At 36.8% G+C, this 144,179-nt stretch overlaps 1 pseudogene; it reads right to left on the reverse strand.

Annotated features, from left to right (window-relative positions):
- Positions 1-17,240: 17,240 nt before the first annotated feature.
- LOC149183985 (serine--glyoxylate aminotransferase-like) lies at positions 17,241-105,507 on the reverse strand (annotated as a pseudogene).
- Positions 105,508-144,179: the final 38,672 nt, after the last annotated feature.

The following is a 144,179-nucleotide window of genomic DNA, read 5'->3' on the forward strand; positions in this document are numbered from 1 at the left end:
CATTGGGAACGATAGAAGATATACACGTATTAAAAACGGTAAACCTCGGATTGACCATTGTCGAGGATCCTGGGGTCACTTGTTGGTAAACCTTGGATTATGTCAAGGAGCCTTTAAGGGGATTGAGCTTTGTTACTCTGCCCTTGCGTGTGTGTCAGATCGTAGACTGTTCCCCCAGGTATATTTGTCTCTGTTGGTAACCATAGTGACCATAATCTATAGGATTCTTTCCTAAGGTGACGGTGGAGGGAAGATCCCACTGTACCTGGAGGAGATGTCGACTAGACTCACTTGGACTCTTTGGGGGGTTCTCTTCACTCAAGACGGTTTAGTGGAGAAACTTGTGCCAGTCTGTTTCATTAAGCAGGTTGTCGGGGTAACTGTTCCAACCGCCTTTTCTGTATTGAATTCTACGACGTTGGATTTCATCACCAACTAGTGTTTTCGGTACAGAAAGTTACTTTTTGTGTGTGGTTTGAACTCCTAGATTTTTTATGCGTGCGATTCAAATTGTTTGGTTCTTTAGAGACTTTAGGTGATTTTATTGAGATTTTCTTTGTTTGCGTGTGAAGTAATTAAAAGTATTTAATCGTGGCTAAATTACTGAGACAATCCCGTAGACTTCGGGGGCAACCTCCCGAGTATTCACCAAGTCAACTTGAAGGGCTACGAGCTCTTGTAACTCCTAGTGAAAGTAGAGTTGGGTCACCGGAAGAAAGAGAATCTTCTTTAGTTGTTCATCCTGATTATCAATTTCAAGCAACAGAGTATATTTCTAAACCAATTTCATTTTCCAAAGTTACTGGTAATATTTCTTCTACTAGTGAATTAGTTGAAGAACCTGAAATTTCCAAGCCTGAAACTGAACCTGCTGCTGCTCCATCCTCAGGATTTGCTTCTCCAACTTCCAGTGGTCTTGGTTCACCTAGGTTAGGAATAATCATTACCCAAAATCTTCCTTCGGGACTTATTTCCATTGAAGAACTTGTTAGTCCAAAAGAAGATATAAGTCTCCCTGAAAATCAACAAACTTTAGAACTTAGGGAGCGTGAATCAATTTTCTATAGTCCACCTATAGGTAGCACTTGGTACATATCATTGACAATTTTTTTATAAAATCTGGGTCTTGCTTCTTCACCACCTCGAATTCCATTTCATCCAACACCTAGAGGTTTTCATCCTCCTTTGAATATGTCTAACCGGTCATCCATGTTTTCCCAAACACCAGAAATAGTTTTATTTGGCGGTCCTTCTGTTCCTTCTGGGTATCAGTCACTTTCTGGTACTTTTTCAGGAGCATCTCCTCAACCCATTGGACATGGGATATCAACTGGTAATAACGTAACTCAATCGTTGAGCGTAGAAGAAATTCTTATGATGTCTGGTACTATTCCGAATCCGCAACCTCAAGGTAGTCAGTTACCGCCTGGGGGGCAGCCGCAAGGTACTCAATTTTCACCTGGGGGGCAACCTCAGGGTACTCAATTTTCATCTGGGGGGCAACCTCAAGGTACTCAATTATCATCTGGGGGGCAACCTCAAGGACAGTACATACCTTCGGGACAGTACATACCTCAGGGTCAACCCAAGACTCAATATATACCTCAAGGTCAACCCCAGTATCAATATGTACCTCAAAGTCAACCCCAGTTTCAGTACATGCCTCAAGGATATCAACCTCAAGGCCAGTACCCAACCCAAGGTTTCCATCCACCTTTAGGTCAATAATTTCTTCAAGGAGCTGGAAATGTACCTTTGAATTATCAACCCTATGCTCAACTCGGTTATGGTCCTCAATACGCTCAACCTGTTATGGGTCCATACCCCAGAATGAATGTGTGGGATCCATCACAAACTCAACAGATTTTGCAACCTAATGTGCAGTTGTCATCTCAACCTGGACAACCTTTGGTTTCTAGTTCAACCCAGCAACCTGTCTAGTCTACTATTCAAACTTCTGTACTTGGGGTAGTTTCTCAGCCTGGGCCTATTACACCTCGTACTCCGCCTCAAACGACTACTGCAACTACTGCAACATCTGTTCAATCTTCCACACCTACTTTTGGAGTATCGGCAGCTCCAGTTTCTACTATTCCTGCATCAACTCCTCAAGCATATTTACCTCAGTCTGGACCTACAATTCAGACTTCGGTTTAGATGCTTGCAGGACAACCTGGTCCAAGTACGGTTGTCACAAGCCAACCTCAATTTACTTATCAACCGTACCAGGGATAGTACCAATTCGGTCCTGCTGTGAAGAACCCAGTCTATCAGTATCAACTGTACCCTGGATATACTTATCAACAACCTCAACAACCCCAGTATGGTCCGGTTAATCCTGGTTTTCCAGGAGGATATAATATCCCAAATGCGATTCCAATTCCAAGTTATCCTAGATATCCTCCTCCTGGGGCTGGTCTAATGACCCAGATTTTTCGTGACCCTAACCGTCAGTTACCATTCATAGCAACTTTGGACTTGCCTGATTTTTCGCGCCTTACGAACGATCCAATTAATTACCTTCCGTTTTGGCCGCCAATGCCGAATAAGTTGCCCAGTGATATCCCGAAGTTTGAAGGTAAATCAGGAGAGGATCCATCAAACCATGTGATGACTTATCACCTCTGGTGTGCATCTAACTCCATCATAGATGATTCAATTCGCTTACATCTTTTTCAACGCACTCTGATTGGTCTTGCGGCCAAGTGGTACATTGAGTTACCACGAGGCTCTTTTTACAATTTTAGTCAGTTAGCCACTTCATTCTTAACTCATTTTCAGTTGCCTGTCAGATACGACAATGGCACGGAGTTATTAACTTCATTAAAACAGTCAATGTCCACTTATATTTTAGATCATATCCATGAATGGCGACGTCGACGATGTTTAGTGAAAGTTTTTATTCTGGATCAAATTTTAGCAGAATGGTTTGTTAAATCATTATTACCTAAAGTCACTGAGGATGTAGCTAAGGCAAGAGTTGTTACTGAGGAGAAAGTAATGCTCAAGCTCAGTACCTTGACCTCGTTTATACGCAGTCTGGTACTTTACATGAGAAAATCCCCGACCTTCCGAAAAACAATCAAATAATTGCAGCTCCTTCAGGCTCTCATGCCACTGATGGTATGATTGGTTCAGTTAATACCAAAAGTAAGAAGAAATCTTCAAAGAATTCTTCTCCTATTATAAATTTACCAGATTCCTCGACAGGAGACTCTTCCACAGAAATTCCTGCCGATATTCATGTCGTAGAATCATCTACGGCCAAATCAAAATTCGGCGGTAAAAAGAAAGGGAAGAAGAAAAATAATCAAAATTCGAAAGAGAAATCAGATAAAACAGAATCTACTGACGAGAAACGTAAACTTCGTTATCCTTGTCTCATTTGTGACGAAGAGCATTTTACAAGAGACTGCCCTCATCACGCTGAGGTTGCAAAAATTGTCAAAGGTTCTCAAACGCCTGCTGTCTTGAAGGATCCTTTTCCTAGTCAAGATAGCAAGATGATAGGTTCTTCCTCAAATGCCACAGAAGAACCCATAATGACGATGTCCCATGTTAGGATTACGACACGATCGTAAGATTATGGAAGTAAAAGTCCTGTTGGTGGTAAGGAAGCAGAATCTTCTAATTCAAACCCATCAACTTCAACTCCTAGTTCTGATCCGCTACAGATCGAGAAACCTAACCCAAACTTAGTGGTCAAACCGCCTGCAAAAGGTATACTTCGAAAGCCAACTTTCAATCTACATGCGAGAGCTGCTCAGAACTATAATATTGTTGAAGACTTAGCTGTTTCCCCTTCAGCAATGCCGGCTTTGGAGGTGCTTCAATCATGTCCAACACAGCATAAATTGCTATTGTCGGCTATAGGAGCTGTTGATATTCAAGACTCTAATCTTATAATCTTCGATTTAGAAAATAGTACACCTCGCTTAACTCATCAAATGGCTTTCCAGATTCCAGTGTTAGTCAAAAACAGACCATAGGAGCTATTGATATTCAAGACTCTAATCTTATAATCTTCGATTTAGAAAATAGTACACCTCGCTTACCTCATCAAATGGCTTTCCAGATTCTAGTGTTAGTAAAAAACAGACCTTGCTTTAGGACTATGATTAATGAGGGAGCTTCAACGTGTATTATGTCAATCCAGTGTTGGAGATCGCTTGGTTCTCCTACACTCAATCAATCCCCGATGATTCTAAAGGCTTTTGATGGCAGTGGGTTCCATCCTTTTGGCATTCTACAAGATTTACCTATAGGGGTTGAAGGCAAAATTGTTAATCTAGATGTGGAAGTGGTCGATGCCCCTCTGGATTACAACCTTCTCTTGGGTCGTAGTTGGTCTTATGCTATGACTGCTATTATTTCATCGGTCTTTCGGCTTATAAGGTTTCCTCATAATGGAAAGATCGTAACCATAGACCATCTTACATACTTTTCATTTGACCCAGCCTCTTTTGAAAGTATCCAGCATGTCGGTAAAACAACTATCCCTTATAAGGATGTTGGGGTAGGATTAGTTAAAGATTCTAGTTTACTAGGAACTTTTTCCTTTCCTCCTCCTAACGTATCGCCTTCTTCTGCAACTATTAATATTATTTCATCGAACACCATCGCTTTTGATGATCCTTGGGTCATACCTTCCGATTTCGAGGTGGACTCATTTTGTGATGCCATGCCCTTGAGTCCATTTCAAATTGCATACCAGGCTATACAGTCATTTTCCGACCCTTCTTCAACCAAAATCGATCTAATGAATGTGATCCATGAAAATTCACTTTCAATATCAGACTCAGATTCAACAACTTTTTCCGAGCTTGTTCATACTGATGAGAAGATTCGTGAAATTTTGTCAGTTGATGATTTACCATGGGAAGATCTTCATCATCGATCTTCGTTCTTACCTGAGATTGATCATTTTGAGAATGATTTTTCATCTATTTTTACTACTGATTATGTCAAAGAACCGCAGAATCCACTGCAACATCCTGATTCTGAAATGAATTTGGGAAATATATCTCGAACGGTTCCTATTGATATTTCGGTAAAACCTGGAATTGTTGAAAACATTCATATAGGTGCTTCCTGTACGAACGATGAATTCCGAACTTATAAAGCCCTATTTCAAGAATTCTGTGACGTGTTTGCCTGGTCATACGAAGAAATGCCAGGAATCGATCCAGCAATTGTTGTTCATGAAATCAAAACTTACCCAGATGCTAAACCCGTCCGGCAACGTTTGCATCAGATCCACCCGCGAAAAACTGCTGCTATTAAAGAAGAAGTTGAGAAATTACTTAAAGCAGGTTTCATTTATCCAATTCCCTTAATGGATTGGGTATCGAATATTGTTCCTATTAACAAAAAGCAAGGAACGATACGAATATGTATCGATTATAGGGATATTAATTGAGCTTGTCCCAAAGACAATTACCCAACTCCCTATATCTATCAAATCATTGATGATTGTGATGGCAGTGAAATTTTCTCCTTTATGGATGGTTTTTCGGGTTACAATCAAATTAACATACTCGCTGTTGATCAACCAAAAACGGCTTTCATTTGCCCATGGGGGACTTCTGCTTATTGCCAAATACCTTTCGGATTAAAGAACGCCAGAGAAACTTTTCAAAGAGCCATGTCTTACGCGTTTCATGACATCAAGCACATTGTGCAACCTTATCTCGATGATTTACCTGCCCATTCATTACGTAGAGCCAATCATCTCACTCATTTATGAGCAATCTTCATGAGATGTAGGCATTATCGAATTAGGTTGAATCCACACAAATGTGTTTTCTGTATAGAAACGGGTCAGTTACTGGGATTCGTTGTTTCAAAAGCCGGCATTCATGTCGATCCCTCGAAGGTTGAAGCTATTATCAAATTGCCTCCTCCTTCGACTCTTCGCCAAGTCCAAAGTTTGCAAGGGAAAGCAAACTTTTTACGTCGATTCATTCCTAACTACGCCGAGATAACTAAGGGTTTTAGCAGGTTGTTGAAACATAATACTCTATTCTTTTGGGATGAGATAGCTGACAAATCTTTTGATGCACTTAAACATGCGTTGACCCATGCACCGTTATTGCATCCTCCCAACTACAACCAGGATTACTTCTTGTACAAGAAGATGAATTCAGTAGTGAACATGTGATTTACTACCTTAGTCGAACTTTGAATCCGACTGAGTTAAAATATTCACATGTGGAGAAATTGGCTTTGGTAGCTATTCAAGTTGTCCAATGATTTCGTCATTACATCTTACTACGCAAAACGACAGTAATTTCTGACTATAACCCTATGATCTATATTTTGAAAAAATAATTGCTAGGGGGGAAGTATTCCAAATGGATTATTATCCTGTAGGAATTTTACTTGGAATTTGAAAAATCTAAGTCAAGGAAGTCTTTAGTTTTTGCGGAGTTGATGTGTGACTTCCCGCGTGCTGATACGGAAACTGTGGCGGAAGAGCTCCTCGTAGGCGAATCCTTGTTTCTTATCAGCACTCTTGATCCATGGTATGGAGATGTCATTGTTTATCTCCAAACCCAATCTTTTCGGCCTGAAATTTCATGATCGCAGCAACGGAAAATACGTTTCCAATCCCAAAAATACAAAATTATTGGAGATACACTCTATCGTCGTGGGGCGGATTCTATTTTCTGACGTTGTTTAATTCATGAAGAAGCTAAAAATGTCCTCAATGACTGTCACTCTAGAGCATGTGGCGGTCATATGTTTGGGTATGCCACAGCCCAAAAGATATTGCGCGCTGGCTATTTCTGGCCGTCTTTGTTTAAAGATTATATTTACATGGTCCGAAGATGCCACAATTGTCCAATTTTTTATTGAAAGATGTGTGATCCACCTGCTCCTCTCCACCCTATAATTGTCGTTGGTCCTTTCACAAAATGGGGTATCGATTTTATTACATGTAACCCTCACTTGGTCGGGGGGCATGTGTATATCATCCTTGCAGTCGATTATTTTACTAAGTGGGCCGAGGAGATGCCTACATTTGTAGCAGACAGCAAAACTACTCCAATTTTCGTTTTCAATCATATAATTACTAGATTCGGTGTTCCACAAGCGATTATCACTGATCATGGGCGTCATTTTCGAAACATCATGATGACTAAATTGATAGATCAGCTTGGCCTGCGTCATGATAGTTCTACTCCTTATTACCCACAGGCTAATGGTCTAGTTGAAGCCATCAATAAAGTTCTAGTCACCATGATCCGACGGATCATTGGTATTCATCAGTCAAATTGGCATAACATGTTATTTTCAGCGCTTTGGGCATATCGAACCTCAGTAAAAACATCAACTGGTTTCACTCCCTTCCAACTGGTTTACGGTTTGGAAGTTGTGTTACCCATTGAATGCGAAATCCCATCATTGCAAATAGCCATAGAATTACTTCCAGCCACTTCCGAAGAGGAGAAACGTTTGTTGTACTTGGCTCAGCTAGATGAGAATCGACGTGATGCTACACTAGCAATCGAAACTCATGCCAAACGAATTAAAGCTCAGTACAATTGAAATGTTACACCTCATAACTTTTTGGAAGGAGACATAGTCTTACTATACGATCAAGCAAATGATAAGCTAGGGGCTGGAAAATTCGTACCTATGTGGCATGGTCCTTATGTTGTTAAGCGAAAGTTGGGAAAAGGGGCCTATGAATTGGTAAATTTTGACGGTGTCTCTTTAGGTAAGCCCAGAAATGGTCTTTATCTGAAGAGATATTATGCTTAAATTTGGGTTTGGAGATTTTAGTTAGATTAGTTTTCTTTCTAGCTGGTGTGTTTTAGATTAGAAAAGTGTGCCTAGTTTAGAGAGTGTTTTTGTCATTATCCCTGCTTATCTTGATTTTACTCTTGATATTGCAGATGTCGACGTCTCTTTAAACATACATTGGTTTCGCTGATGGTGCTTGTCGTAATACACAGAACATTTCTTCCGGAGCTTGGGTTATCTATTCACCCTCTGATGAGTTGGTATCTATGCATGGGGTAAGCCTCGGTCAAACAACGAACAACGTTGCAGAGTATAGTGCAGTGATTGAGTTATTATCTGAATCCATCTCATTTGGTATTCGGAGTTTGATTGTGAGGTTAGATTATGAACTCGTTGTATTACAGCTTAATAGAGTCTATGCCATTAGAAATCTAGTGTTATTAAGATTATTTTTGAGAGTTCGTCTCTTGGAACGTGAATTTGACTATATTGAATATCAACATATTCCAAGATATTTAAATACATTAGCAGATGCAATTTCTTCTTGAATGTTAAGTAGACATTTGCAATAACCAAACAGTAAATTTAAAAACATTCCATAACATGTTTTACAAGATAGCCAGTAATAGTGATATAGCATAGCATAGGAGTGTGTCAAATATACATCGTCTTCGATCATAGGTTTAAAAACACCTTATGATAGGCAAAAATGATAGTACAAAAAGCAAAAATGTCATATGAGTCTACAAAAGGCGATCATCCTATCACTGGTGATGATCACGATAAGAAACCACTGCTCGGGCAACCCTACAAAGGAACCTCTTGAAAGGTCCTGGGACCCCAATCACATAGCGCTGTAACCTAAGAGGAATATCATCTATGCTAGTCTCTGGAATATCTGCTGTCAAACGCTCTAGATGATTTTCCAATTTGGTCAGGGTCTCTGTAGATTCGTCTCGTGGGGCCGATACTGCTGCAGCTAGGTGTCTCCTCTCATAGGGCTGGAGAGTGGCTGGTCGCTGTGGACCCACATATGCATTTGAAACCTTTTACTATCAGTTTTGGACGATTTAAAAACAAAAAAAAAATAATTAAAACTTAGAAAATGTTGAGAATGATTTTACCTAAGTCATCCCATTGCTCTCCTGGTGGAAGAGCCCTGTTTGGGTCACCACGATAATCCATCCCAGCATAAGGAAAATCCTAAATCACAAAAATTTGGTTCTCCAACCAACGAAAATACTCAGGAGGAAATCGAACAACCTCTGAACCCTCCTTAGGATGACGGGCCATAACTGCAACCCAACACATTAGCTTGAGCTCTCGGGGAAGTCCAGCTTCAACGGAAAGATGCTATGGGACCAACATCGGGACCCTCTCTAGACCAAAGCTGACAACTAAGAAACCATATCCAATGTTTTTTAGTTGTCCGTTCTTTGCTCTAGTTAGTTGGCCTTTTACATTAGCCAACACAGCTTCGTACTAGTTGAAGATGGTGCCTCAATAATAGTCTACTGCCATTTGCATTTGGGATCTGGTAGCTACATGCAGTGCTGCACTTCCGCAGAGTCTGGTGATAGTAAATGCAATCAGTTTGAGTTCAGGATGGGAGATAGTTTTGATATCAATCCCTTTGTCCCTTGTTTGGTATTTACAAAACTCTAGTCGGAGACTATCGACAGACTGGCCACCTGGCCTAGTCCTGAATAGAGACAATCGTTCACCTCTCTTAGGCAAACCAGTTAAGAAGTAAATCTCCTCTAGCTCCATTTTGAGCCGGTGGCCGCATATAATGAAACATTGGTCCTCTATATTCCATCTGTCCACCAGCCACTGCAGAAAGTCTACTTGGGCCCTCATGCCAGGTATGCCCCAGAATTTAAATAGCCCACATGCCCTCAATGCATCTATTGAGGGTTGATGATTTAATGCAGCTTCATCCACATCTTCGTGCTCTCGTTCCTACAAAATGAGCATTATGTGTAGCCTACATTGAAAGAAAAAGCGGATTAGAACATCTTAGTTCAACGTTTTTGGGCGGAAATTGAAACATTTAAGTTGTAAAACCTATGTCGCGGGGTCCACACTCTCTAAGTTAGAGACAATGCGTAGGTCTGCACTTTGCCCAAATAGCAGGTGCGGGCCCCAGGCTCTTTCCTCTGTAGGAAAAAGTCGGCGTCCGTAGGTTTCGCATGCTGTGCCTGTAGACCCCCGCGAGCAGTATTTTAACCTAGTTTTTCTCTAAAAAATCAAAATAGAAACCTAAAAACAAAATTCAAACGGTTGAAATGTAAGATTAAAGTGATGTGGATTACCTGGAGGTGACAGTTTACGATTCCAACGGATGGATTTTCCACAATCTTCACGGGAAGTTTCTTACCCAAAAGATTTTTTTTTTCTCACTCCAAAGTCAAACGGTAAAAATGAATTTACAAAAGCCCTTTTTATAAGCTTTTCTGAATAAATGAATTTTCAATTTGTTTATTTTCCACTTTGAAAGGGTAACTTTTTGATGCATTTTTATTTATTTTAAACATGTATGAGTAATGTTTGAGTTTTGTGCAGAATTTCAGAGTTTTTAGGCAAAATTGATCATTTTCAACAAAAAACATTAGAGTCATCTTTAAGCTCTTTTCTGACTCCTAAAATATGAAAACATTGTCGAGTTTTCTCTTTTTAAACTCGTTAAAATGGAATTAAAAAGACGGTCCACTTACAGTTCTTTTCTGACCGTATAAACATGAAAAGATTGTCGGACTTTTGTTGTTTCAAGTTTGATATTGGTAATAAAACGACGTGTCTTTGATCACTTTTTTACTTTTTCAGATCAAGGCCACTAAATATGAAAAGTACTCCTTGATCGTAATGATCAAGCGGTTCTCTCAAGTATTATTTTATACTTTTTCGGGCTTGGGAGACACAAATTTACGAAAAAGGACAACCATGGAGTTTTCTTAAGTTTTTCTTCTGACTCCCTAAATTTGAAAAACACCGAGTTTCTCCTATATTGGACTCGTTAAAATTTCACAGTAAAGGACCTGTTCAATTACAAACAGGAACGGGCCACTCCTTCTTAGGGTTCGAATTTAAACTAAGTTGGACTCATCCAAAGAATGAGCTTATAACCAAGCAAATGTTATCCTCCTCAAGATTGTCAAAAATAAAGAGGTACTTGCGAGAAATGGTGGGGGAAAAGAGAGAAAAATGAACTTGCTTGTCATACTTTGTGTCTCAGAAAAACATTCAACCACTCTTGAACACGACACGTTTTGTTCACCTGGGTTGGGAAATCCTTTGCCTAACAGTTAATCAAACCATATTGAAAGTCTTCAGCCTATTTTTGGGTATTAGCTTTGGGTCAATTGTCACCAAATTATCTGCAGTGTCGTTATTTGTTCAAAAGGTCAGTGCAAATAAACAATTCATTTGCAAAATATTTGTCATACATCTTGACAATCCCTGAGTTAGTCCTTACAAACATATTTCTTCAAACTTGATCTATGATTTCGTGTTGTGGGCTTGCCTACGACGGATCGCTTTCTATCGATTCCAACTCATTATCTAGAAATCGTCAGTACCTTGGAATCTGCATGCCTCAATGGCAAGTTTCTCGCCTTCGATGACAGGTTGCATCATTGACCTTCGATCAAAGGATTCCGTGACATGTTCGACATCGACTCATTTATTCACATTTCATGGATTGTACTGAGTACTTTGAGAGCTATTGACATTACTGGTGGTTTCTCTCACACTTGTTAACAGTTTACATCATTGACTAGTAATCAAGTGGTTTCTACCATGTTCGACTTCGACACATTCATTCACATGGATAGAATCGTACTAGTTCGGGAAGCAGAAATCAAGACCCTGGATCTAGTTTCTACCATCCAGGCTGCGAGGAATTTTCTTATTCATTATACAGTGGACTATTCATAAACAGATGGCTATGCCCATACTATGTCTACATATGTTTCTACTTGTGATGTATTACAAAATCATTCCTGTACCAAAGCAGTTTAGCTTTCTAGTCAGTTTTAATCTGAGTATGGGAATGCCTACCTCAGCGATGATATGATCACATATATATATTTTGTATTGAATGTTTTTACAGGTTCCAACCAGGCTCTCCACAATATGATCCTCGAAATGATAAAGTACTTCACTCTTCTTAGATGATAAATACTATCCTCATCTATTACAGACTTCGCACTTTAGGGGGAAATCTGTTGCACAAAAAATTGTCACCATGACTTTCTGCAATCTGCGTGAGTCTATCACCACTCAAACTTACCTCCTTTGCAAGTCTTAAGCCTCAGTTCTTCATGTCAAGCCTTGAAAATGAGAGAAAGCCCTTAAAAATCTCTAAAGCTCTGGGCCCGCACTTTCTCTTAGCCTTGCTTGCAGTCCCGCACCCACTGGTCATGTCCCCTGCGGACCTGCCCGCTCTATCTCTAAAGGAATGGGTTCGGACCCCTGTAAAAGTCAAAAAGGCAGAAGTTTATTCTTAAAAACTCACTTTGAGTAATTTCTAGAAGCTTCTAGAGGGAATCTTGAGGTGGCAAGTTCGCTCCTTGGTGGTTCATGTATCCCATTATGAAAGGAGCTAACCCCTTGATGTGAGGAGCTTATCCCTTCGAAGGAGGATTCTATCCCTTCATTGGTGGCCCTTGTAACTTCCTTACTCTGCACTATAAAATGAGGCATTGGGCTGGTTACTGGCGAGGTTGAAAGCTGAATATTTTTTAGGGTAAATGTTGTTGGAATTTAGACTTTCTTATTGAGCTTGAGAGGAGAGATTACATACCTTTTTATCTCATTGGGAAGATTGTGAAGCTTGTCAAAGTAGAGGAGATTCTTGCTTGGACCCTGGGAGGAGCTTGTACAACATCAAGGCACCAAGGTTGTAAAGTTCTTCTTTGTTTAAAGTTAATACAATCAAGTTTATTTTTCTCAATAAGCTGTGTTATATGGTTTATTTCATAGACTCCTTGATCACTATGATGAACATGATTTATTATATTAGCTATGCAGGTGTTCTTTGATGTGTGCTTGTTTGTGATTGCAGGTTCTTAAAAGGAGACTCTTTGGAGCTATTGGAGCGTGGCTGCCACAAACTAGCGTTGGACTTAAGGTAGGGTCTAAAACACCTCTTAGTTTTTATTAATGAATTGAAATATGTTTAGGGAAAGATAGATTTGCTTGTTCTACTTATCGCTAGATATCAGTTGATACTAGGGACATCGGTCTTGTCTACAAGAACGATTTATCCACTTGACAATCCTAAAAAAAATGGGGTTGTATAGAGGAAGAACGAGAGTATTGTTGGGGCTGCTAGAGAAATCTTGCATGGCCAGGGCTTACCCTTATACCTATGGGTAGATGTATGAAGCACAATCGTGTAGTTGTAAAATAGGAGACCTCACATGATTCTTGGGGTGATCACACCTAAGGAGGATTTTGCTGGTATAAATCTAGATGTGCTCTCCCACTTTCGCATTTTTTGGTCCATGGTGTATTTTCATGTGTCCAGAGATGAGAGGAAGAAGTAGGAGCCTGATGCAGAGAAGGGGATATTTTCGAGCTACACTGAGACAACACATATTTACAGGGTGTACATTCCCTCTCTCAAAATTATTGTTTTGAGAAGGGATGTGAGATTTGATGAGGACAAAGCCATGGTCAGTTCTATATAGAGAAATTTGATATGCCACCAGATGAGTATCTTCTAGCTCCCAATCAGGAGTCTCACTCAGATTTAGAGAGTCAATCCTTGCCCAAGGGAACGTAGAATTCTAGGAGGATGATGTCGAGTAGCCACATGATGAGGAGTAGAGATCAAGTCGAGTGGAGGCTCCCGCTTCAACAATGACTCCCAAAGGAGGGAGGAAGATGACCATATTGGTTGATAAATTGGTGAAGGAAGCTCAAGAGTAGGTTGGAGCTCCTAGTTCCTCACACAAACATTGCAGATCACTAGATAGATAAAAAAAAATACATGGAATTCATGACAAAATTGATATATTTTGATCCATATTCGTTTTATGACGATGCTTCCTAGCAAGTGTGGGTAGATGCCATGGTGGAGGAGTATAACTCCATCATGAAAAATGATGTTTTGGAGATTGTACCTAGACTTGAGGGAAAGTTAATTGTTGGCTCCAACTAGTTGTATAAAATGAAACAAGCAGTAGATATAAGTATTAAGAATTTTAAGGCTAGATTTGTGGCCAAAGTCTTCTCACAGATTTAGGGGGTTGATTATGAGGATAACTTTGCATTGATGGCAAGGTACTCATATATCAAGACCATACTTGCATTGTCTATGTAGTTCGAGTGGAGGATACACTAAATGGATGCCGAGACTACCTTCCTCAATGGAGTGGTTGAGGAAGAAATCTACATTGAGTAGCCTCAGGGGTTCAAGAACTTTAGTAGAGACAAACATGTGTGTAGACTAATGAGAACTCTGTATGGGCTCCTCCAGTCTCCCTCAGCCTGGTAATTTGCATAGATACTTACCTGAGAGGATTGGGCTTCACCAAGAGGGAAGAAGAGGCTAATATATACTATATAATGATAGATGGTAGTCTTCTCATATTTGTTCTGCATGTGTATGATTTTATTTTTACAAGAGATGATAGTATGGTCTAGGACTTGAACAAGGACCCTTCCAGAGAATTTGAGATGAAGGATGTAGGTTTGATGTGCAATCCTTTGCTTGGAGGTTTGGCAGGGAGATGGAGGGATATTTGTTGGACAAGGGAAGTACACCTCTGACATCCTTTAGAGATTCCACTTGCAGGATTGTAAACCTGTGGATACTCCTCTAGGTACTAACTGAAGGAAGGAGGATTCCTCGATAGTATATGCAGTAGATGGTACTATCAATAGACAATTTATTGGGTCCTTGATGTATTTGGTGAACACAAGGCCTAATATTTGTTTTTCTATGAACCAATGGAGTCAGCACATGATGGATCCTTCCAAGGTCCATTGGAAAGTAGCAAAACAAGTTTTGAGATACTTCTTAGGCACAATAATCTTTGTATTGTGGTACAAGAAGATTGATGGAATGAAGTTTCAAGGCTTCATTGTTGTTGATTGGGTAGGGAGTCCCTCATATATGAAGAGCACTTCAGGAGCAACCTTTAGTATTCCATTAGCCGTAGTTTCTTGGTACAACAGGAAGTAGAGGTAAGTGGAACTGAATGAAGAAGAGGACAAGTATATGTATTCTTGTCAGGAATCATGTGAGGCTATTTGGAAGAGGAATATCCAAGTAGGATTCTTCAGTTAGGGCATGGATCCCACATTCATCCATTGTGACAACCAGAGTTGTATAAAACTCTCTGAGAATCCATTGTTTCATGATAGGCCTAAGAATATAGACATCAACTACCATCATCTGAGATATTATGTGTAGAGGAGGATTGTTATTCTACAATACATTCTTGTAAAGGAGCATGATGCAAATATTTTGATCAAGGCCCTATCAAGGGGCAAGTTTGAGTTCGAGAGTAGTAGGATTGGGGTTGTGTAGAATCACTTCCTCGCTAAGATGAAGTGTTAAAATTGTAGCAAGGAGGGGCTTCTTTTGACTTATGCCTAGTCAAAGAAGAAAATTCAAATTCATTCTCATAGAAATTTGAGTTATTCGTCAGTTAACATGTGTGATGTGGCCTATATATATTTTGTTGTCAATTAATTCGAGTTATATGTCTATCAGTGAGTTATGTGCTAGTTGATTTCTATAATTTAGAAATCAAATTGAGTTACTTGCTAGTGTCTGTTAGTTAATTTATCTCTATTCTAGAATACAGATAACCTTGAGTTGAATTCAGTAGTTTGACTTTTGTTAACTCAACAAACTCTCAGTTAACTAGTTCCATCTCTGCTAAAATTAGCTCTAGCATGAGATTGAAATTGTCTATTGAGACTCGATGGAGGAATAATTGTAATCATTATTGTACTACAGTTTTTGTGTACATTCTTGATAATTGAGTAGGCTTATTTCTCTTGGGAATTAAAACAAGGAAAGAGAATATTTTCCTATTTGTAAGGGTTGAATTGCGCAAGGAAATAGGATCTTCCTTGCAGGTTGATTTAGATAAGTGTTGGGAAGTCCTTCAAGAGGATTTGATGAGTATTATAGACCCTTCAAGCTTGAAGTAGATTCTTTGTAATAGATCAGATTGCTCAATTGATAATATAAGCAAGAGGGGTTTTTCCTAGTCGGTTTCCCTAGGTAAATATTGTGTTGAATGTGTAATTGGTATATTGTGATTGTGTTTCTATTCATTGTTTTCATTCTAAAAAAAAATTAGTAGACAAATCTTATGTCTTTTTTTATTAGTTTGATATCATTAGCAATTGCAATATTTTGAAGAATTTCTACCGTTGAGCATTTGACTATGCTTGACAGTGTATAATATCTTATGGGTGATTAGTTGACTATGTTATGTAAGGTATATGTGGAGTTGTGATGCTTCCGAGTACCATCACTTAAATTTTATAGGTGAATGAAATTATGGTAATAGTATTGATAATATCAAATCTTACATATCCATGAAATTTAAGGATAAGCCCTACAATGACAATGAAATAACTAATCAGAGAATCTTGAACTGCTTCAAAGATTTTGTAAATCCTATTTTTTTTAATCAAAGCTATGTCTTAAATTTTAGCTTAAAGAACAAGATGAATAATCAAAATTAAAAAAAAAAAAATCTGATGACCTCCATCATGGAAGCCATCATTGCTCTAACCCAAAAATACCTTGTGATGAGAAACTTTGTAAAATGTGTGCTATAAAGCTCAATATCCTTAATAATATACAACACTTTTACTGAACTTCATATTTATTCATATTTAATTATTCTTCAAGACTCCTTAATTAATGAAAACCATAATAATCTTCATACTTTCATTTTCACTATGTTTAAATATAGAAATACCTTTATAAAAATATTCAGTGTATTTTTTTTAGTTGTTTAGTATAATGTAACTTCATTTTGATTTTTAATAATAACTAATATCATACAAAACATGGACAATGTATCTTATAACTACATTTTGTTAGTGTAAATTTCAAATATATGTACACCTACTACTTAAATATTGATGTACTACTTAAATATTGGTCATATCGAGGAATAAATTGACTCGGGGTGATATATGAGAAGAAAATGGAAGTATTGGGGTAGTTGGAAAAGGTGACGTTTACTTTTTATCTTGTCACTAAATGAAAGGTGGTAAATTTATGACACCAATATAAAAAAAATTAGAAAATAAAAATATTACCATTTACTCAAGTTTATTATTTCTTTTGATTTTAAGTTATATGATTGACTATAGTGCATGTTGATTGCATCATTTGCATGTGTGACGTTGGGATGTTCCAATTTTTAGATTTAAGGTGTATTGATAAGTTTCTTGTCCTTAGATAAATTATATAAATATCACACCCTAGATGGTATTGAGTGAGTGGTGTTCTAGAGGTAAGTTGTAGTTGCTGCAAATTCACTACCTAATTTTGTGGGAAAGGAAATATCTTTGAATATCAATTTGAATAACACCACTAAGACATCCCAACAATTACAACTGCAACATGATTACCAAGGAGAAAAAATCAAAACATGTGTTTGTAGAATCAAGGAAAGTTTCCTTCAAAATAGAAGCCATGATTACATCATAAATATTGACATGTTAAGGTTGGGGACTACTTATATAGCATATTTGAAATGACTCGCCATTGATATCATTGGAAGTGTTTATAAGCTAAAAGATTACTTGAAAACTCCTCCTCCATATAATGTCTAATTTCATTAAGAATAAGTTCCAACCATGATTATAAGAGAATATACGTAATGTGTCAGCAAAGTCTTGATTCCAGCCCAAACGTTAGACCATCCAAATTGTTTGAAATTATAATAACTAACAAGGAGAGTCAAGTTCGCTGCCAAGAACCCTAAAAGTAGGATATTCATAGGGATACTAATGTGGCATTAATTTTGATATTCATGGGAATTATGTTTTATCTTAACAATATTACGAGGGTAGCTCTAATTCTGATTTTCTAAAGAATATTTTGGAGAAGTGCTCTAAAGCCATCCATGCCTTGAATTCATGCTCTACAATAAGAACATATATTTTATGAATTCATTTCAAAGAGGTTTGGAGCTAACAGGGACTCTATTTGGAAGTTTCATTTTCATTATTTATATCCTTATACCCTTGGCTAATCAGTTCACAACCTCCCTTAAACTTAAACTATTATTGTAGTAAAAAATTAAAACTCACATTATTTCATCTAGTTGTGACACAATTCCAATAGATTACTTACCAAACTTCAATTAGGGAATGTAACTGAGGGAAGAAAGGGCTTTGATTTTCTATCATCTTGATACACTGACATACATGCACTCAATTTTAACTTTATCATAAAATTTCCTACAATAACTACAAATCATTTATGTCTTGAAATCCAAAGTTAAATCTTTCTCCATCAAAATAAATTAGAAAATATATTCCATATATTGATTAGGATTGGAGTTATGGTATTAACAACCTTAAATGGAAAACTTCCATTGATTAAGGTCATTCTTTTACAGATTTTAAAAGTCTAGAAATCATAGGGTTCCGACCAATTTTTGATAAAGAATAAAATAAATGCATTCTTACTATCTCATGATTCTAGTCCTAAAAACAAAGTAAGGAAATAAACGGTTAGTTAGTAATATTCTTCTAGATATATTTAGTTGCAATGGCTAAAAATATGAATTTTCCTATCTATGTGCATTATTCATCACTCCATAATAAGTAATGTCATGTGGACTTATGTTGGGAAGAATTTTACCTCATTCAAGCTTCCTAAGTGTCCTATTATGAACACCTTACCTACCACTTTATTGAGCCTCAATCCCAAGCTCAAATTGTATTTCTTCCATGTTATTTTCACAATATCTATACTATCAATATAGCGGGGGGGCACAATTGTAATAGTGTCACTATACCATTCCTCCTTTTAAGTGAAATTTTTTTACGCCCATGCTTCCATGATAAGCTTGACAATCCAATTTGATGAGGTAATGTTAGTAACTTCAATCACACCAGACAATAAATTATGATATGAAATTATTGATCCAATATATACACCCATGAATTTGTCAGGGGAAAGAATAAATTGCAGATCCTTTTAGTCAAAATATTTCAATTTATCTTCAGGCTAAGGAAAATAGTGACTATTTAGGAAAACTTCTGGATTTTATCAGCACACCTATTTCAAAAATTAAAAATAAACATGCACTGCCCAAAATAAAATTACCATGTTTCCTTTCCAAAGACAGTGTGACTCACAACGATATTACCTAAGACTTCATCAAAAAATATAAGTTCTATAGTTGTTTGCAATCCATATAGGAGTTTAATTTATGGTGTTTAGGGCCAATACATCCCCAACTTATAGAACTTCAAATAATTATTCCAGTAAAAAAATACCCTTAGTGACTTTGCAGTATTTGCTACTTCTAAGGCCTTTGGGCTTGCACACACAATACCAACACTTGTTGGCAAGGACAAAGCCCTTTGAAAACCTGTTAGCACTACATCCACTCCCCATTCACCCATATAGAAGGAAATATCACATATAAAAGACATAATGTCCACTAGAAACAAAATAGGATGTATGCAATAATATACAACCCCACATTCCAAATATCATTAGTTACAAGTGAACTTATTATTAAAAAATAGTCATTTTTCTTATGATTATAGGTATGAGTGTAACTTGGTTGTAGATTCTAGAAATTTGATCGACAAGAAAGAATTCAAGTAGTTGAATTCACTCTTGTCCATACGATTTCTGGAAATTCGAGATAAGGATGGCTTGCTTATAGTGAGTTGTTCATCTGTCATATTTTTGGAATATTCTAGAATTTGTAATAAAGATATGGATGGATGGATTCTAGCTAGTTGTATAACCCTAAAACAATTCTTCTTTCTTGTATACAATGGATTTAAGTGGCATTATAAAATTATAAATAAATACTTTGAAGAAATGTAATCAAATCAACACTGGTGGTCATACTCATTGAACACCTTCCTTATATTTTCCAAATTATTTGTGACCCTAGTTATAGTTTCATTATGAACACAACAAATAGCCTTTACTTTGTGTTCCTTATCTTCTTCAATATTTTCCCTTAGTATCCCAATATCCACCCCTATCCCCCATTCACACTGTACAACATCAACATCAAAGTTGAGGCACTTCATTTGATCAATCCACAGAATACTAAATTGGCCCATCTCAAAAGAGATGATTTGATCTCATGGTGATAGTGTGTTTGTAAGAGCAGTTTCCCAAGCACCAATACCTAGATAAGTCCACCAACATACGTTGTATGAGTGATACAAAATGCATTTATATTGATCTAACACCAACATGCAAGTCAAACTTATACAATATAGATTACCACATTTGGTTAAATTGAAATTGCCAAATAGTGCCCTGAATGAATTATTTCATAAATTAATAGTTATTTTGACTAATTGTAAACATATGAAGGAAGCCAAAAAATGGAAAATTGATGAGGCTAAAGATGAACACACAAATTTATTAAAAATAAAGCACAATTTTCCAAAATGGGTTTAAATTTTGAATTTAACAAGCTGAGAGAATATAGTATAGTAGTAAACCGTACAGACAAATCTACACACTGGAAATCTTATAATGCTACTAAACAAAAGTATGAAATGCAATCCCAAATTATGTGTTGTATCACTTAGTACTTTTTGTCTCCTTACACTCTCATCAATTAGGTGTTCCAAAATTTTGGATTTCCTATGGTGTATAATACATAATTATTACCTAGCATAAAAAAATGTTTTTGCCACTAACGTGGCTTTAGCAAGGGAAATTTTAAATTGCATTATAAAATTGAGAAGTAGCCAAGAATAAAAATAGAACCAAACCCATAACAAAACCCTGGCAAGTTTAGATTTCATAGGTATTAAAACCCTCAAGTTCACACAATTTCAGGTTGAATCCTTAAGAGGGACTGTGTATATTGATGGTTTGAATACCTCTAAGTGTTAATTTGATCAGATGCTAATACCTCTACGCATAAACTCAAGAGGGAAGGAAATGATATTTGAAAAGAGCAAAGTAGTATTTCTATTGAAAATGGCGATATGTTTACCCTGAATTATTTCATTTGGTTGATGGAATTTCAGATTGGGAAGTATTCAAGTACAAACAATAGAATATATTATATATACACAGAGAGCCTTAAATGGTGCAGAATCGAAGGAAGAAACATAGGGGTAAACTGCTCGATGGTAGAATCCAAAAACTCCCTAGGAAGGTGCCTAAACTAAAATTATTTGAAGATTAACAATGTGCACTTAAAGTTTCCCTAATAATTAAGTTGTACACAAAGGACAAAAGAAATAGAAGAGAACCACAAATTTATGAAAATATAAATACAAGAAAGTCAAAGTGAAACCCTCAAGATGAGAAGGATAATTTAGACAAGACTAGACATACCCATGGTAGGAATTAAGAAAGGAGTGGTTCAGGTAGATTTGAATATTTTCTTTACATCTTCAAATCATTCCTTGTAATAGCTAGAATTTCTAGAGACTGTTAGTCCTCATTATTTCTATTCATAGCCCACATAACACATTAGGAGAATTTTAAGGTAAAAAATGGGCCCCAAAACAAAAAAAATGTACTAACAAAATGAACTTTAAAATAAGAAATAAGATTTAAGAAGATGGTGTCATTCCCAAGGGAGATTATTTTGGAAGGAAAAGTAAAAAACTACATTTTGTAATTGTTTTTTGGCTTATAACCTTATATCATTACTTAAATGTCAAGTGTAAAAACCGATTGGATGTAGAATTAAATTCCAAATTCAACAACTCCCACTTTGCATACTTCTGAGTAGTCCCACATAAAAAAAATTGAAAATACATGAAAAATGTATGTTTAAGACACTTTCTTTCATGCATTTTCAATTCCTTAAATGTGGCCTACTCAAAAGTATGCAGAGTGGGTAATCATTGGATTTGGAATTTGATTTTGCATCCAATGGGTGTCTACACTTGACATTTGAACAAGCATATAAGGACATAAGAAACAAATATAATAAAATAATTAGTTTTCTTTATTTTTCTTTAAAAATTCATAACTCTTATATTATTATTTAACTATTATTTTGTTATTTTCCATAGGAGGCCCATTCTAGACCTCAAAATTCCTATAATGGGTTCTGGAATATTGACAAGCCCTTAAACAAATATATTATTTCTCCTTTCTCCATAAAAATTATCCACATTTTACTTTATATTTTGAAAAAAAAAACCGATTGTTTGATCTTGCAACTATTTCCCAAGATTATTCTTGCATTTCCAAAATAATTTAGTCAAAGATTACTATTCCAATTAATATTTTTATTAAGCTTTTTTGGTCAACAAATATAGTTTTAATCACCATCATGGAGGGACAAAAGTCCCACTGAAACCTCTTTGTTTTTTGTAGTAGTAGACACAACAATTCTAGTAGAAGAAGCACTGCACAAAATGCAAGAATTAATGACACATCTAGAAAGAGCATACAAAATTGTTATCAGTGATGATGGATGCCCTGCAAAAATGACAGTCGAAACCAATCTATGAACAACATAGTATAGATAATCATTGGGTTGGTGCATAATATAGTAATCATCGGTCAAAGCTTCCAGCTAGGATTGCTAAAACGCATATTAGCTATGGGTTACCTGGTCACAATTTGTCTATACTTTCTGTAAAGATGTTTGAGGGAGAGAATGGTGGAATTGATATTTGCAACAATTATCTTTATTTATGTCCCAATTTGTAGACTAGTAGTTTGAGTTTACTAAATTTACTACATAGCATAGAAAAACAACTCGAGGGTGACCTCCATAGAGCTTGCAAGTAAGAATAAAGTGAAAACATAATAGAGGAAATTGTATTGACAACACTAGATCTTAAAAAAAAATTAGTTGTAAGAAAATATCTCAAAGGCCTCAAATCCTATTAAAAGTGTGGCTACATAAATATGTGATGGAAATGAATATTATCACATTGCAGATATTCAACCACTCCAACCAAAAGAGCACATGTTTAATTACTAGTTCATGTGGATTTTTTTAGTAGCTAAAGTGATACTCCGCTATGGAGCTTGGAGTGAAATTTTCATGTTTTCAATATGGAAATACATTCAGAGGGAACTCTTCCAATATGAGTAGTAATAGTTGTGAGATCAAGAGAAGGAGTTGAATACGTGATGGTGTAGGAAATCAAATGAATATTCAAGATCTTAAGTCCATTTCTCCTCCATTTGATGAGGATTGCCAATTTTGCTTGATCAAAGTTGCACTCACTTCGACTGACTCTGATTAGCATTGTCAATCAATATGAAAAAATAATTTCATCAACAATCCTTAAACTAAGCACATGGGTTGACGTTCCACGTAGCAGTGGATTGGGGACATCAAGTATCTTGACAACTACTACAATAAAGCAACTGAAACATGTAATAGTTGGAGATGAGAACAATGATAGTGTTTCAAGGCTTGTTTTGGTCTTCGAGTAATAAATTTTCAATAGATAAAGAATTTGGGTGATATTATTATTCATATGACAATGTACATGGAAATTATCTCTGGTGATATTTATGTATAGTGATTTAGAGGTTATTTGCATTCAAGGGTGATGGGCCTCTAAATTAGACATAAATTAAGGCCCATATGACCATCCTTCAACACATTAAACCTCTCTTTTTGCATTAGATAATTTATTTTTAACTTTAATATGTTCGTTAGGAAGGTTTATGGATAATTGCATATTTGTGCCTAATATTATTTATTTTTGTGGAATATTATGAGAATATTGGGAAGATTATGAAGATTTAGAGGAGGAAATAATTTAGGGATTTTCTCCCTACCACAGGAGGATCATTATTAAATAATAAATCAACAAGATATTCTGGAATTATGGCACATATTATGGAGCTCCAATGATTGAGAAAATATAGGAATGTGTTCCCTGCCATTTAATGCAGATTCCTAGTATTGGGAACCAGATCCACTAATCAAGGGATTTTGGCGGGGAAAGCTTCCTACTTTCACGGGGAATGATTCCTAATAATTTTGTATAAGTATCAAGTCGAATTTTCCTCTAGGGGTTGATTTGTCTTAGTTTTCGTGTGGAGAGAACTCGTATTTTTGTAGCTCCACTTTCATTTTTTGCAGGGATGTAATTGTATTGATGGAAATAATGAAGATTGGTGCCATGTTCAACTTCTAAATATTGGTCTCCTCCATAGGATTCTGATTTTCATTGGGCTTGGCCATCCCGGGAGCCTCAAATCGCTTTTGTATCATTTACTTTCCTTCCTTTCACTTCTTATTCACATGCATCTCTTGTTCTTGTTTTTCTATTTATGCATTTAGTATTAATGATTTCTTGTTGTAGGATTGGGTTAAATGGTTGAAGTAAGCTATTTTTCAGGAACACAAGAATCATTTCATCATTTTAATAGCTTTGGAAGTTCATAGTAATCATCGAGCTACTTGTATTAGTTTTCTTATTCCCAAATCTAGATTTCTGGAAGTCCCTTGTGGCAAATAACAATATATTTCAGTTATTTTTTATAGCATGATATCGAGCTTCAATTGAGTTGATTAAACTTTCATTATATCACAAAAATATTCTAGTTAATAAAAAAAATTACCCCATTGCATTAGCACTTCATTAGGTTAGGAATTTGATAGATTTATTATCTCACTAGTTCTCGAATTTCTAGATTTTAGACTAGTAAATTTCTGCTATTTTTTAACATCGGTTAACATAGGTCTTTTTGAGTGATTCCACTTGGAATGGAGACCTAATACATAATAATCAATAAAAAAAATTTCCCATACAATTTGGATTTGATTTTCTTGGTCATTCAGTGAATTATAGTTTCTTGTAGTAAATTTTTTGTTTCATGTAGTACTCTTCTAACATGTATATACTTGCCCAAATTTTCTCAAAAAGATTGGTTTTGGTCCCTTAGGGTTGAATCATGACCCCTAGGCTCTAAATCAATGATTAGGGAAGACTAAAGACCACTTAGGACTTGCCTCTTTACCCATGTAAAACATTTCAGCAATTTGGGCTAATGGGTAGATTTAGGAAATAGATAATACAATGATGATTGCCACATCCAATGAAGTCCGTTAATGGATATACAATCTTGAAAATGTAATGGTTGAAATTTATTTCATGATATTTACTTTATGAAATTAGAATAGGTTTATTTCCTTGTATTTTCTTTCTTGCAATAGGTTAAGGTTTCCATTTCGAGCATTTCATTTTCTGCAATTAGTTTAGGATTTGATTTCATTACATGCACTCCATTACATCATGACAGCAAAGGAAGGACACATTGTATGTTGCACATATAGTGTCGATACCTCTTAATTTTGTATGAAACCTGGGTTGATAATTAAAGTTGGTAGCCTTGGGACTTGCAACATTCTTATTGCAATACTGAAGCTCATCACATTTTCACATCATTGTCGGGGAGGTGTCAAAGTATGCATTGTTTTCTTCCTTTGTTGATTTAGTTATTTTTACTTTTTACAAAAACAAAAAAAATTCATTAGGCATCTTTAATTTCAATAATAGAAAATTTCATTGCAATAGCATTACTATTAAAAAAAAATACCCATGCAACATCAATCCCCACATTTGATCATGTAATGCATTAAGAGCCACATCATTATCCACTTTTGTAGGTAGAAGAAGAAGATATAACCAAGAATGTAGAAGAAATGGATGGAGATGGTGACAATGAGGAATATACTCTCGAATTTCGCATTCAAGATACTGATGGTAGTGTGCACATGAAGAACATCCTTCCATCTTTTCTTCCAAAATTTCATGGTCTAATGTCAGAGGATCTCGAAACCTTTTTCTTTGAATTTGAAATCCTTTGTAGATCTTATGGTTACTTATTAAACACTCAAAAACTGAGATTATTTCCAGCAACATTTAAGGATAGAGCTCTAAAATGGGTCATGAATTTAAGGGTTGATTCCATAAGATCGTGAAATGATTTACAAAATATATTTCTAGAAAAATATAAAGATCATGATCTTAAAGAGGAAATATTTAGAATGAATCAAAAAGAAGGTGAGAGGCTTGAGGATCTAATATAGAGGTTAATGTATAATGTTAAGAGGGAAAAACTACATCATTTAGGATCTGACACACTAAAACCCTCTTACTTATAACAATTAGGGATGAGTGGATTGATAGCCTTTATATCATGAGTAGCGGAGTGTTAGGTCCCTCTAATACTAGTGATTCCCCCATTACTATTGTCATTGTAGCCCGTATTGTTATCGTTGTGCCCCTATTGTCCCCATATTTTTATTATTGTTCCCCATAGAAGCCCACTATTGTTATTTTTGTGCCCTTATATTATTATTGTTATGTCGGCTTTCATCATATTGTGACCCCTTAGACTCCTATATATAGAAAGGAGGTTTTGTCATTTGTATCATCTAATAATTGTTCATTTGTTTAATGTAAATGAGGTTTCCCCCTCGAAGAGGCTGATTTATAAGTTGTTGATCTATCTTTTCTATCTTTTTGTGAGCTGGTTCCATAACATTTGGTCATCACAGATTTGGATTCTAGGGTTTCGCTGCTCCAAAACAGGTCATTGTGGAATTTTCACTATAACTTTTTTTTGCGACGTATCAGAAGCTAAAAAAAACCCATTTGAGCTAAAATCTAGATGATCCTTGGGTCATAAATTTAGATATTTTCTCACTATAATTTTGGAGATATGATCCAAGGAAGGTAGGGTTTTTGGAGGCTCCTAAATTACATCCCAAACAAGTGACCTTGGTAAAATCGTCATAACCTTATCTCTGAGTATCAGATTGAAATTTCATAAGAAGTTACAGAAGGAGGACGAAATGTAGTTTTCGGTGCATAATGTTCAGGTGCGAAGGTTGAAACAGTGATACGTGGCACTTCATACAACTTCGTTCTACTGAAAAAGTGCATAATCAGGTCATCTTGGGAGATTGGGCATAACGCTTTCTTGGATAATCCAATTTCGATCAGACTTGAAGCATTGGAAAGAGGACTCAGAGGGCTACCACAATTCACAATTTCAGACCTTTCAGATATGAAATTTTAGAGATACATCAGATACAATATCAAGCTCCTACAAAGTGAAATAAGGTGTGTAGTTTCTTTTTAATTTTGCATAAGTTTGGTTTAAAAAATTACTTTGAAGGAATTCAAAGGGCATAGTGAAGCATAATTATCATTAATTGATTCCCCGAAGAAATAAAATGGAAACACCTAGTAAGCAACATGAAATCTCTAGCATGAATCATGAAGAAGAGGAATAAATGAAACATGATATATCAAAATTACGAGACCAAGTGCAACAAAATTCACTCTCACAAAAAGTAACAGATGCTAATATGGATGGTTTAAAGAAATACGGGGAATCTAAGATGGATGGCGTGTAAGCTAAGATGGGTGGTTTAAAAAAAGGCGTGGAATCTAAGATGGATGGTTTAAATATAGGTGTAGAAGCTAATATGAATGACGTGGAAGCTAAGATGGATTGTGTGGAAGCTAAGATGGATTCTTTAGAAGAAAAACTTAAAGGCGACAAGGAAGAATTGAAGACATATTTGACAAAGTTTCTACTAGAAATTCTTACTAATGGCGAAAGGGTAGTAAAGGAAACTCATGATGAGAACAAAATAAATGTTAATCATAATTTCATAGAATCTAACGTTAGATTAAAGACCCACCATGTTCCAAAGATCGATATGAGGAAGTTTGATGGCAAGGAATCTGTAACATGGATACTACAGATGGAGCAATATTTCGATCTCCATAATGTGAAAAACATAGAAAAGGTATGCATTGCAACTTTATATTTGGAACCAAACCAGTTTGTATGGTAATGATGGCTTTGCTCTTGTAAACAAATTGTCACTTGGGCAATTTTTATGGATGAAATGATATCACATTATGAGGATACAAAAAGCAACACTTTTTTTAGGCAATTGATAAATCTCAAACAAGAGGGTTCAATGATGGAGCACATTGAGGACTTCCAAAAATTGGATACAAGGGTAAAAGATATTCCAGAGGACCATAGGATTGATGTGTTCATAGGGACTTTAAAGGATAACATACAACACGAGGTTCGCCTTTGGGAACTTGATTCATTGGAGAAGGCATTGAGGTTGTTAAGAAAAATGGAAAGCAAAATTATGGCAACAAGGAAGCCTATCACTCACAATTATAAAGATGGAAATGTTGTTGCCCCTAGCCTTCCATAATCTGCAAGGTTGAAACCACAATAATTGGAAGAAAAAAGAGAAAAAGGGCTTTGTTACAGTTGTGATAGAAAATACACTAAAGGTCATAAGTGTGCTGAGAAGAAATTATTTTACATAGATTGTGAAGAGGAGTAAGAAAAGGAACAAGAAACGTCAAAAGAAGAGGATATACACCAGGAACAAACCCTAGAGAAATAAGAAATGAATCTGACCATATCTTGTAATGCATTGGCCGGAATTACCATTCTTCAAAATATCAAGATAGAAGGACATATCAAGAAGAAAAAGGTAATAATGTTGATTGATTTGCGCAGTACCCATAATTTTATTCATTGTAAGATAGCCAAGGAATTGAATTTCTTCCTATATCCAGCACCAGAGTGTCAAGTGATGGTTGCAAGTGGAGGAACCATAAATTTCTCTAGAAAGTGCCATAATATCAAGCTATCCATGGAAGAATATGTATTGAATAGCCCAATGCTTTCCATTCCAATGGGTGGTGCTGATGTTGTACTAGGAGTCCAATGGCTACAATCCTTGGGTACAATAAATTTTAATTTTCAAGAAATTTTCATGAAATTTTCCTCATAGGGAAAGGAAGTTTAATTAAGGGGTACCGCATGGAAACCGTTAAAGATAATCAGCTCTAACGGAATGACAAAGCTTATAAATAAAGAACAACAAGGTGTAATTGCACAATTATGTTCGTTAGAGGTTCCCACATTGAAATCATCTATTTCTCTAGATCTCCAAAAAGTCTTGGACAATCATTCCAATGTATTTGAGACTCCCAAAGGCCTCCCACCTATTCATAATCATGATCATGCTATTCATTTGATTCCATGAAGTGCTCCTCCAAACATCAAGCCCTATAGATATCCCTATTCCCAAAATAGTGAAATTGAACGTATGGTTGCAGAAATGCTAGAGGTTGGTATAATTCAACCTAGTCAAAGTTCTTTCTCTGCTCAAATAGTATTGGTTCACAAGAAGGATGGATCATGGCGCATGTGTCTGGATTATAGGGAGCTCAACACGCTCACTATTAAAGATAATTTTCCCATTCCTACCATTGATGAATTATTGGATGAATTGCATGGATCAATTTACTTCACCAAGTTGGATCTTAGTTCAGGATATTATCAAATAAGAATGAAGACTGAAGGCATTCTGAAAACAACATTTAGAACTCATGAGGGTCATTATGAATTTTTGGTCATGCCTTTTGGCCTTACTAATGCACCTTCTACATTTCAAGCTTTGATGAATTCCATTTTCAAACCCTTCCTTAGAAAATTTGTGTTAGTATTTTTTGATGATATAGTAATCTACAACAAGTCTTGGAAGGATCATGTTCAATATGTTGACAGGGTGCTCAAACTATTGGAGGAGAAACAATTATATGCAAAAAACTCCAAATGTTTCTTTGGAGTACAAGAGGTGGAATATCTGGGTCATATTGTATCTCATGAAGGTGTTAAGGTAGACCCTAGCAAAATTAAAACCATTAAGGAATGGAAAATCCCCACATCCATAAAATATCTACGAGGATTTCTCGGGTTGATAGGGTATTATCGCAAGTTTGATAAGAATTATGGGAGAATAGACGCACCTCTAACAACATTATTAAATAAAGATGCATTTTCATGGACTTGAGAAGCAACGAAGGCCTTTGAACATCTTAAAGAGGCAATCTGCCAAGCACCAAACTTAGCTACGCTGGACTTCACAAAAACATTTATTGTGGAATGTGATGCCTTAGGAAATTGAATTGGTACTTTTTTAATGCAAGAATAAAGACCCATTGATTTCGAAAGTCATCCAATCAAAGGAAAGTATTTAGAGAAAGCTATTTATGATAAGGAAATGTTGGCAATATTACATGTTGATCTGAATATAAAGTACTTGTAAATGCTTAGCAAGGTATTCAATTTAGTAAACATACATGTTTAAATGATGTACATGTCTTGCAGTTAAAAACAAATGAGTTTTTTAGCTGTTTATGACCCTTTTATGTGTAGTAGAATTAATTCATTTCTCTGTTTAACATACTAAAACAGATTTGTTCTGAAAGAAAACTCAACCACAGATGCAATAGCATATGATGACGTAGTTCACCCCTCCTGGGCTACATCTGCTGGGTCCAAGGCTCCCAAATGGGCATGTCCTTGATTTGATTAAAAGCTCAAAATGATTGTACAGCTGAATACAAGCCTTAACAGGTGAAATGGATTGTAAAAATGGATTCAGAACGCTCAAATCAGTCAGGAATGACTATTGGTTCTCATCCAATGGGTACTTGCAACCCTATATAGCTCCCACAATACTGGGCCCTAGTGGCTGCTAGAACTTCCACGGAGCAAAAACACCTACAAACGACCTCTGATGGCTCTCTAACCTATGCCAATGGCTTCAAAATCATTTGATTGGTCAAAATCAAAAAACAAATCGTCTCAAAAGGCCTTTCCTAGCCAAATTTATGGCTCATTCATTGAACTGCCTGTTTGCCCCTAAAAAAACTCCAATTAACTTTAGTTGGTGGCCAATTAGGCCCACCAAAGTTGGCAGGGCCGCCAAAATTGGTGCCACCACTAGAATAACCACCATCTTAACTTTAACTGCCAGCTAACTATTAGTTGCATTAACTGCATGTGACCGCATTTATGTTAACTGGTGGTCTGCCTCGAAGTTTGCACCAAACCTTTTCATAAATGGTTAGTGGAATTGGGTTTCACGCCATTATATGTGACCTCATATAACTGTTAAGTTTTGTTGACCGCCGGTTGTGGTTGGCCCCAAGGTTTTGAGCGTAAGGCGTATGGTAAGGGGGTTGGCCCCCTTCAGGCGTTGCCAAAAAAACATTTCAAAACTTAAGTATAGTTTGGTTCGTATGCCTTTCAACGAATGGTCCTATGGTACAATGGTAAGGCGCAACGCTAGTTCATGTAGGTCTCGGGTTCAATCCATAGGTCCTCCAAAAAAATTTAAACATGCCAAATTCGTTCAACCTTGGGGCCATGTGGCAGCCTCCGGGCTTGCCACGTGGCACCCCTTCATTGGATGCCCAAAAGGAATATTTCTAGAATATTCTCAGAATATTTTATTTTAAATTTTTTTGAAAAAAATTCAAAAATTAAGGGTTATTGGGAGATTTTCTTTTTGACATAGCTTCTGCATACAAAGACCATTTTTTGTACCGTTCATGGCACCAGAATCAGGAGGACAAGATCTATCCAGTCATTTAGGTTTGAACCAATTCTGAGCACTTTCATTTTTGAGCATTTTTCGACACTTGGGACATGAGCCCCTGATCACATACACGTAATAAATAACGAGCCTATCTAATGGGAAGACACTTCAAGGTAAAAATGGATCATGATAGTCTTAAATACTTTTTAGAACAAACAATATCTTCAAAAGAGCAGCAAAAAGGGGTCACAAATATGTTGGGTTATGACTTTGAAATCATCTACAGAAAAGGGAAGAAAAATGTTGTGGCAAATGCACTCTCAAGAAAGGATGAGGATGTGGAAGTATTTCTTTGTGTCATTTCTATTATACAACTAGATTGGATAAACGAAGCAAGGGATGAATGGAAGAATGAAGAAGAAGTGTGGGCACTCATTCAAAAGTTACAAAAATATCCTAGTACATTTGAGACATTTAGCTGGAAAAATGAGTTGTTATGGTACAAATATCGCTTATACCTATGTAAGAATTCTCAACTCAAACAAAATATTCTTATGGAATTGAAAACCTCTCCCTTAGGAGGGCCCTCAAAATGTGTTCTAGCCATGAAAATTGGTGGAGAGGCTAAAGAACATGAGATCTACAAGACCCATAAATGGTTTGGGAAGATTCTACTCGGTTAAGGAGATATTAAAATAATCAATATTTTTAATGGAGTTCCTAAGTCTAAACTTAAGAAAAATAAAATATTAATGGGTATTAATATAAAACTGGGTTAGAAGGTTCTAAAGGACATGGATCAAGCCAAATCTAATCTTCGACGTTGATTAGAGATGTAATCTTGGCCGTTGAAGACTCAATAGAAAAAGTATAAGAGGAGGCTTGAAGGTCAGTTGGAGAATACACCAAAGTGATCACTCATTCAATTTTCTAGAGCTTGGTTTGCTAAGAGAAATCGAATCAGTGATCAGAATTGCAGTGAAGATCAGTGAGTACGAGGTAGAGAGGCAGAGATGGTGCTGAGAAGCTGAATATATGCTTCTGAAGAGAGGTATTACTGTCAGGTTATTTTTTCTCTATCAGGTGAGCCAGTTTGTTACCTAGGAGATGGGTATCTCCAATCAAGCAGGTTTCTAGTAATGCGAAATTTGGCTGATCTGAGCTTAATGGCCCGGGCTTGACTTGAGCTAAGCCCCAGAGGGACTTCTAGCTTCTATAAAAAATGAACTATACTGGAATACCATTCACAGGTGGCTAGATTTTCAGCCAAAGATTGATTCTGCTCTTCCTCTTCTGCTACTTCCTCTGTCTGCTCACCACCTGAATTTGAACCCATGCAATCTATGTCTAGAAAACTCCAATTTTCCTCAGCCATAAGCTTAGCCAAGCCCTGGCCTTTGACAAGCTTGGTGGGCTTCACCTCTATGTTGAACTCTATGAACTTTGCAATCCATTTAGCTCTCTTTCCATCAATATCTAGCTGACCTAGGAAATATTTTACTGAGGCTGAAGGTACATACGCAACCACTTTGGAGTGCAGAATATAAATTATGAATGCATTTAAAGATTTTATGAGAGCATAAGCTTGTTTTTCAATAAGTTCATACCTTAGTTCAACATCCCTCAAAGTTTTGCTGAAAAAGGCCACATGGTGCTCTACACCTTCATCATTTTTTTGCAATAGAACTGCTACAAGTGTATCATACGAGGAAAAAGAGAAGATATAAAACTCCCTGGTATAGTTTGGATTGATTAGAGTGGGAGCTTCCATGATAGCTTGTTTGATGGCTTCAAAAGATCTTCTTGCAGCATCAGTCCTATTTCTGATCATTTCTTCAGCATGGAAGTGATGTGCTTTACTAGCTCTGCAAAGTTTGGAATAAACCTCCTGACAAAGTTAATCTTACCTAGGAAATATTGAATGTCCCTTTTTTATTTTGGGATGGACAATGTCTGAATTGCTTGAACTCTTGCTGGATCAATCTTCACACCTTCAGCAGAAACAATATGTCTCAGAAGTTTGCCTTCTTTTAGAGCAAATTGTGACTTCTTTGGGTTCACAAAACTTCCAAACCATTTGCATTTTAGAAACACCTTCTTCAAATGCTGAAAATGGTCCTTATGACTGTTGGAAAAGACTATTATTTCGTCAAGGTAAATGAGGACAAACTTGTCCTTCTCTCCCACAAAGTCTATGTCCATGGCCCTTTGAAAAGTAGCCCCAGCATTCATCAGTCCAAAAGGCATCTTGGAGTACATGAAAATGCCACAAGGAGTAGTGAAGGAGGTATTTTCCTGATCTTCTGGATGTACAACAATCTGATTGTAACCTTAAAATCCATCTAAGAAAGACATGACTCTAGCCCTTGGAACTTTTTGCAGCAAGTGTTCCATCTTAGGCAGGGGGTAGTTGTCTTTTCTAGAGCATTTTTTCAGATTCCTGAAGTCAACACAAATCCTTATTTCTCCATTCTTCTTTCTTACTACCACAAGGTTAGTTATCCACTTTGAATACCTTAGGGGAACTATGATCTTGGCATCCAACAGTTTCTTAATTTCCTTTTCAATCAAAGGCAGTAAGAGAGGGCTGATAGGTCTTAACTTCTGCTTAAAAGGGATGGTGTTCTTCTCCAATGGAATCTTATGTTGAATGATGTTTGTGTCATAGGTCTTAAGATCATTGTACTCCCAAGCAAAAATATCAACAAATTGTTTCATCAGGGTGCAATACTCAGAACTTTGGGCAGAAGACAAGTGGGTGGACAAATTTATGTACTTTGGATGGTCTGGACTCCCTACATTATGTCTATGAACTGCAGACTCATTTTATTTTTTGGCAGGCTTATAAGGTACATCGTTATGATCAAACAACTTCTCTAGGGGCACCAATCCTTTGGGTATATGGTTACTAGGTAGCTGGACAATGTTATCCTGACCAATCTCGTTCTTTAGCTTGGACTGGTTGCATTCTTCAATGGTTTCGTTTTCTTGGTCAATGTGCATTTCAGAAAATTCATCAATGACTTGTAAAAACCTATTAATTTCATCATCATCTTCAAAAACTTTCTAGTATTTGACATTGTCAAGCAGAGATGGTCTATATTTCACCTGAACTTTATAAGTCAATTTAGGAGGCAAAGGAGGGATAAACATGCTAGCAGACACAGCAAGGGAATCAATAAGCTGGTTCTTCATTCTAGGGATGTAAGAAATGTTGAAACTATTAAAAGAACCCTTGAGCTTCCATACCTCATCTATGTATGCTTCAGCCTTGGATGCTTTGCTTGGAAAGTTTTGTTCACCTGCTGAATGATAAGGTCTGCATCTCCAAACAACTTCAGACCTTTGATGCCCATTCCTTTAGCAGCGTTTAAGCCCAATATCAAGGCTTCGTACTCTGCTATGTTATTTGTGACTTGAAAAGTTAACTTGAAAGATAAATGAATGCATTCTTGTGTGGGGAATACAAGCACTACAACTATCCCTGCAGCTTCCTTGGAGCAAGCTCCATCAAAGAACATGTCCCAAATCTGTGGGCCTTCTTCCTCTGTGATTTGGAAAACCGGTTTCCTAAGCTGCATGGAGACCAACTGGGATTCTTCAATCTGAAGAATACAGGCTCCAAAATCAGTGTCGACGGCATAGATGGGATGATTAGTGGGATTCCTTTCATCACTGATGATATAAGCCAACTAAGCTTCTCTGTATAATCTCCTGCTCTCACCTCCAAAAACTGGGACAATAGCATAGGACAAATCATTTTGCAATGTTCCACCTAATCTCTTGATCCAACCTCTGGAAAGAAACATGCCAAACTTGGGGGGTACATCTGCTACCACAATATCCATCATCATGCTCTTCATGGGCAGTTGAGACAAGGTGATGGCTAGGTCTTTGATTAACCCCAAACATTTCACTTTTCTGGAGTCAAAAGAAAACAGGTCATGATAAGGCTTGGTAATGTTAAGACCCAACTCATCCATGACAGCCTTGGGCATTACATTATGACCAGCTCCTGTGTCCAGAAGAAATTATGAAGGATATTGTCATGAATAGTCAAAGAGACATAGCATGATGGGGAGTTGTCATCATAATTTTCAATCATTGGGCTGAGAACAATAGTTGGTTTGTCATCTTGCAGATTTACATAGTCAGTGCAGACTTGGATGGCTTTAGGCTCAAGGGCCTCGAGGATAGATCTTTTAAAGGACTCATTCTTCACTATTTCAATTAGAGGTATAGGTATTCTTAGCTTCTGAAATTCTGATTGAAAACTGGAAGGAGAAGGAGACATGTCAAGGCCACTTACCTCATGCGCTGGAGCTTTAAGGATGATGGGATCAACTGTCGGTCGTTTCTGCTTATTAGCTTGCTGTATTGCAGGTGTTATCACCCAAAAATTCTCTAAAACTTGGAAAATTTACATTTTTTCCTAAGTCATAATGTTAGATGGTGGTTAAGTCACTTTTATGGTTTTTAGAGTCTAAGTCATAGGGTTAGAGTCTCATTTCCATCATCAAATAAAGTTCAACAACCTTGTTTTACACTTTATGGGTCCCATATCATGTTTTGAAAGTCATATGTTTAGCCATTTAAAAAAAAAAAAAATTGAAACTAGCTACAAATCCACATTTTCGTAGCGCAGACAGTGTAAAAAACCAGTTTTGCGCTACGAAATCACTGAAGCAGCCTGTTTCAACATAAAAGACTCTATTTTTTGCTTTTACTAGTCAACTTCCAGAAGGGTTCCTGAGCAGTTGTGAACTCAATTTTGAAAAATGAAAGAGGATTTTCTTCCTAACATACTGAGCTACAAAAATCTCTTTCATTTTCTTCACATTCGTTGTGAGGTGGGAGAAATTTATGGCTAAACTTGAGCTACGAAACTGTTGAAAGCCAAGCTTTGTCTTCTGGTTTTAGCAGTCTTTTTCAAGATCAATTTCTGGTCATAGGAAAAGGTATTTTGGAATTCTGAATGAGGTTTATTTTCATCAACTCTCCATCGACAATAACCTATCTCACTTTATTCATAAGTGTTATCAGTTTGGAGATACTAAGATTTATTTGAAACCCTAATTTCAGAGAACAGATATTTCCTATTTTACACATGTTTTTCAAGGACAGAGTCTGGACAGCTGGAGAAGTGTTTTAAAACAACAAGAGAGGTTTTTGTTCTAGACATCATGGAATAAAAAAAGCTCCTTCAGTTTTGTAAAATATTTCATGGATGAGAAGATAAAGGCTTTGTCTCACGTGCTAAGTTTCAAGGATCCTAAACCTAAAAACAGGGAAACATGTCCCCTAATTTCTAGGGTTTATCATTAGCAGTGTGGCGACAATGTGGGAGGCTTCATCAAATTCGACCTCATGAATTTGCAGCTATCAAGGAATACATTCAATGTTTAGTTAAGGTGGTTTAGTCATAACATGATGAGGAGTTACACTCCTAATTGTTTTAGGTCTCTAGAATTGCCAGTTAAGAGTCAGTTATATTAAATAGTTGGTTTTAAGTGTCAATAGGTGTAAAATTAGGAAGAATTCGAATTCCCCTCATGCTAGAGGAAGGAATCTAAGTCATGTAATGAACTCTATATATGGAAGAGGATCTAATGTATCAAAGGTTGGAATTTTTTGTAAATAACTCTCATATTGTGCTTTTGTGTAAGACTTTGTTTTAAGTAATACAGTATTTGGCTTTGCTTCTCAGGAATCAGAAGGAATTCAGTGTTCAAAATGTCTTATGGTTGTCCTCTTTTCGTTATTTACAGTGGTATGAATGTATGATTACTTAGAATTCACTAGCTATGCTCTAACTTCCTTCATAAATTTGTAGACTGTGCTTTCCTTTATGCTTCTGATTTAAACTCCATGTGTTGAATTCTAGATGCCCTGCCTTCCATGTAAAGCTAACATTATTGTCATACTTAAACATTTTTGACTCCATAAGCCCAATGAATATTTTCTAATTTTGTTTTAATCATTTACACTACTTCATTTGTTTCATAGAGTTAGCCATCTAATTCATTATCGAAATCTTTAACCGAGTGAGAGAGCCCTCTCAGGTTGAGGAGGCTAAGCCTCAGCCAAAAGTTGGTTTGAAATAGTTACTCAAGGTCTCCCTGATCAGCAGCCTATCAGGGTGAGGTTTTGTGATAATTCCATTGGTGCATCTGTTGGGAGTCTGAAGATTATTCATTCCCGAAATCAAGAAGCTAAACTTCTGAAGGTAGCAGGAGCTCAAAAAGTTTTCAAGGTTGCAATCCACCTTGGCGACTCCACACATCAAATAACAATTGGAAGGTGACTCCACTGCAAGAATGAATGCCAGGTATGCCCCTATGAATCGGTCTCACATCCCTGGTTTTCCAAATCCTATGCAAAAGGTTGATTGGTTAGATGATCTTCCAATATTCAAAGATGAAAAGAAAGACAACGTTGCTCTTCATTTGGTTACGTTCCATATGCATATATGTAGTCTTAAGGTTCATTTCCCTGAATATTGTCTCATGAAGATGTTTATGACCACTTTAGAAGGAAAAGCATGGTCTTGGTATAAACGCTTGGAAAATAATTCATTATATTCTCTTGCTGATTTCCATGATGTATTCTATGACATGTATAAAGAGTGTCATCCCTCCTTATTGCTGGTTAAATATTTTTGTAAACATTCTGCAAGTTTTATTCAATATTTGGAGGATTGTTATGATGATGATGAATTCATGGATGAAGAAATTTTAGAGCCTCTTCATAACAATACATTTCAACACCAAGAAGAAAGGATAACATCCCATGAAGTGCAGCATGAAAATCAGTAGGTGCTTACTTATGAAAATCATATTACATCCTCCGAGATTGAAGTAGAGATGCAGTAGACTTGTCAGTCTTCAGATCATAATGGAGATGAAAATAATTGCAAACACCAAGAAGAAGTACTGGAAGATAGATTTTATAACCCTTAGGCAGAGGAAAAGGTTGATTTTTTATGTCATACTTTGCAGCAGCTTACATCAATGAATGATCTTAATAATGAGGAAAATTACATTGTTTGTGGGAATCATTTAGAAAAGCAATTGGATAGCATATCAAAGGAATTGTGTGTGGCTGAAAATCAGTTCTCTGAAGATGTAGATTGTTATGATGATCATCAAAATAACCATGTCCTCTTTGACCCTATAAATGAATACAAGGCAAAGCTTTGCACACCAGTATTTCATTTTCATTTGCATTATGAAGATCAAATACATTATAAGTTGATTTGGTCATCTCACTATCATGGTTATTTTGAGTTTGAATGTAGTCAAGAGCCTTGAATATCAGAAAAAACAATTGATTGGCTTTATTGGAAGTTTCATGTTCCTTGAGCTACAAGTGGAGATTGTAGCTGATAGGGTAGGTAGGAATGTGCAAATAAGCTCAGGGTAGGTTGACTGAGCATCTGTTTCAGTAGGTGCAATTTGAATTCTTCTTACAGAAATCATTAAAGGCTTGAGGAGCAGATTGGGCAGAAGTTCAGAGTTTTATTCTAGAGGATGGATAGCGGCACTGGAGCTACAGGTTCTTAGTGTACCACAAGGGCACACTATCCCTAGTGGAGCCACTGTTATCACCCTAAAATTTTCTAAAACTTGGACAGTTTACATTTGTTCCTAAGTCATAATGTTAGATGGTGGTTAAGTCACTTTTATGGTTTTTAGAGTCTAAGTCATAGGGTTAGAGTCTCATTTCCATCATCAAATAAAGTTCAACAACCTTGTTTTACACTTTATGGGTCCCATATCATGTTTTGAAAGTCATATGTTTAGCCATTTAAAAAAAAAATTGAAACTAGCTACGAATCCATGTTTTCGTAGCGCAGACAGTGTAAAAAACCAGTTTTGCGCTACGAAATCACTGAAGTAGCTTGTTTCAGCGTAAAAGACTCTGTTTTTTGCTTTTACTAGTCAACTTCCAAAAAGGTTCTTGAGCATATGAGAACTAAATTTTAAAACCTGAAAGAGGTTTTTCTTCTTAACATACTGAACTACAAAAACCTCTTTCATTTTCTTCAAATTCGTTGTGAGGTGGGAGAAATTTATGGTTAAAATTGCGCTACAAAACTGCTGAAAGCCAAGCTTTGTCTTCTGGTTTTAGCAGTCTTTTCAAGATCAACTTCTGGTCATAGGCAAAGGTATTTTGGAATTCTGAAGCAGGTTTCTCTTCATCAACTCTCCAGCTACAATAACCTATCTCAGTTTCTTCATAAGTGTTATCCGTTGGGAGATACTAAGATTTCTTCGAAACCCTAATTTCAGAGAACAGATATTTCATGTTTTACACGTGTGTTTCAAGGACAGATTCTAGACAACTGGAGAAGTGTTTTAAAAAACCAAGAGAGGTTTTTGTTCTAGACAGCATGGAATATAAAAAACTCCTTCATTTTCATAAAATATGTCATGGATGAGAAGATAATGGCTCTATCCCATGTGCTAATTTTCAAGGATCCTAAACCTAAAAATAGGGAAACATGTTCCCTAATTTCTAGGGTTTATCATCAGTAGTAAGGTGACAACGTGGGAGCCTTCATCAAATTAAACCTCATGAAGTTGCAGCTGTCAAAGAATGCATTCAATGTTTAGTTAAGGTGGTTTAGTCATAACATGATGAGGAGTTACACTCCTAATTGTTTTAGGTCTCTAGAACTTCCAGTTAACAGTTAGTTATATTAAATAGTTGGTTTTAAGTGTCAATAGGTGTCAAATTAGGAAGAATTCGAATTCCCCTCATGCTGAAGGAAGGAATCTAAGTCATGTAATGAACTCTGTATATGGGAGAAGATCTAATGTATCAAAGGTTGGAATTTTTGTAAAAAACTCTCATATTATGCTTTTGTGTAAGACTCTGTTTTAAGTAATACAGTATTTGGCTTTGCTTCTCAGGAATCAGAAGGAATTCAATGTTCAAAATGTCTTATGGTTGTCCTCTTTTCATTATTTACAGTGGTATGAATGTATGATTACTTAGAATTCACTGGCTATGCTCTAACTTCCTTCATACATTTGTAGACTGTGTTTTCCTTTATGCTTCTGATTTACTCTCCATGTGTTGAATTCTAGATGCCCTGACTTCCATGTAAAGCTAACATTATTGTCATACTGAAACGTTTTTGACTCCATAAGTCCAATGAATATTTTTTAATTGTGTTTCAACCATTTACACTTCTTCATTTCTTTCATAGAGTTAGCCATCTAATTTATTATCAAAATCTTTAACCGAGTGCGAGAGCCCTCTCAAGTTGAGGAGGCTAAGCCTCAGCCAAAAGTTGGTTTGAAATAGTTACTCAAGGTCTACATGATGAGTAGCCTGTCAGGGTGAGGTTTTGTGATAACAACAGGGACAACAGCTATCTGAACAGGAGTTTCCTTAGCATTATTCATCTTCGACCTCGGATCATACATGTGCCGATCATCAGTTTGCAGAACATCTTCACCATCCCACTCTTGGCTAATCTGGTCATTGAATAATGACTTTTCATAGGCAGCTAAGGTCAAAAAGGAGGCACTGCCTTTGTCTTCCATATAATGGATCTCATCCTCTTCTTCATACTGCTCTTTTTCCATGACTACATTCTGGAAAGGGGTCTTCACCCTCTGGTCTTCATTGGCATCTTTGCTTCTTTGCAGAATCTGCAACTGCTCATTAGCTCTTTTATATGGATTTGGATTTCTAGGAGCAAAGGTATTAGGAACTCTTCCTTTCCCAGGGTGCTGCTCAACCTTTAATTTGAATATTTCAAAGGCTAATGACTCTATCATCTTGGTCATTTTGGCTATCTTGGGATCTGAAGATGATGAATATTCGCCCCTCTATCTCCTTCTATCAACATTCCCCTTGAGCTTCTCTGCAACCATGATGTTTGATTCTACTTCCAAGGCTGCATCCTACATATCAGCCAAGGTAGCACATAGCCTCTCCCTCAACAGTAGATAGAGGTCAGAGTCAAATGCACTGGCATAGGTGAGTTTAGTAGAGGTAGTGGTGGGTTTTACTTCGGCTGGTATCTTGCTATACATGTGTTTAAACCTCTTATTAAAATTAGACAACAACTCACCATTTTCTCTCTTTAAGTTGCCAAAATCGGTGTGGTAGTAGAGTAGATCCTTATTATCCCCCCAATGCTTTAGGAATGCATCATCTAAAGCCCCAATATCTGCTATAGACCTTGGGGTCAGTTCTCTGAACCATTTTCTAGCCTCTTCATCTAGGCTTTGGAGAAAGACTCTCATCCACACATCATCTTCACTAATGTCCAGGTCATCAGCATAGCTATAGAATGATTTAAGATGTTCCTCAGCTGTAACACCTTCAGTCCTAGTGAACTTAAGCATATACTTCTTATATTCTCCAGTAGGCATGGCATTCACAGGATTGGGCAGTACTAAAGGTCCATACCTGGCCGCTATGATTCTTTCCATTTTGGTAGCTGCTTGTGGTCTTGTCATCGATGTGGTGGTTACAAGGGTATATAATTGTAACAAATGGATATCGTCTCTATCCACTGTTTTGGTTGAAAGTGTGCATAGATTGACAAGTGAAAGTAATGAGAATGAGATGTCCCATTTTCTTGAGATATAAAATTCATGAAATTGACATGCAGTGATATGTTTTTCGATCAGGGTTATGAGTGTAAAGATAAGATGTAAAAATAATCCCACCCACGCTCCGAGGATCCGAGGTAAGAACATGGGTAAATAGTGATGAAAGTGTATATTTATTGCACCTATATGCAATTCTCATTACATTTACATATCATCATAACTTATTTTTATATTAGTGATAAAACATTACTGAAAACACGTACCTACGGTCATGCTCATAACTTCCATTCATCACTTTCATAATTTTTAGAAAACAAATTTTAAAGTAATGACCGACTTAAAACATGTGATATGACATGGACAATGGAAAGGTGCATTTGTCTTTGGAAAGGTGGATAGTGATGTGTGTTGTTATTCTCAATAATACAAATTTACTAAAAACTTTTTATATTATTTTATTTTTCATTTTAAAAAACAAATTTTTAATATATATATATATATATATATATGAAATTCAATTTAGATGTGAGTTTGAATATGTTTATTTACAAAATATTATAATTTTTTTTTTTTAAAGAAAAATTGAGAGGAAATTTATAGAATATTATCTTATTTTCATAAAAAATTATAATAAATTTTGAAATATAACTTGATATACTTAATTTAAAAAAAAAAAAAATTAATGTATCTATATTATTTTTTTGTAAGTTGGTTTTGGATCTTTCTATTTTATTTTCAAAAAGTAGATTGTTCATGCAAGTTTAAAAAATGAACTAGATGATCTTAGCTTGTCTGTAGGAAAATCAAGTCTATTGACCATATGGTGGAGCCATATCCAGACCAAAATTTAGAAGTCCCGATCAAGTCTAAGATTGCTAAAAGCACTACACTATCATGCTAACCTCTAACACTAGCTAGAGAAATCCCAAAGGCGACTGAATGAAAATAAAGGGAACTAATCATTAGATTATTCAACTGGGGTTGGATCCTTTGCATTGGATCTTGGTTGAGATGATGGTGAGATACAAGGGATGTGTGCCTCGATTCTTGCTAATCTCCCAATCACTCGATTCAAACCAAACTTCACTTGTTGAACATCTTGATGGAGCATGGCTAACTCTCCTTGAGACTACCTCGGTTCCTCTAGATCTGTTGTCACGACTTTGGTGAACAGTATCTTCATCCTCTAGTATAGTATCAAAGTCTTGCATATATAGGTTTTGTCTCGCTTTCGTTTGTCCTAGGTCAATTACAATGTTGCTCCAATTCCAAGCTAGCTATGCCCTCCTCAGTTCCAAACCCAAATTCACCACATCCTCCCATTCTTCTAGTATGGCACCAGTTGCGGACAAGGGAAAGGCTTTGTAAAGAGCTCCAACTTCCATCTCAAATTAGGACCCACCTTTGTGACCCCTCACTCTACCAGTTTGGTGCTACCCACGATCACGATTGCCACTATTTGGCTTGTGACCTTGACCTTGTATGCCACTAAGTGGCTCACAAATCTGGCTTGGCATGGTAGTGGCCCAACATCTTAGGCCCACTCAAGCCATCTCCTCGTAAATTTTGTCATGCCTCTAATACTTCAAATTTGAGTCAAAGGCCTCACTATCAAGGTTCATGATGTTATCTTCTTTAAGTGTTGTTCAAGTAGACAATATGTTAGCAAAATGACACAAAACAATTTGAATTAGCACTAAATCTTATATGATGTGAGATCGCTTGACCCAAACATAATTTTTGAGTTGCTCCAAAAACCATAAATATTTAGGCATGCATGTTAACAATTCAATTCTTAAAAGAGTTACAGGCATGAAGGTGAGTGGGGGTGGCCTCCCCTTGTAGGACTTAGCTCATGAGCCATTCCTTCATCTCTATAGGAGATATCCCAAGGGAAACCCATCAAGCGAGGAAGGGAATTTATGTTTCCATTGCAGGCTTTCTGTTGGGCACAAAAAATCATCCAAAATTGAGAACAATTGAGATCCATAAGGTAGAAATAACCATGGCTAAAAGACCCATTCTAAACATACCCCAAAACTAGTTGCTTGTGCTTAAAATAAGAAATCCACCATTCCCAGGATTCATCATCCTCCATACAACCCAAATGCATCAAAGGGAGGGGAGAAAGAAACATGGCATACCTGTAGATGTGCCTTCCTTGGATCCTGACCCTAGTCACTCCCTTGCATATTGGCATCTCGTCCTTCTATAGTCCCTATGATCCTTCATTGGCTCTTGTCACTATGATGGATATAACTATTCCAAAATTTTCCTTCAAATAATGGATGTTTACAAGGAAATGCCACCTTCTTAATCTTGAATCATGTAAAATATTCCTTGCCTTGGATCAACGTACCTCTCTTTGGATTTACATATGTAGGTGCATGTGATGGGGTGGTCACACCACCCCCTGATCTTAATTACCTTGAAACTTTCAACCATGACGGTGTATTACCTGTAGTTATGTGGAGTTGGCTAGCACCATAATTTGAGGATCCTAGTTTTATGTTGTCTATTCCTACAGACTTTCCTTCTGATCCTAGTCTAGAATGGGAGCCAAGTGTTGAAGCTCCACCCATTGATTATCTCTGGGACAGTTTTGCACCATACCTACTCCTAGGTGAGAACAACCGAAATTAGCTAGAATATCTACTACCTTATTCCTTGTTCTACTAGTGTGAAAGGGTATAATGTAATAGAATTGACCCAGCAAGAGGCTTATTTTATTGATCAATTTTGAAAAATTCAAACTCGAGACTGCGTTCTCACTACTGGTGCCCTGCAGTAGTCTTTCTATAGTTTTTATGGCTAAGCAAGAGTCCTTGTCTACTATAGGCTACTACAACCTTCCTCCAAATCCATGGTCAATCATTTCTCTAAGGCATAAAGCTCTACTTCATTGTTACTTTTGTGCCCAAAGTCTGATGCAAAGATTTTCCTGACCTTGTGTTGTCGATCTCTAAATATTCCTCTGAATATAGCCTCCCCATGTTTCCCTTTTGATGCCCCATCGAAGATGAGATTTATGAATCCTTTTGGTAGGGTTTGATAGTGATTATTGGACATCCTTGGTCGCTTTGGAGGTTTCCATGTTGATTCAGCTATCATTGATGGGGCTAAATCTAATTGGTTCATTATTTGAGCCTCTTAGGGTTTTATCTACCAATCTCCCTAATGCCATGGTTTCAATAGGATCGTCTCCTCGATATTTTAGATTATTCCTTTCGAGAAATTGTCATTAGGTATACTAGTGTTTTTGAAGATTCACCTGTTGCATTATTTTTGGGTTTCCTAAAGAAGGAAACCCAGGACTAAGACCTAGCCTCTATTAAGAACAAGGAAGAGAATATGTTGTTCCTCCATCCCTCTATGGTCTCTATAATGTTGTGTCTAACCTTGTCCATATGTTTGAAAACTTGGACATTCTTTTCCAAATATTGTCAGCGAATTGACATTGGTTCAAGGGTTGTTCCATGTCCTCATTTTGATGCTCACATAAGCTACAATATGATGGGCCCATGAAACATATTTTTTGAAGTTGATCCCAAGTCAGGATCCTTCTTCTACCTATCAACCACAAAAGTGGGATACTTTTGGCCATAACCCTTGAGCTCATATCTTCTTCCATAGGTTCTCTATATGCTCTAAAATATGTTCTTCCTATATGGAATAAGCTTCCTTGATGGTGTACATACCCTTATGAGTGTAACCCCATCTTAATATGTATCTACTTCTCGCTTTTGCCACTCTCTTGGAGCCTAAGTCACGCTGCATTTTACCCCATTGGTATATGTTTGGTGGTTTTGACAAATCTTCTTTCTCCTTCCATTAAATTTAATGTGTTGCCATCAAGATGTCATTCAAATTATTTCCCACTGTTATCACCTCATGTCCCATGGTGTAGATAAATATATCCACTAGGCCCTGGTGAGTAAAGAGATTAGGTCTTTGTTTTCAGAGTTGTTGCTAGAAAAAAATTGTTTGGCCATCTTGAACTTCCTAGAATGTGTGATTCCTCATAATATCTTCATGATTGGATGTTAGATTCCAAGTTGAAGATATTTTCATCATTTCCTCTTTCCTGAGTTTAGAATCATATTGTTGAGGTATCTTATACTTTCATTTCCACATCTCTCTCCATATGTCTTTGACTCCTTGAAGCAATCTCCACAAAAGCTTTGATCCTAGGACCCCATTGAGAATTTCAGAGTCTCTCAATCCTAGCCCACCACTCAATTTGTTCTTAATAAGGTTTTTCCGAGAAACAAGCACCTATTCCTTTTATCTTTGAGGCCCACCCCATAAAAATTTTCTCAATATCTTGGTCATGGATTTCCTTACTACTTTGGGAACTGTTATGCCTTTCAGTTCATAAATAGGGATAGATTGAAGCCCCAATTTGGGAAGTACTATGCATCTTGCTATATTGATAAAGTGGAAATCCCACCCATCTATTTTTTCTTTGAGTTTTTGAAGTACCTCTTTCTAACAAGAGACCCATAGTGAGTTTAGAACTAGAGGAAGGCCCGAATATTTGACAAGAAGGGTTCCAATTTTGAAACCTAATGTTCTCGGTAGAGAAGCTTAAATAATCGGAGGGGTATTGAAGAAGATGGTGTTTAATTTATCATTGTTAAATTTTAATTAACGTCCTCGAAGCTTGCATGAAATCTTAAAGTATTTCCTTAATATTTTAGACCTATCAAGTGGATATTGTGTAAAACGACATGATATCATCTACAAATTGTTGGTGTGTGATCACTAGGTGCTCTCCCTAGATTATAGGGCCCTTGATATGAGAGCTCTAGATAACACTTCATATATATTCCCAGAGCTTCTACTACAAGGATGCATAGGAAGGGGGATAGGGGCTCCCTTTATATCAAGGTTCTTGTTGTAATGGAAGTAGCTAAGGGGGAACCATTGTTCATGATTGAGAAGATATGCATGAAGATAAATGGATAGACCCATCTAATCTAAAATTAGTCAAAACTGAAAGCATCTAGGACTTTGAGGAGATAGTTCTAGTTAAGTCGATCATAGGACATTGATAGGTCGATCTTAATGGGAATTGTAGGGTAATTATCATGCTTTAGTCAATGAACCACTTCTTGGGAGGTGATAATCCCATCTAAAATTTGACGGCCTTCAACAAAACTAGTTTATTCCGGGGGTATGAACTTTGTTAGGAGTGGCTTGAGTCTTTTTTATATCAGTGATGAGATAATTTTAAATATGAAGTTACAAAGGGCTATTGGTCTGTAACCACTTAGGTCTTCATTTTAATTTGATTTAGGAATCAAGGTTAATAAAGTGGAGTTCAAGACATGACTTACCAATTGATGTCATCGTGATTCATCTACTATTCGCATTTTTGGACCTATGAATTTCTAAGTTACCTAATAAAATTTTGTCGTAAAGCCATTTGGTCATGGGGCATTATTCCTAGGCATACTTCTTACAAATTCCTCTAGTTCTGAAAGTATGAACTCATGCATTAAGGCTTGGTTTTGGTCCTTATTGATGATCTGGGGGATGTGTCTGATGATGTGGTCGATGGTCTCTTTCCTTTCTTCAGTTGGCTCTGAAAGGAGGGATCTAAAGTGATCTACCAATGTCTCTTTTATATCCTCATGTTGGACCATCTGATGGCCTTCAACATATTTTAGAGAGAATACCCTATTGTGTTGTTTTTTCTTCATCACTCCCTTATGAAAGAAGCTAGTGCTATTTTCTCCCTCCCGTAACCATTGGATTCACGATTTCTACCTCCATAGGACTCCCTCCTGCTTTCTCTTCTCCTCTAACTCATTTACAATCCTACCTTCCTCTAGTGCTATGTCTTCTATTATCCTTTGATTAATTATTTGATGTTGTATTTGGATCATACGAGCTTACAGATGGTTTTCAGTTTCAAAAAAGTTCTCAAACTTTTTGTTGTTCCATTCTTTGATTTTTTTCTTCGTCTCCTTTAATTTTAGTTGGAAAGTGTGCATCTTATTCGGGTCACTCACCTGACTCTCCATCCACCATTTCTCCCTATGTTCCATAAATCTAGGATCTCACAACCAAAAATCCTTGAACTTGGACAATCTATTTCTAGGGGCTATTTTCATATTTATTTCAACTATAATGGGCTAGTGGTTTGATCATGTACAATGTAGAATAATGGATTCTATACATACATCCTTTCCTACCAGTTCTTTTGATGCTAAGAACTGGTCTATCCTACAGAAAATTTGGAAATGAATTCCTTACCTATTTTTCTAGGTCTATATCCCATTGTTGGTCTCCAGATCTACTAGCATCATATCCCTTATCAGGTGCTTGAATGATTTTTCTTTCGACTCTAATCTTGTCAATCACCGATTTTTATCCCTAAGGATTTTGATCAGGTTGAAGTCTCCTGCAAGGATCCAAAGCTCGTCCTTATGTATTTATCTTACTTTGTATAGGTCTTTCATGAATGTTTTCTTCTATGCCATTATGTGGGGGCAATATACCATAGTCAAGGAGACAAACTCTCTTGTGCCTATGTATCTTAATCACCCTGATAGAATCTTAGGATATGAAAGCCATTATTCGAACTTCATAGGATTGAAAATCCCTGTGTGATTCCTTTGGCATCTAATCCTATTACTTCATATATAATTTTCTGTTTTTTTAGAATATCTTTTATTTTGGCTTCCGGTATCTTGGAGTCCTGGATCAACATTATTTCATGTTTTCCTTGTATCAATATTTCCTTCAAATACCATTATTTTCTTCTGATATTGAGGGCTCTTATATTCCATGAAATGAAATTCACAGAATACTCTATTGATTTGGTTAAACACTAATGACAAAGGGATTACATGCCTTGTGTTAACCAAGAAGTCTCCCACCACTTGTATCGACTCATGTAGTTTGTTTCTCACTTTTTTCAATCCTCCTTTGACTATAAATCCTAAGTCTATATTCATTGGGTTATGACTAATTTTGATATCCTATGGCCAGATCTTGTTCTTGTTATTTCTATTTTTGTTGAGATTTAAGTTTTTGACAAGTTTACAAGTACAACTTCTTTTGTTCTTCAAGGATGAAGTAGTCATCCAAATTCCTCCATTCTGATAACAATCTCTTTAGAACCTATTATTTTATGTTTAGCTCCTCCATTATCTTATCAATTTCCATTACCTTCATCCCTTCTATATGTATGACCTTTTCTTGATCTCGGAGATTTCGTTGTGCTTTTCGTTTAGCTTTAGGGTTCCCTTATTATGGAACATGCTCCCTCTCTGGTTGTGTCTTGTTTTCTTGTTACCCTTGGCCACTCAGGACTTTTTCTTCCGTGCCAAAAAAACTCATATATGTTACTGCTTGAACCCTTCTATGGGTTGGATTTCAAAGTCACTAGGGGTCTATGATTTTTCTTCATGTTCACCACTAGTTGGAGCCCTTCTTTGTTTCTCCTGGTTTTCGCCCTCCTTTGTTTTCTCTTCACAGGATTTATTTTCTTCCTTCATAATAGGGAATTCCCTAAAGATATGCCCATAGTCATGGCTACAACAAGACTATAATGGTAGTTGTTTGTAGTCCATAGGTTGTTTCCAAATTTCATCATGGTATTCAAGTTCTATGGAATCTGGGAGAGGCTCTAATATGTTCATGTACACACATATTATGGCATAGGAAGTGTATCTTACTTTCTTTGTGGCATATGCTACCTTCATGAACCTTCCAATCATATTATAGATTCCTTCTAGGATCCTTGGATCCCAGAAATTGACTGGGAGCAAGAATAATCAAAACCACACTAGAGCTACCATGAATTTCTCCTAGTATGGGTTGTAGTATTCCTCTTAGTATGTCATAAAAAGGTCTGCATTGTAGTGGAGATAAGGGTCATTCTAAAAAATCCTATCTCTGTCCTCGATATTTACAATGATGACGGTGAAGAAACCTCTAACACCCAGTTTTATATCTACATGCCCATTGGCTTTCCACTTGAGATGGATCCATTTTACGACATCCTTCTTAGAAGGCCAGACCTCGATGAATTTGCAAATCATTGTGCGGTATTTAATATACTTCCAATAGTTTTCCATCTTATTACTTGGAATCACGAACTTTGGTCATTTTGTAGCTCTCGACAGACATTGCCCCCTAAAATTGGCTTGCCATTGGGTTCCCAGCACATGGGTTTCCTCTTCTATTCCCTGTGTCACACTGGTGCACTTCTCAACCTCGATTTTTCTATGATCCCCCAACACCACGTTTTCATAAGAAGGGATATCTCCGCTCCCTCTTGTATCGCTCATATGATTTGTTAGTCTATGGGCTCTTGCATGTTTTCCTTTGCCTTTGTCAAATCCATGGCAGATGAATTATTGAAGCATGACTCATTCTTCAAAACTTGACAAAATGTATTATTTTATCTACTTATCATTTGTATATTTACAATTTTAAAAAATATTTATAAATATTAAAATTTCATTAAATTAAAAATATATTTACAAATTTGTAATTGTATTAAAAACTTAATAATAATATTTACATATAACATAATATTTTTAATTAATTTCTTTAGTCTCTTTGTCTTCTTTACCTAATTAATATTAGGTAGATTCCTTATATTTTAATAAGTCTCTAGGTAACTCCAATGTTACATTGTTGATTAGATATTAATAGTGAAGAATTATTTTTCAACCCTCTTCAGAGGAAACTACGGATTGTACTCAATTTAAATTCTACCTTGTTTGTTTGTAGTTTAGTTTTGTTATTTAAATTCTACCTTCTTGGTTTGTAGTATAGCTTTTTTGTTTTTTATTTTATTTATTCTAAAATTTATTAAACAGATTACAAGAGCTAAAAGTTCCTTTTGAGTTGAGAGCTACCGCTATAAGGTTATACGAGAATGTAATTGCCAAGTTAAAGAGCAATGAGGGGTGGTCGAAAGATATTAAGTGTAGTATCGGAGTTAAACAAGGTTGCCCCCTCTCCCCTACCCTATTTGGCATTTACATCGACAAGCTAGAAGGTTGTTTAGAGGAAGCAGGATGTGCTAGCAGGATCTTAGATGGGATAGTCATCATCCTTCTTCTCTACGTTAACGATATTGTTCTTCTCGCAAGGTGCCCATTTGATCTTGATAAGCAACTTATACTTCTTAAGGATTTCTGCTCTACCATGGGTATGATTGTTAACACTGACAAAACAAAATTTATGATTATCAAATCCAAGAAGGAAACTTACGCTAATTTTATGTATGACAATAGTAACTTGGAGGAAGTGTCTTCCTACAAGTACCTAGGAATTGATATTCATCACAAGCTCAACTGGAACTATAACATTGAGAAAAGGATTAATGTGGGATGGAAAGCTTATTTTGGTCTTGAAAATAATTGTAAAATGGCAAACCTCGTAATGTGGGATAGAAAGAAGTTCCTCTTTGAAACTTTAGTCACTCTGGTTATCTTATATGGATGTGAGGTTTGGGGTTGTAGCATCTCTAAAGAATCCTAGAGAAAGATTGAGCAAATCCAAAAGCGTTTTATAATGTATAACCTCAAAATTAAAAGCAACACACCCTATCCTATTCTCCTTATAGAAGTGGGTCTTTCCCCTATCGAGAGCCTAGCTATGACTAGGCTTCTATTGTACAATCACAAACTCAATAACATAGGAGACCATAGACTTCCTAAGCTAGCTTTAAATTCTAGCCAAAACCACCTAAGGCTCAAACGAGGTTGGTATAAAGACACCGGGGCCTGGTTAAACTATTGGGAGATCGATGAGAATGCTGGATTGCAAAACATTAATAACATTAAAAATATTGTTACTTCTAAGTTCAAAGAAAAAATGTGGTGTGAGAAATATTTAGCAGCTAAAAGAAAATTAAGATATTATAAGGAGATCATCAACCCCACCCTAGAAGATCAAAAGTATCTCTTTGTTTTATCTAGATCAAAGAAGAAAATTAATATAGCCAAGATTAGAACGAACTCTCATGAGCTCCATAGTGAAACGAGTTGTTGGGCAGTTCCTAAAACACCATGGATGGAAAGGTTTTTCCATATCTGTGAGAATACAGACATCGAGGATGAAAATCACTTCCTCTTAGAGTGCCCCACGTACAACCACATTAGATCTCAATTTCAAAATCTTTGTTGCAATACTGACCTTCCTAGCCTTTTACGTTGTCAAAATTATAGTGAGCTCGGGAGGCTTCTCTCCAAGCTTTTTGAGCATAGGAATAAAATCTTAAATCAAACTAAATAATTCGTTTCTTTAGGTCCGATAGACCAAAGTTTGGTCTCAATGGATGTTAACCACCACCATCATCATCGTCATTAATGTTCTAATTTATTATTTCTTAAACTTTTAGAGATTTATTTAATTTTATATTTATCATTCATTTATTAAATGAGCTTATTTTTTTATTCCATAATAATTTTCCCTTAAAAAAAAAAGTTAATTTTGATACTTCATGGTTAAAGTGGTTAAATTTGTGTTATTATATTTCAGTTAATGATCGAGTTTCCAATTGATATTACAATATCTTCGTTAGAAAAATATATAAATATTTTATATGGAATTGTATAATCTACTTATAAGTATATCTACCTACTTGTCAATGTATTTATCTACTTTTATATAAAGAGAGTGAGGAGGAGAGGTTGGGAAACATACTCAATAAATTATCACCATTGTTGTTAAGCACTTGAAATTTTTTTATGGTAGCATGTTTTTTTGGTAGTTGCCTCCTTCTATGTTGATAATTTTATTAGATACACTATTTAAGCATGTGGGGAAGTGTTTCTTGGGTGTTTTTTTCGAGAGAGAGAGATAGAGTGATGGAAACATGGGACTATTTCAACTAGTTATCATACATGTTTTTAGACATTTTAACTACTTGAATACTAATATGTTTATGGTTTAAATTTTTATAGGTGAGCATGCTAGTATACACTTATAAGTTTATTAGGAATGTTATCCATGAATATGAGGAGGTATGTCCTAGACTTTCGTCCCTTAAAATAAAAAGAGCTCATAATTTTTTCATAAAAATTCCATTATCATAATTTTCTAACTCTTTGAGAATATATTGAGGTAAATTACTCATTATATAAATTATTTACAAATTAATAATTCAATTAAACAAAAAATACATAATTTTTTTATTGTTTGTTGTTTAACTGGAGGAATAGGTAATTGGGTTAGTCTCATGCTTGTGAGACATGAGGTCAATTCTAACCACTACCACTATACCTCTAGGGCATAAGACTTGTTCTCCTCTCTATATATCAACCTACTTTAGGAGATTTGAATCTTAGATCTCTTTGTTTATGCAATACTTCATATCATAAAAATCACCAATTAAAAAGCACACCAACAATTAATTTATTTAATTATTAACTATAAAACTTAAAAAATAATTATATATATATATATATATATATATATATATATATATAATATTTGAATTAATTATAAATCAAATAATAGATCATTAAAAAAAAACCCAAAAAACTCATACATGAGATCAAATCAAAACACATGGAAATGAAAGGGAGATAATAAGATGGGAAAGTATATTAGGATAAGATTGGGATACCCAGAAAATAAACACATAACATTGAAATGAAGATAATAATTTGAGAGATACTATTACGAAGTAAGATTAAAATAATAAAAGAAACAAATATATGATAACGAAAGAAAGATAATAAAATATAATGTAATATTATGAAATATAAATTATACGATAATCGAATTAAAAGAATAAAATAATAAATAAATTGTTATGAAAAAAAAATTATAATAATCAATATAGATTGATTTTAATTTTGGATTTATAACGTAATGATAAGATTAATTTTTTTAATCTGTAATTCTAATTTTGAATTTAAAATTTGGAAAATGGTTTTTTATTTTGAGAAGTTTAATTTTTCTATGTTTTGAATTCTAATTTTGAATTTAAAATTTGGAAAATGGTTTTTATTTTGAGAGGTTTAATTTTTTTAGGTTTTGGGTAATTCAAAATTAAAACAGATTTTCATTAGGTTTAAGCAATATATAATAATTTTTTTTGACTATAAAAAAATTGTTATTTTCATTTATTTCATATAATATATATTTAGGGGACATTGGAATATTTTATTTATAATTTATATTCTTTGCACTAAAATTTTAATACATGTTTCTTCATATCTATAAATAAAAGACATATATTTAGATAAATAAATACATAAATTGAATTATTTTTATTATTAATATTTTTGAAAATTTTACATATTATTTTTATATTAAACCTTAATTTTTTTCTTTATTAAATTGATATAAAATTATATCATTTAATACGAAGGCTGAATATATATATGTATATCTATATATATATATATATATATATATATATATATATATATATATATAATTCTATTAATTATTAGAATTATTAGAAATATGAATTTAAATATTTAATATATAGAAAATTAAATTATTATTTAATTGATGATGATGATGGTGGTTAATGTCCGCTGAGACCAAACAATGATCTATCGGACCTAAATAAACAAATTATTTATTTTGATTTAAGATTTTATTCCTATGCTCAAAAAGCTTGGAGAGAAGCCTCCTGAGCTCACTATAATTTTGACATTGTAAAAGGCTAGGAAGGTCAGTATTGTAACAAAGATTGTGAAATTGAGATCTAATGTGGTTATACGCAGGCACTCTAAGAGGAAGTGGTTTTCATCCTCGATGCTCCTATTCTCACAAATATGGCAGATCCTTTCCATCCATGGCGTTTTAGGAACTGCCCAACGACCTGTTTCACTATGGAGCTCATGAGAATTCGTTCTAATCTTTGCTATATTAATTTTCTTCTTTGAGCTAGTTAAAATAGAGAGATACTTTTGATCTTCAAGGGTGGAGTTGATGACCTTCTTATAATAACTTAATTTTCTTTTGGACGCTAAATCTTTCTCACACCACAATTTTTCTTTGAACTTAGAAGTAACAATATCTTTAATGTTACTTATATTTTGCAATGCATCATTCTCGTTGATCTCCCAATAGTTTAACCAGGCCCTTGTGTCTTTATGCCATCCTCAATTGAGCCTTAGGTGGTTTTGGCTGGAATTTAAAGCTAGCTTAGGAAGTCTATGATCGTCTATGTTGTTGAGCTTGTTCTTGTACAACAAAAACATAAGCATAGCTAGGCTCTCAATAGGCAAAAGACCTGATTCTATAAGGAGAATAGGATAGGGTGTATTACTTTTAATTTTCAGGTTATAAGTTATAAAACGCTTCTGGATTTGCTCAATCTTTCTCCATGATTCTCTGGAGATGTTGCAACCCCAAACCTCACAGCCATATAAGATAATGGGAGTGACTAAAGTTTCAAAGAGGAACTTCTTTTTATCCCACATTACGAGGTCTGTTGTTTTACAATTATTTTCAAGACCAAAATAAGCTTTCCACCCCCCATTAATCCTTTTCTCAATGCTATGGTTCTAGTTAAGCTTGTGATGGATATCAATTCCTAGGTACTTGTAAGAAAACACTTCCTCCAAGTTATTATTGTCATACATAAAATTAGCGTAAGTGTCCTTCTTGGATTTTATAATCATAACTTTTGTTTTGTCAGTGTTAGCAGTCATACCCATGGTAGAGCAGAAATCCGTAAGAAGCTTGAGTTGCTTATCAAGATCAGAAGGGCACCTTGCCAAAAGAACAATATCGTCAGCATAGAGAAGAAGGATAACGACTATCCCAGCTAAGATCGTGCCATCACATCCTGCTTCCTCTAAATAGCCTTCGAGCTTATCGATGTAAATGCCAAATAGGGTAGGGGAGAGGGGACAACCTTGTTTAACTCTGATGTTACACTTAATATCTTTCGACCACCCCTCATTGCTCTTTAGCTTGGAAATTACATTCTCGTATAACCTTATAGCAGCAGCTCTCAACTCAAGAGGAACCTTTAGCTCTTCTAACCTATTCCAAAGGTTGTATCTAGGAACCGTATCGAAAGCCTTTCTAAAGTCCACAAAGCAACAAAATAAATTGGAATTATCATTACGACATTCCTCCGCAATGATCCTAAGCGTAACAAGGTGGTCTGTTGTTGAGTGATGCCTTCTGAAACTTGCTTGGCTTTTAGCCTGCTTACCTTCACTCTCAAGCCATATGCTTAACTTCTTTTCCATAATACTACCATACAACTTGGCTAAGAGAGGGCTGATCATAATTTTCCGATAATTAGAGGGGTTATTTGTATCCCCACTTTTAAAAATAGGGATAATGAGGCTCTCAGTCCAAGGTTTAGGGAACCCTTGCTTGAATTCTTGATTGAAAAGCTTATGGATGTGGGGGATGAGGACAGGACCTCCAATTTTTAAGATTTCCGCCTGGTAACCTTCAATGTCCTTAGCTTTCCCATTAGCGAGGCGATTAACCCCAAACTTAATGTCTTCTAAAGAGAAAACTTCTTTCGTTGTGAGCAAGGTTTCCAAATTATCCATGACATTTGGAGATTCATAAAGCTTATTAAGATAAGAATTCCAATCGTGAAGAGCAATTTTATTATTATCCTTAGTCTTCCTAGTCAGAATCTGCCTCCAAAATTTCTTAGGAGCTACCTTAGAGAGGTGTAAGAGGTTCTCCTGTCTTTGACGAATGTACTACCTCTTTTTCCTTTTAGTTAGGGCTTTGTATATTTTTATCTTGTCCATTTTAAGAGAATCATCAACAGCTTCCTTAATTGCTCTCCTCGCACTTTTACAATCTTTGTCATACCATGGATTGGTTTTGCTATTTCTTTTATTATTTGAGACTTCAATTGAGAACTTGTTAGTAGAATATGAGAGGGTTGTAGTAAAATTATGATAGAGGACTTCTATGTTGTCTATACTAGATAAAGGAAGCAAATTAGTTTTTAATTCATTTAGAAAGAGATCCTTTTTATTTCTATCAAATATTAAGTTCTTTTGGCTGTAAGTATTATTTTCTATGGGAATTCTATGCATGACAAAATTGAGAGTTATAAGTAAAGGCCTATGATCAGAGTCAGGTTCGTGGTCATTTAAGATGTCAAAATTTACCATTTCATTGTATAATGGGAGATCGGAAATAACGTAGTCTACCACGCTGCTACCAAGTCCATGGATGCACGTCATCTTGCTAGAATTGGGCCACTTCTTTAGACCGTTGCAGATTATGAGATCCTGAGCACTACAGAGCTTGACTAGCTCTGACCCAAACAAATTTTGCCCGAGGTCTTCAGAGCTCCTTTTGTACCTACTAGCCAGGGTAGGGTCTTCGTCTAACCAAATAGGATTAGGGTTGGGATGATTGCTTAAAATAATAGCTTGGGTGTTTGAAGTTCGAGCATTAAAGTCACCTATTAAAAGGATATTACCGTCATTCCTTAGGCTAGAAATATCATTCTCTAAACCATTGTAAGGGTTAGTTTTATCTAGATTATATATATTATAAAATATATTTTATTTAAATAATTATAAAAAGCATTTTTATTTACAAATACTTAAAATAACATAGTTTTATGACCTATTTCAGTACTTATTATTTATTTAATTTTATCTTGGTGAAATTATAATTGTTGGCATAATCTAAGCAAGCATAACATCAAAATTAATAGCTTTTATTTGTAGAAGAAAGTATTTTGGATTAATCACATTGACAACATTTGGTCGACGTTTCCAACCAACTAATGTGGTTCATACTCAGAATTAGGTGAGATTGATTGGAGGGAATAAATAGTAAGGATGCACATTTCCCAGAAATAACTGTTATAAACTATTTGTTGGTGAATTAGTTAATAGGTAAAGAAATTAATTATTAGGAAGTTAGAGGTAAGGAGTTATTTCATTAAAATATTCTATGTTTAGTAAAAATAGTTGTTAAGGAATAATTAAATTTTAAATTTTAAATTTTAATTTTATCGAATAAATTTGAAGAAGTTAATTATTAATAAATTATATCATATTATTTGTTAGAGGTTGACTAATTAGAAAATCAGTCGTTATGAATCTAGAAATTTTATCCCAATGTAATCAAATAATTATTAATTTATTAAAGTTAAAATTATATTATTTGAATTAAATAATACTAGAAATTTTATACTGTAATGCAAAAAAAAATAAAAAAATAAAAATTAATTAATTAATTAATAATAATAATAATAGGGGATCAAGGCAGAAAACAAAGGAAAATAAACGAGAAAGAGAAAAGGGAAAATAATAATAAAAATGGTAATAATATATATATATATATATATATATATATATATATATATATATATATATATAGATATATATATATATATAGATAGATAGATAGATAGGGAATCAAGGAAGAAAATAAACCAAACAAAGAAAAAGGAGGAAAGGGGATAAGAAGGGAATGACGAGTTACGATGAGAGAGTTGGAATCCAACTTTTACTCAATTTCCAACCATCGTCCCTATTAAGATTTTTGGCATGTCTTTCGATCTCGATCGTCTCTCTAAGCTTCCTGGGGTGGAAGTGGTCAACCTTAGCGATGACTTTGGAATCTTCAATGCACACTTGGTGCTTTGATTTTTCTCCATGCTCGGCTAAGGCTGAGGAGTAGGATCGATTGTGTCTAATGTCTGCAGCATGCTCATTTATTCTCTGCTTATTGGATCTACATGTTTCTCCAATGTAGGGGATACCATAGGAGCAGGGAACAAGGTAGACCCCTTTCGAGTCCTTAGGATCAATAGGGTATTTAACAAATCTAAGATAATTCTTAATGGTATTGAAAGGTTTGAACGAACAAGCGACATTAATCTTCTTGAGGATATGGGCTATCCTATCTGTGGTTCCTTTGATATACAGGAGATGAACCTTAGAGATATGATCATTACGAGCAGGTTTAACTCTAGGCTCTTTACAGGCTTTTTGAAAGGTGTTGAGGCTTTGAGACCTCCTATAGCCATTATTTTGAAATACTTCAAGAATATGGGATTTATCCTTTTCATGGTGGCTATCGTCAGAGATTATTGGAGCACGGGTAGCAAGAGTGCTAAGAACCCCGAATTTTTGAACCAAGAAATGATGAGAACTAGCATGGAGATATTATTTCGTGTGAGTATTTTTTCGATGGACTTGGTGACGAATGGTACCGTCACTCATCCTTGAAAGAAGAATGTCGAGAAAGGGGAGGCAACCATCCACCTCAACATTCTCCTTTCAAGGATGAGTGATGATTCCATTTTTCACCAAATCTATCGAAAAAAGACTCACACAGAACAATATCTCCATGCCAGTTCTCATCATTTCTCGGCTCAGAAATTCAGGGTTCTTAGCACTCTTGCTACCCATGCTCTAAGAATCTCTGACGATAGCCACCTTGAAAAGGAGAAATCCCATCTTCTTGAAGTATTTCGAAATAATGGGTATAGCAGGTCTCAAAGCCTCAAGGCCTTTCACAAAGCCTGCAAAGAGCCTAGAGTTAAACCTACTCGTAATGATCCTATCTCTAAGGTTCATCTCCCATATATCCAAGGAACCACAGATAGGATTGCCCATATCCTCAAGAAGATTAATGTCGCTTCTTCGTTCAAACCTCTCAATACCATTAAGAATTCTCTTAGATTTGTTAAAGACCCTATTGATCCTAAGGACTCAAAAGGGTTCTACCTTGTTCCCTGCTCCTGTGGTATCCCCTACATTGGAGAAACGGGTAGATCTATTAAGCAAAGAATCAATGAGCATGCTGCAGACATTAGACATAATCGATCCTTCTCATCAGCCTTAGCCGAGCATGCAGAAAAATCAAAGCACCATGTCTGCATTGAAGATTCCAAAGTCATCGCTAAGGTTGACCACTTCCACCACAGGAAGCTTAGAGAGGCGATCGAGATCGAAAGGCATGCCAAAAATCTTAATAGGGATGATGGTTGGAAATTGAGTAAAAGTTGGATTCCAGCTCTCTCATCGTAACTCATCATTCCCTTCTTATCCCCTCTCCTCCTTTTTCTCTTTTTGGTTTATTTTCTTTTGTTTTCTGCCTTGATCCCTATTTTATTTTTATTTTTATTTTTATTATTATCATTTAGTTATTATATATATATATATATATATATATATATATATATATATATATATATATATATATATATATATATATATATATATATATAGATATATATATATATATATATATATATATATATATATATATATATATATATATATATATATATATATATATATATATATATATATTATTACCATTTTTATTAATAAGTATTTGATTACATTGGGATAAAATTTCTAGATTCATAACGAATACTTTTCTAATTAGTCAACCTCTAACAAATAATATGATATAATTTATTAATAATTAACTTCTTCACATTTATTCGATAACATTAAAATTTAATATTTTATTTTTAATTATTCCTTAATAGCTATTTTTAACTGAACATAGAATATTTTAATGAAATAACTCCTTACCTCTAACTCCCTAATAATTAATTTCTTTACCTATTAACTAATTCACCAACAACTAGTTTTTAACGATTATTTCTGGGCAATGTGCATCCTTACTATTTATTCCTTCTGATCAATGGATTTCTCACCTAGTCCTGAGGATGAACCACATTAGTTGGTTCAAAATGTCAAACAAATCCTATCAACGTGATTAATCCGAAGACTTTCCTCTACATTCTGGATCACAAAAATCTTAGATCTAGCTTTTATTTTCTTTTATCCTGATGAAATTATAATTATTAACATAATCTAAACAAGCCTAACATCAAAATTAATAACTATTTCCAGTTATACCAACTTCTCACTCGTCCCAAAATCTACACCCAATATAACACACCACAACATTTTTGGGTAGTCCTACAATTTAAATTCAATTTTAAAATCCACATTTTTGGATAGACACTAATCACGTTTCTCAATCACATTTGTGCTTGGAATTCCTTTATTGTCATCCAACACCTTATTCGGTGCAAGATTTCGATGTCAAGCTATCAAAGACACATTCAAATTTATTTTCTTGTATTTATTGATCTTATATCCATTGATAATGTAACATCCTTTAGTAAAGTTGTAAATGTTTATTTTACTGTAAATGATTTAGTAAAACCGACGGCCAAGTAAAAGTCTAATGGATGGTAAGCATAAATGTTATTTTATGTATTTGAATTTATTTGTATAAGTATATAAATTATGAACAATTATAAAATTACGAGGAAAATGTGCTAAAAGAGAGTTTCATTTACCAAATAGTTAAGACAATTATTCCTCTCTCTAGAGATAAATAATCTCAGTTAGGACAAGGTGGGCCTGAGAAGGTGAGAGAGAAGAAACTTGAGGCAACCTTGGAGACTTAGTACCCGATGGAATGAGGTATAAGAGGGGAGTGAAGCTTCAAGCTTTGCAACGTGAAACAGGACATTGTTGAAGATTGGCAGGACACTACCAATTCAAGTATCATTAAGTTGGTAGGTGGCCAGTTGGATCCCTGAGACAAAATTGTAAGCCTAAATTCCTGGGCCAAAGTGGAAAAGTCTTGATGCCTCTAGATAGACCTAACTAGGTCATATCAAGGCATGGTACTCATCGATTGGGTGGAGCACCCTCTTCCCTGTAAATTTTATGTTCGATCCAGAAGCAAACAAGTACTATTGACAGATAAAATGTGAATAGAATTGAAAAGAAAGAGATGTAGCTCTCAGGTGTGGCCTGCACCTGGAGACTACACTCACCAAAACAGAGAGATCACTCTCGTACACTCTATTATTCATCAATGAAAGATTACATCATTAAATACAATACTAGGAATTAGGAAGTTGCACCCAAACCCCTAAACTTTAGGAACTAATCCTAAACTAAAGAGAACGTTACAACAATGTAACCATTTTCTCCATTAATACAAAATAATATTAATTATTTTCAACTCCCCCCCTTAATGGAGAAAGGGTTCTCCTGGACTCCTAGCATCTTTCTAAACAATTCAAATTTCACTCGTGCAAGAGGCTTTGTGAAAATATCAGCCACATTGTCACAAGTTTTACAATATTCAACAACAATTTCTTTTGACTATATTTTATCTCTAACAAAATGAAACTGAGTGTCTATATGTTTGGTTTTTTTGTGAAAAACTGGATTGTATGCTAATTTAATGGTGCTCTGGTTGTCGCTTTTGATGGAAGTGGGATTCTTCTGTTCTTTTCCTGCATCTTTGAGAAGCCTTCTCAACCAAATCGCTTCACATGTTGCTGCACACAATGCTTGATACTCAGCTTCACATGAAGACAAGGCTACAGTACTCTGCTTCTTGCTTCTCCAAGCTATGACCCCAGAACCTATGTTGAATGCATAACCTGTGATGGACCTCCGATCATCCAGGTTACTGATGAGCCCCAAAAATGGATAATTATTTGGGCTCATTCAACCTCCTAATTCGACTTAATCCACCATTCTCATTAGTTTATTGCATGTTTTTTATTATATTTATGCTAATAGAGTGAATTGGGTTATTCATTATGCCAACAAGTCTAATGTGTGCTTTGTGTAGCCTTTTTGGTCAATTTGGAGACAAAATTGAAGGTTTTAATGAGCACTTGGCAGCCAAATTCGTGGGAGAACAAGGGAGAGGATTTGTAGGAAGGTGTCCCCTTCATTTATGGGCCCTTACCTCGAATTCTCCACCATCAGCTCGGAGTTCAAGGGCCACCAAATCAATTAGCACAAGGGCAGCCAAGCAAGTCAAGTAGGACTGCTGTTAACTACAAGTTTTGGGCAGCCGAGTCCCTAAAGTTTAGGAGGATTGTTGGGGTCCTCAATTTGTATAAATAAGAGGGCTTAGGGCCTCATTTCAGTTAGTCATTTTGGTTAGCTAGTGGTTAGTCATTTTGTAGCCAATGGTTAGTCATTTTGTAGGCAGAAGTTAGCTAGTCTGTAGTTCGATTTTTAGGTAGTAGATTAGCTTTGCTTTCAGCACATTTTCAAGTTTCCCTTGTGGACAGTTTTGATGTAACTCTTCTTTTCTTGCTCAATAAAGATGAATCCAGCTTTGCACCAGCTCTAAATCTCTCTTAGGAGGCTGTAGCTCTTGGGGTTGGGCCCATCTCAAGCGCCCAGTACCTCCTTTGTTTATCTTTATGTGTTTTTGCTGCATTCTTAGAATAAAATCTGCTATTTATATTTAAATCTTGCTTTGTTATTTAGATTTATTTTGATGGTTAAAGTAGCTTCTCATGTTTAGAATAGATTGGTAGGATAATAACAAGAAAAAGGCTCCAAAAAAGGGTCAGCAAACACTTTTGGTTTCACCTCTTCCTTATTGGATCAGGGGCTGGAGTTGGAATAACCGTGCTGTCCCAAACAAAAACACTAGTTTGCTTTACCATGCAATCCTTAGTGTGTTGTTTTCATTTGCAGAGGTTGGTTACATGTTCAGATCTTTGAATGCTTCATTTCATAGTTAATATACATGGTTTCCTTGCAAATAAAGTTGTTGTCCATTCTCGTTACTATTAGCCAGATCATATTAGGGTAGCATAGCTAGATCTTTGTTTTCTTGCATGTCTTTGTTGGTTCAGTTGGAAACACAAATTGCAGAGCACCTATACCACTTCTCTATCTGCCCAGACTCCCTCAAACCCATCTTCTCCATCTCCTAACTTGGTTTCTTGCCTCACGTTGCCACATTGCCCTCATAACCCTACCTTTTGTGCAACATTATTCTAGCCTTCTTGGAACAAGTCCAGCCATCTACACCTTCTCCTCAACTCCATCCTCCAAGTCTTGAACTCCCCTACACCCATATTTCACCTACATACTCATTCCTCCACCTTTTTCCCTCCATCAATGCTCCAAAATTCCATTATTAAACATCCTGTAGAAAAATTATAGAACATCGTGTAGAAATCCCAGAACATCCTGTAGAACCCCTGCAGACTTCTTGTAGAAGCTCCTAAACGTGGTTTCCTGGCAGCCAAACTTTGTGAAACTCTCTGGAAGGGTGTTAGGGACTCCTTAGACCCTCTTTGAACCTTCTCGGCCTCTTCCAAGCATTTCTCCTCCTTGATCCACCTCTGCACAGTAAAAGCCAGTTAAAAGCACATGCATGATAATTCTAATAACTTATTCAAAAATACAAAAAGATGTTTTCTTCAGGTAGAGGTAGTCTAGACACATGTATCTTACCTTCATAGAAGTAATGGCATCTCTTTCAGTAGTTTGCATTCTCATCTTTGCATCAATAGGACTAGCTGGTAGAATTAGGGTTTGCTAGGGTTTGCGTTTCTTTTTGGCTTTCAGTTTCTTTCCGCAAGTAGATTAGCTTCCTTTGAGTTAGCTTTCATCCATCAGTTAAAAAGCTTCTTCTAAGAGCTCATAGAAGTTGGCTTAAGCCCCTAGCGGACTTGTGCCAGCTGACCAAGTGACAGCTGCGGCAAGAACTAGTACTTGTGCATACAGCAGTGTCGCTTCCAAGTTTGTTACGAACTACCGGGTTGATAAAATTAAAGAAGGGAGTTCCAGGAGTTGTAGCATTATTGCTACAATACTGGGGCCCACCAGTTACCTGCCCAGTCTGAGTCTGAAAAACCTGCTAGAGTAACATCAAATACATCAGTGTATAAAATACCATAATTAACAGTACCACAAAGATACCTCAACACGCTCTTTGCTGCTACCCAGTGACTTTCAAGCGGTTCCGACATGAATTGGCTCAACACACTAACAGAGTATGCCAAGTCAGGTCTGGTTGTTGTAAGATATATCAAGCTGCCAACCAGCTGTCTGTACATCGTGGCATCAACCTCCTTAGTGCCATCATCACTGCTCAATTTCAGATTCTGCTGCAAAGGTGTCGCTGCGGATCTACACTGATCCATACCAAAATTTTCCAACAGATTTCTGGCATACTTCCCTTGGGTAAGAAAAGTTTGCCCAGTATCTCTGCATACTTCTAATCCCAGACAATAGTGAAGGCTTCCGAGATCTTTCATCTCAAAAACTTGTGCCATAAGCCTTTTGATTCCTCTGATTAAATCATATGCATTTCCTGTTATAATCATGTCATCCACATACAAAGAAATCAAAATAATCTGCCCCTGATTATTGTACTTGGTATACAAATTTGGGTCATTTAAACTTCTATGGAAACCATGATCTACAAAGAAAGAATCAACCTTTTCATACCAAGACCTGGGTGCTTGCTTTAAACCATATAAAGCCTTTTTCAATCTGCAAACAAGATGTTCCTGCCCCTGCTTTACAAATCCTTCTGGATGTAATAAGTAAATTTACTCTTTTAAATCACCATTTAAAAATGCAGATTTAACATCAAGCTGGTGTAATTCCCAATTACATTTAGTAGCTAAAGCAATAAGCATTATGATTGTATTTAACTTTGCTACAGGTGCAAAAGTATCATCAAAATCTATACCTTCCTGCTGTGAATATCCTTTTGCAACCAGCCTAGCTTTTAACTTCTCTATACCTCCGTCTGCATTCATTTTTGGTTTAAATAACCATTTACATCCTATGGGTGTTTTATTCTTAGGAAGCTCAACTAAATCCCAAGTATTATTTCTAAGAATTGATTCCATCTCTTCATTCATTGCAGTTCTCCATTCCTTAAATTGACTAGCTTCTTTGTAATTAGAGGGTTCTACAATGTTCAAAACCTTTGACATCAAAGCATAGTTTCTCAATTTTAATGGTAATTGAGTCTTCCTACCTGATCTCCTTGGTAGGGGACTTACCTCAAATTTGTTTTCTTCTGCTATAACTGGGCTTGCATTATCACCTTCTTGTTGTTCTTCTTTTTGCTCTTCTTTCTGCTCCTGCTCTCTTTCATCCTCCCTGCTTTCCTCCAACAACAATGGAATGTGCCAATCATCACCAACGTCGTCTTTCCCTTCTTGTACCTGTTCATGAAACACTACATCCCTGCTTGCAAATGTCTTACGAGACTCAGGATTGAATAATTTATATGCTTTAAATTCTGTGCCATAACCAACAAAGATGCATTTAACTGCTTTAGGGTCTAATTTCTTCCTATCAGCTTTGGGTATATGGGCAAATGCTTTTGACCCAAATACTCTTAGATGGTTTACTGCTGGTTTAAATCCATATAGAGCTTCAAAAGGGGTTTTGAAGCCAAGATACCTGGTAGGACTTCTGTTCTTCAAATATACAGCAGTGTTGATAGCCTCTGCCCAAAAACTATTAGACAGACACTTACCTTGTAGCATACTCCTTGCGCAATCCACCAAGGTTCTGTTTTTGCGCTCTGCAACTCCATTCTGTTGTGGTGTGTGTGGCACTGTATACTGTTGAACAATCCCGTGAGATTTGCAGAATTTCATGAATTCCTTTAGCTTGTATTCTCCCCCTTGATCAAATCGGAGAATTTTTATACTCTTACCAAACTGTTTTTCCACCAAGGTTTTAAATTCTATAAAGCACTGGAAAGTATGACTTTTCTTGTTCAAGAAATAAACCCATGAATATCTAGTGCAGTCATCAGTAAATAACAAAAAATAGTATGCTCCTCCTAGCGACCTTGTCTGCATAGTTCCGCATACATCAATGTGCACTAGTTCTAAAATGTTTGTTTCCTTCCTCCTATCATGCACGGGAAACTGTTCTCTATGCATTTTTCCTAAGCCACAACCATCACAATTTAACTGAATATTACGAAAGATAGGGAGTCCCTCGACCATACCTTTCTTCTGCAATAACATGAGGTCCTGCAAATTCAAATGACCGAACCTCTGATGCCAGAGTTGTTCGGCTGTCGATCCTCCTGCAACCATGGCTTGCTTTGGTATACTTTTTGCATCCAGTATGTATAGGCTTCCAACTCGCATGCCTGTTGCAACTATTTCATTCCTACAATCCTTTATCACACAATGAGTCTTGAAGAACTCGACTTGCATATCTTGATTAGCCATCATGGATACAGATATCAAATTTTTCTTAATTCCAGGTACATATAAAACATTTGTAAGGTGACTAATTTTTCCATTTGGTAACTTAACTGAAATCACCCCATGACCTTTAATCTCGTATCCACTATCATCTCCTAGATATATTTTTGATCCATTTATACTTTCTTCAAGACTATCAAAAAATTCCTTTTTACCCGTCATGTGAGAGGATGCTCCAGAATCGACATACCAAATGTTATCTTCATTAGATGCTGAAAGGGCACAGTCGACTGTGAATAGTCGAAATTCATGACTGAAGTCTTCTTCTTCAACAAAGTATCCTCTGTGCTTTGCATTTGCCTGCCTCCTCTTTGCATCATCAGCCTACTTCTTATAACATTCACTCTGTATATGACCTTTCTTTCCACAATAATAACATTTCTTTTCAAAATGATTTGCAAGCATATCTTTATGAGAATGTGAAGTCTTATGTGATGTTCCTCCTTTCTTCTTTGATTGCTGCTGTGACTGCCTTCCTTTGGATGATCGTCGTTTCGCCATTAATGCAAGATCATCACTCTGGGGGTTCAAGTTCTGCCGCTGCTCCTCCTCTTGCTGCAAGATCCCAGTGAGATCATCAAATGTGGGTGCTTTCTCCCTGGCCCACACTCCAGTGATGAACGTTTGAAAATCATCTCGCGTCCCGTTCATTGTGATTGCAACAAGATCTTCATCAGACACCGCCACTCCGATGGCCCCCAATCCGTCTTTCACATCTTTAATTCGCGCAACAAATGCAGTAGCAGTCTCCCTTTCGTCCATCCTCATTGAAAATAGCTTGCTTTTAAGTGCCAAGACTCGGCTTGTATTCTGGGTCTCATACAGACTTTTGATTTTCGTCCAGATGTCCGCGGACGTTTTATAGTCTCTGATGTGCGCAATAACATTGTCCTTCACAGACATCTTCAACAAGACTTTGGCCTTGTTCTCTCGTTTTTCCCAATCTTGCTCCTGTGGCCCTTCGTTCAACTTCTGCTCATCGCTTGTAACTATGGACCAAGCATTCGCACCCTCGAGCAAGGTATGGATCTTAAACTTCCAATTCGTGAAGTTAGATCCATTGAGTTTACCAGACTCGTTAAGGTAAGATTCCATCGTATTACTCATTATGAATCTACCCAAAAACAAAAAAAACAATACCTGTCAGATCGATCTGTCACCTCTGCCACCGATCTACAGTGTCTGGTAATCCCGCTCCAATGAGCGAATTCGGCATTTCCAATACAGCCAAAGAATTGATCTTATCAAAATTGATCCGATCTGCCTCTCTCGGATAGATCTGCAACTTCGCCGATCTGCACCCTTTGCAAACCGCCAAACGAAGTTGAGGCTTCCCACAGATCCCCTTGAAGGAAGATTGGCGCGTCCTCAATCAGCGTTTTCCCGAGCGAAAAATCCCCTTTGTGTCGGCGCTTTCCCGAGCGAAAAATCTGTGCCAATAAAAAATCGGTTAGAGTATTTTTGTTGGCGCGATTAATCCATAAAATTCGGCGCCAATTGGATGTTCTGGCACTCTAGCGCGATTAATCCCAAAAAATCCGCGCCAATTCCCCTCCTGGCGCTTTTTTCAGTGCAAAAAACATGCTAATATCCTTTCTCCTCAGAAAAAAATATCCGAGTCCGAGCCAGGTGTTTTGCAGTCCACCTGCTCAATTGAGCACAGAGCTCTTGTGTACACGTGGCCACAAAGGCACTTCAAGCCACACAGGAAATTCTGCCACACAGGCAATTCTACCACACAGGTAAGCTAGCTAAAAAGGAACTTCAGCCACAAAGGTGACAAAAGATCAGGCTCACCCAATCTGAGCTCTGATACCAAGATAAAATGTGAACAGAATTGAAAAGAAAGAGATGTAGCTCTCAGGTGTGGCCTGCACCTGGAGACTACACTCACCAAAACAGAGAGATCACTCTCGTACACTCTATTATTCATCAATGAAAGATTACATCATTAAATACAATACTAGGAATTAGGAAGTTGCACCCAAACCCCTAAACTTTAGGAACTAATCCTAAACTAGGGAGAACGTTACAACAATGTAACCAATTTCTCCATTAATACAAAATAATATTAATTATTTTTAACTTTGACATGATCTTCTATTGTGAATTGATTTCCTCTCAAATGTGAAATCGTTCCTGATGTATGCTGTTACATTTTTTTATTAATATCTGTCTATTCGAATGTAAATTGTAAAGTTTCATTTTTCATCATGAAAATAAAGTCGTGTGAGTAGAAGTACATTAAAGTACATTATTCAAGGGTAAAACTATTAACTATGACCTATTAGATTCGGGGCCAAGTTGGCTAGCCAACCACCCAAGATGTACTCCTAAGTCCAAAATAGGAGGATGGGAATGGAAGGAGCCGGTTTTGAGGAATGGTTTTTCTCAGGATTTCCCTCTTAAGAAATGGTATGAAAATAAGCAATTGACATGGAGAACTATTATAATATAGACTTGTGTATGAGGAAAACTAAGAAACCAAGACAAAAGTAATTGTTTATATGTATAACTCAACATATTAATGAGTACCCAGCAGGGAACAAAGACAAGTGCTAGTGGCTCCATATAAAAGTAAGTAGTAAGGAGGTTGTGGACTTTAATAGATTATTGTTTTTGAAAAAGAAAAGAAGTTAATCATGTATGAAACCTTCATGAGTGAATGGCTGGCGTACTATATTAAAAACTACTATCTTATGCTAACAATAAGGTGCGGTTATTATGTCATAAAGTAATACAAAGTTATTTAATTACAAAAATTTGAATAATGATCATAGGCAAATCCATAGGAAAAAACAAAACTTTACCCTCTCAGGAACTCGGGCTAGTCCCTCGGCTCAACAAAGTCATTAGCAGCCTACGAACAGTCCCTACGCTCAAAGGGCGGGTATTGTAAGAAGACATATAAAACAAAACGTTAATGAATAGGTCAGTGGTGCCTTATGGACGAGCATCAGGGTGTCCAAGCTAAACAAAGGAATATTGGTCTAAAGAATCATCACAACACTTTTCTGAAAACAGAGTATGGTAAGTTTGTGTAAACTATAATATACTCCTATATTCCCAATTTAACAAAATGCATATTTTGTAATAGTAAAATCGAACTTTCCCATAACGTTAATTCCAAATAGTTTATCAGAAGGCATAAACACAAGCCTAGCTATGGAACCCGACATGAATAGAACCAAGAAGAATTTCCATGCCTTAAAACGAAAAGTAACACATAATTTAACGAGTATCACAACGTAGTACACACACCCAAAATGATAGAAACGATATATGAAATCACAGGTAAACCTTCTTGGAATTGGTTGCTTTAGATTAAGAAACCCAAGTATTCATAAAAAGGAATATGTAGTAACTATCCATTTTGAATCAAAGTTGGAATGATAACAATCTTAAAGTAAAGAAAAGACAATTATATGGGTAGAAATAACCTTAGAAGGAGGTGTGGCCATGGGACATTACAATTCAAAAGAAATATCATATATCATATTAATGTAGTAGAAAGCTATTTTTTGAAATGCATTGCTCGAGACTAGAAACTGTTTACAAAATAAGAAAGGAATCTTGTTAGAGACTTCACAATGATACCTGATGAAAGGGGACGATCGACATTCTTAGGAATGGTTGCGTAAGACAAAAAGTAAAAATGAGATCACCTGGCTCTAGTATCTCACTTGGACGGTTTCACTGATTGTAAGGATTGAAGAACCCACAAGGGCTTCAATCAATGAACCTTTGACATATCATGTGTGTTCGTGGCATACTAAATAATACCCCTATTTTCACTACATATTGAAAAATACCTTTAAAAAACACATTAGTTAACCCCATAGCAATACGAACCCAATACACCTTCCCAATTTAAAAAACCCCTACTTTCACTAGATATTATAGGTATCCATTTTTTCATTACCGTTTTTTACTCCCGTTTTTTTTTTTTCATTAACTTTAGCTCCATTTTTTATACCTTCCAATATAGATACCCTTTATCCCCTAATATATGCTCAATATTTTATGTCATTTTTTCTTCAATATATATCCCCCAACATGAACCCACGTGATTTGGTATTCCTCCCCAGTGAAGCCCACGTGGAAGAACCTGACATGTAAACAGAACCCCAGATTAATGAGTAAAATTGCAATAGTAGATAGTTCTTTTCTGAAGAGGAATACCTGTTAGGAAGCATGCAAAGGCGTGCTTCGAACATACTTTGTCAATAAAGAAAACCCATATGCGTAGTCGATCGCCACGTCCAACTGGAAATGAAGGGGCACAAACCTTATTCCTTGTGAAAAGAAAAGACGTTGTTTGGTGGTCGTGAACATAATAAGTTACTCAACAAGAACAGTTAGCTTGTTATGCCATGAATAAGTCATACATGTAGCATTTGGGCGAGGGAATGTAATTTCGAACCCTAGTTTTTTAGGGTTTTTCGTAGAAGACATGAGCTGAAGCAAGGAGAGTAGAATGAGTTGCCGAACCATAGACCCTGTCACGCAAGCCCAGAATAAAATCCACCAAGATTAATGATTTTGTTTATTAAGCAAACACAAGTAATTTATGTCTGGATAACTCCTCTGTATGGGAAAAAAACTGGAAAACTAACTAATCCTAGTGATGTACAAAAATCCCGAAGGATTAGTTTAACATTTCCCCCCTTAATCCCAAGGGATATCTGACATGCCAAGTAAAGATTTGAACGTTTCAAATTTTTCACGTCCTAATTCTTTGGTAAAAATATCTGTAATTTGTTTTCAAGTAAGACAATGTGTCAGATGAATTGTTTTCACCTCTACATGATGTCGAATCAAATAATACTTGGTGTTGATATGTTTGGTTTGATCATGAAACTTGGGATTCTTGTCCAATTTAATTGCAGAGGAGTTGTCGACAAATAGAGGAGTTGAAGCTTTTTTCTTCTCCTGCAAATCTTCAAGTATTTTTCGAAGCCAAATGATTTCCTTAGTGGCTTGAGATGCCGCAACATATTCAGCTTCGATGGTAGAATCAATAGGAATAGATTTCTTATGTGATCTCCAACTAATGGCTGCTGATCCAAGATTCATCAAATAACCAAAAGTAGAGACTCGATTCTCCTGACCTCCATCAAAATCTGAATCTAAATAACTAGTAAGATGGAAGTCCAAAACTTTGGAATATTTGATGTTCGTAAGTTTAGGTTCCTTTTAAATATTTCAGAACTCTTTTTGTTGCTACCCAATGCCCCTCACAAGGATGATGCATAAATCTGGAAAGTATTCCAACAACAAAGTTTATTTCAAGACGAGTAATAGATAAATAAATCAAACTTCCAATAAGTTTCCTGTACTTTGTTATATGTTCAAATGGTTTGCCCTCTTCTGAAGTGAGTTTCAAATTTTGCTCCATTAGTGTAGAAACATGATTACAATGCATCATACTATATTTGTTCAATAAATTACCAACATATTTCTTTGTAAATGCTCTAATACGAGTTTATCTTTGCAAAGGTTGTGTAGGAAGTTTCTCATCTTCTTCATCTATCTCATTTCCTTCCATCTCTATCCTTGTCATCTCTATCCCTGTCATTTATGTAGAAACACTTGCATCAACCAATTTCTCTTCAGAAGCAAAATTATCATCATTAAGAGAAGGAAAATCCACAGACTGATCTAATATAGGAATCCCCCCTTTAGGATGTGGAAGAATATTATCTGATTCATAATAAAACTTTTGAGGCATAAACTTTTCTATCTGATTAATTTTTTTATCAAAAGTGAGGGAATCTTTATCAAATTCAAGAAAAATTACATCTCTTGACAAAATAAACTTCTTGTTCTCTTCATCATACAATTGGTATGCCTTAGAAGTCATAGAATACCCAAAAAATATACATTTTATGCTTCTTTCACTCAACTTATTTCTTTGATGTTTAGGAATCAAAGCATAACATTGAGAACCAAAAATTCTGAAATGTTTAACTGCAGGAAGATGATTATACCACATTTCATATGGAATTTTGTTGTTGATCACAGAGGAAGGACATAATTTCTAATATATGCTACATAGAGCACTGCTTCTCCCCAAAACATCAATTTTACATTCTTAGAAAACATCATTGACCTTACCATATTAAGCGATGTTTTGTTCATTTGTTCCGCAACACCATTTATTATGGATTATATGGTATTGTGGTTTGGTGTTTCATGCAATTCTCTTGAAAATATTTTTCAAAAACATGTGTAGTATAGTCTCCTCCATTATCATTTCTTATAGTACCAATATTAAGTTGAGCTTCATTTGTAATCAAGAGATGAAATTTTTTAAACACATCAAGAACTTAAGACTTTTCTTAAGCAGATAAACCCAATAAATCCTCGAATAATATGTGATAAAAGTCAGTATGTATTTATTTCCATTCCGAGTTGGTACATGCATAGGTCCACATAGATGAGAGTGTATGAGACTTAATTTTCGTGTATCTCTAGAAGTTGAATTCTGAAAACACTGTTTATGATGCTTGCCCAATATACAAATATTACATGGGGTCAATTGTCTTGGAACTACTGGAAGTCCTTTAATCCTCTGTTGTCTCATAATTCTAATACTTTCATAATTAATATGACCGAAGCGTGCATGCCACAATAAAGATGATGACAAAGTATCATTTTGTTGAACCAAATAATTAGTGTTCAATGCAACAAATGACATACCTTTCAACTTCAACAATTTATCTTCTTCCACACCAGTCATTACAGTTTTATTGTCAGTTTCTCTTCGAATTTCTACTTTACCATCAAATATGTGAATGGAATGTCCATGTTGTCTTATTTGTACAAAACATAATAAATTCCTTTGGAACTGTGGAATGTAAAGAACATCATTCATCGTGTAATTTGAAATTCCAAGAATTCTTAACTGAATAGAACCAATCCCTGATGGTTTGATTTGAGACTTATCAACAAAATACACTACTACATCAATATTATCACTGAATTGTTAAAACAAATCTCCTCTAAAGGTCATATGACAAGTGGCACCTCTGTCTAAAATCAAACTATCATGCCATGAAGAAAAAGAGGTATTGAATATATCTTACATATGAAAAATAAAATGAGAAACAACATAATGTGCATTCTCAGAAGATTGTCCTTTTCTAGAATTAGCTGATCTTTATTTTCAAGAATTTATTCTCTTCTTTCATTAATTTTCTCCCAAGGAATTCTATAATTTGTAACAGTATTTCCAATTTTATCACATCTAAAGAATTTTACAGTTTTTTTATCAGATTTTTTTTTTAATCATTCTGTTGTTTGTCTCCTTGAATGTTTCTCCCCCCCCCACCTGTATAGTATTTCCTACCTCATCCTTTGTTATCCTTAGAATTTCAGACAGATTCTTGTTGAGGTTTTTGGTCCTTTTGAGAAAGACATAGGGTTTTAGTATTAGAATTATGTAATGTTTCTTTCTTGCCAAAATCCTTCTCTCTTTCTGCAATTTTCCCTACTAATTTGTCAAAATCTAAATCTTTTAATTTCCCACTAGCTTGGAGAGATTCCAAGTACTGTGAATAACTAGGGTAAAGAGATTTTATAAAGGCAGTAAGTTGTAGATCAACTTTAACTCTAGTAGATTCAATTTCATGATTGATGGCTTTAATTTCAGAAGAACTTTTTAACGGATCATTATCTTTGATTCTAGATTAAATAGCTGCAACAATAAGTGTATTATCTCCAATTCAGAAAGTGAATCATAAAGATCTTTTAATTTTGTTATGGCATCATACATTGTTTTACTTTGAACAATATATCTGCTTGCCTCTTCTGATACTGAAGTGGAAATTAAGGCATAGGCCTTCTTATCCCTAATTGTTTCTCATCATCACGCTGATCTACTGGATTCCCTTCTTTTCCTTCACAAACTCCATCCCACAGAACATTAAAAATAAGAGTATTTTTAACCTTCCTGATCCATTCTTGTTAATTTTCCTTTCCAGACAGAACTATCCCAATTAAGGATACCAGGGAATTCATCTTTTACAAAACTACTAAAAAACGACTTTGACCACAGGCAAAAAACTTTGTTTCAACCAACAAAATTCACTTACATATCAATATCTGCGACAATAAATCAATCCGTCCGACCGCACAATTTCCCACTCTGTCCGTTCCAACCTTCTTGTGATCACTGAATGGTGGCCTTTGAAAAGAATCAATTGGTGTAATGCTGCTAAAAAAAATAAAAAAACAGTGGTTGTTGCTACTAAACAAAATAGTGGTTGTGGGTTTCAAAACCCACACGATTTTATTTTTTTAAATACAGGCAAAGAATCAATGGGTGTGTGGGTTTTCAAAAAAACAAATTAAAAAAAAAAAACTTTTCGGATTCTCCACGGACAGTTCTCTCCAAACTCACAATTTCAAAACCCTTCCGATCTTGATTGAAACGGGTCAGACATTGTTCATCAATGTCGCTCCTCGATCAACTTTGTGGCGTGTGGATACGGCTCAAATAGGCCACCAACGTTGCTACCAGTCGCCTCGTCTCTAAAGCCCGATCAATCTAGGGACGGGGGTCTCCACTCCAATATGCAGGCAATGTTCCACCGCAGACTGGCTCCAATCCAAACAGTGGACGTTGGTAGTCTTTACGATGCTTTGTCACAGTTCCACAACACTAGATGAATGACGAGATCACACTCAGACTGTAAAGGGGATCTCACACTGAGCATGCCTTGTCTCTTGACTGTGGATACAGGGTTGTTTCAACCTCTCCAAGATCAACTGCCCTTTAAAAATCATTCAAACAACAAACGCTCAAACCACCAGCACCATCACACGTCACAATGCGGTCGATGCCTCTGAGCCAGGCTTTGATACCACTGTCCGAAAGGCCCAGAATAAACTCCACCAAGATGAATGATTTTGTTTATTGATCAAACACACGTAATTTATACAAATGAAAAACAAAGGAAGACGATTATGTCCAGATAACTCCTCTGTACGAGAAAAAAAACCAAAAACTAACTAATTCTAGTAATGTACAAAAATCTCGAAAGATTAGTTTAACATTTTTTTTTACCCAAAAGCAAGGGAGTTGTATTTAGTGCAATTTTTTGGAATTTTCGATGTCGGAATCCGCGGAAATAATTGAGGTGAAATCTTGAGTTGTGTTATTTAAACTAGTTTTTTTATTGTATATATGGATTCAGCACCCTGAAAAATCTCTAGGGCACTTCTATTGTGCAGGGGTTACCCATCAAACTTGTGATTTCAATGAATTCCTATCGGATTTTATAGAAATTAGACCAGAAAAATCCACCGGAAAAACTTCCAAAAAATTACACTAAAGGCAACAAGCAAGTTGATTACCCATAACCACCTCACTAAATTCTAGACCTTCAGATCAATCTGTACAGGAACTAATGACAAACCTCAAGCCACGTGTCTCTCTGGATTGGTTCCAAATTGAATGTGTTGTACCGCCGAATTGCTGAGAAACTTCCATTAACAAGTGAATATCTTACCATCACCTTTAGTCAAATTAGATGTTAAATAATCCTCGATATCCTACCTTGGAAAGCTTAAATCAACAAGATTGGTTGCATGGCATCTAGTGCCTACCTTCAGGGGTGCACTGGTCTACCAACCAGTCACAGATTGAGTGCTATTCCATAAGCAAACCCGGAAAAAATAGGGCTTAGCCGTTTAAGAGTTAGTAGAGAAGTTTATCTCATTGACCCAAGCATTCGTTGGAGCTGTATAATCGCTAATTGTTTATTGCATGAGGTATCCCTGAATTACAGATCCATGGAGGTCTCAAAGCTAGCCTACATAGTTGTGAAATAAAATCTAATAATAACATAGCCGCTAGCCTTATTTATGCTGCACTAAATTTTTATGGAATGAATACTTAATGTCACTCCCATGGAAATTTTACCAATAGAGCAGTTAACTAGTACATTATACCTCTGAAATCATTGAGTTAAGTATTGATATTACTAGCTTAATAGTATGTTACCCTTGAATTCTTCTCAAAGTAGTAATACACTACATATAAGCTTGATATAGATGGGCCACGGTAATTAGTGAGCGAAATATTGTCATTAATTAATTTGTGGTAGTGTGATATTCCCTCGCTGAGTGGGTCCCTGGGTTATTTAGTATATACAAGATAGCTTACTATGATTATATTCCTGAGTTAGCTTTCGAGCCCGGTGCCTTAAAAACTCAAGTATAACCAGAAAACAAATGTATAATAAGTCAGAGTATGGAAAAGAAATGAAAAAAAATCTTGTGAATTACCCATATCTACCAGAGATGTTAAGGTTACAACAACGGTATGTATGTACACAGAGATTCGTAGTACCTATGATCAATAGTTGTATGAACCCTCTCGCATAACGAGGGTGCACAGGACCCTGGTAACACCATTTTTTCACATCACCTTACCTCGTAGTTTGCTCCTATTGGGTAATTTTCAGATAGCTAAAAGAAAGATAGGGGTTACGATATAATGTCAAATTCCTTGAGCAAATTATAGCTTGCCACATGGCACATATATTCTTTTTTGAATCGTTCATGGACATGTATCGAAATTTAAAAATATTAAACATCAATTTACTCTCTCCGTTCACAATGCGGGGACCTGGACATATCAACGTTATCGTCGACTAGCACTAACTTTTTATAGTCCACGTCATCATATTTTTATTATTAACAAAAGCTATTGAGTATGCTATGAAAATGTCGTTGTTAATGAATAAATATAGAACAAATTGATAAACAAATGTCATATTATTAAAATATGCAAATTTGCATGTATTACAGGTGCCCTCACCAAGCAAACGAGATAGAGAAAATTACACGTGCCCTCACCAAGCAAACGAGATGGAGAAAAATAGATGGAAAACACTTTTACTCACAGCTCGAGTAACCATTAGATTTTTATGCAACCCCTGTGAACATAATGTTGATCGTGTTATTTCTAGTGGGCAACTGACCGGAGGGGAGTTATGGTTTTATGGCTTTCTCTGCCTTGGCTTGTACTTAGCGGATTACATCATGGCACTTAAGATGCAGGTGTAGTCAATGCAGGCACTAGCAGAATGTTACTCAAAAATGCCCATGGAGAAGGCTTATTCTGGCATAGGCGGTGAGAGGTTCAGGTAACCCGCTTGCAATTAACTGTTTTGCGCATGCAGGTGACTTAGGGTTGGCTTGCAAACGTCGGAACTGCTACACGGCTTTGTCCTGTGTGACCTTGGTCAAGTAGGGCATGATATCAATGTGCTTTTGCAGAGACAGAGCATCTCGAACAATTGACAACTGTACATTGGCAACTAGACGCGCTGTACATTGCTTTCGCCAAAACGGGTTTCTTCAAACCCATTTATTTTTGCGGCCAATGTAGTTGGTCCCCTGTACAACTCCTCTAATCCAAAATCTATGAAACAGACTAGTGGTGAGTAGAACAAATCGTAGTCGGGAGATGATAGCTAGTTCAGATCAAACGAACTCTCGGATAAAATAGTTGCATGTATAAGGTCATGCAAAATAATGGGAATGTGTAGATCTCTCGTCCACTAAAATAGACATAGAAGAGGTAGAGTTGCTAGCTCCTGCACTTTTAAAGAGATTAACATTGGCCATGGAAAAGGCAGTGGGCTCCCTATAATCATTTGTGATAGAATTAAGAAAAGGCAGTGGGCTCCCTATCATCATTTGTGATAGAATCAAAATCTTTCACAAGTAGGTTGGACCATGACTTGACATTGGAAGTTTCTTTACAGTTACACAATTTAAAGCCTTGACCTGAACTACAATTAGTACGCCTGTAACTAGTACAACAGTTTGGTCTTACTATGCCATAGTTTCTCACCATTGTTGTGTTCACTGGGGGGTTACGAACACTTGATTTTATCTGGTGGAAAGAGATTTTGACCTTCTCTTGAGATTTTTCTTACTACAATTGGACTGAGATTCTTTCAATTAAAGCAGTTTCTTGCTCAAATGAGTGTTCAAGTATTTCTGTTAGACAGTCTGATGGAGAGTAGAGCAGATTGTTGAGTGTTCCAGTATTTTTGTTAGATAGTCTGATGGAGAGGAGAGAATATTGTTGTGGACGGACGATAGATGGTTTAGATCCAAGAATCTGTCGGCTAAAGCGGCTGTATATAGAAATATCACGTCTATTGGAAGGAGGAACAATTGGATATTTTAGCAAGTCTAGTTCCTCATAGTTGTACAACTAAACTCATTCAATTCTCAGTCGAGGTTTTAAGTCTTTACTTTAATGTATTTTGGGTGTGTTTTCTCTGTTATATTTAAACGAAGTTAAGATAAATTTTATTTCAATGTAAATTAATATACCCTATCCCTGGTTCTTTCAGATCACTCCAATGTATGCCTTTACGCCTATCTCTATATATCTTTTGGCAGATCATGAAAGCTCCAATGTATGTCTTTATGCATATCTTTACGCCTATCTCTGTAGATCTTTGGGCCATATATATTTACCATGGGGATATACTGTCTGTGATCCATCATGCTAGGGATAGATTCGTGTTTGCCCCCTCCCCCCCTTTTTTTTCCAACAATTTAGTTTCACGAGATCACTGCAAAAGCTCTGATTTGGTCCTAGTTTATTTTCCCCTTTTATGGAATTTTTTCGATTAGGATCAACAGATAATATAAAATCCCTGGAGCAATGAATAAAATGAAGACCATGGTTCACGCTTAATGTCAGGGAGCAAGAAACCACGAGGTTCATTTGTAATGTTTACCTTCTAATTAAATCAGTAATGACACAACAATTCTTACCTTCTAATTAAATCAGTAATGACACAACAATTCTTGTAACATTGCAACCAGACGTGAATGAAGCACGCTTCAAAGGTGGGAGAAAAAGGAACATATGGTAGGAGATAGTGTATGATTCAGTCTTGGACATCTATACACTATTATGATGTCCTCATATATTTGCATGTTTTGTCAATGTTGCTGATATTTACAAGGGCTTATGATACTTCTATGCCCACGACCAGCTGATCGGCGGATAATTATATGTACTATCAAGTAATTATATTGACTCAATATAAAATATTGCGCTCAATATAAAATATTGCACTTTTTTTTATGTACTATCAAGTTATTATATTGACTCGATATAAAATATTGCGCTATTTTTTTTCCTGAAAAATGATTCAGTCTTGGAAACATGGGATGTGCGATCTGGCGGTTGGAGGAACAGGAAAATATGGTGGGGGATAGCAGCATGATTAATGTCATGAGTGAAAGTAAATGAAAGTAAATCGTAAATTGCGCTTTTTGTATACTTCTAGATGCTTCCTGTACTTACTGTTATTAGGGACTCCTGCTAGCTTCCATAACGAGCAGTTAATTGATTAATAAAAATATAATGTAAATTATGTTTTAGCTACCACTAATCGCAGAACGTAAATGGCTGGGCTTTAATAATCCTAAGCGGGAATCATGCATCACGCATCGAATATGAACTGCATAGTATAGAGTAGATGGTGGCTTGATCTTCTAAAATTATTTAGTGAATATGAACTGCATAGTACAGAGTGGTCCTAGATTTGTAGAAATAGGATGGAGAGCTGAATTGAATTGAATTATATGGAATTACAATTGCTATGTTGGTGCCATTGTACTTATCTGCTATTCACTGCTCCCTTTGGTCGCAATACTATATGTTGGGGAGCTCCCGTTCGGTCGCATAACTAATAGAATGGAAGTACGGCAAGGCCTTCCTGCAATTAGAGCGAGAAGGTAGAACAATCATCACATTACGAGGGAATATAGATAAGATAAAGGATGCAGGAAGCGGCATAACGTACTGAAAGGTATAACATCTCAGATAGTAGATATCTATCAGCCCTAAGGGTATCTTGATGGGATGTAACAACCAGCAAGCTCATAAGCAAGCCTAGAGAACTGTACCGTACCTATAAAAAAAAGTAGAACCTATAGAACCGTGAGTGTTAGTGTGCTTCTATCTAGTTAAGTAACTAACCTGTATTGTGAGTGCTAGTGATGTTGTATTGTGAGTGTTAGTGTGCTTCCATCTAGTTGAGTCTCCCATTTAGTCGATTCTCCCTAGAACTAACCGAGGCAAACAACATACAGAGAGTTCCCCATAGAAGACCCTGAATAAGAGTCAGCATCATGGAGGTTGAGCGGTTGCTGCTAGGTACAACATGCTGCAGTTTGCCACGCATAGCCCGTAAAGGTGGTTGCCAGGTAGAACATCCTGCAGTTTGTCACACAACCCATAGAGGCATATGTCAGGCTAAAAAAAGTTAGGTTATAAAACATATGTAATGGGAAAATAATAAACATTAAATGTTAAGGAATTAATGTTACCAATAATTCAATTGTTAGTTTATTCGAAGCAAATGAATGAATATAACATATGTATAACATATGGTTTTGTCTCCCCACCTCGGAAAGAGGCTAAATAAGATGGCAAAACTGTGAGTGAGTAAAAACTTTAGTTATTTGTCACTAATTATCTCAATAAGCAGCTGAATTAATTAATATTACCAATAATTCAATTGTTAGTTTATTCGAAGCAAATGAATGAATATAACATATGGTTTTGCCTCCCCACCTCGGAAAGAGGCTAAATAAGATGGCAAAACTGTGAGTGAGTAAAAACTTTAGTTATTTGTCACTAATTATCTCAATAAGCAGCTGAATTAATATGAACTCCTGACATTTCGATTACTATAGTCCCATAAGCAGCTGAATTAATATGAACTCCTGACATTTCGATTACTATAGTCCCTGCCTTGCCTGCGGCAGGGACTAATAAGGGTTTAGAATATAACATATGACACTGAAGTTGGGGCTATGAATATAAGGTTTCACAAGTGACTGTTTTAATTTAAACATGAAATTTATAAATCTTACTAATTTAACACCCGGCAATAAGTAAACGATTACTCGTGTTGTTATACAACTAATTATATATTTAAGTATTTGTTTCAAGACCAATAAGGGTTTAGAATATAACATATGAAAGTGAAGTTGAGACTATGAATATAAGGTTTCACAAGTGACTGTTTTAATTTAAACATGAAAATTATAAATCTTACCGATTTAACACCCGGCAATAAGTAAAAGATTGCTCGTGTTGTTATACAACTAATTCTATATTTAAGTATTAGTTTCAAGACATGTACTATGAGAAAAAGAAATTTCTGGGGTAGAAGTAGGGGACGTTACTGTAGGGATGTGTATAGATATTGATTGATATTTTTATGTATTAATTATAATGATAATAAGTTTTTGAGGTAGTTTAATGAGTGATGGTTGTGAAAATAAAATATCATATTTAACATATTTTAAATTCAAATTCCTTAAATTTATTGGTGTTTTATAAAAAAACATACCCAAAATTATAACAAAAGGTCAAAAACAAACTAATTATAATACTTTTTTATTAAATAATTTAAAACAATATGTTGTAAAAAGAAATTATAACGTTATTGTTCTATATAACGTAATGATTTTCGGTACCGCTCTCAGATTATCATATTTATATTATTTATTATTAAAAGAAATATTTTTTAGTTATTTAAAATATATTATATATTAAAATGTAATTATAGACCTTATAAATTAATAGAGATTTAAGTCCCAAGAGTTAGCTCAATCGGTCAAATCAAGTGCCTCGCCAATGGGAGGTCACAGGGTCGAATCTCGAAAGCTCTTGGGGTTAGGTCAGTAAATGGGCCGAGGGGTGTTGATGCCTTCGGGTGCGTCCACTCAGTGTTGAACAACCCTGGATGTAGCCACTTAGTGTTGAACAACCCTGGATGTAGCGGCTACCCATTGACCCACTCAGTGTTGAACAACCCTGGATGTAGCCACTCAGTGTTGAACAACCCTGGATGTAGCGGCTACCCATTGACCCACTCAGTGTTGAACAACCCTGGATGTCCACTCAGTGTTGAACAACCCTGGATGTAGCCACTCAGTGTTGAACAACCCTGGATGTAGCGGCTACCCATTGACCCGGGTATCCGTGAACCAGAAGTGAAAAAAAAAAAAAAAATTAATAGAGATTTAAAAGCTATTTAATTGGGGAGTATTTATTTTATAATTCTTATCTTAAAAAAATAATAACATTATTTTCAATTAAAAATTAAAAAATTTAACTTTAAATTTTGATTTTTTATATAATTAATCATAATTAATAAATTACAAATTTGTATTTTTTAATATTTAATACATTAACCTTAATATTGTAATTATGACTTAATTAACGATAATTATTAAGTGAATAGTAGGCATTTAATCTCTACAAAATATTCATAATAGTATTCACAAATAAAAAATTGAGGTTTATCTCCAAAATATTTATGCATTTTTCCTCCTTTTAATTAAATTTTATTAATTAAAAGAATGTTATTTGCACATGTGTCATATGAAATGAGTTATGATTTTTTAGGCATGTAGCATTCATAATCTATGGTAGTGACTTATGGTATTGTAACCAAAAATATCTATAGATTAAGAATATTGATGTTAAAGTGGGTTGAATCTTCATGGTTAAGAGTTATTTTATATGATTTTTTAAATGTATATAAGTTTAACTTATAAGTTTATGTACCTTTTACTCATTAGTAAAGCCTAACCCCAAGGACATCTACGAGAATTGATTTCATACCCTTCTATTGGAAAGGTGCTTTAATGGCAGGAAATTAGCCAATTGAATTAACCCTTGGCACTATATGTTTAGCTTATATATTAATTATTTTATAATAATAATAATAAAAATAATAATAATAGTGATAATTTAATTAATTATTATGTCTTTTTAATTTAGTAATGGGAGATGTATCATGAAGAATTTTAATTTTTATCATGGCTTTATGCCTATCAATGTTTAATAACCATTTAATTTACATGGCTTCTCTAGTAGTCCTAGACATATGAATCTCGTAAATTATCATTAAAGTTTTTTTTTTAAGCCCTATCCCTAATTATATTAATTCTTATTATAATATAAATATTATTTAATTTGATGCTATTTGAACTTCAAACTTTCCAAAATATTATTATTTATTTATTTATTTTTACAATATAAATATTATTTAATTTGATGTTATTTAAAATTCAAATCTTTTCTATATATTATTTATTTATTTGTTTTTTTATACTTCTTATTGTAACATTATAACTTAAATTGATTTATTCTTCTTAATAATAATAATAATAATAATTCTTTTTAATGTTGGTAAAAAAACCTAAAAAATAAAAATAAAAATAGAATCAAAAATAAAAATAAAAATAAATTGATAAATACATATTTTTAGTCAAACTAGTTGTTTTTTCTAACGGCTAGTTAGTTTCTCTCTTCATCTTTTTATTTCATTGCTTGGATCTGATTCATCATCTTGTTTTGAAGATGAACCACACTAGTTGGTTCGAAAAGTATGGACGATGTTACTCCTATGTGATTTTTTCCAAAAGATTTTGTAATTATCATTATGCTAATAAACATACCTATTTTGAAATTTAAATTTAGTTATCAATAGGAACAAATCAAAGCATTATATTTATTTCCAAAATAATGAATATATTTTTTCCCTTTTAATTAAATCATTAATTAAAAAAAAAAAAATACCATATGAACAAGTGTCATATGAATGAGTTATGGTTTTCTTAGTACATGGTATTGATAAACTATGGTTTTAACCCATGACAAACTAAGAGTAAATTTGTATAATTAAAAATATTATTACATGTTTTTGAAAAATATGTATAAGTATTACTTATATATTAATTATTCTTGTTAATATAATAATAATAATAATAATTTTAAATAAAATATAATTTAATTTATTCTTGTGAATTTAAAATATATATATATAAATAAAATAAAATACACATTTTAATACTTATTATAAATTGATATTGTAAATATTTAACAATAATTTAATCTATATAAATATGTTAATAGAATTTATCTCTGCTTAATAATCCCTTAATTCTAAACTAAACTAACGACCTACCAAAGAACTTACAAAACCATATCAGATTTTATTTGTGGTTATATTCCCAAACAACATGTAAAACTTATATCAAACACATAAGAGCATGTTTTTGAATTTGTGAATGTATTTAGTTTATTATAAATAGTTAAGACATATTTGTTATTTGATCATATGATATTTGCGGAGTGAAAGATGAGTTAATATTATCGTACATTTATAAGTTAGAGAAGCCTCTTAGTTATAGATCAAGTCAAGTAAATTTTTTTAAGTTAAATATTGTGAATGGTATATTTTTGGATGGTTTTTTTTAAAGATGAGATATCTAACCTATGTATATAATCTTTCTAAATTAAAAAAAAATAATAATAATAATATTGTTCAATATTTTTATAATCATTATTTCTATATATATAATTTAAATAACAATAATTAACATGATTAAATTACAATCATGTAACTCACCATAAACATATATATAGTTAAATGCAACATGTATGATTTTATATTTGATTTTTTAAATGAATCTAAATAAATAGAAGGGGAACAATTGTCTTGTGACGTGTATGAAATGTCATGGGAAAGGGATAAGAGTATTAAGAAATAATTTTAATTCTATATAAAGTATATATTGTGCGCTGTATTTGTATAAATTTGAGTAGGGAATGTAAAATAATAATTATTATTAATTTTTAATATTAAATATAAATATGATAAAAATTAATAAAACGACTCATTTTTTTTAATAAATATGAATTTCATTTTAATTTAAAATTGATATTAATATAATTAATTGTTACCAATTGTTGGGTATTTGTCTATTTAAATGCCAGTAAACATCATGTCTAAATCTATATACTTAAAGAATATTAGTATAAATTTATATATTTATTAGGATTCCCTCCATAAATGCAGCGAACCATTTTTTTTGTTTTAGCTTTATTTGAGAAAGAAAAACTAAATTTTATCTTTAATATAGCTTAGTTAGACATATATTGTTATTCATTATCATTTTTCTTTATCTTATATATAGTTTCTTATGTTGTCCTATTCAACCAAGACACATTATCAATGCAATCTAACGAGAGAACCTCCCAAAATTTCTTGGTACAAAATATGCATTTCAATTGGTATGATATCTCTCTATTTGAACAGATTGTTGGATACCATTTAATTGGTTGAGTGGTCCATAGAATACAATTTGTGCTTATTATTATTTATCATGGTTTATATATTGTTGTACCCAAGGACACTTATAGGTCCAATTATGCATATTTAATGAAATATGCATATGTCATGGTATATAATAACCTCTTAAGGTTAGGTTCCCCTTAATCACACTTTCTTCCAACTAAAGAACAAATCACATTCCAAAATGCATTGTATATAGATGCATTAATCAAAGGATTAAATTGAAAGACAATTTGTACAATTACATAGTCTTATACTATAACATGTTCTTACAATCTTAACACTATTTCATGGGAACCTTTACCATTGCATAATACCTTAGAACTTATTCTAGGGTGGAACCCACCTATTTAACCCCGAACCTCTAATGAGGCATATAATTTCCCTTTGGATTTTTGCTATTGAACTAGTTGATATTTTGCCTCTCTTTATTTGTGAGTTACCTTGCTAGAGTTTAACATTTCCTCTTTTATATATGGATACTCACTTCAAAATGCATTTAATATTTGACCTCTATGGTATTCTAACCCAAGTCAAAAACATCACATATTCTCCCACATACATGGTAATTTTCTCTTTGTTTTTATCATAATTTATTTTATAGTGTTTTCTCCTCGAAGGTGTACGAAAAGGAAACACTTAAGACTATGGATGGAAAACATCCTTAACAATATAAATGGCTTCTAAACATTGTAGATCTACAGCAAATGATAGAAACAATACATGCCAAAGTCCTGATCTATGCCACAATCATAGTTAAACAACAAAATGAAATAGTAATAAATGTCGGTAACTTCAATAATCCAATGGAAACCAAATATAAAAAGAATAGATTTTATTAAATAACACCTATGAAGGGAACAAAAAAGTTTTACTAGTCCCCCTCTATGGGATGGGTTCTTGGCTATCCTCAAATGTCTTCAGCTTGTGTAGAGTCTCTCTCCTCTATAATGTGTAAACCCAACAAATAAATTGTTTGAGCTCAATGGGAACTCAAATGGAAGGAAAAATGGTGTGCGGCAATGATAATAATAAAAGTTACAATAGTGAGTGCAGCAATGAAAATGATCAAAAGTGAATAATGAATGGAAAATCCTTCTATTTATAACAAAATATTGAGTTATCCTCGAATAATGAGAAATAATAAAATATTATTAACAACATTCTAGGAATAACCACTTGGAATATTTTATTATATTTGGTTAGGAGGGAAAAAGTATTTAAACTTTTATTTAGAAATAATGAATAAATAAATGATTTATTTATCATCTCAAGAAATATGGTTAAGGAATAATACACATATAATGATTTATTTAATTATTCTTAAGGGATTTAGTCAAACTTGACAAGGAATAATAATTAATTACTGATTAGTTAATTATTCCTAGAGAAAAATAAGATAACTAATAATTTATCTATTTATCTATTTATTTTTCATAACTAGGTCAAATATGACAAGGAATATTAATTAATCAATGGTTTTATTAATTATTCGTAGAATAAAATTAAATAAATAGTGATTTCTTTAATTATTCTTCATGGGTTAATTATAAATTACTTAATAAATGTGGTTTATTAATAAATTTCTTAGAGTGAAAGCAATTTTACTATGGTAAAATTGGCCTTACATGGTGTACTTTGATCCATCTAGTAAATTAGGTTAGATGATCAATTTTTTGGTGATAACAGATTGCCCCCCAATGTACGAGTGCTAGGAGAAAAAAGTATGACCGGAGTATGTTGTAAAGACACAATCACTAGACAACAAAGTGGAGTCAGAGAGAGAGAGATAGAGACCAATAGAGCTTAAGTGAAAGAGGATAGAGATAGAGGGGTTGAGACCGATGCAAGTCTCCTTTTATGTTGTGGTACCGGATCTCAGTGAGGCAGGGGAGGCATACCTATACCCACCAAGATAACTTAGCACAAGAATAATAATGCACCTAGAAACATGAAGCTGAGCAAGAAAGTACATGCTGAATGGAACATGAAACGCTAGCATGAATGAGATAGAAAATAATACAATGTGTCCCATATACATAATGCACCTGGAAAAAACATGAGCCAGGACTGAATACAATATCATCTGAGTACATGAGATATAATGGCCCTTCCCTCAAAAAATGGGTGGGAGGGAGGGTAGAACAACTGAAGAAGCCCTGCTAAACAGGGAATGGCTCTACAAAAATCAATGGATCATATGAAGGAGATGTGCATGCTATGAACACTACGAGCGGTAGGAACCGATACCATCAAATATGCAGAACTACATCTAAGGCTATAGCATAATATGAAGGCATCTGGGCATGTGGGGGGCTACCTGAAGGGCCACCTCGTCATGAGGTCTGAAACATCTCACACACACCCAGGAATCACTGGTCCAATCTCCTGTATCACTTGACCATAAAGTGTATGAATCACGATCATGAAACAACCAAGTCAAAGGGAAATAATGAGTCCCTTTGCTTGATCCGAGGTACTGAACAAGAATGGAAGTTGGAACCAAGATAGACTGCTCTTTAGTCTATTATTTTGGAATAAATGTGTTGATGTTGACAGAATAGGGCCCGCCATAGGTGAGCTGATGAAAATCCTCAACTAAGGCGCGAGGGAAAATAGTAATGTGACTAATGGACTGACACCAGGGACAATGTGGAAAATGGGACAAAGGAATCAACAAACAAATTCCCTTGTCAGAGCATAAAGTGCATGGTTGACCTCGCAATGACTGACTCGAATCTGGAGGGGATGGGGGACAGTATGACTGGAGGCCAGAATGGGAAACACAATATGAATGGTACGTAAAACTGGATGGAATACCGTGACATGATATAATGGGATATGAAATAGACTCCATGGATGCAAAGGTGACTCATCATGGATGCTCTGAACAAGGGTGACTCGATGACGCTGCCACATAGAATAGGCCCGATGGAGACCATGAAAGCATGAGTAAACGATGGTTAATCATGACAAAAATTGACACGTGAAATAAAAAGCATTAAGGGGAGATGGTTCCTAAGGTAGAAGTGTCGCATATGAAGAAATTTGATTTTGAGAGGTGACGAAGTGACCCTTCTTGGTAAAATGACTTCCTGATGAGGTGTCTAATCATAAAAAACTAAAAAAGACCCATTATAGTACTCAATGAGAGCTTCGGAATGATGCTTAAGGTTCATTAAACTGAGCTACGGTTTGGTCGCAATGGGAAATAGAAAAATTGTGGGTTTTTTCTATGAAAGGGCATTTGCCCTCCATTTTGAGAGGAGGAGAAGGCACTAAATCTTGTAGAGATCATAACAGACAAACCAACCATTGGAATCTGGATCTAAAACTTTTAGGAAATTGGCCTTACTTGTCTAAATATGGAATTAATGCTTCTTGGAAAGATGGTTCCTAGTGAAGAATTAAGGGAAGCGGAAAACGAGAATGAACTACTAGAGGAGGTCTAGAATCATCCTCACCCACTAAGTCAAACATGGGGACTAGATGATAAAGTTGGTATGACATAGAGTAGAATATTTAGAGATATGGTATCAAACGTCTATGATATGTGATATGAATATGGCTCGCCGAAGAGGCTAGTAGGGAAAATTATCCAAGGAATGGGAGGATAATCGACCATACCTAGGTTCAGTGGGATCTAAGATGAGACTTATGTTAATCAATTGAGAAGATGGCCAGGGAAAACCATCATGCCCCGAAGCATGGGATATTGCCCGCAAACATATGTGATGGAGGGGATTGATCTGGTATGCAAAGGTGGGAATTATGCCCCTTACGAATGATGTAAGGTCCCAACCATAATGATGAGTGAGACAACAATGAAGGATACAATCAACATCATGATGATAAAGGTCATCGCTGATGAGAAGATAGTGAGGGGCCTGGTATCGAATACGTCATCGATCATCATGAGTAAGATGGGGGGAAAACTTCTGGGTTTGCAAATATGGAAGGAAGTACGCACGATGGTGCATATCATCCCAAGGGTAATCAGTGGTGGACATAGCTTCCATGATGCCTCATCAGAATAAAAGATGGGCAGACGGGAGGAAGACTGACTACCTGATGCAGAAGTGGTACTTGGTGCATCATCATGACAAAGAAGGTTCACATATGCATCATCTTAAATGGTAGACAACGAGCTATTAGATGGATGATCTATGGATGTTGAGACCTGGGATTATGTTGAAATATTTTCGACAGAAGCGCATGCAGAAACCTAAAAAAGGTTTGCCTGTGAGGAACTCAAGAATGATGACAGGTAAAGGATATGGCCCGTAGAGTCCATCATCTCGGCATCGGGGGGAGGGATCATGATGGTGGAACTAGAGTCCCCTTGTCCTAGTTTACTAGTGGTACCATAATCCACAGGTAGAGGAGTAGGTAATCCACTACAAGTGGTCTTGTATTCGCAAAGCGCCTCTAGGAAATCACGAAATTCGTCGAGACAAGGGCAACAATGCGAATAGCGACCATGATGATCGTATAAGGCACAAGGTTGATTTGTGCATAACATTCTGAGTTTCTTGGCTAGGCCCAGTAAGGTAATTTGGACCTCATGGATATTTGACTCAGGGAACATTTCATGGACCGAAGGTTTGAGATGAAGAAGTTCAGGACAATTATTTGCAGTGTGCCCAACAACTTTACACAAAGAAAATAGAGGTGACATCTTTCGGACCTTGGAGGCTTGAGGAGCCTTGTCCTTAGGTTCTTTCCTCTTGGCATTCCCCCCATATCCAAATGCTTTTGCAACAAGAGTGGGTTCCTATTGAGGTTGTGATGGAACTGGAGCAGCGACAGGCATCGTAGGGACCAGTTGAACTGGGGTCAAAGAATGATAAGGTCTTAACTTACCAGGTGGGGTGCTTGCAAGGGGATAAATGTACCATACAAGGATCCCGAAAGTCATGTTAGGGAGGCTAACGAAGCCATGACAGTGATAGAAAAAATTCCTGGAGGAGGAAACAAGAAAGATATTTGGCTTGCGGGTAATTCCCTCGCAGAACAAATCCTAGATGGTTGAGACCTGGAGGAACAATTCTTGGTGGGAACATAGGAGAGGCACCCACAAACGGAGGAGGTCCTGGGGGTGGATCTGGATGGCTCGGCTGAGAGGGTAACAATAGGGTTCTGAGGAGTTGGTTATTGATCAGATGTACCAAACTACTTGAGAGCAACCCATGACACTTATAACATGCAAACACTCAAAGAGCTAGGCTCAAAGATGAGAGGGGGAGGACTAGGGAAAGCACCCAATAGTGAGGAATATTTGTAGACTTTGAGTGAAACACCAGTGGGAGGACTTGAAGACTTCTTATCTAACATTGAAGAGATAATTGACTCAGGGGAGGTCATGAATGCCAACTCATAGTATGTCAACTATTCAATGGTAATGATCTTCCCTTCATGGGGGAAGCACATCTTGTGAAAAACCATAGATGCGATGACTAACATGGAATATGTTTAACTATAACCCAAGAGAATGTTGTAATCTAGAGGGGCATCAATAACCTCAATGCCTACATGGATAGTCTTGCCCACAAGAGTCACTAGACAATTTTGATACATGCCGAGAGGCTTGGAGGAATGACCATCACAAGCATGCAAAGTGATGGTGGATGGGGACAACTCAGGTGACTTAAATTGTTTCCACATGGTAGCGGACATCACACAGGTGGATGCACCTTTGTCAATAATGCATTGGGAGGTAATGGCATAACAAACTCAGACTGGTATCTAGAAAGAAACAAATGGAGGTAATGAGGGATGTTCTAATGTATCAACTGGGAAGAGGATCAAACGATCATCAGAAGGATCTACTATGCCCAAAGAAGTTAGTAGAGATATCTTTTGAGATGGGAACAACTGGAGGACTTCCAGCATCGACATTGAAACAAGTGATTGTGCCAATTTTTCTACTATACTATATGTATGGCCAGCTCGATTGGAAGCCACGTTACAATGTAATGGTTCCTTGGGGATCTTAGGAATTTACTCAACTTTAGGTTGAGGGATCTATAGCAAACCATTTAGTGTCGTAAGAGGCTCAGTAGATGCTTTGGTTTTGGATTCACTGGCAAATGAAGTCGATGGATTGTCATATTGATGCGACTAAGTTTGCAAGTTGATATTGGAGGTATTAACCTCATCACAATTCATCATGAGGATTTGGTAGTCACTAGGACCAGAAAGTTGGGGGCCATGGGCTGCTTGACCTGGATAAGGTTGAGAAACAACAAATCCTTACTAAGGGAAAGGATTTGTAAGAATTGTCAGTTGAGATGGGGTTGTTGGAAACAATACTGAGAGGGGGGTGAATCAGCATTAGTCAAATCAATAACTTTTTCATTTCATACTCAAATTTATATACGCTACTTCATTGAAGGTAACTCGCGTGTACACACAACTGTCTTTAAAGCAACCAGTGTATATCCAAGAAACTTATGATTCAGTTAATTCATCATATGTTGATCTTTAATCAGTGCATCAGTACTTCATTAACCATATAAACAGTAACCATGTGCAGTAATAACAGAATAAAACATCTCACATAAGCAAAACACATGTGTTATTGGGAAATCTAGTGTATATACAGAGTTGCTAGTCCCACTAAGACGGGTAGCTATCTTAGAAAAAAACAGATTAAAGTCACTTGTTTTTCCTTTACGAGAGAGAGATGAGAAAGAAGCAGAGAGTACCAACCTTAGTCTTCCACTTGGATCCTTGCTTGTTTCCTTTCCCCTTTGATGGAATCTCACCATTGCTTCCTTACTTGTCCCACTTCAAAGAGCACCTGCAGATTCACAACAGCATAACACCATCAAAATCATAGAGATCTTTCACTGTAAACAATATAGGATCAGATATATATTGACCATACAAATGCATATATCAACACAATATTTAGAGATACACAAGAATATGGAGGAAAAATCAAATAGCTTTATTAGTAACAGTAGTAGAAGAAAGGATTACAACCACTTGGTCTGACCCAGCACCATCCTCCTAGCTTGAAAGCCCTTTCACCTTACACAAAGCAAGATCACCCAACTTCAAAGACAAACTAGCAACACCTCTTTGCAAATTACCAAATTCCAACCTCTGGATCTCTGGGATGAGGGATCCATATATAGATATTTTCAGGGGGGTGAGTCAGCTTCTAAGATTTTGTGTCATCTCTCTGATAGTTCTTGGTTCCACTTGGATATTTCATGATCTCTTACTCATCCTTGGGCGAATTCAGGGAGGCAAGTGTCAAATGAGCAACTTCTAGAAGATTCTTAGGGTCTCCACTTAGCAAACTGCTTGTGCCATTTGTCTGCTCTCGCTCATCGCACCCTACAGAAGGGCTTTTCAGTATGCATCACACCTTTTGCATGTGGCAGGTGAGATGCATCGCACCCTTTGCACTGGGCAGTCTGTATGGTCCTTCTTTTACCAATCTGAGTGGTTTCTCATGGAAAACTTCTGGGAGATGATGTAATCAGCTGACCTTGCTCCTTTAGGGTATGAAACAACACTTTTAGGGACTTAGAAGACCTTGGTTTATGGACATATGTGATTGGGTTTGCAGTGCCCAAATATGTCTATAACAGTTGCCCCCTAAAGCATGAGGTCATAAATCTTTTGATGTCAGGTGAAATGCTTTATAATGAGGATCCAAGGTTTTTCACATTGGAAGGTGACCTGTAATAAGATACAATACAATACATTATCTTCATAATATTTTCATGATCTAGCTGAGGCGGGCTTTCCCATGCTCAGCTTGATAAATTCATTTTCGTGTACATAGGACAGACAACCGTCTGTGTGCAGACTGATGATTCCGGTAGAGCCATCATCCCTCAGTTTGGATGATTATCTGTGCAGCAATGATGTACATTTGATGTCTTTATTTTCCTGGTTATATCACAGCCCGGATGGATGAAACTAGATCCGGGGTCTTCAAAACTCATTCGATCTTCGCCTGAATGTACAAGTCGATCCATGTGAAAAAGATGTTTTGATGTCAAACATGGAAGGATCTCACCTGATTACTAGCCGATGATGTAAGTTGTTAATAGGTGCAAGAGGAATCACCGATAATGATGATGACCCTCAAGGTACTACAGTAAAATTCACGTGGTGCGAATACATGAGTCGATGTCGAACACCACGCAAAATCTTTTGGTCGAAGGCCATTAATGTAAACCTGTCGTTGGAAGTGAGAAACTTGCCATTGAGGCATGTAAGCTTCAGAGTACTGGAAGGGTTGTCCCTAGGTCGGCTTCTTAGATAATGAGCTGATGTCGACAACAAGTGACCCATCATAGGAGGGCATTAATGGATCCCACATCTACGACACGAAATGGAGCAAATGATTTTGTAGAGTTGAAAACGATCTGATGATACAAGGTTCAGGATGGCGGTCATGAAAGAATGAAGCATGAAGGTATTGTAGCGAATGAGACACAAGCTGGGCAAGTGAATTCTTTAAGCGACTTCTCTTGAACATATCGGTGACACTGAAATGGATTGGTAGCATTAACCCCAAAAGTGGATGGTACGGTGGACCAATGGTGATATGACCGATGAATGGAATAACCCAACCCGACTCAATGATGGCAATCGAGTGAAAGTGTCATGTTCAAGAGTGACCTGCTACCAATAAAGTTTCTTCAAGTTTTCTTCCTAATTTTCCCTAGTCATTTCAGACTAGTACCTCTTTATTTTTGTCACGCTTGAGGAGGATAACATATTCTTGTTGTATAATTTTCCCTTCGGGAAAACCCGTCGCTATGTCTTAACGAGCCTAGCGACACTGAAACTCGTTCTTGTCTGAATGGACAAGTTTGTCGCTATTGTTTTAACGAGTTTAACGACAAGGATAACTCGGTCCTTTTCAATTTTAGAGAGTCTGAAAAGAGACGGAAAGAAAACTCCAATATTCCTTTTTCATAATATAATCCCTTAAGTCCGAAAAAGTATAAAACAATGCGAAAGGGATGACTTTTTGATAGTTTTAACGAGCCGAACAAGACAAACGCTCGATCTTTTTGTGTAATAATCCCTTAGGTCCAAAAATATTGAAATCTAGAGGAGGGATAGTGCTTCCAATCACTTTAATGAGCTGGAGAGGCCAATTGCTTGGAAATCTTTTCATATTTTACGAGTTAGATGAAAAGAGCTTAAAGGAGACTCGTTTTTTGAGGAACGAGTGATGTTTTCAGATAGCAGCGAGTTCCAGGTAAGGTTTGGAACTTTCCAATCACAGTAGTGTAAAGAAGGTGGCTAATAGGATCACTCATTGTAGTTGTTCCTCAAAAAGGGGTAAAAAATCAAATGGAGGTGAATGATCGGCTAAAACATAGTGGAGGTGATGGTAAGAACACGACCAAGGCTCAAAAGCTGATGATAATCATTCACAATGGTTATTTACAGGAGGTGGGTTCATTTTTTAATGAGCTTAAACTCTGGTGGAACATATGCTCATTGCTAGGTCTAATTTTTAATGAGCTTGAACTTCACGTAAAACTGCTCGTGCCAATCGTATAATAAGGATGTCTCATCGATAGGTTCATTTTTAGGGAGCTTGCACAATTCGAAATTATGCTCCGACTCCTTTTATTATGTAAGCTAGGAACAACCAATCCTACGAGTTTAAAGGGTTAAGAATCTACAAACTAGGAAAATAAATGGTCGCTTTTCACTTTCACGCAAAAAGGTTTGCATGCCCCCAGGTGTAGCGAAGTAGAGTTTCCCAGGTTACCCATCAATTTGCAGACAAAACATTTATTCTATCGGGAAAGGCCTACCTTTTCCAAGTTACCCTTCAATTTGTAGACAAAACATTTGTTTTATCGGGAAAGGCCTACCTTCTGACAGAGGTATCTTATTCCGGTCTAATCCCATTTTCCTAAACGGACAGGTGTGTCAGACCAGTCATATATCCTCTGCAGAAACCTACCTTATACCTGAAGTTTTCCTGCTGAAGCAGACCAGGGTGCATACCCCCTGGGTTTCAGTCATGACCACTGAATCACTCGCGCTCATCAGGTGGACAGACTACAGATTGATGGGACATTCCTTGCGCAAAAAGACCAGTTAGGGATGGAATCTGACTATTAGCTATGTATGAACCAGGGAATGAAAGATGGTCTACGAGTTGGACCACTCTACCTTCATGTGGAAAACACATTACTCGAAAGAGTGAGGATACAATGGCTCCCATGCTATAAATATAGTCACACCCAAGGAGTAGATTGTAATCTAAAGGTCCTTGGACTACCATTACGTTCAGATAAATGGTTTTCCTTCTCGAAGTTATAGGCAAACTTGGAAGGATCCCTAACGGTCGACTGGTTCCTTTATCGAGCTTGTCAGATTTCGCATCTCAGGCAAAAGCGATGGCGAACCAAGTGCTTTTCAAGCAGTTGAGGAAAGGATACTCACATAAGCCCCTTCATCTATGATGGTACCAACCATGACCATTTTGTAAGTTTGCACTATGATTCGAAATGGTACATTAGATGGTAAACAGGGTCTGCCTAGTAGATTCCAATTGAAGGAAACGACTAGGTTGCTTGGAGGTGGGACCAAATAAACGGTCAGATACAACTCTGATGAACTTCCTTCCTACAGTAAAGGGATGGGCATATTTCCCCCATGTTCATCAGAGTCTGTGTTTACAAAGAGAATTTGAATGGTGTCATTCTCATTCTCTTTGGTGATTGTATCATCTGAAGGTAAATCTTCTGAAGCCAAGATGGGGTTGACTGTCGTCTTGACCTGTTGACTTTGGTTCAATGTGAACTCAAAGGTTTTATCTTCAATGATAGGTGCTTCGACTGACACCAAAGGTGGGTCAGTTAGATTTTCAACTAGCAATGGATTCGGTAAGAGTTTCTTGTATCCAAGAGGGAGTCGTTGCGGTAATGCAGGACAATTATCCAAGACTCTTTTAACTTCGTCCAGGAAGGGACAACAGTGGAGGGAATGATCACCTTCACATAGTCTGCAGGGAAATCTATATTCCCTCTTTTTCTCGTGACTTTGCTTTCACTAGTTGACGGTGTACTTTCAACATGATCGTCAGAGGTTGACGACACCGGATTGTGCAAGCGGGGAGACCAGTCCCTTAGGATCTGTAGGATGCAAGGACAATCTCGGTGATAGTGGTCTCCTTTGTAGATGACACATAGAGATTTAGGTTTGGACGGTGCAGTGTGTTGATTTTCACTAGACGATGCACGGTTGCCCGTTTTTGCCATTGGCTCCTTCTTCTTCTTCTCCTTCCCTTCTTCTTCTTCTCAATTACTTGGTTCTTAGTTTTACTATCTTCACCAAGTGAAGAGGAAGAAGGAGAGGGAGAGACAAATTAAGTAGAAGGTTTGAGGGGAACTCTGGTATCATCTAGTTGTCGATTCAATTGTTTAGGAATCACGATGCTTTGAACAACAAAGGTCGAGAAAAGCCATACCGGCAGTCCAATTTTCAATCCAGGAAGGGACAATGTGGCCATATGAGGTGCACCAACATCTCCCCAAGAGGAGAAAGGACAAGGATTTCCCCCAAGGGGAAATCCTTGGTTGGTGGACTCCATTTTCTCAACCTAAGACCAACGTGGGAACAGTTACATTATTCCAATTAAAATAAATTTTAGACGCTTTGACACCACTTGCTTTTTCAATTTTTAAGAGTCGAGAAAAAGCTAAAGATGACTCTAGTTGCCTTCTACTTTTAATGAGCCCGAAGTGACAAGTGCTCAGATGGACCTTTTCCTTTAAGGAGTCTGAAAAGGAACGAAAGAGACTACTTTGGAAATCTAGATAGAGGGATTACCAAACCAGTCGCAATACTGCAGAATACTTTTTATGGTACGGCAATCAATCTTCCCGAATGTTGTGTTTAGTGCATTGTGATCGATAGGTTGGCAAACATGACATCCTAAGGATAAAGAATATAGCCTATTGTGGTCTCCCAATATATACTCAATGGTACGTGGGAGCACAAGTCCGTACTGGCACTTGTCATCTCAAAGAGGAGGAATCACCCAACCTATGATGAAAGTGATAGTTACCAGGCTTTACAATGTCGGAGTACGTCTCGAGCCTAGACTTCTAAATGTTGTGCGTTAGGTTCCAAAGCATTTTTATGTTCATTGAATTTATTTTACAGTTGATATTTCTTAAGAAGTTTGCCTTTAAGGTTCACCACGTGATGTAGATATACAAATCCACGATGATAAACAGTCGTTTAATATTCTTTTTGCAATGAAAATCCTAGCTACTAAGGAAAGAGAAATGAAATCCTTTCAACATAGAGAAGAAAGCACACACTAGATGCACTGTCCTAAATCAAAATCAATAAGCAGTCTAAATGCAAATGCACATGCATGTATTTTTTTCCCTTTCTTAATGTGTGAATGACAAAAAGAATGCTAGGTACAAATCTGAATTATTCCTCCTTTCAAAGCGACAGTACTAACGATTTTCTTTTCAAAAAATGAAAAGGAGACAAGATGACACTTTACGATTTTGAATTGAAAACTGCTTTCGACACTTGAAATACTACTAATTCAGATCAAATACAAGAGTAACAGTGTAATCGACTATCAAAAAGAGAAGGATTCTTTTCCTTGACTGAAAACGACACTTGCGACACTTTCAAATCAAAAGATGACAGTTCGATTAAGTTACTATTTAGTAAATGAGAACTGTGAATGGCGAAAAATACACGAAAACATTCACAAATATTTGCACAATGGAGGTTGGATGATGCAAAGAAAGGGGGTTTCAATAGTGGTCTACTGATCACAGATAGAAAAACTCCTAAATAAAGCTGAAGAGGGTGAAGAAAAAACCAAAATTTGGAAGTAGATCTAGTCTTGTCTGATCATCGCACTTATAACACAGGGAAACAGGGATGCATCCCACCTACTGCACATGGGAGGTGCGATGCATCCAGATTGCCAAGAAGGCAAGGTGCGATGGTCCAGGGACAAGACTTTAACTTGGTTTTTGGTCACAGTTTTCAGCCTAGTTCAGGGATTTAGGCTGAGCAAATGATAGTTAGTAACTACAAAGTATAGGGGCTGATCTAATGAGGTTACTCAAGCTACCTCTAGGGCACTTAGGATGTTTGCAAGTCAATTGTTCAGTTCATAAACAAACCCGGAGATTGACTAAAGCAGCATTGATCTACTTTGCACTTGCATAGCAAATGCAGTTCGAAGGCTAGCTGGCTTAACTTCAGGCTCCGTCTATGGTTTATGAATCAAACAAATAGAGACAAGCAATCAAACTAATCGCTCCCCAGCGGAGTTGCCATTTTTTTATTGGGAAATCTAGTGTCTATTCAGAGTTGCTATTCCCACTAAGACGAGTAGCTATCTTAGAAACAAACGGATTAAATTCACTTGTTTTTCCTTTACGAGAGAGAGATGAGAAAGAAGCAGAGAGTACCAACCTCAGTCTTCCGCTTGGCTCCTTGCTTGTTTCCTTTCCCCTTTGATGTAATCTCGCCACTGCTTCCTTACTTGTCCCGCTTCAAAGAGCACCTGTAGATTCACAGCAACATAATACCATCAAAGCATAGAGATCTTTCACTATAAACAATATAGGATCAGATATATATTGACCATACAAATGCATATATCAACACAATATTCAGAGATACACAAGAATATGGAGGAAAACTCAAATAGCTTTATTAGTAACAGTAGTAGAAGAGAGGATTACAACCACTTGGTCTGACCCAGAGCCATCCTCCCAGCTTGAAATCCCTCTTCACCTCACACAAAGCAAGATCACCCAACAATGTCTTCAAAGAGAAACCAGCAGCACCTCTTTGCAAATTACCAAATTCCAACCTCTGGATCTCTAGGATGAGGGATCCATTTATAGATATTTGCAGGGGGGTGAGTTAGCTTCTGGGATTTTGATTAGTGTCATCTCTCTGATAGTTCTTGGTTCCACTTGGATATTTCATGATCTCTTATGCATCCTTGAGAAAATTCAAGGAGGCAAGTGTCAAATAAGAAGCGTCTAGAAGATTATTAGGGTCTCCACTTAGCAAACTGCTTGTGCCATTTGTCTGCTCTCACTCATCGCACCCTACAGAAGGGATTTTCAGTATGCATCGCACTTTTTACATGTGGTAGGTGAGATGCATCACACCTTTTGCACTGGGCAGTGTGTATGGTCCTGCTTTGACCAATTCTGAGTGGTTTCTCATGGAAAACTTCTGGGAGATGATGTAATCAGCTGACCTTGCTCCTTTAGGGTATGAAACAACACTTTTAGGGACTTAGAATCCCTTGGTTTATGGACATATGTGATTGGGGTTGCAGTGCCCAATTATGTCTATAACAACATGAACACCAAGGTTTAAGGTGGAAACCCAATGCGGGACAAAAACCACCTACTATTGTCTTCTTTTAATACAAGAAAAACTTTTTTACAATCTTGTACTAGTGCAGACTCATACCAGTACGTAGGCACCCACCTGGAGAAGGCTACAACCTTCTCTCATTCTCCATCTTCTACTGGAAGGGAGCTACAACCCCCTAGCTCTTGTACTAGCCGATCAGTTTACTAGTACGTAGGAGCCAACCTACAAAAGGCTCTAGCCTTCACTCATTTTCCAGCTGCTACTGGAAGGGAGCTCAAACCCCCTGGCTCTTGTACTAGTTGATATGTTTACTAGTACGTAGGCACCGGCCTACAAAAGGCTACGACCTTCTCTCTTCCTCTGGGGACCACGTTTCATAAATTTTTAGACTAGATACTCCTGGAACACAACACCACAATCTAAAGGTTGTGTTTCATCCAATTTTCATAACGGACCCATCAACAACATTGAAGCTCAAAATTAACACCGCTACAATATAACCAATCATTGAAAACCTGTCATCACTGAAGCAAATCAAAATCAATCAATCAGAAAATTTAGAACACTGTCACCAAAACACAGTTACTAGAACATAGAGCAAAACCCAGAACTTTGCATCAACAACTAGAAACAACTGCAACTTCAAACATCATATTTCATATTGTATACGCTACTTCAATGTACTGAAATAGCGTGTATACACACTTTTACCAAATTGAACCAATGTATAGATCTGCAAATACTAACTTAAAACTTCATAGCCATTCCAGACTTCAGTCATACCAAGATCATAACATTTACAGAATAAAACATGCTTAAGTAATCAGATCTGGCCCAATCAACATTAGATCATTCAATGATAAGTCATTTCAGTTCTTATGATCCTGATCTAACATTGTATCTAAGGTGCACAAAATATTTCATATCATCTCATAACCATAGCCCCTGCAACATAACATATACTTCAGATAGAAGTATACCTTAGAAACTCATTCACTTGCACACCCTAGCCTAATGATTTTCTCCTCCTTATATAGTTTTTGGCCTTTCTCAATGCACCAGACCAAAACCACTTAGGACCCATGGTATTCTTGGGTGGGATCAAATAGTCATTACTCTACTCAATACTGTGGGCTAATACCATGGTATTGACCCCTGGTTTTGTCTCCTCTTGAATTTTCTTGATTTTCCAACATGTACGCACTTTTCCTCTTGTGAGAGTGCATGTATACGTATACGCTATTTTTGTTCTATGGACCTGTGTGTACACGCTACTTGGACAAAGTGAACCAGCGTATACTTCTTAAATCACTCTCTTTCTTCAATCTCTGTAATCCTTTGTTGTTAACCTGTTGCACTGTGAACTGTCATCTATGTGAGTTGCCATCAAGGACACAATGTGTATCATAATGCCAAAAATCTCCCCCTTTGGACTTGATGGAAACCATGTTGGTGTTGTTTACTACAGGTTGTAGAAACTATTAGAGATAACAAGCAACACCAAAATACTCTCCCCCTTTGACATCAAGGGAAAAGGGTGGACCAATCCATTCTCCCTATTTGATATTGATTATGTTGTCGATGCTCACCTTGAGTACATGCAGAGTGCAAAATATATTTTTCAAAAGAATAACATGACCCTATAACTCAACTAAGTGAGTATGACTTCCCTAAAACCAATGAATCATACTTACATGAATCACCCAACCAAGTGGGGATACACCAAATTTGACTCATCCACCCAACTAAGTGGGGATATACCAAATGTTTATACATGACTGAAATAGAAATTGTTACATCATCCTTCCCATGCATAGTGGGGTTACAAATTAGGTATTTTCATGACCTTTACATCAGATGATATACATGAAATTTATAACAAGGACCAACAATCCAAACAAGACCATGATAGTCAGCAGCAACTATCATACACCATATATCATCTACACCATTAGCATCTATCAGTGGCATCAAGATCAATAGCTTGTATATGTTCATCATCAAAAGAGTCACCTAAATCAAACAACTATGTGGATTATAAGTATCGTCATGTGCCAAGGTATTCTAATATAATGCCAACAATGCATTATTAGAGACATTTTCTCCCCTGCCAAATATTCACTGTTAGATCTGATCATTGCAAATATCAGTAAGAATTATCAAAGCATCATCATCAATCAAGTATACATCAAGTCATCAATAACTTATGAGGGCCAAGATCACTTCTACATATTATCAGCAGACTGTAATCATCATCAATCAGAACAGAACAGATATTTGATAATTGACTAAACCATATCAGACCCATTTTTCTGAGTCTGTCCCACTACTTTTTCTTGAAACCAACATATATGCGACTGTGTAGCTTCGAACTTACGTATATACGCGACTTGTCTTCATGATAACTACGTATGAGATTTAGAAAATTGAAGTTTCACACTTTGAACTCCCCATGAGTTTGTTATGTCTGTATGCTATGCTATGCCACATCTTTCTGGTTGTACTTCCTTCTTCTTCTATACCTTGGAGTGTGATGATGTTTTCTCCTTTTGGTATGTTGGCCGAAATTTGCTCCTGCATTCCTTTGCTCTACGTCCAAGCTTGTTACATGCATAGCATATTACATGTTTCATATTCCTTCTATTGCAATCAATAGCTTTGTAACCAAAAATATTGCAAGTAAAGAAATATCCCTTAGAGTACCTGGAAACTAATGATCTTTCTGTGTGATGGTCTTGATCCATTCTACTTCTGCATCTAGGTGCAACATGTCCAAAATTATGACATTTAAAACATTCAACATTTTTTGTCAGAGAACATAAACAATTATCCCTTTCATACTTAGGTGGAAATGTTTCTCTTTGAAGTATTTCTTTCCTTGGTTGTTGATGGGGTTGACCTCTTATCTCCTTGTTGAGAATTTCAGATTTTGCATTGGAGTTCCTTACCTCATCTTGTGAGCTAGATTCACCTTCATGAAAACCAAGACCAGTCTTTATAATAGGCGAACGCTGAACTTTGATGATTGCATCTAAAGTTTTCAATCCTTTAGCAAATCTAAGATATAGAGTCTTTGTCTTCTCAAGTTATTTTCTTAGACTTACTACTTCACATCCTAACACTTCATTATGTTTGTCCCTTTTAGTGATTTGATGTGTCATTGTGTTTATGACTATATCCTTTTCCGCCAAACTGATTTTGAGTTGACTGATTTCTTTAAGAAAATCTTCCTTTTCTAAGGAATCATTTTCATATTCCATGAGTAGCTTAATCTCTTGATCGTATTCATCACTATTAGACAAGCCATCAATATCATCATGAGTATAATAACTTCTATTTCCTTCTACATACATCTTTCCTTTGACATGAGGGCATTTAGTAGGCATCGCGCTCCGCCTGGGCCTTATTAGTAGCCTCCTTCTTTCTCTTTTCAGCCAGTTGAGTCATCTTTAGCTTGGCCTCCTCATTCTTTCTCTGTGCAGTGGACTTGCTTCCTCCCACTGCCAAGTCTATTATAGCATGCCACTCTGTCAAACATTGATCAAGTACCGCATCAATGGTGTCATCCATTGCTAGGTAAGGCAAGTCGTACCATTTCTAGCAGGGTCCTTCCGTGCCCTGATGGCTACATGATGGAAGTCTGATTTAAATTCTACGTAGCCCTGCAGGTTGGCGTACACTGTAGGCGACAATTGCAATTTGCAATTGATGGCCATGTAGATGTTCATCACCATCAAGATCTAGAATATCTTGCTGTCCTTGACTCACTGCGCGTCCTTAGTTTCCCACAGCAAAGCATTCTTCACTGCTTCTGGGAGGTCTGGCATGACCAAAGGGAATTAGCTATCCTCTGGAAGATCTCATGCTACCAGCACAACTGATAGCAAGAGCCACGCGTAGTGGAACCTCTTGCTAAGCTCCTGCACTTCACGATGGTTTGCTAGGAACTCTCCACGAAGGTAGTCCAACCAATTGAACTGGACTCCTTCTGCGCACTGGGCTGCTAGCACAATGACAGGTGTTGACACCTCATCGGTATGAAACTTCCTCATCACCTTCCCCACTAAGATCCGCATAGCTACCTTTACAGCAGGGTCATAGATGTTGGATAAGGCATATCCGCGTGGCTTCTTCACCAATTTAAACTTTTCTTTCATAGACTCCATGAGGGCCTTCTCACCACCTTTTCCGCCAAAGATCATGGCCAGATTCTCTCCTGTGTAAGGCAGTCATGTTATCATATGAATAAATCTATCCATGATGGGTATTGGCTCCTCCATCCATAGACACCCATCATGCACCAAGCACAACATCTGCTTGATGACCAATACTATCACCAGGGTGTGGTTGTAGTGCAGTACCCAAACCAAGTTGAGAAACCCTACCTTGTCTACTCTTCTGAGCCACCTCTGCAGCTCCAATGCGGCCATTCTAGCGTTTTTATCGATGATGCGATGCATCAGCTGCTCAATCGCCAGGTGTGGGAACTTCTCGTGATCAACCAAGTCCCAATCCTCAAGTTTCAATAGAGGAACTCGCCCCAATCACAATCCTTCGAAAACAATCTCATTCAGTAACAGGGGGGTTTGCAAGGGGGTCTTGCTCTCATCGATGTCTTTCGGCACCTTGGTCTTGGCCTTATCCGAAGGGACATACTAAGGCAACTGGGTAATAGGGTCTGCACCCTGGGCTTCAACGTCCTCCACTTCGACTCCCACATCCTCATCATCCATTATGATGTCTTTAATGTCTTCCTCCTCCAGCTCCAAATTGATGGCTTTGCCCTTCTCCTCTGCGGTGGGCTTCGATGGGTTTCTTCTTCATGATGCACAGACCGATATGGTAGTTTGCTTGCCCTTTTTATCCTTGGCGGTCTCCTTGGTGGGGGTCTTCTTTGGTCTCAACATCCTCGATGATTTGGGGACTTTGGCGACCTCTGGAGCAGCTACTTCTATCTCCATCTCAATTTCCAACACCAACTCATCTACTTCGGTGTCTATAGCTTCTGTGGGTGTCGACATAACACTTTGCAACAATGCTCGTGACGTCTCTGGTAAGTTTTCAAAAGTTGGGGTCTCCTTCAAAGCCTCAAAGAATTCTCAGTTCATGTGTGCCTGAGAGCTGAACAACTCAATTCTTAAAATGCCAAGTGTTTTTCATTAGATAGCCACTTGTAATTTATAGGGAATTTTGAATTCAAATCGGACCGTTCCCCTCAAATTCGGTTCATTAATGTTGGATTTGCAGCAGATCTTCAAGGATCTGACCCATAAAGTTCGTCTTAAATGTCGGTCGCCCTCTCCATTTGGCCGCATTTCTACCTTCAAATCATGAATAGTGACTTTAATAGTCACTTTCCAACCAACCTGCACGATTTCTCCCTGGGTAGCGTAGCTCCCTTCGCATTCCTGTGAACCCTGTTACACTTCCTTGCTTCACATAGTCCACAAATTGCACAGCTCCCCAACCCAGGCAGTGTAGTTTATAGTCCTGCGCCTCCTTTTAGCTGCGTGGAGCACTAAGACTATGCTACCTTCATAGAGTCACATGGTTGGACTACCGATATATGGCTTCAGTCGACTGCCATTCACCTTTCCTGGGAAGAGATCTCCATTCAATTTGACGGGCTGCACTACTCCTCCATCAATAATCTCCTTAATGACATAGGGCCCTAACCAGTGCATTCTGAACTACCCTGGAAATTTATCAAACTTGCTGTCATATAACAAAACCAGGTCATTTACCTTGAAGGTGTGCAACTAAATGTGTCGATCATGCCAGGATTTTTCGTGCTTCTTTTGGACCTGTTGGTGAAATCCAGCCAAAAATCTCTCTTTATCAAGCTCATCTAGCTACACAAGCCTCTCCTCCAAGGTTATGTGATCCATCATACCCGTGAGTGTCGCTATGCGTAGACTAGGCACAATATATTCCATAGTCATTACCTCTTCAACACCATAGACAAGCCGAAAGGGTGTTTGTCCAGTCAACTTCTTCCATGTTGTCCGATAGGCCCATAGTACTGTGGATATGTGTACGTCCCAATCACTTCACTAAGCATTCAAACTTTGGTCAGTGCATTCTCTAGCACTTTATTGAATGCTTCCACCATCCTGTTATCTTGCGAGTGATAAGGTGTTCTCTTTTGGTGATATACCTTAAATTCCTCTGTTAGTGCGTTGATTGTCTTATTCAGAAAGTGCATACCACGATCACTGATCAAAATCTTTAGACAGCCAAATCCTATCAGTACATACTCAAAGAGGAACTTCACAGCAGTCGTGACTATACAATCCTTCACAGGTTGTGCCTCCACCCAACGAGTCAAATACTCCATCGCGGTGATAATGTACCTCACTCCCATCTTTCCTTGGGGATAGATAAGTCCCACAAAATCTATCACCCATTTTTCAAATGGTTGTAACATCATCTGTGGATTCAGAGTCATCTCATCCCTCCGCAATGGCCTACCAGTCCTTTGACACACATCACATGCCTTCCAATATGCTTTTGAGTCCTGATGGAGGGTTGGCCACCACAACCTTATGTGTAGGATATTCTACGCAGTTTCTCTCCCTGAATAATGCCATCCTATGGTGCCCCCATGAGCGTCTGTGAGGATGCTACTTCTTTCAAACTTGGGTACATATCGTCACAGTATCTCATCAGACCACATTTTTTATATATGCCCAGCAATGACACAAAACTTTGCTGCGCCCACCACTAATTCCTTCTTCTGCTGGATGGTGTATCCTTCCGGGGTAGTCCCTGTCGTTAGGAATTGTATGACATCCTCAAAATGACCATCCGCGATGCACACTGCAAATAGCTACGCGTGAGGCAATCCATCTTCCAAATTAGTGGGCTCTTCCCCTATTTTGATGCGCGACAGACGGTCTGGTCCCACGTTCAGTCATCTAGGCTTCACAATAACTTCAAAATCATAGTCCTGGAACAACAACAACCACCTGCAGATTCTCCCCCCCAATAGGGGCTTATTGACCAGGTATTTCAGCACAGACTGATTTGTATACTTCTTAAAATGGCCTCCCAACAAGTAGTGTCTAAACTTCTAAAGCGTGTATACCATATCTAACCCTTCAAGCTCGGTGGTGGAATAGTTCTTCTCCACCTTAGATAACCTTCTTCTTGCAAACGTTATAGGATGGTCCAAGTCTCCTCTCCCAACATGTTTTAGTACCGCTCCGAGCGTGATACACGATGCATCAACATGTACATGAAACTCTTTCCAATCTAGGAAGACTAAAATCGACGCAATGCCCATGTTTTCTTTCAATACATCCAAGCTCTTCTTACAGTCCTCATTCCAGTAGAATGTGACATCCTTCTTCAATGACTTCTCCATAGGCGCAGTGATCTGGTCATAGATGAACTTTCTGTAATATCTTGTATGTCCTAGGGTCGCGTACAACTATTTCACACTCCTTGGTGATTCGAAGTTTAGTATCACCATGATATTCGCGGGATCTACCATTAGTCCCTGCCTGCAAACCACATGACCCAGCAGGGTCCCAAAAGGAACACAAAATAGGCACTTCTTTAGATTGAGCGCAATCTTGTATCTTCGACAAGTATCTAGAATCAGGTGTAAACTGGGGACATGGAATTTCACCAGCCCAAACACAGTCCAATAATCAAAGTATACTTCGAGGAACTTACGAATAAATTCCTTGAACACAACAATGACTATGCGCGAGAAAATTGCAGAGGCATTCTTCAATCCAAACGGCATTACAATGTACTGGAAACAACCCCACTCAGTCGCGAAGGTTTTCTTGCTCCTATCCTCTAGTGCGATTTTGATCTGATGGTACCCAAATAACCCATCAGTGAAGGAATATGCTTCATAGCCACCTACATTGTCCAACACTTCATCCGTGAACGAAGTCGAGAAGGGATCATGTACACAAGCGTCATTCAACTTTCTGAGATCCACACATATCCTTATTTCATCCTTCTGCTTCTTCTCATGTACCACCATTTGGCTTACCCAGTCAGATTCTTCCAACATCTCAGTGATGCCTGCCGTTAGCATCTTTTCTAGCTCTAAGCGAACCTTCTCCTTATACTTCGGATTGAGACGGTAAGGTCTTTTCTTAACCAACTTCGCGTCGGGTTTCAACATGATATTCATAATACCTAGGTCTTTGATTATCCCTTTTAGATCCGTAAACTTGGTAGGGAATAAATCTTGGTATTCACGAAGAAATTTAGCAACCTTATCCACCATTGCATCCATCCCAGTACTCTCCAATCTTCGCAAATTTGGTTTTTGCCTCCATACCAATATTTACTTGTTTTGTTTGCAACAACGTGGTTATATCAGGATTCTCAATCTACGGTCCTTCAACCTTGCGTTGGCCTTCTGTTTCAGGGATGTTAATCTTTTGCGGATCCTCATCTTCTTTTTTAGTGGTCACGTTATAGCATTCCAGTGTGTGACTCAGTTGAGTAGCCCACTCGGGTTGAACCAGGTCCAAAGGATCATGCGGTATCGTAATTATTGCTGCTTTCACCTCTTGTAGTGCCTCATCAATACAATCGAACCCGTCTTCAAAGTTGAATGTCATTATGAATCCCTCGTGCAAAATATCCCATTTACCTGTACCATGGCGAAGCTCTACCTCCACGTACCAGTTCATCAAGATGACATCAAGGGTGTGACAAAACAAGTGCACCCATTCAAGTTGAGGCTTCTCTCCATAAGCCTAAGTCCATTTGGCCAATTGCATGTGCAGGTCATCCTGCCTATCATACTTGTCTGTTATTCGTACCTTCGGCTTCCTAAAGCATGTTCTCATCATTCTCCTACATTTGCACCAGTCATCAAAGCTTCCCTTGCACAAACCCCACCATTTTGCAGGCATAGCGCACACTTCCCAGTCCAATGCCTAGAAGCGCTACTTTTTTAGTAGCTCCCTCTCAAATTCATCCAAAAATATATCTACATCATGCATGCCATCATAACTAGGTAGATTTCTTACCTTTGACGACACACAATGCAGCAACCGGGTCATCATGTTACAGCTCAGTGTAGTTACCTTGTGTAACCAATTCTACTAGTGCTCTAACTCTTCATCAAATTCCGAGGTGCAGGAACTCTCACGATCCCATGTAATTCATCCATCTGTTGTTCGATTCACCCAATCTTGGTCTCACACTGTTATCTTATAGATACAGTCCAGATCGTCATCACTCTGATAATCACGAACTGGCTCAGTGTAGCGCAATCCATCAGCAGGATCTAGGGGTACTATTACATAGAGCGATTCTTCTCAAATATCATCTTTCACTTCTTTAGGTTGATTACCCCATTCATATCAGTTTCTTAATCAATCCCAAGGAGCACAGGATAGGGGTTGTTATCATCCACAATTTCTATTACTTCAAAGTCAACCAGCGCACTCGCACCTTCAATATCTACAGTCACCTCCTAAATCCACCCCATGGGGATGATCTTCTGCTGGTTCGCCATCCTTAGCTAAATCAGAGACCACTGCAGCGTGGGTCTCCCCATCCATTCCCAAGTTTACTTTGATAGGACGTTCACGTCTGACCCCAAGTCTAAAACAACCTGATCCATTTCATACTCTCCTATCTGTGCGGTCAGTCTCATTTCTTGTCATGTCCTTGTTTTATGTTTACCAATATTTTGTACTACGTGCGGCTCGCCTGGAGTGTTCCTAGCATGTTTGTTTATAAGCTCCTGTAGCCCCTTCACAACGTTTCTATCACGCAGTAACTTCATGTAGGTCTCCATGAAGGTTGTAAGCATATAAGGGTCCATCTCCTGATCAGGCTTATCCTTGCTTCCTAAGGTGGAGACCACAAGGAAGCTCTTTTTCGCTTCCATGAATGTTTCACGTGCACACTCCAAATCGAATTCAGCCTCCTTCGTCAGAGCTTTTTGAACCCATGTATTTTCTTCGGGTTATTTTCCATTGTCATCTCTTATTTTTATTCTAATTTGGAGCACTATATTCATGTTCGGATCCTCTTCACGCGGCTTAGACCTCATCATTTGCAGGTTCTGAGTCATTTGAGGTGGTAGCGCCCCTTTGTCACATATCCTTGCTATCAACATAGGACAGTCTTCCATTTCATGATCAAATAGAGTGCAATACTTGCATGACGTACGTGCTGGGTTAGTGCAATCATGGGCATAATGTCTTGGTCCTTCACAATTGTAGCAGATTAGCTTTTGCTGATCTCTGCCAGGTCCTCCTCCACCTCGGCCTCATCCGTGCCCCTGAAATCCTATCCGTGCCATCCCCACACTCTAGTCAGGGGGCCACATTTCTGCCTAAACCTTATAGGTGGGAGTTCTATCCATCATCAACTCATAACTTCTGCAATTACACTCATCATGCCCTACCGACCTACAAAAGTTGCAAAATAGTTGTTACGGTGTCTGTACAAACTTTTGCAACAAATGAAAGTTATGTGTGGCATGCTTTCCTACTACCTGACATATAGCGCACCATAATGCAGGTCCCGCGCTTGGTCCTGCTTGAGCTTCCGGCCTCAAAGGCATCAGTCCCCCTCCTGCAATATAGTTCAAAAATATTGGGCAGTGGTCTTTGTCATGCCCTTGACCCTTGCATTTTAGGCACCATACCTCTTCGCGCACCTCTAGTTTAACTATTCTTTCCTACTTCAAACCTTGCATCTCAAGGCAAAGATTTTTCAACTACGCATGGATCTACTGAACCCCTAGATTTGGATCTTACATCAGGGTTTCATGCAGTCTCATTGCAATCTCTAAGGCCTCTACCTAAGTCGTTATCTTCTGTTGTGATAGCACAACCCTTAAGTGTGGTAGGAGCGAAGCCACAAACCACTCACGATGATGTACATCTATTCAGTTCATATTAGCTTCACGGATTTTACATTTCATCCTCTGATCTAATTCTCAAGGTGTCTTGCCTAGTTGCATCACGATTTCTTTGAATCCCACAATCGACTGTGCTTCAAATTTAGGCCTACTGAATTCTTTATTCAGTGTTGTTTGGATGTCTGCCACTCCAGCATTCGGGATATCATTAGAGTACTTGATATACCAAGTTAGCGTGTGATCCTACAGAGAACTAACCAATGTCGCCTTCTTCATGTGATCATTTGTAATGCCCTGAGCTTCCCATACCAGCTTTCACAACGAAGTCGCAGGCGATGGTGGTGAAGTTGGAGGTGGTGTGGAGGTGGAAGTCATGGGAATCCTTGTCTTATTAACTGAATATCACTTCGCAGAGAATCCTGTGCTACTCCTTCTTCATCACCTCGTGGAGGTGAAATCAATGGAATATATTTAGGACCCTTTCTTCCTTCGTTCCTGTAAGTTTTTCCACTTTGCGTAGCTCCAAACATAAAGGTAGCTGCATAACCCGCTTTTCACACAATAACTTTTTAATCTAGGTATTCAAAGATTTCAAGTACTTACCTCACAGTCCTTTGAAAAAGTGTCACTCTGCCTCGTTATAGCTAATTGAGGTGTCAACCACGAATTCAGTTACAAATCCTCCTATGATGCAATCTTGCTAATGAACGACAACGTGGGAGATCTTATCCTCAGATGCTTCCAATCTTTGTAACTAGCTCAAGGGTCCAAACAATAGGACCGTCAAGTCTCCACCTCCCTTGGCTATCTACTAGCTTCACGATCCACTCATATAGCTCAACTAGAAAGGAGCAGAAAAATATCTCGTGGATCTCTGTATATAGGTAACTGTCTAGCCACTATTCCTTTGTCAGTGGTGGGTTTCTTTTCTCCTGCACTGCAAATTCATGGATCTTCCCATCCAACCAGTCTTTGATCTCTCTCTTAGTTGGATTCCAATGATATGACATCACACATCTCTTATGCAAATTTTGGTCCCGGCAATGGAACCATTTGTTGGCTTGTGGGGGCCTAACCCAGGTTCAGCGTTAGTTAGCCAAACAAATCCCTACACTAATGGCCCTTTCGACATCAGCCCGCGGAGCATGAACCGAACTCTTACCCGAAGCAGTATGGGGGGATGCTGGAACCAAGTTTCCACACCCTGAGATGTTCGTGATGTCAGTTTATTCCTTCTATTCTTGTCTTCGCATAGGTCACTTAGTTCTAGGGCTTGCCAGACTAGCCTTCTATTCCGGCCATCAGTACTTCTGCAGAAAGGTACAATTGACCTTCGCACAGCCCTAACCTGTAACTTAGGTACTTTCACGCTACTAAGGCATCATACTGTACAGATTCCCAAACTAGTCTAAGCATCTTACTTGTCTTATTAAACAATCATAGTTAGCACCGTGTAAACAGATGTTCTTACTTGTGTTCACTTAACCCACATAATTACATACATTCACGCATCATATAAGCATTATAAATGAAATTCATACACAATACGGCAAGATGCATTAATTGGAACAAAGACACATAATTTACATAATACTTCTCTTTATTGATATCTTCAAGTGATTATAGACTCTATCCACCCCATGCACACAGCTGTAAGGAGCCGTGCACTCAACTGCGAACTTCCACCCCAGGCCTCTGCACACTCAGTTGTAGAGCCTCTGCCTACGCTATGACCCAAAACTCAGACTTCTTACATTAGAGCTATCACTATCTAACTGATTATTCTCCAAAAACTACTTACATCTTAGCTCTTTTTATACAATCCCGTGGTCCGCGAACCATGGGTAGATCTTTTACAGCTAACTTTTCTTTACAAAAATAAGGGTGAACAACCCTTTATGACTCATGACACCTTTGCACTCCACAACCACAAAATGTGGACACTTTACTATTTATTACAAAATTCGACCCAAAACATGGGCTTTTAGCCCCAAAAATATCCTTGGGGGATCCCATTCCCAACGGTTGGCACATAGGGCCAACCATCATCATGGTGTATGGGGTCATTTATCAACTAGTTAAGATCTGGTAAACTTAACCTAGCCATAAAGGGGAGCATGGGGGTTGCTGGAATGCTTCCTGAGACTATTCTACCTTATGTGACCACTAGTATAGAACTGAAGCCAACACCAGTTTGGGTTCCTACACCAGCTGTGGTCCAAACATGGTGACGATATGCAGTGAAGGAGGTTCGGAATTAGATGAGGAATCAAAAGGACCATGAGAAGAGTCAGTATGGGGACTCAGAGGGATATGAACTTGAATTCGACAGGGAGGGGTAATATGCCCAAGAAAAAACTGGGGTTGAAGGCCTAAAAGTCTCCGCAACACACGCCTTGGTGGTGCAATGATGGAAGGACACATAGAACATAGAAATCGTGAAGGGAGATCAACAATATATCTTTTTCTCAATGCGGGGAGATAAATTTATTATGTTAAGTCTTATCTTGGTGGTGTAAACCAAGTTCCCTTTGCTTAAGGTGTGCTTGTGTGTGCAAGTGTATTAATTGATTAAGCCCAGATCATGTTTGTGAAAAAGAAAAAATCTTGCTAAAAATAAACTGAAATAAATAACAGAAAATGAACAGCAAAACAATTAACTAAAACCCACCCAAATTGCATTTGCAAACACTGTATTGCTTGGTGGCTAAACCAATGGGAAATACACTGAAATGGTCAAGAAACATGAATGTCGGTGTGAATGGGATCAAGGGACATTAAGCTTCTGGAAAGTGCTGAAGCAACAACAAAAAACCAGAGTGGAAGATCGCTGCAACAAGATAGGGAAATGGGTGTAACACTTAGGGCAACCAATGGGACCTTAAGGGAATGACCAAATAAGTTTAAATGTGAAATTATGGATGGTAGCAACCTATCTTAATATATTTGAAACAAAAGATTACAGATATGGAAAATGTGGCCAAAAGTGTTGCAGAAACTCATACTACTCACTCAACTAAACTCCTCCTAAAATATGGAAGTGTACTAGAAGCCCTAGGGGAGGCTAAAGTTGAATTCAACAAGTAAAACAAAGTGGAACAAGGCCTAAGGAGGATGAGACAGAGGTCAGACACCCAGTAGAAAGCTCTCAACAAAACCCAAAAATAGATATGAGAAAAATCGTAAAATCCAGAAATTGCAAGTACTGACCTGTTTCTCTACAGGGATCGCACTTTTTGGCCTGAAAGGTGCGTTCTAAAGCCCATATTGCACTTTTTGGGCTAAAAACTGTGATTTCTATTCTGAGCATCTTGGTCGAGAAATTTCAGAAAAAAGTGTCTCCTTTGTCGCGGTTAGTTCCTGTGACCTGCCGAAACGACTAGAAAGGTTGCGGAAGTCAGAAATTTATCAGACCTAGGGTTTAAAAACTAGGAAACATTAAGAGAATTGAAAGAAAGAAGAAACCCTAATCTAAAAACCAAAGGTCACCCAAGTTTCTGGATCTAAAGTACAAAAACCCAGCGGAGTCGCCAATTTTGTTGCAGTGTTTTGTTCTCAATGATGTACGAAAAGAACCCACTTAATATTGTGGATGACAAACAATCTCAACAATATAAATGGTTGCTAAACATTGTAGATCTGCAAGTATTGATAGAAACAAAACCTGCTAAAACGATGATCTATGCTACGATCATAGTTAAACAATGAAAGAAAGAGTAATAACCCAAATTATCCAATGGAAACTCGATATGTAAAGAATAATTTTATAATAACACTTGTGAAGAGAATAGATAAATGTTACCAGTCCCACTCTATTGGATGGGTTCTTGGCTATCCTTAAACATCTTCAACTTTTGTAGAGTCTCTCTCCTCTATAATGCATAAATCCAACAAAAATATGATGTGTAATAATGAAAATAATCAGAGTTACAACTGTGAGTGCAACAATGAAAATAATAAAAAGTGAATAATGAATGGAAAACTCTTCTATCTATAACAAAATATTGAGTTATCCACGAATAATGGCAATAATAAAATATTATTAATCCCATTCTTGGAATAACCACTTGGAATATTTTATTATATTTGTTTAGGAGGGAAAAAGTATTTAAACTTTTATAAAAAAATAATAAATAAATAAATGATGGATTTATCATATCAATGAATTAGTTAAGGAATAATAAACAAATAAGGATTTATTTAATTATTCCTAAGGGATTTAGTCGAATTTAACAAAGAATAATAATTAATTAGTGATTAATTAATTATTCTTGGAGAAAAATAAGATAAATAGTGATTTATTTGTTTATTTTTCATGATTGGGTCAAATTTGACAAGGAATAATAATAAACAATGGTTTAATTAATTATTCCTAGAGGAAAATCAAATAAATAGTGATTTATTTAATTATTCTTCATGGGTTTAACTATAAATTACTTTTAAAAGGTGGTTTATTAAGTAATTTCTCACACCGAAAGCAATTTTACTATGGTAAAATTGGCTTTACATGGTGTACTTCAATCCATCCAGTAAATTAGGCTAGATGATCAATTTTTTGGTAGTCTTCTACTCAAGTTCTTAATTAGTGCGTCTCAGAGCATTGATCTAATATAAGAAATGAATAAATGAACAATAATTCAAAGAAAGCAATGAACTATGGTGCTTAATAATATAATTCTATGGGAAAAGTTGTCACAAGGGTTGGGGCCTTTTCCACCGAGAAGGGTGATGGATGACACTCCTCTTTCTTTACTCAACTTTGTCAACTAGATTATCCTTATAAGAAACATCTACCTTGTGATAAATAAAGTCATGAACATCCCTTGAAATTATTAAGTATAAAGAAAAATATAAATAAGATATAAACAAAAATATGGAAATGAATATGATAGTGAACTCACATATACACCATGAAGCAACTATTATGAATAGGATAAGTAAATATACATAAGAAAAACTAAAAGTTTAAGGAGTATGAAAACATATATTAATAGATTATACCAGCATATACGAAGTGAATTAACAACATATAAGATGTAGTGCACAAGTTTTGTTTGTTTGGGGGGGGGGGGTGGTGCGGGGGGTCCACACCTTAGTAAGAACACCTAATGTTCACTAGTGGTTGGAAATCAAAGTAGAAACATATTAAGCAAAATAAATTGAAGCAAGCTTCAAAGGAAAAAGTTTTGAGCTACAAAATATTTCTTCAAAATATTCAAATTACAAACCTCTAATGTATTTTTTTGAAAGCACTATTTTCCTGTTTCTATAAGAAAAAATATAACAAAATACCCAAAATATTATTTGTTGTTTATTTTGGCCTATTTTGAGGATGTATTATAACACCCTGCTCCCACATGTACCCAAGTAACGAGCCAATCGAGGTAACATGTGACAAGAGGATGCTATAATGGGATTCGACCTCCTATGTGACCTTAAGGAAGCGGAATCGACTGAATCATAACACAGAGACCTCCAACATCAGCCTCGGGACTCACAGGAACCAAACAAGCACTTTAGACAGCTTGCCCCTAGGTTCTACTAAAGTTTTGACCAACTTAGGCCATAGTAATGCTCCCCAGACACTATCGAGGTGAGTTAAAACACTCCCCAGACACTGCCTAGGCAATATATAATTCTCCCTAGACACAGCCCAAGACAGTTAGTCTCTAGGGTAATGCTCTGTGCACCAGCAATCTTGAAAATTGAGCCATTTTTCTAGCCCAAACTTCCCAAACTTTGCCTAGAACTTGTTAGTACCTTCAGGGACCATTAAAAACAAGATAAAAATACTAATGAATTAAGCTCAACCTCAGGATTAGGCATGATCATCCTCAATCGGGACTAACATTTGGTCAAACACTTCGCATCAATACAACCTACAAGTCAAGGATACAAGACAAAGCATAAATGATTGAAATAGCTTATGAAACATAACCAGAAGGATCGTATCCTTCTCTAATGAAATATTATATCATCAATGAGCTATTCCATCCATTCATTTAATGGTTACAAGTAAATATGTAAAATAACCATGACATGAAGTAGTCATTTAACCATGTTTATAACCAGCATAAAACCATGTAAATATCAAAGATAAGATAGCCATTTAATCGACATATACACAAGTGAAAAAGTAATAGAACTTAGCTTTTATTAATCATAGGAAAATCTAACCAGGTTTGGGACTTCCACGTACCACCCGACCATAGACATGGCTGAACCAAATCTCTCTTTCAGTCAGTCACCCTTGTGTCATATTCCCTACATGAATGCAAGATCTCATATAACAACCAATTTAAGAACAACTAAGGGAATCTAGAGGCTAAACCACCTCCACACTGATCAAACCATGATCACACCAAAACTGGTGCTCCGATCACAAACGAACCAAACTTGGAATGCCATCCAGAATCCATTACTATCCTTGAGTAATTTTCCATATCCTTGTCTCTCATCCTTTACTACAATACAATCCCAGATCACTAGGCCCTAAACTGATACCAGTCTCCCAGGATTTATCACAATCCAAACCCAAATCACTAGGATATAAACTGATACTACTCCCCCGAGCTTTACTGTGTATCCCAGCAAAACCGATAAAGGGATTCCTAGGCCTTTGGGAATGAAACTTGAGGCCACCTCTGCCTCATATTCTGAAATCTATTCGGCAAACCGATGCTCAAAAACAGAAATAAACATCCCAACACCATGGCATCCGAAAAAAGGCAAGGCTAGGCTAAAATCCACTGTCATAACCCGACAAAACCATGCCACCGATAGCAAGAGAACAATACACCAACATTAAAATCCATGCATTTCCAAACTAGCTAGGAAATCACACATGCAAAAGCTTACCTATAAGTATTATTGTTGAGCTGCTTGATCCTTCTTTCCTTTCCTTGATCCTTTCTTACTTTTCCTTTCCCTTGTTTGGTTTTCCTTTCCTTGCTTCAAACTAGAGTGCTCCAAAAAACTCTAAGTGACCAACAGTGGGAGAGAGAGAGAGAGAGAGAATAATGAGAGAGCTCCAAACTTGAACTGACAAAAGGCTACCAACTGATCCTCATAAGCCTTTTTATTAATGAGGATTCTATTTACTTCATTTTCCATTATTTTTGTTTATTTTCCTCCTCACATTCAACTAGTGACCTTTCACCTCCTTTTTTCCTAATTTACTTTATTTTCATAAATAAATGTGCCAAAAATTCCTTTTTTCCTCTTAATTCCTTTTCCTTATCCTTTTCTAACTTTTCTTAGCCAAAACACACATCTAGTGATGCCATTTACCCAATATTTAGCTTGGAATACGTGTCCCTTAACCGTGGTCTTATTTTTCCTTTATTAACTTTCCTTACATGAACTTTTCACCGGGTCTATTACAAAACCCTCCCCCTTGGGGGAACCCTGTCCTCGGTGTTCAATGACACCTATAACCAATAAGGCTGCTGAAAACAAAACATACTTCCCATGGAGATTTATAACATAGCTTGTTGCAGTATTTACAATGAATGACCTTCTCAAAAGCAAAACATTATGACAACATGACGAGATAACAACTATACCACATATTGGAGCTTTATAACACAACTCATTATGGTATTTACAAAAACCACATATACACATATGAACATTTGCTAAACCAACAAATAAAGGATATGATGCCTAAATCTGCAACAAGGGAATCCATAGGCTCACACCTCCACCCTCACAGTAATACCAGGATTCACATCCTTCCTAGGAAGTCCAAAATCCACTGCAAAGTCAAATCTGCATCTAGTGTCCAACGCTATAATCATTTGCCGCTTATCCCCTCAGTGAATAGTTATCGACACATTTTTCTATGGCACACTCCCAATGTGCATTAGATTCCATCCGGTAATCATAATGACCAAAAAAATCCATCCACGACCTTCCATTCTCTGCTACATAGTCCCTTGGGCATTCAGTCAATCCCTTCCATGCAGTCACTCACCTTCCAAGTTTTGTTGGCACCCCCATCTCGGGAAGCCCATCCCTTGGAAAGGCTTCCTCGCATTGAAAGATACAAAAACTAATTCATATGCCTACCTTAAAACCATCATATTGGTCATAACATGCTCATGGAAATCAAGAGACACTATTGGGTACCAGTGTCCCACAATGGCCCTGCTCCTGAAGTACTCTACCCACAGGCTACTGTAGGTTCTAATTTCTTTCACCATTGCTGCCAGTTCTTGCAGTCGATTTCAACCACCCAACTGAGAATGTTCATGCATTCCTGTTCCAAGCACATAACTTCCATTAGGTTCAAAATAATTTAAAATAACTTCAATTATACCTCATTGGTAGCTTGTCAATAAGGTACACTTGCAATCTTGTTTACTTCCTGTCACAACAAGTCAAGCTAGCATCATGTATAAAAACATTACATCGGTTAGCTCAAAACATAACCATCATAGATCAAAATCATAAATCACATGTAACCATCATAAACCAGAATCATGGATCACATGTAATCATCATAGACCAAAATCATAAATCATATGCATAGTAAAACTGAAATACAATACCGATACTTATCCTTCATCGATCCTTACTTTTTCCTTTGTTATTTCTGTACATACACCAGATTGATTACCACACCTAGAAAACACCCAGTGCCTTCTCCTCAACCAAGTGCACATATACATAGTGTGCATCACACGCATACAACCACACACGACATACAACTCCATGAAATAAATGCACCTACACCCAGTGCACAATACATCATAATACATACTCCTACATCTCATGTATGACACAACACACCATGTATACGTACACAATGTACATCACAAGACATACATCTACACATAATTTGAGACACCATAAAATGCATACACATATACCCGATATACAACACAACTCATACTTATATACCCGATGTACAACCACACAATACATGTACCCACACATAGTACAACATAATGAATACACATGTCATGATATTGTGACTACAGAATGCACATACATAGTATCGGATGCCCACAACATAGCATGTATGACATGCACTCAATCCCACATGTACGCTAGTGCCACATGTACCAAGAACCACCTGTAAAACGTGTGCACAAAATCACATGTACATGGCACCACCTGCACAACATGTACACAACACCATATGTACACTACACCATTGTACAATGTGCACACAATACCACATGTACACAGTACCACACGCATGACATGTACGTGACACAACATGTACACAGTGCCACATTCACGACATGTACATAGCACCACATGGACATAGCACCACTTGTACAACATGTACATAGCACCAAATTCACATAGAACCACTTGTGCAATCATGCACACCACACCACATGTACATAACACTACATGTACAAGTGCCCAGGGAAAATTTTAAGGACAAAAAATTATCTCGAAGTTTAAAAACACTGGCAAATCTCACTAGTCCCTGATATTAAAACTATAAAATGTTTATTGATGTATTTCTAAAATTATTCAAATTTATAATGATTTTATATATATTCTCTATATAATGTTGGCAATTTTTAAAGAAAAATAATTTTATATTGTAAAATTTGGGTGAATCTTTTTTAGAAAAAACGGAAAATTGGCGAATCTTTTTTTTTGAAAAATCATGGAAAATTAGCCCACCTAAGAATATTAGCCACTAAAATTTTCCATGTGTACAACATGCACGCAATACCACATGTACATATCATTGCATATCCAACACGTACATAGCATCATCTGTACAGAACATTGCATATCCCAGATGCACAAAGCACCATATGCATACAACATTGCATATTCATCATGCACACAATACAATATATACCTTGCACCATATATCTAACATATACATAACACCATCTATACCCAACACTACGTATGCACAACACTATCTGTACTAACACCTTGTACATAACATTTCATGTACACACACTATATATACACCACACCGCATTCACACAACATCACAAACGCAACATGTACAACATATGCACAACAATAGTACCACACATCCAAAGCCACACTGTCTCTACCAGGTAACCTTTATTCTAGTGTCTTATCCATGCTTTTCTTAGCATGTTGCAGACCACACTATTTTCATTCCGCTGATGTATCCTTCAGTGTTACTAGTCATAACATAAACATGGGCATAATACAAGCATATAGTATCAATTCATAACCACATGATACAGACCTCATAGGTTTTTCGTGACTACTCTTCCAACTTGATTCCTCATAGCCAAGAACTTCTTCATGCCATTCACCTGCATAAGCAATCATTCCTCCACAAGAACAATCCTTGACAACCATGTCATACAGTGACATACATACATACATAAATACATATATACATATGTAAACATCAACATAATCATGATCATAACATAATTACTATATAACATAGGTTCTAGGTTATTAAGAGAACTTCCTTATTTGTGCACAATTTTCACATCATCGAGAACAATATTTCCCAACATAGCCAAGGCATATGACACCTCATATCCATTTTCCTTTCCTTTTTTTGTTACCTTTCTCATGTTTGCACTGCCACCGTCCATCTACCACAATGGTCCAACCAGTCCAACCGACTGTCTTAGTCTTAACTTCTGTTGTGCTTACTCATGCATAGAGCTTCATCTAAATCTTACATTACCTATTGGGTACCACACATATTTCCCTAAGCTCCATCAACTTTCCTCTTTCCCAACCAATTCCCAAGACTCAAAATAGAAAAGGCAAGCCAAGAAACAAACAATAAGGAAATCATGAAAACCAATAACAAAAATATGACACCACAACCAAAGTGGCAAGGCCTTACACCAGACATAAATAAAACCACAAATCAAGCTCAACAAATCATAAAATACCAAAAGCACAAGACTAGAAACAAACACCATGATTCAATCCCCATGGTTCCCAAGGAAAGCTCAACTTGAGCCTTCTTGAAGATTTCATGGCAACCTCTCTTGCCATGCAACTCCCTCCATCATGCTATCATTAACACATAATTTCTAGAGCATAAATAAACATAACAATAAACAAGTTACCTCAGCTTGTCATGCCAAGCATGTTGCTTGCAACTGAACACATCCACGTCGTCTCTCAAGGGAATTCAATCCTTTGACAGATCCACCTATAACTAAAGACTAGCTAATATACTTGCCAAGTATATGTTCATGAATCTAGCACGTATCCACATAATTTCAGAAAAAATCAAAGTTAAGAAGACTTCCTATGTGCAAAGTACTCATTCATTCAAAATTAGGGTTTCCAAACATAGCCAAAGGAATTCTTTCGCAATTCCTTTATTTTAGCTTTTTACCTTGTTGGAATCAAGGCTTACTATGTGTTGTCACACCACCCAAATGTTAGTTATATAAACACATCAACTATTACATTGTCACACTAATACCAAGTATGTTTCCTGCAACCGTTCACACATGTCAACTACATGTTCCAAATATCATCACAATCATATTTATCAATTTGAAATCAACATTTAGAGAGACTAACGATCATGTAATAATCCATAGTCAACTCATAGTCATTAGACATAATGCTACAACTACCACCTACTTTACTCAATAACATATCAACTATCTCAACACACATGTATTATTACAATCATCTTAAAACATGGTCATTGGAACACATGCTCATATTATGCAATTCATCAAAGATTCAACAAACTATAAACATACCATGTTAAATAAATCAACTAGATAACATAATAGACACCAAATGCTCAAACACCAAATAGACATCATAATCAAACTATCAATCACCTGGTATACTACATAAGAAAACTCATATCTTAGAGTATTTCAAAGGAGGCTATCTTGTCTACATAACCAATCTAGGTTAGCATGATACAGCTTCATAACATATCAACTCAAACATAAATAATGATATCTATAACAGTAACTAACTAACATGTTCACATCATAAGCTCATAAGCATTTCTTGTTCATGTATAAAAATCACATATGTATGATCAGTCTAGATTAGTACGACACCATATCACAAATATGTTAGTTCATACTTGAATATAGCGACCATAACCATATTCATAGGTCAAACCAAGTTAATGCAATACATATAACATCAAGATCTTTAATGCAATGAACATAACCATCATGCATATGACCAATCCAAATTACAAAATCAAGATCTCGATGAAAGAATCCCTAATCATTAAGTTAATAGCATATAACAACAACAAGCTCTATATCACTCTCATCAACAACATATAACCTAATCATCAAGTTATCTAACATAGGACAACAATAGCAATGCATACAACCACAGGTTATCATTCTTTGACTATCCGACACATGTAGATATAACTATACTAATCAACTATCATCTATCATGTATGTAACCATAACATCAAAATACATGTACATAAACCTAATGTATATAAACCTAATGCATATAACAATCCTTAACCTACATACTTGCATGTCAACATACAATACCTTTATGATGATCTTCTCGTACCCCAAAACCTAATGTTGCAACCTCATTATGTTAATATGCATCTTCTACTCTATCTCATCCAACACATTAGCATCATAGCATACCAATATGACCTTGATGAATTAAATTGCATACCATGACTTCAAAAAGAATGTTTGACCTAATATTCATGCATAACTATAACGAAGACCATACATGCATGACAAATGCATATATACCTATAGGAAATGAGTACCAAACCATATACACATAATTCTAGCTAGAGTACAGTCATTAATTCATGACCATATCAACTACACAAACCATGACCTCATGCATGAAAACAACCATTACTCTGTACAAATTGCCACATGCAACCATCAACATGCATAAGCAATGCCTAATCAACTATACGTACGCATAAATGCATGTAGTCGAACACAAGCGATCAATTCTTCTAGCCAGCCTACAGTACGGATACATGTAATCAAACCTACAAAAATGTAGGCTAACATACAAGGATGTAAGTAGGCAACATATAATCAACATGTAAGCAACATATAACCATATGCAACCAGTCACATACTCATGAAAAATACATTTCATGACATCAATATCAAATTCTCCATGATAACCATACTACAATCATAATAAATCATCAAGAAAATGCAACAAGTACATGAAATGAAAATATAAGAGAGACACGTGCAACTCCCATGCACGCATGACTGACACACACTGCCCATCCAATTTGAGAGTTGAACCATCCCCTGATACCAATATATAACACCCTCCTCCAACATCTACCCTACTAACTAGCAAACTGGGAAAAATTCAATGAGAGGCTACTATGATGGGATTCGACCTCCTATGCGACCTTAAAGAAGTGGAATCGATAGAATCATAACACACAGACCTCCATCAATAGCCTCAAGAATCACAGGAACCAAAAAAGCACTTCAAATAGCTTTCCCCTGGGTCCTACTGAGTTTTGACCAACTTAGGCCAGAGTAACACTCCTCAGACACTGCCAAGGTGAGTTATAATGCTCCCTAGACACTGCCCAGGTGAGTTATAACGTTCCCCAGACACTGCCCAGGTGAGTTATAACGTTCCCCAAACACTGCCCAGATGAGTTTGTCTCTAGGGTAATTCTTTGTGGTCTAACAATCCCACAAATTAAGCCATTTTTCTAGCCCAGACTTCCTGGCCTCTGCTGAGAGCTTTTTAGAACCTTCAGGAATCATTAAAAACATGATAACAATGCTAATGAATCAATCTCAACCTCATGATTAGGCCTGATCATCCCCAACCAGGATTGACATTCTGTCAAACACTTCGCATCAATACAACCTACAAGTCTAAGATATAAATACAGAGCATAAATGACTGAAATAACTTATGAAACATAACCAGAAGGATCACCTCCTTCTCCAATAAACTATTATATCATCAATCAAATCTTGCATCCATTCATTTAATAGTTACAAGTAAAAACATAAAATAACCATGAAATGAACCAGTCATTTAACCATGCTTATAACCAGCATAAAACCATGTAAATATTAGAGATAAGACAACCATTCAATCCACATAACTTGGATTTTATTAATCATAGGCAAATTCGACCAGGTTCGAGACTTCCATGTACCTAGACATGGCTAAACCAAATCTCTCTTTTAGCTAGTCACCCCCGTGCCATATTCCAAGCATGAATGTGGGATCTCATAGAACAACCCATCCAAGAACAGCCAATGGAATCCAGAGGCCAAACCACCTCCACCCTCATCAAATCGTGATCACACCAAAACCAGTGCTCTGATCACAACCGAACCGAACTTGGAATGCCATCTAGAATCCATCACTATCCTTAAGGAATTTTTGGTCTCCTTGTCTCTTAGGCTTTATCGCAATCCATTCCTAGATCACTAGGCCCTAAATCGAGACTAATCTCTCAATATTTACCAAAATCTAAACCCGAGTCTCTAGGCCCTAAACCAAGACTTCTCCCTCGAGCTTTAACGTGTACCTTGCCAAAACCAGTCAAGGGATTCCTAGGCCTTTGATAATGAAACTTGAGACCACTTCCACCCGAGATTCTGAAATCCATCTGGCAAACCAAAGCTCAAAAACAGAAATAAACTTCCCAACACCATGGCATCTGGAAAAAGGCAAGGCTAGGCTGAAATCCACTATCATAACCCGGCAAAACCAAGCCACTGACAACAATATAACCATACACAAACATTTAAAGCCATGCATGTCCAAACCAACTAGGAAATCACACATGCAAAAGGTTACCCACAAGTATTCCTACTGAAGCTACTTGATCATGCTTTCCTTTCCTTGATCCTTTCTTAATTTTCCTTTCCCTTGCTTGATTTTCCTTTCCTTGCTTCAAAATAGAGTGCTCCAAGAAAAATCTAAGTGACCAAGGGTGTGAGAGAGAGAGAGAGAGTAATGAGAGAGATCAAAACTTGAACTAACAAAAGGTTACCAACTGATCCTCATAAGCCTTTTTATTAATGAGGCCTCTATTTTCTTCATTTTCCATTATTTTCCTCCTCACATTCAACCTGTGACCTTTCACCTCCTTTTTCTCCTAATTTCCTTTATTTTCATAAATAAATGTGCCAAAAATGCCTTTTTTCCTTTTAATGCCCTTTCCTTAGCCTTTTCCAAATTTTCTTAGCCAAAACACACATCCAGTGATGCCCACTAGGATATCTTTGCCCAACATTTAGCTTGGAATAAGTGTCCCTTAACTGTGGTCTTATTGTCCTTTATTAACTTTTCTTACATGAACTTTTCACCAGGTTTGTTACATGTATTTAGATCAAATCAACTCTTTAGCACTTATATCATGGATCAAATCAATAAAATTTAGATCCCCAAACTGTCATGTGTTTTCCTTCTTGAATTGAGTGTTTTTACTATTTATTTTTTCAATTGTGGTCACATTCCACATTGGATAGCTCAAATGACAGAGATAAAAATTGCATGATATTCCTATTTTCAAGAGGACCAAAATCAACCTAAAGATCACCCAATTTGGTCAAGCGGAAGTTGAGTTATGAATTATTTTATTCATACATGTATTATGGAATAAGTCGGACCTAACCACATGGATAACTTCTTAACCCCAAGTGGACCCTCACGAAAGCCTATAAATAGAAGATACATCAAGCTCATTTAGACACATTCAATCACGCCATTTTATCTTCTCTTATTGTCTTGGTTTGCATAGGTTTGTTGGAGGAAAGTTCACACAACGGTCCAAAATGTTAGGGTCGAAGCTCGCATTGATCTAGGGCTTTATAGCCCTAAACGCTGGCACAAAACTAGGAATTTTAGTCCCTAGATGCTGGAACACAAGCCTATGATGGCATCTAGAGACCCATAGATGTTGGAACAGAAGCTTATGAGAGCATCTAGGGTTCAAGAGGTATATCTAGAAGTGTCAGTCCCCGGACGCTTGCACAAAGTGGCCCTAATAGTGTCTAGGGGGTCCTGCACACATGCAAAATAACTATAAGAAAGCGTCCAAGGTTTTTTGAGAAGATCTGGTGATTTGGTCTCCACACGCATGCACAAAATGGTCTGGGAGTGTTCGGGCTACCATAGACACTGGCATACAACTCACAGAGAGCGTCTATGTCTTTTATAGATGTTCACACAACTCCTCCTCCCTGCATCTGAGACTCAAAGATGAGATTTCAGTATTCTGAAGTTTCCGCTAAGTGTTCAACAATGTTTGGCACAGTGGCAGTATTATCTAGTAGTCGTCTACAATCAGTGACAACATATTACTTTCATCAGAAATAGGGTTTTGTTTTTCAATCATGATTAGATATGTTTCATGGATATCATAGTTATTTTATTGCATAGAAAAAGTTATGGATAATTGTACTCCCTTTTTTTAAATCATTTGATGATGATCTAAGAAGAAGAATATTTGCAAGGGTTTTTCCCATAGTGGGTTTTTCCCTGGTCTCAGACCAATCCTGGTGTCTCTATGTGTGTGCGTGATTTTCTTCCACTGTTACTTTTATGTTCCACTACATTGATGATGATGATGATGTTATTTCTATATAATTTCATATGTTGATGTATAATGGTCTAAATATGATTAATTTAATGATGATATGGGGTGAAATTAATGTATTAATCATGAAATGTAATTATCAAAGTAAATAAAAATGTAGCCCTATGGAAAATTAACATGGTATCAGAGATGGGTTGAAGAAAATCCATGGAGATCACCCCGATGATGACACCTTTAATGGAAGCATGAAGAGGATGGTGGAGATCTAAAAGGATTCTAGGGTTTTAATAAAACCCTAGGTAACTTGGTTATTAGGGTTTGATGGATTCTATGAGGTTAGGGTTGGAGAGAAAATCCTTGTTTATGGAAACTACATGACATATGGAACCTAGTATGGTCAATGAGAATATGCTCAAACACTTGTGGGAGATTTTATGAAGCCCAAGATGGGATAATCCCTAGCAGACCGGGTTGGATACTCGAAGGAAACATTGGTATATGTACCATGGACATTGATGGCTCTTGAATATTGGTTCAAGAGGCAGAGGATCACCTCTCATTGAAGATAAGTATTTGTTGACTTATGATGCTTCTTACTTGTTAGACTTATAGATATGATGATTATGTTTATTTCTTGTACTTCCTTCATATGTATTTGATTATGTGGATGTTTCTAACCTCCTTAATGAGTAGATCCTTCTTGAGGATCATTTTGAGATGCATATCTGGAAAGAGATATAGAGGTACTTGACGTAAATATGAAAAAAGTTCTTCAAGTGGCCTATGTCTAATGAAAAGGTGCACAGATAATACCCCAAAGTATGCTATTGGCTCAGTAAGCCCTAAGATATGATGAGAATGTCTCTTTATTTAATGGATTATACATGCATATGAAAGTGACTTGGATATATGTTTCCTATGATGAAATGATGCACTTGGTGTTGAACATTTTGATCTTCTTGAATTCTATAAGGCTATCTAATGTTGATACATTAATACACTTGATGTTTGTCTAACATTTATGACCTATCTCTTGGATATATTGATCCTATAAAGAAGGCTAGCACCTTGACTCTAGTAAGTGATATTCTTGATACTTGTCATGATCGATTCCATATAGAAGGATAACTCATTGACTCCTATACATGATTCTGCTGGTAATTATCACGATAAGCATGATGAAAGCATATGGAAAGAGTGATTGACACTCTTGTTGTTTTGATAAATCTTTATTGAATGACCTAATTTGATATCATTGGTCATGAAGAGGATGGTAACCTTGATGTGAGAGGTATACACATAATATTGATAAGTAGATCTCTTACTAACTGTGATCATGTCTTGGTAGCATATGGTTAAACTGAATGTCCTAACTTAATGGAGCAACTTGATAGAAAGTGCTATTGTGTCCATAACCTTTGAGATATGATGTTGCATCTATTTGTTGCGTTGAGTCTAAACCTTTGATGAATAATTGATGTTAGAATGTTGATATCCATAATAGATATATGTTTATGATATAAAAGATATGATGTTGCATGACTCTAGTAGAGACATGAATGAAGATATATGAAGTATATCTCCTAGTCAGAGGGGGAATCTCTTACATTATATGCTATTGAAATATGATTTATGTGCATTTGATAGTATTGAGCTACAACAGAGTCTCAGATTTGAAGCTTGTACAAAAATTAGGGTTCCCGCTCTAGACACAGTCATAGATCTAGGAGATCTCATCCCTAGATTCTCACATGCTAAGGCATAGATATCGTCCATGCAGCTAAAGACACTCCCATTCTAGCCTAAAGGGAGTGTCCAGATGTTTGACTACAATTTACCATCATATGAAGCTTTCTGAAGCTATCTAAATTATGAATCTAGATGTTTCTAACATATTATGCCTCTGTAATCAGATTGTTGAAGTTGTTGGGTTAAATTGTTGATCACATTAAAATGAAGTAATGTGCATCGGATGATCACGCGGAAGATGTTAGTTCCATAGATGTATTGCAAATAGAAATATTTGCAAGTAGAAAAAGCTTGAATATTTTCCATAACATGAACATGCAAAATAATCTTGTGTTTGCAGGTGACTGAGACATACATATAGATATGTCATTATTTTTTACTACAAAAGGTTAACATGATTTGGCTTAATGATATATATGAACAGTGCTTTCTCATAACTTTGAATTGATGATTGAGATATTCTTTGACTATAGATAGAAAATGTGGACTTGACCTGATGTCTAATGATCTGATTTGACGATTTTTTATTTTCCCTGATGTCTATGTTATGTGGTCATAATGAATTATGTAAATATTCGGAAAAATTATTTTGTATTGGACTCCTTGTTCCTAGCAGAATGGTTGAGGTAATGATAATTGTGATTCATCATGAAATTGGAATCTGCATGACTCATCCTTAGTGTATGCATTTGCACCTACTAACATAAATGACTTGTATTATGATTATGAGAATGACTTGATCAATTTCGAATTGAATATAATGCATGTTTGATGACAACTCGCTAACATGATGAAGTCATGATTTGATATAATCTCCACCTGTCTCTTGGTTGAAAGTATTAATATTGTGATGGTTGTGATCTTACTTCTCAACTTTGATAAGCTGACACTGTTGATGTGATGGTACAACATTAAGTTATGTAAGGTTGATTATGTTGGCCTAGCATGGCATTATGCTTAGAGAATTGCAATCCAGATCTGTCTATATTTGACAGTTATTTAATGAAGTTAGGGTGATGAGTTCCAAGGTATGGCTTTGATATTGATTATGTTTCTGGTTTTATATCTTGATGGTCTACTTGTGACAGGTGATGAGCCTCTGATGATCTAAATCAGATGGAGAGGGCTCCTGAAGCCCAAAATGATGTATCATGGCAGGATGAATCAATTTTTGGAGTTTGGGAAAGAAATTCCATATCCTAATCTATTGGAAAATGTTTTTGAATAATGAAAATATAAATCCTTGAATACTCTGATTTGTAGCTCAAGATGTTGTTGAAATTTACATGGCATCTGACAATTTTTGAAGCATTGATTTTTTGTTTTGAACATCCATATGTATATATATGATGTGCATAGAACCTGAATAAATTCATGATTGAGCTACTAGTTTCCACCGAGCATGCATTGAAATATTTTCATGAGGTGTTCTATTTCTCTTATGATATGTGACTACATGGATGCATTTTTGTTAATAGAGATTATTGTTAAGTGCATTTGAATGTTTCTTTAGTATGAGATCTGCCATGATATATTGCATGAGAGGTACATAGTATGATTGAGGATGACCACGATGTTGTTAGCATGGCTAGCTGTGAGGCGGGATGAAGAAGCTCCTTAGAGATCTACCTAAGAATGATCTAGATATGACATGGATACATTATGATCCAATTAGCGAAAAGTCCCATATTTATAGTTGGGACCGAGATACTCTCATATATTGAGAAATTGTAGTTATTCGAAACAAGCTCAGGCTTGTGGTTGGCACCTCCTTGAGATGGAGGATGATTATGGTATCCTTTTGTTATTTACATGATTATTTATGTTCTAACACGATATTTGATTTGATGTTCTGTATGAACAACAAAAAACTTCTATTGAGACAAACTAATAACAGATATGAGTATTATGAGAACAGAACTGATCAAGGAAACTAAGCCAACTCTTCCCCCCCTGTTTGAGCTCCCAAGGGGAGTAATTGAGGGAGAAGGGCTCTTGGGGTTAAGGGAACTCTAGAAAATAGGGCATGACCCCTATCTATTACCGATAGGATTGAGGGTGCTACTTCCGTGTCTGGTCTTTGTAGAGTATACCCCAATTGGCATCATGCCCACAAGCAGGGCTTGTTGGGAATACTGCTCCTCGTCTGGCCAATGAGTTTAGAGTGTACTTGGGGTGTACAACCCACGGCGATTATGATGTAGGTTTTCTACCACATCACTACTGAGTCATTGTTGGGAAAATCGGTAGGCAATAAGATTTTGGGTTGAGGGTAAGCTCCTCGATGAAATTTCAGGTTTAGGGTATGCTCCCTAATGAGATTCTAGGGTCAAGGGTGTACTCCCGTGTATGATGATTTATCATATTTGTAGATAAGGGGTTGTATATGTGTAGCTCCCCCATGAGATTCTGGGTCGAGACGTGCTCCCCGATATGGTTCTAGGTTGAAATTTGCTCCCTGATGATATGCTCTTTGATGACAATCAATGATGATATTTTGGGTAGCAGCCCACTAGTAGAGATTCCAAGTAGCATCTTGATGGATAGAGGGTGGTAGCATAAGCTCCCCTTCGGTAACAAATTCTTATTCTTCTAGATACGATAATGTTCAGCATACGAGCAGGAACAATCAAGAGATAAGCAGGAATAAGCAAAGGATAGATCAATATGTACATGACAATTTGTGATGATGAGACACTTATTGGACATGGCATGACGACTACATGATAGATATTATCCGTCATGATATGTGATGACACTTAAAGATTCCAAAATGGCATCTTGATCGATGGACAAATATTGGTAGGTTGAATTTTCCCTATTTGAGAGTGGGTGCTAATTTTTCAATTGCAGTCAAATTCAACCTTGGACAGCTAAAATTGATGAGATAATGATTGCATTATATTCCTCTTTTCAATAGGACCAAAATTGACTGAAATATCACCCAATTTGATTGAGCGGAAGTTGAGTTATGAATTATTTTATTTATACATGTATTATGGAATGGATCGACCCTAACCACATGGGTAACTACTTCACCCCAAGTGGACCCTCATGGAAGCCTATAAATAGAAGATATGTTGAAAATAGCAACAAGAAATGTTAAAAATAGAAGTGCTAAAAATATCACTGCTATAAATAGTAGTTTGGGTACCAGTGCTGGATTAAGCAACAGGGAATGAAAAATGGAAGTGCTAAAAATAGCATTGCTATTTTTAGCAGTTTGGGATGGATTCCAATTTTATTCAGTCCCTGGACTAAAAATAGGAATTAAAATTTGAATTTGAACTTAACAATTGTTTGAAAATAAATTAATTAATTCTCCATGAGTTAATTACTTGTGAAAAATCAAACATGAAGTCTATGTGATGACATGCAACATTTTCTCTATTAATTGAAGAATTTATCCATCGTTTAAAGAGATAAGGATGAGTTCTAATTTGAGTAGTAATTAGTTGGCTCAGTTAACTGAGTCAAGTACAGTTAGATTGGTTTAAACAATTTGTTTAAATTAATGTGAGTTCAGTTAGTTAATGCATGCTTGCATATAACTATTGTTCTTCAGATAACTAAATATTCTCTCATGAATAACTCATGCATGTCAGTTTAGACAGAGACCCAGTTGAGATTAGAGAAGTGACAATGTACTATCAGTTGGATGAATGTTTTTCCTATAAAGGAAGCTCATCCATGAGAAGGATTTATCTCCCTCAGAATTGTGCAGTTAGATCTAAGGTTAGTGAGTGTGTGAAGAGGTCAATTCACACAAGTGGCTGCACTGGACCCCAAGGAAAATTACACAAAGAAAACGAGGCTTGCAAGGCAGAGGAGATGGTTTGATAGAGGCCTTTGACTGTCTATGAGCAGTAAATGTATTGCAGAGAGAGCAAGATAGTTTTTGAGTTGATTATTTTTGTAATACTAAACTTATTTCCACTTGTATGATAATACAGAGTTGGGGTTTTAGGCTGGTGCTTTCCCCGGGTTATATCTTCTGTGTTATGTGTGATTGATTTCTCCATATCATTTATATGTGTTCTTATTGATGTTGCTCATATTCGATTAAGCTTCCAATGAATTGTTTGTAGAAGTAGATCAAGTATTTTGCTTTAGTATATTGCATTATCAGGTGATCTAGAGGTGGGAATTTCTACATGGTATCAGAGCAAAGGTGATCAATGAATAATAGTATACAAGAAGAAGAGAAGTTTGAAGTTTGTGATTCTTGAATATAGACATCGATTTCTTATCACATCTCTATTTCACCTATCGCATTCCAGGGTTTGAGACTCGAATATGCCCTTGATAGCAGTTCGAATTATATAGCCTGGAAGGATCGCATGGAAGCAGTACTAGAGGATAACAGTCTAAAGGACTTCATTGATCAAGAAGTCCCGAAGCCAACTGGTTCTATTGAATTGGCTGAATGGAAGAAATGTGTGGCTAGAGCAAAGGAGAATCCTTTTGGAGGGAGTTCGAGATCACATAGTCTCGAGTCTCCATGGGAAGGAGATACCGTTTTCAATGTGGAAAACATTGAAAGATCTATATCAGAATAGCAGTGATCAGAGGAAGTTGGCACTGAAGGACAAGCTTCAGAAGATCAAGTGTGAAAAGGGCGACACGATCTCTACTTATCTGAACAAGCTCACCACATGCAGTGCTGAGCTTGGAAGTGTAGGGATCACGACAGCTGATGATGACATGGTGAGTCTTACACTCCTCGGTCTTCCTAAGAGCTGGCATAGCTACCAGGACTTGGTTAATAGAAGAGAGAAACTGCCAGATTGGGAACAACTTTGGTTGGATTTGATGCAAGAGGAGATAAGAAGAAGCACCAAAGACTGAGAGATGGTTCTTCATCCATGGAGGATGAAGAAAATTGTGCCTTAGCGAGTAAGGCGAAGAAGGGGAAGGAGAAGGATTCTCTTTCCAATACAAGTTCTTCCCATGGTGGGAATAATTTTGACAAATTGAAAGTGCGATGCTTTCGTTGTCATGAAGTGGGCCATTTTGCTACAAATTGTCCACTGAGGAAATCCAAGAAGGGATCCATGGAAGGATCTGAAGGTGAGGCATTTGCCTCACAGTTCGAGTTGGATTTCACACTATTCGTATGCATGGTTTCATCCATGGTGGGAAGTGGTTGGTTTCTTGACAGTGGAGCTTCTTTCCACATGACTGGTGATAAGAGTTTGTTCAGTACCTTGGAGCAGTAAGATCTTCAGATACTCATAGCGATGGGTAATTATGAAAAGTATAGTGTCTCAGGTGTAGGTACAATTGTTTTTCAGAGGGAGCATGGAGCTCGAATTACCTTAACTGATGTCAAGTATGTACCAGGACTGAAGAAAAATTTTGTGTTGATCACGATGCTGGAAGATAGATGTTATGATGTAGTCTTTAGTAAGGGAAAGGATTTCCTTAGACACATCATCACTAGACAGATGAAGCAGATCAGTTCACGGGTCAAGAACCTGTATGCTCTTGTTGTTAAAGATGCATGCAAAGCCTTGAGAAGCAAGGAAACTGATGGAGACTTGGTGGTTGAGAGGGAGAGTACATTACCTCTCAACATGTAGCGCCAGAAGAAGTCTCAGACAATTGTGGAGGAGCCACGATTGGTGAAGCAGCTTCAAGAGGTTGTGGAGAAGCCATAACTAGAGAAGCTGAGAGGAGATCGAGTAGAGACATCTACTCATGTAGAGACCTCTAGTAGGGGGGAACTTCGAGCTAGGTGGGCATAGGGACCACATGCAGCCATACCTCCAGGTAGGAGGTGGGGCGATGTGGAGTGATCATCCCACGGAGGCTAGGGGCAGGATCCTTGAGGTACCCAACCTCTTTGATTCGACTTTGCTACAGGAGTCGCGACGAGGAGTAGTAGGATTGGCAGATTGGGTAGAGACAGATGTGGATGGAGCAGCAGAGAGAGCTACAGTGTAGGAGTCCCAGGATTGTGTAGAGCTAGCAAGCTGCAGCAATGTGAGAGGCATAGGAGTGTTGCACCAATGCAGGATGTCACAGAGAGGTGCATAATGGTGCGAGATGCATGGAGTGTTGCAGAAGCTTAGAGGTCAGAGAGGGAGCACTTGTCAGCAACAGGTAGAGCTTCAACATCAGAGTATGTTTCTATCCCAATAGAGAGGTTAGTTGGGAGTTTTTTTTGTTTCTAGAGTTGTTGGAGCAACCACACTTAGTAGAAGTGTTGCATGCAGAACATTTCAAAGGTACATGATCGGGTTCAAGTTGAATGCCTTTATTGTTGAAAGGGAGTGTTGAAAATAGCAACAAGAAATACTAAAAATAGAAGTGCTAAAAATAGCACTGCTATAAATAGTAGTTTGGGTACCAACACTGGATTGAGCAACAGGGAATGAAAAATGGAAGTGCTAAAAATAGCATTGCTACTTTTAGCAGTTTGGGATGGATTCCAATTTTAGTCAGTCGCTGGACTAAAAATAGGAAGTAAAAGGTGAATTTGAAATTAACAGTTGTTTGAAAATAAATTAATTAATTCTCCATGAGTTAATTAGTTGTGAAAAATCAAACATGAAGTCTATGTGAGGACATGCAACAGTTTCTCTATTAATTGAGGAATTTATCCATCAGTTAAAGAGATAAGGATGAGTTCTAATTTTAGTAGTAATTAGTTGCCTCAGTTAACTGAGTAAAGTCCAGTTATATTGATTTATGGATTGCAGGTTTCTGTGGAGGTTTTTGAGAGATTGTATTCGGATAATCCACAGTATTCATCATTTTCTTTATTGTCGACGTTTCGAGTCTAGAGCAAGACTCATCATCAGGACTTGATATACAGAGAAGAGAAAAAGATCAGAGATAAATAAGGATAAGGCTGACCGCTAGGGTTTCTAGGCCGACCTAGGGATTATATTAATAAACTAATATTTTATTTATTATTTTTTATTAATAATCGTATTTAACCCTAAAAACCTAGCCTAAAATTTTTACGGAGAGCAAAGGATTTAATTAGTTTAAAGATTCCTTTTAATTTTAAATTAGTTATTGTTTTTACCCTGCCCAAAATATTTCAAAGGTTATCGCACTAAGATTTATGCATTGTTAGTTTTTATTTAGATTTAAATTGTTTAATTAATTAATTATATTTCTATTTAAAATCTTTATTGTTAAGAATTAGGTTAATTTGTAATGTCCCAATTACTTTATTTATGAGCTCAATTCTTATTATTTTATATATACTATTATTCATATATTGTTAATTTTAACTTAGATTTGAATGTTTTATTAATTAATTAGTTATCATTTAAAAGCTTTATTGTTGAGAAATAGATTTATTTATGCATTGTTAGATTTTTATTTAGATTGATTTAAACAGTTTGTTTAAATTAATGTGAGTTCAATTAGTTAATGCATGCTTACACATAACTATTGTTCTTCAGATAACTAAATATTCGCTCGTGAGTTATTCATGCATGTCAGTTCAGACAGAGACCCAGTTGAGATCAGAGAAGGGATAGTGTACTATCAGTTGGATGAATGTTTTTCCTATAAAGGAAGCTCATCCATGAGAAGGATTTATCTCCTTCAGGATTGCGCAATTAGATCAGAGGTTAGTGAGTGTTTGAAGAGGCTAATTCACACAAATGGCTGCACTAGACCCCAAGGAAAATTGCGCAAAGAAATAGGAGGCTTGGAAAGTAGAGGATAAGGTTTGATAGAGGCCTTTAACTGTCTATGAGCAGAAGATGTATTTGCAGAGAGAGTAGGATAGCTTTTGGGCTGATTCTTTTTGTAATACTGAACTTATTTCCACTTGTATGATAATACAGATTTGGGGATTTAGGCTGGTGCTTTCCCCTAGTTATATATTCTGTGTTATGTGTGATTTATTTCTCCATATCAGTTATATGTGTTCTTATTGATGTTGCTCATATTAGATTAAGCTTTCGCTAAATTGGTTGTAGAAGTAGATCAAGTATTTTGCATTAGTATATTGCATTATCAAGTGATCTACAGGTGCGAATTTCTACAAGATACCTCAAGCTCATTTAGACACATTCGATCAATCCATATTATCTTCTCTTATTGTATTGTGTCGCACAGGTTTGTTGGAGGAAATTTCACACAAGGGTTCGCAATCTCAGGGTCGAAGCTTGCACTGATCTAGAGTTTTTAATCCCTGAATGTTAGAATTGAACTATGCATTTTAGACCTTGGACACTAGCACACAAACCTATGAGAGCATCCAAAGACTCATAAATGTTGGCAGAGAATCTTGTGAGAGCGTCCAGGGTTCCAGAGGCCAAATCTAGAGGTGTCAGTCCACTGATGCTCACACAGAGTGGTCTTGAGAGCATCCAAGAGGTCCTCGACCCATGCACATCAACTATAAGAAAGCGTCCAAGGGTTTTTGAGAATATCTGGTGAGTTAGCTTTCGGACGCATGCACAGAATGTTCTGGGAGCATCCGAGCTGCCATAGACATTGGCATAGAGTCCACAAATAGTGTTTAGGTCTACTATATATGCTCGAACAACTCCTACTCCCTGCGTCTGAGAGTCAAGATGAGATTTCAGCATTCTAAAGTTTTCGCTCATTGTTCAGCAGTGTTCGACATAGTGACAGTAGTATCCAGTAGTCGTCTACAGACAATGACAACATATTACAGTCATTAGAATCAGAGTTTTGTTTTTCAAGCATGATTAGATCTGTTTCATGGATATCATAGTTGTTTTGTTGCATTGATAAAGTTATAAATCATTGTACTCTATTTTGCTAAATAATTTGATAATGATCTAAGAAGAAGAATATTTGTAAGGGTTTTCCCCATAGTGGGTTTTTCCCTAGTCTTCGGCCAATCCTGGTGTCTCTTTGTGTGTGCATGCTTTTCTTCTACTGTTCCTTTTATGTTTTGTTACATTGATGATGATGATGATGTTATTTCTATATAATTGCATATGATGATGTATAATGGTGTAGATATGATTAATTTAATGATTATATGGGGTGAACTTAACTTATTAATGATGAAATGTAATTATCAATGCAAAGAACAATGTAGCCCTATGGAAAATTAATGTTTACTACATATTGATCATGTATAGTAGATCAATTTTCAGTGATTGGATGGGTATTCATCCATCTCAGGATAAGGATCTTAAAAATCCATATCTCAAAATTCACCCAAATTTCTTGCAATTATCAAAATGAATGATGATTTACAAGATGTATGGTCCCTATAAATTCATGATACAATTCATTTATTTAATAAACTTTTGAAAAGTAAAAATATGCAACAAAATACCTTAGGGAACATGTTTATTAGGTCAAATGTGACTAAATGTTATTAAAAACAACTTAAAAGAGGTTTCCTAAGGCTGAATAAGATAAGAAACATATAGAAACAATTGTCACAAAAGAGGATCGACACTTTTTCTAGCATTAAAGTCTCTTAGGAATAGGATACCACCTTCATTTCTCAAACTACAAATTTCCTACTATAAGCCATTACAAGGAAAATTTTATCTAGATTACTTTCTTATAAAGGTACAATTAAAAGGTACAAAATAAAAATTGGTAATATAAATTTTCTTAGCATTAATATCTAAAATTTTCATTTACATGTATTATTTGAAAGGATCTTGTGAAGCATAATATGGGAAAAATGTGCTTAGTTATGTAGCAAGCTATGCCTCCAATCCTTATGCAAAATAATCCCTTATTACATACCAACCACAAACAAAATCATTCTATGTTAGGGACATTGGATTCTTCATGCTCCCAAGTTTTAACCAACAATATGATATCAATTTCACTTGGGATCCAACTTAACATGATGCCTTTGCTCCATGGAAATCCATGAAAATTTTAAGAGAGGATAGGGAGTGTCCCAAATTCCTATTTATTGTACCCTTTTTATCTCTATCTGTAACAATACCTTTTATATTTTTAATTATTTCTTATAGTTCTCCCCTTCTTGCTTCATTTTCATTTTAAACATGTTACTGCTTAAACTAATAGGGGTCCAGGGAGGGGATCCAAAAAGGGAAACTGCTAGGTTAAGGGAAGAAATGGAGCGATAGACCACCGTTGCCTCACCTATGTATCCCTACTCTTTATAGACTTTCACCCATGGGAGGAGACCCGGTATAAATGGAATCACTAGATGGATGGATCAATGAATATATAAGGAGTGATTCCTATGACCTATTCACAAGAGAGACTCAATTGTATAGTTTTTTTGCTTAAGAAGCAAGGTGTAAGGCTCTCTAAGAAGGGTCAAGGGAGTTTCAAGGCTAGATTTTGTGAATGAGGCTTATCAAGGAGGAACCTATTCCTATAAACCCTTATGAAAACTAGGTTTCCAAATAGCCTTTGCAAAATTATCTTCCAAAAGGTTCAAGACTACACGGGACAAAGTGGACCCAAAAATTAGGTCAAGTAATCAAAATTGGTCACTAAAGTAGGGGCTTGACATAATTATGGAAGAGAATAGTATCAATGGGAAAATATTCTTTGAATAGATTGCAATGATCCAAATGAGGTCACCAGCTAAGGGAAACCTAGGGAAAGAAATGGTCCTTGAGCTAGGGATTTTTATATCTCGAGATCCCATTGTTTGATTTGTTTCAAATTTTGAGGGCCTCTAGGGAAAACTTTAGTGAAATTGTGGACCAAAAAATCAAAGTGTTTGGATGGTTAGATTGTGAGATAATCGATGCCCTATGTGACCTATGTAAGCTAGGCCTAGAAAAAGAGAGAGAAGGTGAGAAAGATGTGCTTTAGGGTGATCACGAGTGGAGTATTAGTGCCTAATACTTTGGGAGAAATGGATTCAATGGTATTTAGATGCTTGGCATGATTTCATTTAGTTAGGGAGGCCTCTAGAACAGTTCTGCATGGCAATTAGGGCATGGGACAATTGCTTCAAGGTATTTATACTTTGATATGAAATAATGATGAATTATCAAGATAAAATTTCGACAAAATATCTCTAGGGATATTCACTTATTCATACATGACCCATGTCATGATGAAACCCTATAAAATAAAATAAAAAATAAAAAAATAAAAAATAAGAAAAGCATTAAATTTTAGCCTAGTATAATGAAAATCCCCAGTAACATGCATGTGGAATAAGAAAATAGTAAATTAGAATTTAAAGTGTACTTACATGTAAGAAACATTATATCCAATCATCATTATATGCCAATAGTGAAGCTCCAATTCAAAAATGAAGAGATCCAAACATCAAAATTCATCCATTCATCCAATTTCATCCTTTGAAAAGAATAGCGAAAATCTTACAAGAGAGAATGATCCAATCCAGGTGATGATGAACAAAATGATTCGTCACACTTGAATTTATACACTTCCTAGTGATTTAGCTAATTAGGCCTAATTTAGCCCCTCAAATAAAATAATGTGCATAATAACAAAACGTTTGGTGATAAGCCCACGAAATAGCTCAATAATGTAAAGATAAGCTTCTCAACAAGGTTGAATGATCAACAAAGTGAGTCATTGGGACTTCGAGGAGGCTTGATGAAGTCTAAGGGTTTCCATAACAAATAAATGGACTCCAGAAATAGTGGACAAGGGGTTAGCCCCTTGTTATCCAATCAAGAACCTGTGGTGCTCCCAAGTGGGTGTGGGGGCACAAGGACATATGCATGGGTCTCTAAATGGGTCAAATATGCCTATAGACAATTTGTAAAGGTTGGGGTAATGACATAAGCCCTCCGTCTGTAGTAGGAGGCATCCTGGAACATCTATAAAGTGTATGATGCAACTGTGGATTCAGCTGGGCATGGTGGACTAGGTGCAACATCCTTATCGAAAAGGTGGAACACGAGCAATAAATGAACATTGTTGGGGATCCATGAAGTAATATATGCTACGGTGAAGGCCCATAGCTCTCAATGCTCACCCTACAAGTGCCAATGTGGCCCTATGGAGGGCTAGGACCCCATATAGGGAGACCAAGCCCTAAATGAAGACCCACCTGCAATCCTACATAAGATACAATGTGTCCCCATGCCCTCCAATGCAACAAATAATTAGAATAATCAAGTAATAATGATTACAAATCATGGGATCAATGGGGTACTTTATGGTGGCATGCCCTTCCATAGTATTATTTGGCATATACAGGTGTCTCCAATCTCAATAAGGGGTTAATCAAGGACCCTATTAGGTGGTTTCAACCTCTAAAGGGGGTGGCATGTCCATAGTACACCCTTTAAGAGGTAGGTGACAAGTGATATAATAATGGAATGGAGTCAGAGATTAATGGAATCATCCATACCACATGTCAAGGTGCATGGCTAGCTACAATAAGGGAAGGCCACACCTAGGTGTACGAGTGTAGAAGGGAGAAAATCATGGTACATGAGTTACCCCGACCTTTGTTTTTCCACCCTTATTCATATGCCTTTTTCATTTTATTGATTTTTATTCATAACTCCTCGAGGCTCTAGGGGATGGAGAGCATGATGTGTAATATATAGCAGTGGATAGCCCCTTGAGGTGAGGTAGTTCATCACAAACTAGGGGTTGGGACAATAATGGGTTCCTTAATGATGGAGGTGGCTCATATAGGGCCGATAGGAACCATAGTGATGACCATGAATACGGGGTAGAGATCATGTTTGGCTTTTGCCCACATGTGATCCAGGTGGATATTAGTGGCCACCCTCCTATTCCACTTGGACGCCCAACACTGTCTCTTTCAGTTTTTTAGTTTCCTTAATTGTAGCACAATTTACTATTTTTGGTAGTTTTTCAGGCCCTTAACTTCCTAAGTCGTTTTGAGGCCCTAAATGATGTTTTTAGGGAAAACAGAGTCTAGAAAAAACCCAAATGGGTTTATCAATTTATTTTCAACCTACTATTCGAGATATTTGAACCGAGGTATTATGATAGCCAAACAAAGATCGTATGCCAAAGTTATAACCTCGCGATATTGATGTACCAATTTACCCAAACGAGGCCCACAATTTTGGTGCTTCATCTCCTAGGGATAGATTTCTGGATGTGTAGGGTTTTCCATTGTTTCTCAATAATAAATAGGCCTTGCAGCCTCATTATAACACAGTTCAAAGGCATGTAGCCTCCACATCTCTTCTCAGAGATAAGCTACCATCGCCCAAACTAGTTTATTTCCATTTTGTTTGTAAGCATATTTTAGTATTTTAATATTAATTAAATGAAGTGTTATTTCTATTGCATTTCTGTATTATGGTTATATCTGTAATTTGTTGTGTTCCTGTTTAAGTTCAGATTAGTGGTATCAAAGTGGTCTTCTCTTTCTTTGTTTTTCTTTGCATGTCCCCAACGAGGTTAGGGTATAAGGAGATAGGGCTCGATTTGGTTGAACCTTCACATGACCAGCTTTGCAAACCCCGACAGCCTCCCATTGCAGAAGAAAATAAAGATGAGGGAGCAGGAGATCCTTTCAAAATATTGCTTGAGGAAGCCCTCAAGCGACAGAGGAACGCAATGATGGATAACTTTGCCCAAATCCTTTGAAGGCTACCCACAGGCGAAGCATCTTCATCCAACATCCACTTTGGAGGCACCACTCCTTTTGAGGTACAATTTAACTTCGATATTCTCATATTTGATGGCCGGATAGATGCAAACGTCGTAGATAAATGGTTGAATCTGTTGGAAGGATATTTTTCAGTTCATGACTTTTCCAGTCGAGAGAAGATTACATTTTCACTTCTCAAAGCTGCCCCACACATCAAGGACTGGTGGGAAACCTACTACGGACAAAAGGACGAGAGGGAATCCTCACTATTTTCAGTTGCACCCACTTGGGATTCTTTCCAAGACGCCATCAAGGAACAATATTACCTTGTCAGGAGATATGAAGATAAATACATAAAATGGACCGCCTATGACACAGAAGGGACCAAGATGTGTCGAAGTTCACAAATATTTTCCATACCCTCTGCACTAAGTTAGGTATCAAGGATTCTAAGTGGAATTTGGTACTCAAGTACCGTGGCTATCTACACAAGAACATCCACGACAAGATGGAGTTCCTAGACATCTCCTCACTTGGCATGACATACCGATACGATGTTAAGATTGAGCATAAGTTAAAATAGAAGAAGCGAGACTTTGGATCTCAAAATCTAAAGCAAGGAAAAGGTGCCCCCAAACCACAGAGCAAAGGCCAAAGCCAAGGCAGGGTGGCCTAGGAAAACCCGCTGAAGCCACAAGGAAAGAACAACATCATGAAAACAATGTAGGACATGGTAAAATGGTGTGAGTTCCATAAGAGCTCCACTCACAACACAAGTGAGTGTTGAGACGAGCAGTCACTGGTGGCTGAGCTGAATGCTTCTAAATCAGACTTATGTTCTGACTCTGAGTAAGAACCCAACAAGGAGAATGATAAAGGAAAGTAGATAACTGATGGGGAGCCCAGTGCCATCGTGGCCACCACCAAAATCCAAAAGAATGAGCCTGAATATCCAGAGGAGGTGGAACACCTCTTCCACTCAAAAATGTGGGTGAAAGGTTCTTTGTTGCAGTCCATTTTCGATAGCGGGAGCCAAAAAAACCTCATTTCAGTAGAGTTCATG

Source organism: Pinus tabuliformis, chromosome 3_2 (assembly GCF_031772625.1).
Source record: "Pinus tabuliformis cultivar Carrire ecotype Pingquan chromosome 3_2, CPIR1, whole genome shotgun sequence".
Lineage (NCBI taxonomy): Eukaryota > Viridiplantae > Streptophyta > Pinopsida > Pinales > Pinaceae > Pinus > Pinus tabuliformis.